The sequence below is a fragment of the Gopherus evgoodei genome, chromosome 6, assembly GCF_007399415.2.
Source record: "Gopherus evgoodei ecotype Sinaloan lineage chromosome 6, rGopEvg1_v1.p, whole genome shotgun sequence".
NCBI lineage: Eukaryota > Metazoa > Chordata > Testudines > Testudinidae > Gopherus > Gopherus evgoodei.
The window spans coordinates 16,753,297-16,875,192 of record NC_044327.1 but is presented as its reverse complement, the minus strand read 5'-3'; the positions used below and the strand labels follow the sequence as shown (position 1 = coordinate 16,875,192).

General features: G+C 42.8%; 1 protein-coding gene across 2 annotated transcripts; it reads right to left on the bottom strand.

The window, feature by feature from the left end:
- Positions 1 to 7,462: 7,462 nt before the first annotated feature.
- Positions 7,463 to 90,573, bottom strand: MUSK (muscle associated receptor tyrosine kinase). 2 transcript variants are annotated; one of them, XM_030567410.1, is made up of 18 exons: positions 90,399 to 90,573; positions 85,792 to 85,918; positions 78,204 to 78,355; positions 73,293 to 73,420; positions 72,545 to 72,686; positions 49,219 to 49,343; positions 41,884 to 42,043; positions 40,289 to 40,295; positions 34,797 to 35,063; positions 30,317 to 30,492; positions 29,287 to 29,310; positions 25,790 to 25,878; positions 24,764 to 24,923; positions 23,647 to 23,830; positions 21,464 to 21,655; positions 15,212 to 15,360; positions 11,989 to 12,672; positions 7,463 to 7,545 (listed from the first exon to the last, which is right to left on the bottom strand). In XM_030567410.1, exons 1-17 carry the CDS (start codon positions 90,475 to 90,477, stop codon positions 11,990 to 11,992), a joined length of 2,844 nt encoding a protein of 947 aa, XP_030423270.1. In that variant the 5' UTR covers positions 90,478 to 90,573; the 3' UTR covers positions 7,463 to 7,545; position 11,989. The 2 variants fall into 2 exon arrangements, with proteins under 2 accessions (XP_030423270.1, XP_030423271.1); XM_030567411.1 differs by lacking the exon at positions 29,287 to 29,310.
- Between the last annotated feature and the right edge of the window lie 31,323 nt (positions 90,574 to 121,896).

The following is a 121,896-nucleotide window of genomic DNA, read 5'->3' as shown; positions in this document are numbered from 1 at the left end:
AGACTGATTCCTGGGGTACTCCACTTGCTGCCAACTACCCTGTTGAGCCCAATGATCTAGCCAGCTTTCTATCCACCTTATAGTCCATTCATTCAATCCATAGTTTTTTAACTTGCTGGCAAGAATACTGAGGCAGATCGTATCAAAAGCTTTGCTAAACTCAAGGTATATCATGTCTACAGCTTTCTCCACATCCACAGAGCCAATTAGCTCATCAAAAAAGGCAATCAGGTTCGTCAGGCATGACTTGCCCATGGTGAATCCATGTTGATTGTTCCTGATCACCTTCCTCTCATCCAAAAATGGAAAACTGCAATTGTTACAATTTTGCAATTACAATTTTCCAATACCTCCTTGTGAAGTGGGTTATTATAACAATTTCACAGCTGGAGAAATTGAGTGCAGGAAGAGGCTTAAGGGTTCAGTCCTGCTCCCATTCCTGTTATTGTAAAAACTCCTGTTGACTTCAGTGATTCATGGTCAAGTCCTTTGTAACCCTAAAGTACCCTGGTGAGTCCATGGTGGTCAGGAACAAAACCCCTGAGTCCTGATTCCTAGGTCCCCACTCTAACTGCTAGACACACACTTTATTACTAAAAATAATAATAATTGAAATGTTGAGTTTAGAATAAATTGGAGAAGTGTTTAGAAAAAGTAGTAACTGGGAAAGTTCTGCACAGATCATGAGATTGTGTCAGCACGATGTTAATGTAAGTGTTGGAGTGTGCATTCATTCTGGGCCTGGTTCTACTGAGTGCATTGGGATTACCTACTCTGGGAGTTGGAAACTGAGCTGTGTTCCTATCCAAACAACCATCTGTGGATGAATCATGAAGTTCTGCAGCAATACTAGCCTGAGGGAGGTTAGAAAGCCAGCTATTTAGATTGACAGCTTCAGTGCTAGGAACTATAGGAATCATGTCAGGCCATGAGCATTTGAGACTAGCCTTCTTCTCCATAGGACTGAGAGCTAACATCCAGTGACCAAATGGAAAAAAAAAAACTTTGGATAAATGCTACATTGTTCCCTTTTCTTTTGCTTTGACCTGGATGTTTTGGTGGTATTTGTCAAGATTCAGTAAGAGAAAACAGAATGTTTCACCCTAAAGCCCCGATCCAGCAAAGCAGTAACAGCCAAGCTTAACTTTAAGCAAATGAGCAGACTCATTGAAGACAGTGGGGCCACTTAAACACCCACAAGTATGTAACTTTTTCTGGGTCAAAGGCTAGGAATGTAAATGTTTGTCCTATGTGCAATTACTGCTGGTGGACAGTGCTGGATTGACAGCCCTAGAGATCTGTGTCTTGCATCCACAGAACAGATGCAGTAAAGGCAACTGGCCTAGAAGACATACTTTTAGGGGTGAGCAAGCAGCACACCCTCCATGCTCCTTTTGTCCTTGATTTCCTTTCTGAGACCACCAGCCAGCATTCCAGCAGTGCTGCTGCTGGGTGTGAGGTGGAAATTTGTCGTCTGGACACTGGACCGAGCCAGCAAAACTCATTTCACATAAGCCACTGCAGTCATTAGATCAGGGGTTCTCAACTGAGAGTCGGGACCTCTCAGGAGGTTGTCAGGTTATTATATGGGGGGGTTGCGAGCTGCCTACCTCCACCCCAAACCCCACTTTGCCTCCAACATTTATAATGGTGTTAAATATATTTTAAGTGTTTTTAATTTATAATGGGGGGTCGCATTCAGAGGCTTGCGATGTAAAAGAGGTCGCCAGTAAAAAAAAATCTGAGAGCCACTGCTTTAGATGCTAACAACTTTGAGTCATTAGTGAATGATGCTGTGTTCACACCAACTCAATAGTATTGGTTTCCTACTGGGAAAATCCCAGCTCTATCTTTTCATAATCCAAGAAAGGAGAAAAATCAGAGAATCAGGCAGACAAGAAGAACCAGTTGCCTCATCAGTTGAATTTAGGTCCTTCACCAAACCATCCAAATAACCCTCCATCCCAACACAGCACAATAGACTCGTTATTCCCTCACCTGACAAAATGTATGTCTGTATTCACTGTAATGTTAATAGAATACCATAGCCTTCCATAGTAGACAAAGGTTATTCAAATAAACCAACAATGAGGGAGTTCTGATCCAGATCCAAATTTTGTACGTTAGGCCAACTTGGACTTAAATAGCACCTTCCCTGTATGTGTGTCTCAATAGCACAAGCTAGTGAACATCTGAGGACCTATTCCCCAAAGTCAGTTGAGTAAAATTAGAGTAATGTTGTGGTGACTCAGGTCTAGAGAACTACATTAACCTACCTGAGAATGAACTATGTGTAAATTTTTCTCATAGTCAGCATATAGTTATCTTATCCCTAATGTGTTATCAAAAAATATTTTTAAACCTGTCAAACAGATAAAGCTTTTGTGCTCATTTAAAGTCTAGGAAGGCTTAAAAAGGCAAATTGTTTACTAGCAACTACTTAATTGTTTGGTGGCAGTCCAAAAAAAATATTTGTACAAAATCATGTGAGTCAATGTACGTTTCAGAATAAAGAGCGTGCTCTTTTCGTTGACATGATTTATGTCATGCAAGTCAGGGGGAAAAAAACGCTTGTGATCAAATCCAAAATGCTGTTGCCCTGCAGACTTGGGGAGAGTTTCCAGCACCAGGCTTGCAAAATGGACAGGGATCCTGTTGGTTGTTTAGCACAATTTACCAGTTTGAGAGTGCCAGGTACGCATAGGGGGCTTTATACTGTGAAAATAAATGGAAAGAGAAGTTACTGTTGTATCTAGAATGGTGCCACCTAGTGACCACACATTAAACAGCAGATTTTACCTTCCCTCAAAACCTGAGAGACATAGTCATTAGAAATTTACCATTGACTTCACTGGGGCCAGCATTTCACCAGGAAAACCTATGGATATTAGGTCATCTAGTCCAGTGGCTCCCAAACTGCTCACTACAGCAACCCACCAACTGCATTTTGTTGCCTTTTTTTGCCACCCACCATTTCATAAAATGTACCCTAAGCCGTAGCACCTCAGCCCTGATTCCGGACCGGTGCAGAGGGGAGGGGAGATGTTGCAAAGTGAGTCCACCTCACACTCACCCCACAGCGATGACTCCCGACTCTGGGTTTGTGACCTCGCACACAGGGTCGCAGCCCCACTCAGGTTTGGCCCAGCCACTCCTTTGTCATGATGGGCCCAATTGAAGTGAGTGGCACTACGCCATGTCACGATGCCCAAAGTGAGGAGCCAGGCCAAGCCCCTCAGGACAGGAGCTGTGGCTGCAGAGTGATGATGGGGTAGGCTTGCTCTCTAAAACCACTCCCTCTGCACCAGGCCAGGAATGCATGTCTGCCTAGGCCAGAACCCACTGATGGTTTAATCCATCGAGGACATAGGGACCCATCTGGGACCTTTCTGCAATACACTAGTGGGTCCCAATCCACCACTTGGGAAACACTGATCTAATCTGTTCCCTGCCTATCCCAGACTGTTGTTTGCCTGGTGTGTTACTGTGGCAAATCCATGAATCATAGAACTGGAAGGGACCTTGAGAGGTCATCTAGTCCAGTCCCCTACACTCAAGGCAGGACTAAGTATTATCTAGACCACCCCTGACAGGTGTTTGTCCAACCTGCTCTTAAAAGTCTTTCCAATGATGGAGATTCCACAACCTCCTAGGCAATTTATTCCAGTGCTTAACCATCCGACAGTTAGGAAGTTTTTCCTAATGTCCAACCTGAACTGCCTTGCTGCAATTTAAGCCCATTGCTTCTTGTACTATCCTCCGAGATTAAGAAAAACAAATTTTCTCCTTCCTCCTTGTAACAACCTTTTATGTACTTGAAAACTGTTAGGTCCCCCCTCAGTCTTCTCTTCTCCAGACTAAACAAACCCAGTTTTTCAATCTTCCCTCATAGGTCATGTTTTCTAAACCTTTAATCATTTTTGTTGTTGTTCTCTGGACTTTCTCCAATTTGTCCACATTTTTCCTGAAACGTGGCACCCAGAACTGGACACAACATTCCAGGTGAGGCCTAATCAGCATGAAGTAGAGTAGAAGAATTACTTCTCGTGTCTTGCTTACAATACTCCTGCTAACACATCCCAGAATAATGTTGCCCCTTTTTTTGGCCACACTGTTTCACTGTTGACTCATATTTAGCTTGTGATCCACTGTGACCCCCAGATCCTTTTCCACAGTACTCCTTCTTAGGCAGTCATTTTCCATTTTGTATGTGTGCAACTGATTGTTCCCTCCTAAGTGAAGTACTTTGCATTTGTCCTTATTGAATTTCATCCTATTTACTTCAGCCCATTTCTCCAGTTTGTCAGATCATTTGAATTTTAATCCTATCCTCCAAAGCACTTGCAACCCCTCCTAGCTTGGTATCATCTGCAAATTTTAAGTGTACTCTCTATGCCATTATCTAAATCACTGATGAAGATATTGAACAGAACCAGACCCAGAACTGATCACTCCAGGACCCCACTTGTTATGCCCTTCCAGCATGATTGTGAATCACTGCTAACTACTCTCTGGGAACGATTTTCCAACCAGTTATGTACCCACTTTATAGTAGCTCCATCTAGGTTGTATTTCCCTAGTTTGTTTATGAGACTGTCATGCAAGATAGTATCAAAAGCCTTATTAAAGTCAAGATATACCACATCTACCGCTTCCCCTCCCCATCCACAAGGCTTGTTACCCTGTCAAAGACAGCTAACAGGTTGGTTTGATATGATTTGTTCTTGACAAATCCATGCTGACTGTTATTTATCCCTTTATCTTCTAGGTGTTTGCTCACTGATTTGCAAATCAGCCCAGTTTCACCTGAAGTGGAGCCTAGGTTCAGCTGAAAGGCTCCCACAAACCTTTTCATGAACCTGCTCTTAGCTAGTAATGACACCCACAAGCAGGCGACTTGGTGTGATTTCAGGTTTTGTTCCGAACAGTTTGTACAGTTCTAGCCAGGAGTCTTTTCCAAATGAAGAGGATCCATGCACACCCACTGAGAGCTGTAACTCTGTTATGCGATATGCACCACAGTGAGATGGAAATTCCTGCTTCACAACCCATAACTGAATAAGACCTGAGCAGAAACCTGTCATTTAGAATGTAAACTCATTCGGGGGAGTGACTATCTTTTTGTTGTGTGTGCATACTGACCTTGCACAATGAGACTGGGGTCTCTCGGCTCAACTGCAATACAAATAATTCATCAGAACAATAACAAACAATGAGGAACTGTAAGCAGAAGTTACTAGAATCCAAATAAACTTAGAGTTCTGGCTGCTTTTAGGCCAGGGATGAGTATGTTTGGCATTTCATCCATGAAGAAAATGTCATGTACCTCACGTGCAGAACTTCCAGTTCCCTGATGTTCCTTTCTCACAGGGATACTGTCATCCTCCTGCTTTTCAGCAGGACCCTAGACGCTCCCCAGTCTTTGCTGTAACCAAAGCCTGCCTGTTCTCTAGTATCATTGCTGTGAAGTTTAATATGCCTTTACATAAGAAGATAAATTTAGCGCTGAGTGAGCTCACCATCTCAGAGAGTGAATAACCCTCTTTCATTCATCAAGCGATTCTCAGTTCAATGCAGTCCCACTTTTCCATGGAGGAGTTTGTTTAGGTAAAAGTCCCCCCTCCCCAGATAAATTCATGCACTATTGCATCACATTTACGTGAGTCCTGGGGGACAACAGATAAACATACAAAGTTGCATGCATGCTCACTTACACACATTCAGTGCTTGCACTCATGCTGCAGGATAAATTTATTGGGCTATAAACAGTATTTGATTTACAACACATCAGTAAAAAGACATGGTTTTCAAATGCTTGTAATTTTTTTTAAACGCATGGCTCTCTGGTGATTTTTAGAATTTATTCTGGCTGTCGGATGCTGATACAATGTTTGCTTACTTAGTCCTATTTTTTGGAAAGGGTTACATGATAAGGTATTAGAAACAAAAATATACCCTCAATATAAAGTGCGACCTTTATTTCAGGTAGTACCTATGTGCTCTGGATACGTCGTTAGCTCCATCATTAGTGCCCTCCATTAACATTGAACTATAGTTTAATATAATGAAAATAAAGCTGTAATAAACCCTCTGTTCTGACATTAAATAGATCCTGTTTCAATAACTTACTCAGTATCAAAACTCCAAAGCCATGAATTTAGGAGGCGGGGTGGATAAAGAGAGTTCCCCACTTGCTTTTTTTCCCCATGATATAGCTTTATTTTATAAAATGCCACACACCAGAATTACACGGACTGTGCCAGTATGCAAAATTTGCTGTGAAATATACATAGCTGCTTGGGATGTCATTCCGAAGCATCATTCATGAAATGCACATCAGATAATTACAGGAGATTATAAAACCAGAACATGTGTAGATAGCCTATTAGAGTCTGATTTAGATTAACGAATCAGGTTTAGTCTATGATATGTTTGAGGCACTTCCTCTTGGCCAAGCTTGCATCATGTTGCTGACAAAAGACCATTAAAAAGAACGAAACCAAGCATGCAAAATGTATTTAGATTTTGTTTAAAAAAAATGTATAAAAATATGAATAGGTGGATTTCTGTAACCCTTGGATTTTCTGGTTTGTCACTTCACGCTATATGTCCTCAGTGGCAAATCTTCCTATATGCTATGAATGTTTTTGTCAAACATGATGTGAAATCACATCTACTTGAAATTGTACTATCCTCTTCATGAACACTTACATCTGAACAAGAGACAGCAAAACAAAACAAAACAATTGCCTTTAATTTGTTTTAAACAGAGACCACTCCCCCTTCAACCAACATTGAAAACAATTGGAGTTTAATAAGTAAATTGTTAACAGAAAACTGTATATCCCTCTTAGTAGCAAACATACAGTAACAAAGCTGAAATCTCAAACAAAGGGGAAAAAACGGAAATAATGCAATTTCTGTACAGCAAGCTGAAAAATATACAGCAGGCGAGAATCCTCAGGATAAAATTCACCCATGTGCACAGCACCAGCACTAGGTCTGTGCACCACTTAACACCCTCAAAATAGGGAATCATTTAAATGGTTCCCTAATGTGCTGGTGGTCCTCTACACAAGGGTGAGTTCTACCCATATCATGGGAAGTTTTTGCATGGGAGGGGGAAAAAAGCCCTTTTCCTAGCAAAAGGGGGGAAACGTTCTTTGTTGCATTTAAAAGAACAATGGCTAACTACCATAGATTTCAGGTTCACTCTTATATTGCAAAGGCTGGAATGCTGGACAAGGACAACGAAATTCTCCTCTTGTTTGCACCGGTACATCCCTATTGACCTTAATGGGGCTGAAGCGGCGTCACTGAGCAAAGGACTTGGTCAGAAAAGTGCAACGAAAAGGGATATTATTCCAATGAGAATCCGCTTTTTCAGGTGCGGGGTGAGGAAAGATTATAGCATGTGAAATTATGAGCTTTTAACTGGGCGGACTGCAAACATCATTAAAGCAGCACGGAAACAGCAGTCAGGGTTTCAGGACTTCCTACGCCAGGTGAAGGGAAAGGAGGAGGAGTGATCAGCTGAAGCCAGCACTGGAATCATAGAAAGAGAAAATGCAGGTTCAATCTCTCAAGCTTTAAATGTATGTGTGTGTTTAGAGTACAGCTGCTCTGTAAATCTAAATCCGCTCTTGCTACCTTTAGGGAGGAGTGGTACCTGGGATAGATAGAGGTGCTTGTTTTACAGAAGTGTTTACTTGAAAGAGAGGATACTGACTGTTATACAGGAAGTGTATGACAGAGCCAGGGCCTGAATCTCTGTCCAATGCCATTATCACAAGACTGTCCTTTCTTTTTAGAGCAGGAAGGATAGGCCAGCGGGCGGGGTACCAGCCTGGGACTCGCCAGTCCCAGGCACTAGTCCCTGCTCTGCAGCAGACATCCTGTGTCACTTGGAGCAAGTCACTTAGTCTCTTTGTGGAGTCTGTGCCTCAGTACTCTACTGTAAAATAGGATTATAACATTTCTCTAGCCTCAAATACTGTGGTAATGAAGACCATGTAAGTAGCAGAGATCGTTCTTCTATTGGAGCAGTGGCTCTTGATATTATATCAGAGTCCTGACCTATGTAAGCAGTTCTCGGTCAATAGAATGGCTGGGAGATTACTGGGCATACACACTGCAGTGTTGGTAACTGTGTACAATTAACATGTGCCCTCGCGTTCTTATCACAACACCTCATAGCAGGGACTGCAGCTCCCTACTATGGCCAGAGGAAGCAGCTTATTTCTTTGCACTGTTTCTGGTAATGGCGAGCTCCTGGGTTGGGTGAAATAAGCAGCAGTGGTTTACAGGGCTGCCCAGAGTGGGGGGCAATTTGCCCCAGGCCGTGGGTCCTGCAGGGGCCCTCACAAGAATATAGTATTCTATAGTATTGCAACTTTTTTTTATGGAAGGGGCCCCTGAAATTGCTTTGCCCCAGGCCCCCTGAATCCTCTGGGCGGCCCTGGTGGTTTATAAACACTAAGCCATGCTCTTGTGGCCGTCACCAAAATGTTCTGAGTGATGGTTATGTAAAAAAAACATGTAACTACATCATGAAGCAGAGCTGAAACTGCAGTTAATAAAAACAGCGCACTGCATTGCTTTTCAGCATTACTTTCCTTATTGCTGGCTTTATTTCTGGTTATTTTCCAACTAATAAATCCCACTTTTGAGACTGCTGAATGGCCTGACTTCTATGGTTATTCCTAGATGAAAGCAAACAGCTTGACAAAACACAGAAGTCATGCTGGCCCATTAATTACTACTCTGTTCATCCCAGCAAAATGGATGCTCTAATGTGTCACTTTCTGATTACATATTAGATATAACTATGGGATCCCAGAGTCTAAGCTGGATAATTTTCCCTTTCTCTCTCCTCTGGGAACCAAGAGAGAGAAACTGGTTCAGAAAATATTTAAATATTCCTCAGGAAAAACAACACCTGCAGGGATCCTGAGTAGCTTTTACCAGAGAAGAAACGCTAGGGCTTTGTCTATGCTAGCACTTACTGTGCTACCCCTTATGTCGCTCAGGGGTGTGAAAAAGCTACCCCCATGAGTGACATAAGTGAGCCTGACTAAACGCTGCCCACACCGGCACTGATGTCTGTGGGAGAGCTTCTCCTGCCAACATAGCTACCGCTGCTCGCAGGGCTGGAGTCGTTAATCTAACAGGGGAGAGCTCTCCCACTGGCCTAGGGCAGTTACATTAGAGAGCTTACAGTGGCACAGCTGCATTACAGCAGCGGAGCTGCACCAAACTCTCTAGCCTAGGTCAGAGATGTCTGCAAGCCGGATCTGAACCACAAATAACTGATGCAGTGTTGTCTTCCTGAGTGTGCAGACAGCCTGAAACAATAACTGCCAAAGGTGTGAACTCCCTGGTACCCCAATTCATCTGTTGTCTCCTAGTGACACTCTACACATCAGCACCAACTATTTCCTTGCTGATAATTTTAGCACAAGGAACGTAAAAAGGGTTGGGAGTGAAGCCTACATATGGGAACTGAGATCTGCAGCAGAGAAGGAAAAATAGAGATGATATACAGACACAGAAGAGGGAGAGAAAACAGATGGGGATGAGAAAACAAGAGGAAACAGTGGCATTGCTAAAGGAGAGAGTGTTTTCTTACAGAGTGATGCTGGATGAGAAGACTCTGAACCAGTAATGAATGATAATAGGTAAGAGTTTAGTTACTACATTGCCACATATTACCCTTGATCTTGGTGCAATCTAAGAAGTTGGGTAGAGTTGTGTTGTGGATGGAGGGGGAGTATCTAGGCCTAAACTTACACCCCAGCCCATGAACCATAATTTAAAATTGTATTTATCCCTTTCCACAGGACTACACTCTTGCTCTATAGCTGCTTCCACTAAAAGTGAAATTCACCTCTGTGCACAAGGCCTATGAATCTGGGGTGTTTACTTTTTTTTTCACAAGCGCTTAGTATTTGCCTAACTGCTGTCATTGTGATCTGAGAATTGCACCACTGACATCAACAGGAGCAGAATCAGGCAAAAATCTGAGTGCTTGTAAAAATGCTCCTCTCCCCTCCGCACCTCCTGTTCTTGGAGATTAGATTTGAACACTATAATTTTTTATCCACAGCATTTAAAAATGTATGGTGAGCACCGCTAGTGTATAAGTACAGTTTTTATTTGGAGTGTAAAACTAGGAAATACCTTACTGAGAACAGATTTAGAACCCAATCCTGCCCTTTTTCTGCATGTAGAACTCATGAGCTCCTACTGAGGTGTATAAAAGTGAGACTCAGGATGAGTTTATATAACTCAAAGGTTAACACTAATTATAAAACCATCCAGTATGCATTGACAAAGATTGTAACATCATCAGAAAAATATTTCAGCATTACTTGTGCACATCACAAAACTGACGTGTTGTGAAAGTAACGGAGCAGGGTTTTTAAAAAAGTATTCAATTTCTTTGTGACTTCTCAGATAAACAGAGTATTTCATAAGGGCTTAACAGGGCCCACTGGGACAAAGAGTGAGTAGAAAATTTCCATCCTCCACTCCTGAGTCTGACTATTGTTCTGTTTGAGCCATCATTCAAATTGCCCTTGGCAGACAATATGATGAAACAACTTGCAAGTTCATTTTTAAACTCTTTCCTTTGCTGAGATAGCCCAATCTGCTAAAGTGTTCATTTTGTTCCTCCGTCCAAAGGTTCATCATTGGATAAATTTAATGTTAGGCAAAATTTTGAAGGGCCAAATACTAGAGTCCTTATGAGGGCTCACTTGAGCCTGTGAGTCCTTTGAGTCCTTTGTTGGAGGCTACATGGACCCATTTTACCCTACCTGGAGCACAAAGAGGAATTCCACCTTGGAAATGCAGCACTCCTCCCAAGGCAACCCACATGCAGGAGGAGTGCTCCCACTGTTGGATCCCTTCAGGGGAGGCAGCCTACGCTCTCCTGTGTGTCTGGCCTGCTCCCACAGCCAGTGCATAGTAAGTAGTAGGGAAGGGACCCTACCTCATCTTGAGGGGGTTCTTATCTAGGAGGTACAGCGGGGGAAACAGTCCCTGTGCTCCAGGAACTGCAGTGGTGTTGTGCTGTGCAGGGGCAGAGATTTATACCCTTCCTCACCCTGCCTCTCTCATCCCCACACACCTATCGAGCAGCAGGCTCAATCTGGCCCTCACTTTTTATGGTCAGCTTTACTCAGGCAAACTTTCATTGACTTCAGTGGCAGCTGTCAGTGCCCATTATGGGAGTTTTCCTTCCTCTGTAGCATCGTGCATTGGCCATTGCTCGGTGCAGGATGTGACAGGCTAATGGTCTGATCTTGTGTGGCAAATCCTAGAGTGTGTGAGAGGGAAGAAGGAAATTAAAGAGAAAAAACAAATGGGATAAAGAATGATCCTTTTTTTTTTAAAGGAGGTGAATATGTACAAAAAAACTTAAAGGAAACCAAAAAGAAAAAAGATTTTAAAAAAAGAGATTTTGAAAGCAGAAAGGGATGAGGAAAAGAGGGAAAAGCTAAACATGAGAGACTGGGAAGGCAGGGAAATTAAAGTCAACAGAATTTTCCTTTGAGGGGAGTGTTTTTGTTTTGTTCCTTAGAAATCATAAATGGTAACTATTGAACTAATTTGTAGTAATAAGGACTGGACTCACTGGTTTTTGAGGGAGTCTAGGCCTTGACTCTACTGCAAATTAGTTCACTAAGTTCAGAAGTTAAATCCTGTTTTTAAAGACAAAATGAGAACCTCTGCCTTGATTGATGAACAAGATGCTTCTGCTCCCAGCAAAACTGTCATCCTCTAATGTAGCCACCACTCCCAAAGTCCCATCTGGCACGTACAGTCTCTCTCCCCTTTACCTTTTTGGTTTAGCAGATTTAAACATACTGGTCTCGACCCTGCAGCCCTCACTCAAAACTCCCCTTGGGTTCAGCTTGGGAGTTGTGACCGAGGAGTGGGCCAGCGACATGCGATGAGGATGAAATGTCATGCTGCGGTACGCACCTCAGACATGGATAGCAGCCATTGCCCTCTCATATATACGCTCCAGGATGCGATGGATGCTGGCGAAACTGGGCCTGTCAGAAGGCAGCTTGCTCCAGCAAAGGCGCATCAGGTTGTAGAGCTCCAAAGGACAGTTGTCGGGGCAAGAGAGGATGTTGCCATCTCTTACGTAGTAAATCACCTCCTCGTGAGCCATCCCATAATAGGGTTGCATGCCATAGGAGAAAATCTCCCACAGGACCACACCATAGGCCCACACATCGGACTCGGTGGTGTAGCGGTTGTAGAATATCGATTCAGGGGGCATCCAACGTATGGGAATGGCATCGTTTTCATTGGCTTTGTAATAGTCTGCTGAATAGATATTCCTTGAGAGGCCAAAATCGGCAATTTTTACCACCCTATTCTCACCCACCAAACAATTCCTGGTGGCCAAATCCCGATGCACAAACTTGCGCTCTGAGAGGTACGCCATGCCCGCAGCCACCTGCTTGGCAATGCCAATCTGATCAGTGCAGCACAAAGCGAGGGGGTTGGGATTGGAGAGCCTGATCCTAGCATCAAGGTTATTGTGCCTCAGGCTGCAGAGGTTATGCGGTGAGCGAGTGCGTAGGTACTCATTGAGATCCCCGTAAGCCATGTATTCAAACAGCAGACACATGGGTTTCCCAACAGCACACACCCCTGAAAGCAAGAAAATGCACCAAGTCAGTCTTGTCCCTTTTTTTGGTATGACCAAACAGAAATAAAACTGAAGATGGAAATCTCTAAAAAGCACAGATACAAGTTAGGCCCTCAAATCCCCCTGGCTTTGATTAACAAAGGCACGAAGAAAGTCAATCTTCTAACGTTGAACTCCAAGGGGAGGGGGAAAATGTAGTGTGCTTGGCTGATTTACTCTGATACCCTAAAATAAAAAAATTGGATGCCTTCATTTGATTAAGAACCAAATCTTGGTCAAAGTCATGTTAATAGGAGTTTCACTATGGACCCCATTGTGCTATAGGCACTGTACAAAGGCAAAAATAAACACAGTCCTCCCCCACCCCATCCCAAGACCTTACAATCTAATATAGTGGAAGTCTCCTAAACCAAGCTTCTGTGCTCCTTCCGAAAATTCTACAAGTTTTCCTTGACATTTCTTTATAAAAGACTATATTTTTGCCCAACTCAGGTACACGCAACCAATTTCCACTGTTTCCCCAAATATCTTATGATGAGTATCCTGCAATAAAAGCAAGTTTCCCACATTAAGACAAATATCTGTGAAACATTTAATATCTTAATTTTGTCTTTTCCTTTGGGAGTTATAACTATTCTTTCAAACAAATTCATAACCAGCTGAGTGAAATGGAGACAAGTATACTGTCACAATGTACTGGGTATCTTTTGTGTCTTAAAGAAAAAAGCACTGTGATTATGAGAAGAGTTAGGTGTCAGCTGCAAGAAATGATCAGCAAATATTCCTCTGAATTTGAAAGTGAATTATTATTTATGGAGGGCAAGGTTTCCTAAACAGCTATTATTCTGAATGGGAACTACCGGATGCTGGGCATTTTGGAAGATCTGTCTCTAGATTCTTTATTCTGTGTTTCTGGTTTTTCTCCAACATTCAATGAATGAACAAATTATTCAATTAATAGATTTCCAAATTATTCACACCACTTTACTAAATAAATAACAATATTAAACCAATTTTAGAGCTGGCCAAAAAGACAAGACCATTACCAGTATTCTACTGCTTGCCAGTCATTGAAAACCAGTGCAACCAGCCAACGTGCAGATCATACACAATTTGCTTTCCTATGACTGCCATTTAGCACAGTCAATGATATGGCTTATTGTGAAATATGAAATTCTTGCCAATGACCTAACACTTGTCTCTCAGAGAAAGAACAGACATTTCCCAACGTGATAACATCTGGTTCTAGCGAGAACAAGCAATGTGAAAGGTTTATAGGTCAAATAGTGTTCATTTCCTCACACTCTTGCAATATAAAACCGGTTACTTCTTGTATCTTTGGCCTTTCCAAATTTATCCAATGTGTTAACAATAAACAAAAAGTGGATTCTAATTTAGGGCACTTCCTGTTTCTCTTTTCTGTTGTTCAAGTACATACGCCAGGTCAGCTTTCATGAAACCAGATTGCCTACAGAATTCCTGCACTATGGATAACTTTCCCTGAAAATGTTCCTATTGATATGAATAGAGATTTGATTACTAGATGACAAAGGCCAAATCTATCTACAGGTAGTTTACAGAAGAACTATCTGATGTCATTGGTTACTGATCTCTACCACTGCTGAAAGATGATGTTTGCAGGGATAAAATTCTTGTGGTCAGATTTCTTCATGGAAGAATGACATGGGAGCCCCCACTAGCCTACCCTGGAGGTGGTTCCCTCTAAGAAACCTAATAAATTTATCAAGCTATTTTCAGACAGTCTGCCAAGGGAGAGGAGGAGAGAGACACTATTCTTGTTGTTTCTGTTTTTAAAGACTCAACGAGGTATTCAGGCAACACAATCATGGGAGCCATATGAGTAACAGACAATCTGTGCGCTCAAAATTTGCACCCACTGTTTTGTGCCCACAAAATGAATAGCAGTTCTGAGTAAATGCATCTCTAGCCAGTTCATACAGCCAAGGTGTAAGCAATCAGATTTTCACCCACATCTTTCAACTGCAGGCAGAAAAATGTGTAGGTACTGCCTTGCAGTCGCCCTGTGCCCAACAGTGAGTTTCACCCTGAGTGAATTGATTCAGTGGTTTGAGTCCAGTTCTTAGCATCATATCCATATTGCAAAAATCACCATAATTGGGAACTAACTGGTGTCTGTGTTAAGAGTCTTAGCAAAGAGATACAGAGACTAATGTAAGTGATGATGCTTGAACCCCACTGCAGGATTTGGATCTTATTTAGATGGCCATATAACTAGTCTGCCTCAGTGTAACGAAAATGGCATTAGAGCTAAATATTCAAACGTGTGCCAATAGAGAATGCAAAAAAACATGCAATGGCACGTACCCCCCAAAAAAATCTAGGGCCTTGCCAAAAGCAAACTTCAGTTGCCCACTGCTTAATTTGCAATCTCCATATAACTGCAAATCCTGTGTCTGCAACCTTTAGTGCATTACGTTTTTGAAAATTTAGACCCAAAATGATGACACATGGATTCTTGGAAAAATCATACCCCAAGAGCTTATCATTTTGTTTTTGTACCTAACAGTTTGACGATATTTGGGTTATCAAATTCTGCCATGAGAGCCGCCTCCCTCTGGAAATCAGCCTGCATGTCTGCCGAAGCTTCTTCCTTCAGCATTTTCACTGCCACCATTGTGAATGGCTCAGAAGGAAGCAATCCAGGAGCCCTAGGAGAAAGAGAGAATTTCTAAATAGGACTAGAGGTATTGCACTTGCACACGTGTGCGCACACACATGCACGCACACACACAAAATGTTAGCCCCATTTCTGGTTAGAAATCACAGACAAAAAAAAGCCGGGAAGGGGTGTCAAAGCAGTGACCTGTAAGTGGAATTATTTTGCAGCCTTGTTGGGCAATCTCAGGAGAGGGCAAAGACTAAAGGAGCATGGAAATCAAACTTGGCAGGAGTGTAAGACCTATGGTCAGTGTGTGGGAAAGATGGCACTATTGCTGCCTTTGTTGTGTCTGTTCTGTGGGTGTCTGAGGACTTTAAACCCCCTTTAGTCAGTCCTGCACATTTTGTCAGCTCTACCTTTTGAATGTTTTTGAGAAGACAGTAACATTTGCTGAGCTTTGCTTGCTTACAAGCCTGCCCAAGAACAGCTGTAGTAACATGCTATAAACGGAAGATTTCTACAGCTTGGGAGGCTGTGTGGCCTAGGAGAAAGATCATGAGGCTGGGAGTCAGGAGAGTGGGGCTCCATTTCCAGTTCTGTCACTGATCTGCTTTGGCACTTAGGGAAATTCTCTGTGTTGTCGACTTAGTGCAGCATCCATAACAATATCGTTACATAGCTCTTTTCATCTTCAGATCTCAAAGCACCTTACAAAGGAGGCCAGTATCTTTATCTCCATATCACAGACAGAGGAAACTGAGGCATGTGGTGGTGCTGTAACTTGCCTGGAAGACTAATGGCAGAATCTGGGATCCCTGAGTCCCAGTCCAATGCCCAATCCACTAGGCTACAGTGCCTCTCACGGAGGCCTTTTTCTCAGTCGGAGCCTCTAGCCACTGCTATGGTATAAATATTGTTATCCATGGGGCACTCTTCCCTTAACACTTTTAATTACAGATGCTGTATCCTCAGCTTGTCAAAGACTTAGGGATGTTAAACCTATGGAAATGGTGTACATTTTGTCATTGTAGGTAATTCCTACCCATGGAGATATGGAAGCCATGCCTTCAGCATTATAACACAGTTCCTGGATGTAGCCACCTAATGCCTATAAAAGGTAGCATCCATTTGTGAATTCTGTTACTACGCCTGACCTGCTGATTGCTTAAGTGTCAGGTTATTTTACCATTTAGTAGCCATGAGAGGTTCTAGTTCCCAAAGCAAACTTCCTGTTTCCCTGTCACCTACTGCAGACTGATGGCATTGGAGCAGATGCACTTGGCTACTGTAAATGTCACATCATTGTCAACTGTCAGAGAATGGCAAAATGCCCATTTAAAAAGAAATCTCCCAAGGCAAACCAGTATTACAGCTGAAAAGTTTGTCTGTTGAGATCCAGAACCTAATAAAACTGATTCTTCTTTTTCTCTACAATTGCCTTCTTTAAAGCAAAATGCCATTTGTGCCTTCTGGTGGGCATCGGAACTTCTACTATGCTATTAGGGCCAATACTCTTTTCATGTACCAGTCAGTGGCACGTGCTTTGGTGCTTGAGAGAGTGATCTGTAGCTATTGATAAGATGAGAGTGTAAGAAAGATCAGGGGACTCACCTCTTCTGATTAACATCAAGAGTTCATTACACCTGATCAAAAGCCTAGAAGGGTTTACACGGAATGGAAATAAGAGGCAACACAGGTTTCACATGGTGTTCTTTTGAGTGAGAAATTCATCCCTCAGCAGAGGCTAGCAATAAGCCTAGGTACCTCTTAAATCCTGAAATGTAAATTAGGGACCTAAGCAGTGCATGAGCTTTGTACAAGGATGAATTTCATGCTGAGCGAGTTCTTAGCAGACAAGTATCTATATTGCAAAAATCACCATGATTTGGAACTAACTGGTGTCTTTGTTAACAGTTTTAGCAGAGGGGTATAGCAAAAGAGCCCTTTAATCCACAGAGTGCTCTTTCCAGGGCAGTAATCGGAAATGACTTTATTTTGATATTAAACAGAGAAGTTCAGTTTCCAGGGCTGAAAATTGGGGGCCTCCTAATCAATAGATTATTTCCTCCTAGGACCAGGTTGCACCAACTGATGTTTTTGCTAGTACATGTCTCTCCAGTGCTCAGATTAAATGTTGTCCTGCCAGTACACGACAGTGTATGAGGTGGAGGAAGCTGTCTATGCCTTCTGCCTACTATGCATCTGAGCAGCACAGGATAGGATATGGTTCTTAGCTGAAGAAATGGGCTCATAGTTCATAACCAGCAGAAAGAACTGACCAGTAGTGGACTCAGGAGCTATGTCTGCCCTTATGGTAGAAAGGTCTTTTGTGCCTTAGGAGTGTAGTTGTTGACCATGGTCTTAATCCCAGAGTTTTAGGTGATCTGTTAGATATGCTGGGCCATCGTCACTGAGCTCAAACTGAAGAAGGCAGCTGCATGCTGATCTATGTAGAATCATGTGGCTTGAGAGCTATAAGAGGAGTATCAGCGATGCATAAGATAATAGTCAAAACTACTCTTATTAGGAGGTCTTGAGCTGGCCCCAGCTTTGCTTATGTGAGTCTGGCTACTGATCTTGTTCTTAAGACAGATGTGATGGTAACTTGTTACATTCTCCATTCCCACTGCAGGAGATAGGCTGCCATTTGTATTAAGAACTTTCAGAGGGAGCCAGTAAATAACAGTCAGTCACTTCCTGTCCTGACATGCTGCTTCACCCAAGAATAAGTAAACAGTGATTCAGAATTTTAAGGAAGCCAACTGGCAAAGAGATTATTGGCACGGTGTGTAGAATTATGTTTACAGGGATGAAATATTATACAAGGAGAAATAAGAAGCTTACTAAATTTACTCTGAGGCATCCATTAACATACATAGGCCAGTGAATCTAATTTTCTTTCTGAGAACGGAAAGATTATTTCTCATGTGGTAGCTTGAGTGCTCCATCCTGGCAGTACTGGAAGCTAACAGAACCATCATTTTTTATCCACCAGCCCTGTGCAGCAATGCCAACTGTGAACCTTTGCCCAGGAAATGCTTGGCTTCTGAGGCATTCTTCATGAAGCTGCGAGGTGAGCAGATAACACCAACAGTATGGAGGAAACTCATTCAGAAATCAGGATGGCTGGAGCTTCTCCATCAAGCCAAGGCCAAAAGTAGTTCCCAAAGCACAGTACCTTTCACGCTCTTTTCTAGTTCTCTTTAAGTATCGCTTTAAAACTTTCTATTAAAAGGAATTGCAAAATGCAGTGAAAATTACATGTTGGAATCTGGCGGGATGAGGGTTATTCTGAGGAAATTCACCATGGATAGAATTCACCCAAGTCAACAGGGCCTGCGTAAAGATCTATATACCATTTAAGGCTCACTTAACACACAGCTTAAGTAGGGTTTGACTTGCCTTGTATAAGTGCCATTCTTTTTGGGTCAACTTCAGCCCTGTGCAGAGAGAGAGCCTATAGCAGGGATCGGCAACCTTTGGCATGCCACCCGCCAGGGTAAGCACCTGGCAGGCCAGGCCAGTTTGTTTACCAGCTGCATCCTCAAGTTTGGCTGATTATGGCTCCCACTGGCCGTGGTTCACCATCCCAGGCCAATGGAGTCTATGGGAAGCGGCGCAGGCCACGGGATGTACTAGCCACCACTTCCCACCACCCCCATTGGCCTGGAGTGGAGAACTGCGGCCAGTGGGAGCCGCGATCGGCTGAACCTGCAGACGCAGCAGGTAAAGAAACCGGCCCAGCCCATGAGGGTGCTTACCCTGGCAGGCCACGGGCCAAAGGTTGCCAATCCCTGGCCTATACCCTCAAAATAGAGCTCAAGTGGCCTTAAGTGGGGTATAGACCTTGTGCTGCCTGTCTGCATAGATGTGAATTTTACTCAGTATGAACTAAAATGATGGGCTGTATTCAAGAGTGTGTTCCAGATGCTTGGTTTAGCTAGGCAGGTACGCTGCGTGTAGGGCTGATTTGCCTCATCAGAGTGGCACTTGGCATCCGGTGCACAGTTTTTAATCTGGTCCCATGTGCTTTGTTGTTTCAAACCCAACTATCTAGTTTAGCCATCAAAGCTAACAGTCAATCATAAGCTAAGCATCTGTGATTTTGTTGCTGTGTGCCCTTTAAACTGTTATTTTTAACACTGTCTGTATAAATAAATGTGCACTTCCTCCACATCCCTTCGCGGGGGACAAAAAAAGTCTCACATCCAGTAGAAGTATTTCCTCGCTCTAACAAATTTAACCTACTACATAATTCATTTCCGAATAAAGTTGTCAGTGGTATCACTGACTGTGTCAGTGCAAAGTATTATCCTACTATTACCTTTAAAATATCTGCTCTTGCAACCACGACTTGCAAGAGGAGTCCCTTGACTTAGCAATCAATGAGACTAGTCCCACAAGTAAGATTTGTGGGTGCGTGTCCACGCCGAGGAGCATGTACATTGTTCATTTTGTTTCTCTCTCTCTCTCTCTCATACAATTCCACATATAACCTCATTAACCAGTCATGTTCCATCCTGCAGAAGCGTCTCAAGTACCTCACTGAAATTAACCATGAAAAGAGGAAAGGGAGCCAAAATAAATACACACTGCAGCCTTTCTACTTCCCTTCAGCAATTCTGGGGTGGGATTTTCCAAACAGCTCATCACTGGCCTAATCTTACTCCACTGACGGCAAAGCAGATGTACCACAATCTCCACTGCAGCCAATGGAGGTTTAATTGAGCACATTTGGAATTCTTTCACAAATCCTTCCTGTAAATTGTTGAAAACATTTAGAGAAACCAATACTGGAAAACACTTCCGAGTAATTAATATCCATGAGAACTAGCACCAGGATACTATTTCTGTCCTTTTATCTTCCCTGCTTCACTCGTAACTTATGTAAGCATTTACCTCACTGCTCGTGATTTATGGTCTTTCACCTGCGAAGTAGTGACTCCCCTCTGCTCCCACAGGAATCAAGAGGAACAGGATTTATTCTTAATTCCTTGAATTCAGACTAGTGCCAGGAGTAAGGCCCCGCAACTGTGCCTGCTCGTGTTCCTGACACCCTGATGACCCGCTAGAATGCCTGACAGACCGCCCTGCCTGACTGGCTGAGGAAGCCAGCAGGCCAGTTCTTAAGCCCAGGAGTAGCTTGCTGGCAGCTCAATGCACATGCTCAGGGACTCTCTGCCTCCCTCTGCTTGTGTCTCACCAAGCCCTGCTCTTGCTCTAATCTTCCACAGCTCCAGTCTAGATCCTGCCCTGCACCCAGTCCTGTTTCCACCCTGTCCCTGCCTCAGAACCAGCCCTGTTCTTGCTTTCGCTGATTCCTGGTAACCCATTTCTGAGCCTTGGCTCTGATTCCTGACTCCAGTTCTGTCTTGATCCTTGGCTCTGGCATTTAGACTCTGATTCTGGTTCTGACTCTCTGCTCTGATTCCTGACTCTGACTCTCTTGGGCATGTGGACTCTGACCACTAGGCCTGACTCCTGCTCTGACCACTAGGCTGGACTGCCCATGACCCAGTCGGCTGGCAAATAGGAAAAACTGTTTGTCAATTTCAGGAATAAGGACCCTCTAAGCAAATAAGTGTATTTTTGCAGGTTCAGGGGCTCACTGCAGGATCACAGATAGCAGTAGTGGGGTAACCACCAGCAAATGTTGTTGTTTGGGGTTTTTTTGATTATTTATTTATTTATTTATTTATTTATTTTATTTTTAAATTCTCGCTACTATGTACCAGCATCTTAAACAAACATGAAATCCTGGGAAAATCTGAAAAATTCACAATGAACTAGTCTCAGTAAAAACAAGCAAAATTCTTATTTTCCTGAATGCACCATAAATTTAGCTGCCACATTCAGCTGGATTAACAGGATTAAGTGAGACACTGTCTAATATATAGAAGATGACTATGAATGTTTGTGACAATGTTTTACCAAATTTACCAATTGAAAGTGGGAAACAGGAGTAAACTAGCCTAGTTTTTATAATTAGTTTTGTCATGCTTTCACGCATATTTCATTCTGGTTAGAACAATTAATTTCTCCATGTCAGCTGGAATAAACGAACAAACATTTTCCTGCTACCAGAACTCTAGCCAGATGTTAATGTCTTCTGGGTATCAATATTAAGGAGCACTTGCTAGCAGGACGCTTACCTTGCTTGAAAGACCCTTCCAAATGCTCCTTCTCCAATATCTCTCACGTATTCAATATTGTTTCTTGGGTATTCCAGGCTGAGTAATTTAGGATTCAGGAGAAGGGGTATGCGCTGATACATGGGGTTAGGATGAAGTCTGTCCAATAGGAGCTCTGATGGAAGAGTGGTTAGCGCTGGTGCTTGTGACTCCCTGAAATGATGGATAAGGAAATAATCAGTGGGTTAGCGCATGTAGGGTACTATGTCAGGAGTGAACATTTTGAGATTTGACTCTGCAAGGCTGGAAAAGGGAGGTGCAGAAAAACTATCCACAGGGCCTCTTCACACCATACACAATCATCCCCCCTGATTGAACTGACCTCGTTATCTCTAGCTTGCTTGCTAGCACACATATATATACCTGCCCCTGGATATTTCCATTACATGCATCTGAGGAAGTGGGTATTCACCCACGAAAGCTCATGCTCTAAAACGTCTGTTAGTCTATAAGGTGCCACAGGATTCTTTGCTGCTTTTACAGATCCAGACTAACACGGCTACCCTCTGATACTTGACACCATACACAGACAGCCCACCTGCCCTGCTGCTGGAGCAGTGATCCTCTACGAAAATGGCTGCCAGACCATAGCATGCCCTGAATACATGTTCTGCCTCTTTGCTCCCACCATGTGAGAAGTCTCAAATGGGTGAATGTGGTGTCCCTTAACATGGGGATATGTGCTTGCCAAGTGTACAATGTGCCTGCCTGGGCATTTTGCTACCTGCCTCCTCCTTAACAGTTGTGCACTACTGTGTGTCTCATGACGTATTGTTTATGGGACATTTCCATTTTGCCTGTTATTTCCAGGGATCTTGGCTAAGTAGGTTGGTCTGCCAGGTCAGGGGCCAATCCAGCAGGCCATTGGGTACAGGAGTAGTCCTTCCGTGAGCAGCTGCAATGGAACTACACATGTGAACCAGGATTAGTCATGTGATTAAGAGTTTGCAGGGCCTCACTCAGTAATCTGGGGCAACAATATGGAGAAAGAAGATCTACCACAGGACAACCTACAGCAAAAAGTAATGATACCCTGCAACCATTAGTCTCACCCCTCAGCAGAGCACTCTGCAAAGTTACACTTTTCAAAACCCAGCGTTCTTTCAGTTTTTGACAATTGAAGGAATGTAGCGGCTGGAAAAATTCTTTTCCGGCCTGTTCCACAAACAGTGCAGGCTGTTAACCACAAACAGTCGAGTTGGGGCTAAGGAATTTGCTTTAAGGGCATGAGGGGTTTGAGGAGGGAGAAAACCCACAAATATTATTTTCAACCACATTCATGTCCCGATAACTTCTTATATATTGACTAATTTCTCCCCATTAAGAATTTGTAGCATAATGCCTGGGGACAGAAGAAATTTCATTGAGTCTCCTTTTGTTTTGTTTTTGTTTTATTGGAAGTGGATGGGGCTGGAGTTGCTCCTTTTTAATTCCCTTTGACCATTCAGTTCTTAACAATGTCTAAATATCTCCCCAAGGAGGAAAGTTTCCTACATCTAGATTGTCTAGTAATGGCCTAGGATAGTAGATCCTTACATTCTAAGCTAAACTTGAACTTATTCTCGAATCTATTAATTGCCTGAGAACAATTGTTTGTTGTTCAGAATGTTAATTGCACACACGTTTCCAGAGGTCTTTGTCAAGTGATCTCTCAGGTTATAGGATCTCCTATGTAATCATGAACTTTGCTACTGTTCATATGATTTTCTTAGTCGTATGGGATATAAGTCACCAGTTCCTTGGTTTAGTGTGATGAGAATTCAAAATGAAATATTGCTATCCTCAACTGGAAATGTGATGGAAAGCTGAAGCACTAGACAAGCACTAACATTTTGTCCTGATTTCTAGGTCTCAAGGAAGAACATGAGAATTTTTGGCCTGCATTATTTGTTGTTGTTAATGTATTAATAGTTCCCAGAGGGTCCAGTTAGGATTGGAGCCCCAGGGTGCTAAATAATGAACAGACATATAAAGACACATCCCTGTCCCAAAGAGTTTCCAATCTAATATTTCCCTTTGCCCTATTGTCCTTTAAATGTTGAAACAGACATTTGAACTTAGTGAGTACTGGAATGTCCATTCCAAGCCCCATATTTGCTGGAACAAATCCTACATGGCTTTATTTATAGATCTCTAGGGCTTACCTCTTTTTGTTTTTCCATTGTTTTCGTCTTCGGCAGCAAACAAGAGCAATGATAATGAGAATCACTATCAATGCAAAGCTGGAGATGATGGAAATGATGACAGTCATGGAGTAGGTAGGGGAGAAAGAGGAAGGGAGATTGGGAGTCTCTACACTTGGTTTTTTTGTTCCTGGTGATATGGATACTGCAATGAAAACAAAAACAATGATTCCATCCCTCTTAAATTCTACAAAACTTTTTGTTAAAGGATACTTCTGATGTCACCCAGTTGTCATGGTAATTATTGTGATGTCTACAAATTCAGCAGTATGACTTCACAGCTGGATCATACAGGAGAAGGCCGTTTGGAAGGAAGAAACCCCCTTTTTATGCCAATAACTTTGGTAAGAATCAAAGTAATAGAAGTGGTGGAAAAAATATGATAGGTACAAATGTATTTAAACTTCTTTTTAGTTTAAGTATCTCTTTCAAAAAGCATCATGAATAGAAATATAAGCATTGGTTTAGCTCTTTCAGGGCTATGCTAGCAATCTGTTGGTTTGTACGTGTAATGGCCAAGACTAAAAGTAAAGCTAAGTCAGGTTGTTCCCTTCATTCCTTTTCAAGTGCAGCTATAGTGACATAGCTTTGATTCACTAGAGCCTTACAATGTTTCTGATGTCTGCATAGTGAAAGTGGAAGTAGTGAAAAGGGCCTTTGTATTGATCAAAATATACCTCAGCACTTATTTCTGTGATGGTCAGTTAAAATCCAGACATGCGTGAATAAGAGAAATGCATGCCTGGGCGCCAAGCTGGGAGGCAGGAACTTCTAAATTCGAATCCTGCCTCTGACCTGGACTTCCCATGGCCTTGGGCAAGAAGTCACTTTACTTCTTTTCTATCTTCATCTCCCCTTCTCTACCAATCAGGATGTTATGAGAACGTGCTAGTTTGTAAAGCACTCTGAATATTAAGGCCAAATCCTGTTTCCACTGAAGTCCAAAGAAACTGGCACAACTGTCAGAACTATCAGGGTAACTATTGGGATATGATGGTCCTGAACAGTTTTGTGGATCAATGTTTAATATTCTAAAACTAACAGCTACTGTGAGAGGTTGTCAGCTGCTGTCCCTTACCCTCTCCACAAAGAGGCACACTGCAGTATTCCCAGTTTACAGAATGGTCCTTTGTGTAACACCAGGGACGTTCATTTTCCCCTCCTGGATTACGACAAGAGTTCTCTGCATTTGACAGCTCTGGGAAAACCTGAGGGGTCCTTCTGTGCAAATGGGGTACCTAGTGGGAAGGAATATGTTAGCTTTAGTGTTTTTAGAGTGCACTTCTTCCTGATGTTTTTAGAAACAGCTGATGGTTGCAAGTCTGCAACAGCTTCCCAAGAAACATGTGACATCTGCATCTTGCGAGAGAGCGGCCATGAGGGTGAAATGCTAACACACCTGACCTTTTAACCATGCTTTCCCTGGCTTTCTGCCTCTGAGGCCCCGATCCTCCAAGCTATTTAGGCACTTAGCTCCCATCGATTTCATTGAGAATTAAGCATCTAAACAGGGCCTGAGTAATTTGCTGGCCATCTCGGTATCATTTTCAATAGGTGGGATTTTATTCCACTTACTAGTACATATTACAGGAAAATACAATTGCTTAAATAGATGGGCTCCTGTATCATCTGTCTACTGTGCTTCTGGGGGATTCCTCCACTAGGCCTGAGGTGCCAGGCAGGGAATGATTGCCCCAGTGAAGGCAGATTCTTCAGCAGTGTGAAGCTAGCTTGCGTCTTCTGTGCCACCATCCTCCTTTTCTTGATGCTGGTCGAGGGACCGAGGAAGATCTGCCCAGTTGATCTGCAACTGCCATAATACCCCTTTGAGGTCATTGGCATTTGGCACTGTTTAAGCCAGTTTTCAGGTTGCTCTAATGCAAGGGAGATGCCTAGCACATAGCTGGCTCCTCAGATGCCATCTTTGCCCCCACTCCTCTGTGGACTTGTACACTCAGGATAGTATACTTAGGCTGGGATTTTCAGAGGATTTTCCAGAGCAGCGGCTCAACTTCCACTGAGTTTCTGTAAGACTCCTCTGGATATCCCAGCATTAGACTATAGATCCAACCCCGACTGTAGATCTGAATAAACTGATGCTCACCTGTTCACTCCACTTCTGGCAAGGAATGCCTGAGGTTGTGACATTGACAGAACCCTGGTAGAACCTGCCATTGCCTTTGTAGCAAGTTGCTGTGGGAAAAGGCCATTTAAACAAGTGAAGTGAGACAATGGACTGTGGCACAGTGAATCAAAAATGGAAAAACTTTCATAAAATAGGAATAAATGACCACACCAGCAGATCAGATGCAAAAAAACATCCTTGAGAACATTAAGGTGTCCAGACAGCTAGTCTGCCATCAAGAGACTATCTAGACTTCTGTTCACACCATTGAATAGATTTTGAACTCAGCTTCACAAAGATAAATCTGGTGTAACTCCAAAGGAGCTACTGGAGTTATTCCAGGTTTACACCATTGTGACATGAGTTCAGATTTCAGTCTAGGCATTCTGTCCATCTCATCCATCCAATTTACTCCTCCTGTTACAGAAAATGCAGCACAGAACCCCTCTAAACACCCTAGGAGTATCTTTCTAGTTGTTTCATATGCAGATCTAGTCAGCAAAGCTGATTGAAATGTAAAATTAGTTATTCCTTGTTTCCTGTAAAATTAAGGTTAAAAGGAGGGACAGGTTTTAGAACTGTACAATTAAATACCATCCTGTACATCAAAAGGTTTGCCGATCTGATTAGAATGAGTTGGTTCTAAGGAACGAAGGGGAAAATTTTCAAAAATACGTAAGGGATTAAAGTGCACAAGCCCCCCTAATAGTCACTGAAACTATTCTAAATTCCAGGGCCAGATCATGCCAATTGGAGACCATAACACAGGACCCCTGTGGATCAGCCTCACACCCTCTTAGACTGGCAGTGACCTAGGGCAGTCTTCCCCTTTGGGACTAGGAATAGAGGTCCCCACAAGTCCCTGGAGAGGCAGGGTGGCAGCAGAGTGTCTACACTGGCTTCAGAGGGGAGAATCAGGCTCTGTGACTGTGTCCCTCTTCTCTAACCAACATGTGGTGCTTGTCTTATGAGAGTGTAAGCTCTTCAGGGATTAGTGTGTGTGCAGTGCCTAGACACTGTAGGTAGTACCTGCACACAGTGATACTAAGAATAAAGAATGAATACAGTTCAGATAGATATCCAAAGCTTATTCATGCTGGAGAAAAACTGAGCAGGAAATCTTGTGAGAATAGGCTTAAGTGCAAGGTTTCCTAAACTAGCTGCTTCTGGGATGGCTGGAAGTGCCACAAGGATTACCTCTCACACACTATTTCAGCATCATTTCTTCCATTGCTGGCCAGACACCAGAAGTGCTAAGAAGGGACAACATTAGGAAACAGGGTGACAAGTTACACTAACAGTTTTGAACTTCAGGAAAGATTTGTTTGGGCTTCAGTTTGAGTTTGGGGCAAAAGGTTTGGCCTTTTAGTTTGTCTGAACAGATTTTACCCATTCCTCATCTGTAGGATAAATGTAGTTCATGCAGATCTAGGTTGCAGGTATAAATATTTAGAGTGGACATTTACAGTACAAGTTCAAAAGAACCAATGGAAGTAGTGCTACTAGAGTAAATTAAACACATCGTAGATGATCACGTATCCCTTAATTGCTTGCATTCCACGCCTCAATTACTATAATTTATTTTCTATAGTCTCTGAACACTTCATACAGGGCTCCCTGCATTACACACTTGGCAGAGGAAAGAAAACACACATCAGACCCTACAACGACAATATCCTGGCAGCACAGAATGAATATTTTAGGAGTTTTCCTTTCAAAGGCAAAGTAAATGATATCTGAAACTTGTTTAATGACAGATCTGGCATCCAGATGCCAGTAAAGCATTAGCCTGTTTCTTGACAAAAATAAAAGCCGTGCACAGTGACCCATGCTCTCTGATTTGATACTCACACCACATGTCTGAAATAAACAGCCATATAATGGCTGCGAGACACTTTCTAGTGACCTTTTGGAATTGGAAACAATTACCAAAAAAGTAGCCCCTGCTTTCTGTCTAAGGGTGATGAGAAACTGGGAAACAAAGGTGCCATTCACATGACAGGCCTCCCATAAGAAGGAGCAAGGAGTAACAGAGGTTCTGTATTTGGGATTTAGTTAATAGTAGCTCTGTTGATTATGCATGAGTTGGAACACACTCCAGCTCACTCTCCCATAGCTGGATGGACTGGCAATCATATTGTAATAAAAATGTACTAAAATCTTCCTTTTGTCCCTAAAGCCAGCAGATATGACTGAACGGACATGGGAAGGGGGGCAGGATATCAGCTGAATAAGGTGTCCTTTGGTAAAATGCCATTGATACTAGACAGGCAGCATTTTTACACAGTCTCTCTTCTGAGCTGCCACAGCATTTAAAACCTCTGACCCAAAAATGATTAAGAGAGGGTTAATGCGTGCTCTCTCTCTCTCTCTCTCTCTCTCTCTCTCTATATATATATAATGTGTGTGTGTGTGTATATATATACACAGAGAGAGAGAGAGAGAGAGAGAGAGAATGCACCCCTTCTTCTCTGAGCAGGGGCAGGACTACAGCTGAATGCCTAAAATGCAAGATTTGTGTCAAGGCAGCACAACTGGAGCAGCTGTAATGAATTAAGCTGTGTCTCACAGAACATTATGATAGGGAAGTGCTCTGGGGATTTGGATGGCTGCTTTTGAAAGCCAAAAGAAGGGTGGGGAGAGAGAGAATATTATCTGGAAAAGCCTATTTTTGCCTCCCAAATTTTTCTTCTGTTTGCATTGGGTGCCCAGCACTGTAGTATCTGAGCACCTCCCAAGGGTGGAAGTAAAAGTACAAGAGTTTTGTTTTGTTTTCTTTTATTCTCTCTCTCTTTCTCTCTCCCTCCACCCTTCTACAGCTCCTTTCTTCTCCCTTCCTCTCCTTTGCCCTTCCACATTCATTCTTCCTCCTGGCTCAGTTTAGCTGTCTATGGGAATGCCAAACAGTCAAAGCAGTGAGTTTAACTTGCAGTCTTTATGAAGAGTCTTGGCATCATACTGAGGAGTTGCATACACACATTTCAGCCTATGCAAAGGCCAGACCGTTACAGTTTATCAAATCAAAAGCTCCACAGAAGGGATGAACAGTCAGAGTCGTCATGCTGCAAAATCTTGCCTCATCATAAAGAAAAAGTATATTGCACATATTTGAAGCATGAAACATATTTGGATTTACCAACCCCCTCAAGTGTTAAAAAAGCATGAGTCAAGGCCCCCCAAAATCATGAGATTGGCTTTAAAAAAATCACAAGATTCTAAAAATGAATTTTGTTGGTTCTTTTTATTTGCCTTTTGAAGTTGAAAAGTTTTGGGGATCACATTTTCTCCCCAAGCCTGAGAGCTATTTTTTTTAATGAAAACTGAGCTTTTCAGGTAATAACCTGATTCCAGTAGGTAGTTGGAGCTGAAAGAACCCCGCTCTGCTCCCAAATACCATGAGAGTTGGCAACATGGCATCTTAAACAACTAGACCAAGTCAAGGACTCTAGTTCTAAACTCCAAGGGAATCTACTTACTGGTTGTATTTTCTGTCTCAAAATCTGGAGGGGAAAAAAAGACAAACAACAAGTAAGCAACAGATGTTCTAACTGAAATCTTTGTTCAATGGTGCAGCTACTATCAGTCCTCTCACATGTTGTGGGAAAACATTCTTTCCCAGAAGCGCTCCGGGGAATTTTTCTGTGAATACACCAGTTCTTCAAAGTTGCAACACTATCATTAACGAAACTGGTTTTAGCAACTGGATTGGTTTTGAGACCGGAGGTTCTAAAATAGGGTGGTTGTTTTTTGGGTGGGTTGTACGTTGGAATCAGACCAAATAAACAAACTGTTGTTCCTTTCATTCTTTAATGCACAGAATATGGCATTTCAAGCGTAGGGTAAAGTAGAACTAAAGATGTTACAAGGCTGCAATTTACTTCAAGAGCCTCTTCCAACTACGTAGACTGCTACCTAGGAAACTGATTTCCTACCAGTTCTTATTTTATTTGTAAATTTTATATTTTACAATCGTCTTCTTCCTTGTCAGAGGGCTTTGACATGCTACAGTCTAATAAATGCTTAAAGGTACCACAGGCCAAATCCAGTGTACCCTATGTGTCTTCAGTGTTTTGAGTGGGATTCTTTTAGCTGGTCACTCTCCCTTGGAGTCACACTGCCAAGGACTTCCCAGCCTCCTCCTGCCCCTGGTATCCCTCTTTAAAGGGGCTCCCCTGCAGAGAGGGTTTTCTTAGGAAAGCTATTACAGCCCCTGGGTGTATTTGGGTTGACTGCTGGGTGCAAGGGGGATTCATTCTCCCTCATCCAATCCACAGATCCCCCAAACTCTGGAGAATCCACCATGGAGCTCAAAGAAAGGGGGCAGGATTAACATATTGTCTGATAATCCCCCTTTCCCTGGCGAAGAAGAGAGCTACATTCTTAGGGCATAATCTGGTCCACACTTTGGTCCTGATCACTCACTGGCCTCAGGCCTTCCCCTCCTCCCCAAACTCTTGCTAAGCCTTGACTACATTTAGCACAGCAGCAAGCAGAATTCTCAGTTACCGAAATATGGAATCCTGGTGCAGGCCTTGGGGTCCTGGTGCAGGCTGGGAAGTCTGTTGCATTCAGGTAGAGCAAGCAGCATTAATCCTGGTTTGTAAATCCCTTTCTGGGAATTCTCCTCCAGTGAGAGCCATTCCTTAAAGCAGTAGAGATCCTTTACCGCAAGGCAATGCTCTCTACATTATTTTACAAAGAACAGTGAAATACACAGTCAATGGCTTGCTGATAAACACTGCATTAACAATGGTGTGCAAAAGTTATGCAGACAGTTCCTTAGCTCATGGAAATCGGCGTGGCTCCACTGATTTCCAGGAGGCCATGCTGATTTATACGAGCTGTGAATCCAGCTCATAAACTGTAACGGAAACATTGCATGAAATATAACAATTTGCTTGAGGGAAATCCTTGAAGCTGCATTTTTTTTGTGAAGCAGCACTCTGTTCAAAGCATATTGTTCTGTATCATGGGTTCACACCAACTAATGACAACATGTCATGCCTGTGGGTCACCTTAACCTCCTCTTGCCCCTCCTCAAAACTCACCTCTCTGCCGTAATGCAGACAAAAGCTGCAATCTGATACCAGGTGTTCACCTGCCATTGCTACTCCTGATTGGCTGAGAATTGTGCACATCCTATTTTTTTAAATCTTATCTCCCCACTCTGGTCTCCTTGAAGGTCTCCTCCACCTGCTATGTCTTGTCTTTTTCACTGTAATCTCTTGGGGGCGGAGACCTTTCTATAGCACCTAGTCCAATGAAACACCAACATGGATGAGATCTCTAGGTGCTAAGCCAATAGAAATGTTAAATAATAGATAAAAAGGGGACTGTCTGATGTTTTTCATCCCAGGTGGTTCTTTGAAAGTGATTTGATAAATAAATTATTGAAATTCATTGACATTTTCAGTTGTTTCAGGAATAGCGTGCTGTCAGTTTTGGTTTTCTTATAAAGCAGACAGTTTTTTCCTGTCATACCCAGAATATTGGGAAAGATTTTGGGGTTGGTAATTAGTTAATTATCAGCCATTCATTTTTTTTATTTTTATTTTTTTTGGAAACCTGGGCCGGAATACAATCTTTGCGGTTACAAGTGGAGATGATTTTGGCAGACGTGGCCAAGTCTGTGGGACAGGCTTACCTACTATTCAAAACCAGCACAGGCTTTGGCATCATTAGGAGTTGAGCAGTTGGCAGATGATAATAATAACTGAATCAGTCACCCCTGGAAATATGTAACCTAGAGCACCACATTGCAATTTGACACAATTTTATCAATTTTGTTGCTACCAGTTTCTCTACTACTCAGTGAGAATTAATGTTAATAATAGCTGGGGTCATTGCGAATCTTTATAAAACGTTCTGCCCCTGTGGAGTCACAACCGTTCAGTGATAGCACGGCTGAGGTGGAGTATATTTTACCAAGGGATGGGGCAGCTGCTCTTCTGCAGCTGCAATGAGTGTGCTGTCAAGGCTCTAGTTAGGAGCAGAGCTGTGTAAGAAGAATGCACCGAGCCTGCCTACATTGTGTTTGCCTTTAGCCAGCGCTGTCTCCTTGCTAACTCCCATAAGCACCAAGTTCAGCCAGGCATATCAATTTTAACTGAACAGCACATTCCAAAGGAGTGACATACGCATCCTAAACTGGGGAATATTGATGATCTTGGGGAACTGGGCAGGGATTTGGGAGATGCAGGTTCAAGACCTGCTTCTACCACAAACATCTCGCATGTCCCTGAGCAAGTTGATTAAGCTATTTGTGCCTGTGAAATGGGGATGAACATCCCTGTTGAGGGGTATTGTGAGGCTAAAATCATTCAAGTTTCTGAAGTTCTCTGATGCTATGATGATGGGGCCATGTAAGCAGTCCTTTGTACAAAACCTAATTCTGAGGAGCATGAGCTTGATGAGGTCATATATAAAAAGAGATGACTTCAGACCATTAGTAGAATCCTTGTGTAATGTAAATGAAAAATATACAAATCAGCAGGAGGACAGGTGGGCCAGTAACCTGTTAGTGACCATTCGGACTAGGAAAAACAGAACCTTATTTAAGAGAAGAAGCAGAGATGCCACCTGGTCATTCCAGATTATTTTTTAACATACAAATGTTACTTGCTGCCTGATCCACTAAGTACTAAGAGCAGCAGTATCTCAAAAGGAATTCACTCATTCTTCTCCTGCCTGAGCTGTTGTCATACCCAGCCAGCAATACAAGAAGAAGGATGGAGCCAATCAATAACTGCATAAGATGAGAAGTTACTTTCCCTCAAAATATGGCAATTCACCATTTCTCCCAGTGCTTCTTATCCAGGGACTCCAGAGTCAATTGGAAAGAATGTGAGATTCCTTGTGATTCATGGTGTTCACTGTTTTTTTTTTTTTGTTTTTTTAAACAAGTCATCCCTTTTGTAAACTACAAGGTAAGTACCTGTACCTGGTAAACAAACATTAAACCAAGACTACCTACTTGTTCTGAACGGGTATCAGTGATGATCATATAGTCCCAAGGGAACCTAATCCTATGAAAATATACTGTGTAATGGATTTGGGATTTATGGTTTTAGAATGACCTATGAGTCAGCACAGAAGCATGACAACTGCTAACATTCATGACAAAGAGAATGATCAGAATAGTAAGGGTGAGATTTTCCAAGCAGTCTAAACAAGTCAGCTAATGCTCACCAAAAAAAGTAAAGGGAATAAGAAAGGTATTTGAAAAAAATGATAAAAAAATACTAGAGAGAAAGTGGTCTCTTAATAAAAGAGTAGGCTGGTGAAATTTGTTTTAAAATGTCTGAGCTACCGAATTTCTTATTTAAAAATGGAATTTAATGAGATTTGAAAAGTGGTGAGGTCTGGCCAATTGCTATAGAAAGATAAGAAGCTGCTGATAAAGAGCAGACAATATAACTGGAAAAATTAATATATACAAATCAACAAGACCACCTGAAATGCATCCAAGGGCTCGGAACCATTGACATTTACATTTCAGAAATCAAAAACCGCAGAAGTAGTACTGGTGTTGCAGTTCTGGAGAAAATCATTGTGGTACTGCTCTTTGATCTTTAAAAGAGGAAGAGGGAGTAATTGTCTGACTTCAATCCATATTGAAATAATGGAACATATATATAAATTGTGCATGTATCTACAGAGTGATAATGAAACCATTGGCAATAAGCAGCTGGGATTTTTAAATAGATCATTCCAGACAAATCTATTAATCTTGAATTCTCTTACAAACCCTTAGGCCCACGGGGCAGAGCCTCAGTTGGTGCAGGAACTAGGTTGGTTTATGCAGCTTAGGCTGTGGCCCATAATTTTTCAAGCCCTCTAGGCACAGAACTTCCACTGAGTCACTAGGAACGCCGTCCATAGAGGGCCACTTGCGGATGGTGGGGCAAGGGATGCAGTAGGTGTAATATTTAATACAGCACCTTGGAAAGCCATGCTTGACAAATACATTGTGATTGGCTTGGATATAAATACTGTCACATAAACTGAAAATAGGCTGAGATTGCTGTGTGGATTGGCAAATCTAGTATACAGTATATTCACCAAATTTAATGCATACTACATCATCATAAGTCATACTGGGATTCCCCCTAAACGACTTTTTTTTAGAGATGCTGAGGGAGTTGCACTGAAAGAGGTGAATGATTTTGGTAGGCTGTCTCATTGAGTGGGATAGTGGACCCCTATATAACTATAGAGGTAACAGTGATTAGAGAGACCACTTGACTCTGTTTTGGTTTGAGTTCAGTGGATCCAGTCCTGACCCCTCTATTTGCCATTTCTGCCAATCAGAGATTTGGTTGAGGCAAGACTTCAGGATTGGCACACTGCTCTGATAAATGTTCATTTTGAAGTGGGAGTCATTATCACTTTACCCCAAACAACCAATGTGCTATATGAACAAACAGGTACACCTGCATTAGCATGGATGCACCAATGGGCACTTATGCACAGTTATCCATCAGACCATGCAAATACATATGTTGGCATTTGTGCTGTCATACCTGTTGTACGGTGTTTTGACGTTTTTCTTTACATGGTTAAAATAATTATTTATGTTTGTTACTGGGTTAGCCAAATCCTGCAGCCCACACTCTGTCCTTACTTTGAATAATGACTTCATGATGTGACCCAATACTAATAAAATACCTAGCATTTACATAATATAGCACGATTCCTCTTCAGATCACTTTACAGACATTAACTCATTCATTCATTAAACCTCTTGTGCACCTATCCTCACTGCAGTCTAAGTAAGCTTTGTGATTGTGTTCAGTGGGGTGGGTTCAGAACCTCCATGAGCAGATGAACAAAGCTGAAACTGGGGCAAAGAAAAATGCCATACACGTTTATGGTTTTAAACATTAAAAATGTAATTTTCTTGTTCTTTCTTACAATCCCTACTTCTTGTCTGGACAAACTCCCCCCGCCCTTTCTGAAATCCACCCAGATGGTCAATGTTTTTTACCTGCACACAGGCTTTGGAGCCGGTCCAAGTCCGGAGGGATTGCACTCCTGGAAGATGTAGTTACACAGCAGAGACTCAGCAGCCGGGTGGCAGAATGAACTCACCGTTTTCAGTTCAGTCCAGGCAGTATGAACAAGCAGCTCTTGGGTCTCCTCTGGGTCAGCATAGGAGGAGTTGAAGAAAACAAGAGCATCCTTCACCAAGATAGCACTACACACCTCACCTCTGTATGTGCTGCAGTAGCCTGTATCACCCTTGTACAGTTTGCTGGTGGGGGGAATGTACACAGGAGTAAGTGTACAGCGGTAATCTGTGCTGAAGTGCATAGTTTCATCAGTAAGACAGTATTTATAAGGCTAATTAGACAGTGAAGACTACATAGACTCATAGACTTTAAGGTCAGAAGGGATCATTATGATCATCTAGTCTGACCTGCAGAATGCAGGCCACAGAATCTCACCCACCTACTACTGTAACAAACCCCTAACCTATGTCTGAATTATTGAAGTCCTCAAATCGTGGTTTAAAGACCTCAAGGTGCAGAGAATCCTCCAGCAAGTGACCCGTGCCCCATGCTGCAAAGGAAGATGAAAAACCTCCAGGGCCTCTGCCAATCTGCCCTGGAGGAAAATTCCTCCCTGACTCCAAATTTGGTGATCAGTTAAACCCTGAGCATGTGGGCAAGACTCACCAGCCAGCACCCAGGAAAGAATTATCTGTAGTAACTCAGATCCTACCCCATCTAACATCCCATAACAGACCTTTGGGCATATTTACCTGCTAATAATCAAAGATCAATTAATTGCCAAAATTAGGCTATCCCATCATACCATCCCCTCCATAAACTTATCGAGCTTAGTCTTGAAGCCAGATATGTCTTTTGCCCCCACTACTCCTCTTGGAAGGCTGTTCCAGAACTTCACTCCTCTGATGGTTAGAAACCTTCATCTAATTTCAAGTCTAAATATCCTTGTGTCCAGTTTATATCTATTTGTTTTTGTGTCCTTGTTCATACTAAGCTTAAATAATTCCTCTCCCTCCCTGATATTTATCCCTCTGATACATTTATAAAGAGCAATCATGTCTCCCCTCAGCCTTCTTTTGGTTAGGCTAAACAAGCCAAGCTCTTTGACTCTCCTTTCATAAGGCAGGTTTTCCATTCCTTGGATCATCCTAGTAGACCGTCTCTGAACCTGTTCAAGTTTGAATTCATCCTTCTTAAACATGGGAGACCAGAACTGCACACAGTATTCCAGATGAGGTCTCACCAGTGCCTTGTATAACGGTTCTAACACCTCCTTATCTTTACTGGAAATACCTCGCCTGATGCATCCCAAAACCGCATTAGCTTTTTTAACGGCCATATCACATTGGTGGCTCGTTGTCATCCTATGATCAACCAATACTCCGAGGTCCTTCTCCTCCTCTGTTACTTCCAACTGATATGTCCCAAATTTATAACCAGAATTCTTGTTGTTAATCCCTAAATGCATGACCTTGCACTTTTCACTACTAAATTTTATACTATTACTATTCTTTCAGTTTACAAGGTCATCCAGATCTTCCTGTAGGATATCCCAGTACTTTTCTCTGTATTAGCAATACCTCCCAGCTTTGTGTCATCTGCAAACTTTATTAGTACATTTCCACTTTTTGTGCCAAGGTCAGTAATAAAAAGATTAAATAAGATTGGTCCCAAAACCGATCCCTGAGGAACTTCACTAGTAACCTCCCTCCAGCCTGACAGTTCACCCTTCAGTATGACCTGTTGTAGTCTCCCCTTTAACCAGTTCCATATCCACCTTTCAATTTTCATATTGATCCCCACCTTTTCCAATGTAGCTAATAATTCCCCATGTGGAACCGTATCAGATGCCTTACTGAAATCGAGGTAAATTAGATCCACTGCATTTGCTTTGTCTAAAAAATCTGTTGCCTTCTCAAAGAAGGAGATCAGATTGGTTTGGCACAATCTACCTTTTGTAAACCATGTTGTATTTTGTAAACCATTGACCTCGATGTCCTTAACTACTTTCTCCTTCAGAAGTTTTTCCAAGACCTTGCATACTACTGATGTCAAATTAACAGGCCGATAATTACTCGGATCACTTTTTTTCCCTTTCTTAAAAATAGGAACTATGTTAGCAATTCTCCAGTGCGTACGGTACAACCCCTGAGTTTACTGATTCATTAAAAATTCTTGCTAATGGGCTTGCAATTTCATGTAGCACAAATATGACCATTAAAACAATCAGGTGCTATCCAAACTTGGACCCAGGTGCAACTTACATAAGATTTCCACTCTGTCTGGAGCATGAGTGCAGTGTACTGCAGGAGACATCTGTGCATGCGTAACCCATATGCCTAATAGGGAGATAGCTCTTTAAGAGACTCACTAGGGGGGAGGTAGGAGTGAGTTGTGTCTGGGTCATTGTTGCTAGGCAGATTAAGCACTCCGCATCCACAAGCTTCTGGAATTGGATGTGGCAGTTTTGGGTCTGCTCCAATAGGTCCCCTAGCAACAATGACCCAGACACAACTCACTCCTACCTCCCCCCTAGTGAGTCTCTTAAAGAGCTATCTCCCTATTAGGCATATGGGTTACACATGGAAGCCCTAGTACAGAAGTTCCAATTAGGCCTAGGCAAAGTGATTTGGGTATGGTAAGAACCAATCGCAACCATAGCCCAACATTCAAACCAAACCCTGGTCCAATATTTTCTCAGGTGAGGAAAAATGTGTTTTCTCTCTCTGATGCAGTCCTGCGTTCCAGTGTGGACTACAAGCAGCAGAAAGGGCTGGCCTAGTGCAGAATAAGTATAGTAAGAAAGCATGACAATTTATGGGGTTTATAATTATTATTACAAACAGCTTTATTTAAAGGGAACTAATTGAGCAGCTGCCAGCTAGGCTGGGATTGCTGTCAGGGACTGCAAACATGTGGAGTTCTGTTTTCACATGAAGACATCCACACCCCCATGAGTCATCCAGTGAAGAGTGGTTACACCGCAGGAGGAGAGTATGAGCACGCATCTGGAAGCATCTGCCTTGACTTTAACCAGAGAGCATTCAAAATGCAGAGGGATGGGGCTTGGCTGCAGCTGTCCCAGTTGCTCATTCAGTCAGTTTAACAGAGGTCAGTGTGCTTCAATTTGCAACATGCTAACCATTTGGAAAAGCCAGTGGAGCTATTTGTATATTTTCCTTTTATTTCTTTCCACTCCACAAATTACCCATTGTCAGTACAGCTGACAAGGGAATAAACAAGACAAATGCATAAGCCTTTTCTGACCCTAATTTCAATGATTTTCAGATGATATTTTCATAGCAATATAATGACATTTTCTGGCTCTGTTACATTTCTAACTGCACGGCTATGGGGTCAATATCAAGCTTTTTAAAAAAAATTGCTAAAAGAAAAGTAAGTAATGAGTTATGGCAATGACATGATGGAAGCAATGAACGTTGCCACCACTCCATTCCTATGCACACTCCATGGGCTGACCAGAAGACTTCTGCTTGTGTCAGTCAGCCTCAGCCCATGAATACGCCACTTGCTGGTAAGCTGTTGCCCCTCCAAGAAAGATGTTACGGAGGGTAGTTTCCTGATCAGCGCTGTGATGTCAGCAGCTACACTGAAGCAATGCTTGTCATAATGAGAAACATGGCAGAGTCAGCTCCTTCTTGGAACACTTGTATTAATTTTTATAAAATGTTATTATTTTACTGTTCCATGGGTGAGGGATGTCCTCCACACCCTTAGCCAGAGAAAGTTGGAAGCAATAAATGCATGCATAGGATTGCACTGGTCAGCTGTGAAACCAGCTACTGTTATGGCAGGCGGCCCACAGGAATAGCTTGATAGCAACAATCAATGCCACTGTCATGTTTTCCTTGTGTTCAGAGACCTCAGAAGAATGTGTATGTGCAGTCATCTTAAAACTCAAGTGAATTCTGAACAGCAAATGCTGAAAGGAGCACTTGCTGCAAAGAATTTTTGTGGAGACACGGACTAAAAGATGCACACCTAAAATCTGCATCAAATGGCACTGAATGACAAATTCTAAAAACTGAACTCTGCTCATAGATTACTAGTGAAAAGAATACGAGGGCTGAATTCACAGAATAAATGATCAGCTATGAATAACTTGTCCAAGTCTGTGGTCAGTGGCAGAGGAACCTAAATAGGTTTCAGTCAGATGTGATGAAGGAATTTAAAAAGGCTGAACCAAATAGATTCAAAAATTTTTCATTCTGGAAATCAGAAGGGAAATCTCAAATGAGGTTCTCCTATTACTTTCTATACTCCTTGGTTTTAACTTGGATGAGTATACCACAGCAATTTCAGTCACTTTATATTAAGGTTCCATTTAAAGATTTACTGAATGGTTTAATAGGTGGCTTAATAACTAGATATTTTAATAAATGGTAAATTAATTGTGATAGAGTCCAAGAGGTCAATAGTTTGCTCATAGCTATAGCTTGTCATTCCCATTTTACAGATGGGGCGACTGAGACAGCATAGACATGTTAAGCGTCTTGCTCAAGATTACTAAGGCTCTGCCTACGCTTCACACCACTGATGGCGGCAACATGTAGGATGCACGTAGCTGCAAGTCACCATGTAAAGCAAGCTGCATGCATATTGCAGTGAAAGACAGTGGCAGGTGGGCAAGCAGCGGGGAAAGGCTCCGGCAGTGAGAGAGCTGCCAGAGTCTTTTCCCAAGGCCTCCCCCTGCCAAGGCCTTTCCCCACTGCTAGAGTCTTTCCCTGCAGTGGGGAAGCTACTGAAGCCTTCCCCACTGTTCCCTGCTGGAGCCTTTCCCTGTATCCAGGAAAGACTCCATCAGCAGGACACTGAAATAGCAGTGTAGACAGAGGAGGCACTGCTTGGACATCTAGAGAGTCATCAGGTGTGTCTTTACTCTATTCACTTATGCATTCCTCATCATCCACACTACTATTTATACCCATGCTAGAGGGGGCATGAAATGTATGTACTCTACATGCTGCCATAAGGAGTGTGCAGTGTAAACATACCCTAAGTAAGTAGGGTGACCAGATGTCCTGATTTTATAGGGACAGTCCTAATTTGGGGGTCTTTTTCTTATAGGTTCCTATTACTCCTCCACCCCCATCCTGATTTTTCACACTTGCTGTCTGGTCACCCTACAAGTGAAACAGTGGCAAGCCACTGCCAGTATCCAAATTTCATGAGCCCACAGTGTGTAACTAAGAACAGAATTTGGTTCAGAGTATAGTTGCTCTATTCGAAACAGTTGAATTTGTTTAGAAGCCAATTCCCAGTAACTACCTATATAGTAATAACAGTGTAACACATACGAGGACCTCAAGATGCTGGTCTTACTTCTTGCTGTCAATACACTTTATCCATTAGTTTAGGTAATATAGAACAAAACTCTCTCTGTTCATAATTCATCTCCTCTCACAGCCTCCCTGGCCCAAACAAACACCTCAACAGACATACTTACCTCCATTCTGTTGGAAAGGCACATGAGCCAGCCGCAACAAGAGCCAGGTTTGGGAGAGAAAGAGAAAAGTTTGTCAGTGACCTTTTTCCCATTCTTCTTGAATGCAAAACTTAAAGGTTCATACAGGAAATGTCCTGCCATTCTCTTTTGTCATTGATTTGTATTTTCTAAGGGAGAGGGAGGCCAAGACTTTCCTTCCTGGGTGTGTTTTGGGAAAAGAGGAAGGAGAATGAATTAGGAACAGGAAAGCGTTTTCTGTGAAATTCTTGCTGGAATGGATCATGGTGATCCAACTGCCAACGACGCTTGTTCTAGAAAGGCCAGCAGATCAGCAGTTGGTGGCCACATAATGTAGCGCCTTGAACAGAAGTACCGACTTTCTAATTTCCTGGTGGATGCTTGACCTCTGCTCCATCCCAGGTCTCACCCCCTACTCCATCCCTTCCCCCAAGGCTCTGCCCCACCTCTTCCCACCCCCTTCCTGCTCCCCACTCCATCCTCGTCTCACATCCTCCCACCCCGTTCTTCCCCATCCCCCAAGTGCACCATATCCTCACTCCATCCCCTCCCCCCAGCTCCTCCTGCACATCGCTGAACAGCATCTGCGGTAGGTGCTGGGAGGGAGGGGGAGGAGCTGATTGGCACAGCTGCCAGTGGGTGCTAAGCACTCACTATTTTTTCCCATGGGTGCTGCAGCCCTGGAGCACCCACGGAGTCAGCACCTGTGGTCTTAAAAATTAAATTGTGCTCACCCTACGTGCCCATGCAGGATACCAGCACAGCATGTGGGGAAGAGCATCCACAGCTGGGCAGAGAGTTAATGGGCGGGGGTCAGGAATGACTTTAGCACTATCTTTACCCCCCTCAATATGCCAGCAAGCGCAGCTGAACTGGCAGAGGAAGACGTAATTTGCTCCCAGTAAGGGACTGACACAGATCACTTCCATCCTGGAGCCAGAGGAAACCATGGAGTGAATTGGAACTGCCTTTTTCCTTGGGCAGTACAGCTACAAACTGCCCTTTACTCAGGACTTACGGTAATTCCGCCATCAAGCATTCTCCTATAAGAAGCTCTAGGTCTTTTGGGGATGATGGGAAAACAAACCAACTCCTGACTAGAGGAGGGGCAAACTATCTTCTTTTGGTCACTAACTGTGCTAGTGCAGGAATGAATTGGGCCCTCCGTTTATCCTGCAATAATCAACAGTTTCTCCCTGCTTTATCATACCAGTTCCCAGCACAAGAGGTCTCCCTACCAGAACACAGTTCAGTTAACAAACAGAAATAGGTGATATTAATACTGTGACTTCCTCCACAAGGATGAGCTTACACAGCACTTCTGGGACCCAGCATGCAAGACAACGGCAAGTAAGCAGGAAATGACCGCTGTGCCAATTGCTGACGCATAACGATATATAAGGAAATAACCCAGCAGGGAGATGCACTTGTGGTCAAATTTAACCCACTGTAAATTATTACTAAGGTAGAGCCCCTCACATCCTCCAAAGCTTCTTCCCCTACTCCTTCCTCCTGACAGGAGAAAGTTAATGCTGGCTTGCAAGATGCTTAGTAAATGCCTCTTCTTTTCAGCATACCTGACACACTGATAGTTGCTGCAGCTTTTGCAGTGCCAAAGGTTTTGCTGTGTTTGTTGGTGGCAATGCAAGTGAACAAGCCTGGCCTGGTGACGTACGCTTGCAGTCGGGAGTCGATCACTCTGTCTTTCACGCTTTCGACTATAGATCCTGCAGAAACCTAAAAGATCAAAGAATAGAAGAATGTATTGGGGGTTGGTTGAGAGTTTTTTGGGGTTTTTTTAAGACAATTTTTAAAATAACAAACAAAGCTGAACCAGGTGGATTAAAATGGCAGTGAGTTAAACTATGGCACGGTCAGAAAAGGGACTGCATAAAAATGGCACCTTCATAACAGCTGACTTTACGAACAAAAGCAAGTTTTAATAGTCTGGATTTTCAAATCACTGGTGATTTTGGGTGCTTCTATTTTGGGATGCTCAATGTGGGACATCTTTAATGAGTCTCTTTTTCAGAAGGTGGGTTTTCCACACTTTCTAAAAACAGAGCCTAGCATATTTTATCCCTGTTAGCGGTGCAAAGCCAACGCAGTGGGAAGTCTGATTCCTTTCTGTTTCATGCTACATCAATAACTATTAACTAAACTACAACTTCACAGGGTAATATTGAGTTTTGTAATTGAGTTGAGCATCTGGTCCAGGATCTGTCTTTATTGGTGATGATAAATGAGCCACAAAGAACATTGCATGGCTTTGAGATTGCAGGGCTCACTGGTAGGGGAAAAAAAACTTGTTACTGGTAAACTGAGCAAATTTGAATTCACTGCATTTCTTCAAATGTGACAGCCAAGGATTAGGGCTGGATGGAAAATGGTTCAAATTTTACAGATTTTGAAAATTTTCCTGTCCCAAATTAGGACAAGAAGTCAAGATCTCAAATTTTCACAAACCATTTTTACACTTTTCAAGGTAGTCCCAGGCTTTAAGGCAGTGTTTGAACAGAACAAGTGCTCTGGCTCCAAAGTTATAAAAGGTCTGATAGACTTTTTTCTTTGCACCGCCCAGTAATGTGAAAGAGTTCAGATTTGGGGCTTCTCTTTGCCCATTTCCGAAATCCATGAGTGAGCTGGGAACAATGTGATTTTAGGCGGGGATAATTTTATGCTCAGTCTTTTCTTGTTGGTACAGCACTGACGCTCACTGCAATTATAGATGACGGTCCATTATAGCGTCTGCAGAGTCACATCACAAAGTTAATGCTGAGCAGTTAGCTTGTTCCACCACTGAGAGCCAGAGACAGCGTCAAACCATCAGAAATAATTCAAGTGAGGGTCATTTCTGGATCCTAGTCTTGCTACCTGACAATGGGGATTAGGGCTAGTGATCTGGAATATCTTTTCACGGGCCCCAATTCAGCAAGGTACTTAGGCACACGTCTAACATGAAAGACAGGAGTAGTCCTACTGAAGACAATGGGACAATGCCCATGCTTAGAGTAACAAGTACCACACAGTAGAATATATGCTGCTAATTCCTGAACCTCAAGAGGTTGTGTATTCTAGTGTAAATGCTTATTCAAAGCTAAGTTATGCTATCTGAACACTTCCATGTGCAAAATTATGATCCATTACCCTCAACTCCCATTGAACTTTACTCTTCAATTGGATATCCCATGAGAAGAGACTTACTTGGGAAATTCCTAATACCTCTCGACTGCAGTCAGGATGGAAACACTGTGGGTGAAATCCTGGTCCCATTGAAACCATTGGGAAATTTGCCATCAACATCAATGACGCCAGGATTTCTCCCATCCTTGTGCATTGTTAGCACTTGCATTTCTAGAGTTGGCCTGAAGAATTAAATGACTCTTTAAAGGTTGAGATGTTTGGGTTCAGATTTTGAGTTGGTGCTTATTTTATCAGAATCAGTCCACCCTCCCTAATCTGTGCTGATTTCTGAGGTCCGTAGATCAGCACTGGATCATCAGGAAAATCCCTTCTTTACAGCTGGCATTTTGAGGCAGATTCACTATCAGGATCCGGATACTTTGGGATACTCCAGTGACAAAAAGCAGCTGTAAAATCATTTAGCTGGGTGGTTAAGACAGGCTTATGGCTTCTTTTTATTGCTTGTAGATCTAGTCTGTCAGATTTTGTACCATATTGTTTTTAAATCAAGTGAAAAATGACAAACTTCAAACCAAGTTTGGATCCATTTTGATTCAGGGTGTGTGGCATCCATGTTTTTAGGATCCATTGGCTAATGGCTAGTGGCTCTGTTTCTGGTGTATACCCATATATGCACAGGTTACTGAAAGCTGCTATGGGGAGGGAGTCAGGAAGCAGGAAGGAGCAAGTGAGGAGGTCTCTGGAGCCAGAATCAAACTGGAGAGAGGCAACGGGGCCAGGGAAGGAGTTGGACCATATTTAGAATGGCTACTGCCACACGGCAGGAATAATTTTTAGTATCAGTTATCCAGTGTGATGTTAGGAGTGAGATTTCTATTAACAGGAATCAGTTCTGGTTCAAGAATTCCTGTCATCCCAGTCGGAAGTCTTGCCTGTAGAAAATACCTGGCAACAGCTTTATCTAAATGTGTGTCTTCCAAATAGCACAATACTATTGAAACTCAGTTGGGTCACACATATTCAGTTTGGTTGTGCGTTGTACCAGTGTTTGAAATCGGCAGAAAGGAGGACTGCAGCAAGGCTTACCCACCCCCAGAGCACCCCCTTGCATTGGTGCAGGATGTAGCTGCTATCTTCAGCTCTAGTGCCTCCTGCTGGTCACCTGCCTCTGATCCTGGTCTTGTGTGTCTCAGCCCTTCGTCCAAGTCACCTAAGTTCCGACCCCTTCTGGGGTGTTATAAACAAGCCCAAATGAAACTGAATAGTTCTTTCTGCCCTCTTGGGCTACTCAAGTCTTCTGTGCTTACAGACACCATCTCAGGGCTCCCTTTGCAGGAACCTGTGCTGCCCTGTTGTCTGTCTGTGCACCCTAGCCCATGGCTTCTCTCACTCCGAGAGACCTGTCTCATCTGCCATCTCTTCCTCCTCCCTAAACCAAACTCCTTCGGTTTATTTGTTAGGGCTTATCTCTGTCCCCTTTGGCCATGAGCCAATTAGCTACTCACCTTCCCAGGAGCAAAGCATGACTAATAAGGTGCATTGCTAGCCCTGCAGATGATGGGGGTTAAGCCCTATCACACAGATGCATACTATTATCATTATCATTATTATCTATTTTTACTGCGGTAGCGGCTAGGGGCCCAAATTCTGGACCAGGACCCCATTGTGCTAGGAGATGAACAAACACAGAACCAAAAGACATCCCTGTCCCTTACGTCCATGACGTCAGCTTCGGAGGAAAGGAATGCAATCATTCTTAAACTTTTACCTTTGTTCATGATTAGATAATTGAGTACAGAGAGTTTTTGTCCTGCCTCCACTTCTTTGGATACAAAACTACAATCATTATTGCTGGTATGAAAAAGGAATTTCTTCAGGATTTCAACCAGGTTCAATAATAGTCGAGCTAGTACACCAGACTGACTGGGCTTTGATAAGATTTCTTCCTTGAAATTCTTCTCTTACATTTCAGACTTCATCGTTAGACCGTTCTGTTAGCTTCTCTGCAAGCATGGAGCCTGTCGGTCATTTTATTTTTCACTGAAACTTCTGATCCATGCATCACAGTCTCATATGTCTTGATATAAGCCTCCCTCCCTTCCTCTACACTCTTCTTCCTGTGTATCCAATGAGTGCCAAAACATTAAAGGGTCTGAGGCAAGTCTGGGATCTTCTGTGGAGTTTTACTCAGCGTAATAGGCCTCAGAAAGGAAATCTGAGAGCAGTGAGTCAGGACTGTTCCTTCTCAGCCTGGATCACACAGTGCAAAATGCTTTGCTTGCCAGGTCAGTTGATAGAACTTTCAGGAACAGGGGAAAATAATCCAATGGCCAATTTCAGCTCAAGGCCTCTTTGTGTGAAAACGATCCCTCTTTAACTTTGCTTGCAAACAGCAAGAGCATAACAAACTGTCATTTGCATTATGTAAAACAGCCTGAGTGAGCCTGAGGTAGCTTCTGCTGTGTTTGTTGTAGTCATGTTGGTCCCAGGACAGTAGAGAGACCAGGTGGGTGAGGTAATAGCTTTTATTGGACCAAAGTCTGTGGGCCAGATCTGAAGTGCTCTGTGTAAGCTTGAACGCTTGACTCTCTTGCCAACAAAAGTTGGTCCAAAAAATATATTTCCTCGCCCACATTGTCTTTCTGATGTAGCTCTTGAAAATTTCAGGTAATTGTATTTTTGGACCTTAGAAATTGGCTGTTAATTTTTCTGCTTGGAACCTCAGATGGTCTTCATTAAATATATTGATTCCCTTTACTTGTTAAAGAAATTGCTTACTTTCCCCCTACCCCCCAGGATTTTCTTTAACTTTTTAAAATTCCATTTTGGAATCTAAGAAAGAAGAGGCTTTTACCATATCTTTGTGTTTATCTTAATTCTCCCTTGCCGTACAACAGAAAACTAAAGTTCAGTCCCGTGAAGTCTTGCAATGACTAACGAGGGGAAACAGAATTGGAACAGTATTTTTGTTTGTTCGTTGGGAAGTCAAGACAGCTGCTGTTTAGAGAAACTTTCATCTTTCTGTTCCATGGCAGTTTAATGACTACAGTACACTGCTTTCATCCTCTTTAAACTTCAGGACAATTACAGGTCAGCATTCAGAGACTATAACAACACAGACACTGCAGGGATCACATCCTCAAATTACTCGCTGTTGCTTGCTTGTAAGTCAGTCTTTAAATACATGTGCTCGATTCCACCTGTTTCCTGATTTAACTTTACTAGAGGCAAGCACTCATTAAAGAAAGGTCTCCTTACCATATTTAAAGCTATGTGGTCGGGAAGGCATTCCTCTTGGGACTGATTTTGCCTTGGAGACAGAGGCTGAAGCGAATCTGACCCCAGCCCAAACAATGCCCAATTAAGAAATGGATTGAGTATACAAAGTTCAGTCCTTGGCTGGAGGCCAGGTGTGTTGGTCAGGCCCTCCTTTTTCTGGGATAAGTTTGTAGTGACTGGATCTACACCGAACAAAGGCACTAGTAAATCACCAGGTCAAGCAAAGGAACTGGAAGTTGAGGTGGGAAAAGATACTGATACTACCAACAACAGGCATTTAGGATCCTGTGCTGAGAGCTCCTTTGATATATTGAGGCCTATTTAGTGATAAGGGGAAGGCAGACCTTGCTTTTCAGAAGGCTCCTTCAAAGAAGGCAGAGAATTCTGTGGTTGTTTTCTCAGCGGTTCTACTGCTCCTCCATAACAGCATGAACTCAGACATAAGAGCAGCAGAGAGTGGCTATGAAAGAAGATAAGAACACACATTGCCCAGCACTCAGGAGAACACAACACAGAAATCTGGAGAGTGTATGTGACTGATGAGGACAGCATGTGATTCGCACTGAATGCATGAACCACAAGGCAAGCCCATGGGAGTATAATGCCCCGAAAATGCCACAACTAGAAAGATAATGTAGGAGTCATCAGTTAGTGCTGTTACACATGGTCTTACAAGATCTTTTTCTTAGCATGTGGTCCCTGTCAGTCTTGGACGCATTGTTGCTAGTTTTGTGATATTAGTAGCTTTTGGTGGAGGGTTGCAAGCAGCAGGAGAGTTTACTCTCTGTCTTAATCTCTGTAACTCTTGTTAATCCTTAGGAGAAATTTCTTTCCTAGGAACCAGGGCTTGGCATTTGAGCTGCGATTCCTGAAAGAGAAGATTGCTTTGCCTGGTGTTTGTGACCACCTGCTTTCAAGGGCTGTTATATATAGTGTAAAATTAACAAGTTGCACTAAAAAATACCCAGACTCCACTTATTGATTTCTCCTCCAACAGAAAACTGATCTGCAAGGTCCAGCATCTGCTAGCATTCCACAGACGGGCGAAGATGCTGCCTACCTCTCTAGGTCATAACACAGAGCTTACGCCACCAGAAAGATATACTGTTGGAAATAGATTCTAATAACATTTGTCCTTGCAAAATAGTGTTAAAGCCAGCTATAAAAAACAGTTGTGCTACATGGTCCAAAAACTGAATGTGGAAGGAGTCTGATTTTCATTAGGACCTCAAGTAAGCTTCCTTGTGTGCTATGCTCATACACTTTGGGTACTCTAACATGTGCCCCTGCAGATAACGAAATCTGCACATACCGAACCCAATGGATAGAGGGTATCAACAGAAAAGAATGTGAGGGTGAAAAGTAAAGTGTCCCTAAAGGTCTTCCTCCAGGGCTACTAAAGATAATTAAAGGAATTGAGGATGTATAGAAAAGGCCATTTGACTAGTGGTAAGATGATATACAAGTAGCCAACTGACAAAAGCAGTTAAGGCAATATTCTGCCCTTGCATCTCTAAGCAGTGGGGTAATGGAGAGCAGATGGTTCCTTACCCACTCCCACTGCCGGTCCCACTCAGTGCCTGCTGCCGGTCTGGGTTCCTTTGCTCAGGTCAGCAGTGGGCTGAGACCCCAGCTGGCAGGAGCTGGCGGCCGAAACCCCAGAGCGGTGGCAGGCTGAACTGCTCAGCCCGCCACTGCTCTGGGGTTCCTACTGTGGGCCCCTTGCCAGCCGGGGTCCCACTCTTCACCCGCTGCTGGCCTGGGTGAAGGAACCCCAGGCTAGCAGTGGTCTGAGACCCTGGCTGGCAGGAGCCGGTGGCTGAAACCCCAGAGGTGGGCTGGCAGAGATGCTCAGCCCCCCACTGAAACCCCAGAGCTGGGTGGGCTGACCCGCTCAGCCTGCTGCCGCTCTGGGGTTCCAACTGCTGGCCCCTTACCAGCTGGAGTCCCCGCCACAGCCCCACTCACCTTGCTTCCAATGCAGGCCCCCTGCCAGACAGGGTCCAGGCTTCCGGCCCTGCTCAGCCCTACCAGCCGCCAGTTCCACTCATCTCAGCTGCCAATCTGGGGTTCCAGCCGCTGACCTCCTGCCAGCCGGTTATCAACTTATAACTCAGAAGCCTGTGTGCAGCTTGAAGTATCCAAATACATGCCACCAGACATTGGAAAAGTCAGCAAGGAAAAGCAAGGGCAAGGATCACACTAAACTAGTAAGATGTGAATTTTAATTTAATTTTAAATAAAGCTTCTGAAACATTTTGAAAACCTTGTTTACTTTACATATAACAGTAGTTTGGTTATAGATTATAGACTTAGAAAGAGACTTCTAAAATATGTTAAAATGTATTACCGGCACGCGAAGCCTTAAATTAGAGTGTATACATGAAGACTCGGCACACCACTGCTGAAAGGTTGCCGACCCCTGCATTAGATCATACTTCTTCCTGATGCCAGCCCTCATTAGTCAGAGGTATAAAAGGGGCACTTACAGCTTTTCCATTTTCAAGCCATGTGACAGTGGGAATGGGAATGCCTGTTGCCGTGCACTGCAGAGTCACCACAGACCCAAAGGTGACATTATGGGATTCAGGAGCCTTCAGGATTCTGGCAAAAACTGTTAAGAAGACAGAGGTACTAGTTAAGTGACTATTTAAAGATGAAGCTCAGATACTCCCCCTTTTCAGTAAATCTTGAAAGAGGTGGTAGTCCAAGCCCTGCAGTGAATAAAAACATTGCATAGATTCACTAGTAAATGAGATACCTTTTTTCCCCACAAGACTGTCATCTTTATACACACTACACAATACTAGCCAAATTTTGCTTTCAGATTTTTGTGGGCAACTCCAACAAACTGCAGAGGCGAGTGCATGTGCAAGAATTTGGAGGGCAGAGTTTGATGTAGTGGAATACAGTGTACAGTGCATTGATGTGGGGCAATTTGCAATAAATGCACAACAAGCTATGTTTCTGCATGGCGTAATCTGATCGCTCATCTACCAATAGTGAAAACTATTTTAAGCTATTGCCCAAGGGACCAGGAGAAATCAGTCATGCACACCATTAACAAGGCGTGGGGGAGGTGCCTTTCATTAAAGTTCAGACAGAATTGTACTGGGAACCTCAGAGATAAGGTTTTACCACAGAAGATCCCCGGCTCCTGAAATCCTCCACTCCCATCATATCATCACCCAAGGGAGGAGTGGCTAGCATTGCACTGAGAGGCAGAACTTGTGAAGGTCAAGGTTCTATGGGAAAGCAGGGTCAGACCAGATGGATCCAAGGGCAGCCATGAGCTGTGTCTCTGGCCCCAAACTGCTCCATACCCTGTCCACACCCAGTGCTGGCAGCATGTCAGCTAGTGGTCACAAAATGGGAATTTTTCTGCAGTAATTTTTTTTTACCTTTTTTGGCAAAAAATCAAAACTGAAATATTTAGATGCTGAAATGCCACCTCATTGCCTCATGATCCCATTCTCCTTGATTGGCCAGGCTCCCTCGTCAGACGAGTCTCTCCTGATGCACCACGGGCACCTCTCTTGGCGAGGGGAGGCAGTGCATCATGGGGGTCCCTGAGCCTGGTGCATAATGGGAGAGGTAGTTTGTCTGGGGAGCCCCGGCCCAGAGAGGAGAATGGGCTCCTGAGATGTTTCCCAGTTGAAATATTTTGAGTTTGGGCCCAAAATTTAGAACATTTTGAAGATCACTCCAATAGGCATCAAGGAACCCATGGGTAAAGAACTGCTCATAGGAAGCCATGTCATACTATCAGGTTTTAAACAGAAATCTCCACTGAAATTATCAGGGACTTCTGCTTAAAAACTGATGGCATGAAATCATTAACTTAGGGTGCTTTTAATAGAGTAGGATTCACAGTATGAGATAATGTTCCCTAACAACCTTACACACCCAAGACTCCCATCCCTCTCCCAGAAGCCTGCCCTACGTCCACCTTCTACCCCTAATAACACCAAGTTCTCTCCTGCCATTATGATCCAACAAACTCTTAATGTCAACTGACAAGGGGGTGCAGAGCGGTACAGATATCTCCCGGTTCTGGTACGTACATTCCAGTTCACCAGAGAATGCCACATGAGGTCTCCAATGAAAGCCAGTGTCACACTGGTCACCAGTCTCATTGTGAAATGTATGTACATGCACTCTTCAAGGAGTTACCTGTCTGTACCAGAAAATTATGTTCTTAAGCGTATAAGTTAAGAACAGGTCATCAAAAGGTGACATGCCTGAGTCTGGTTCCTCCAGAAAAGAGGTAGTAAATATATGTCTCTCCATCAGGATGTAAGTGAAGAATTGTAAGCTAGCACAGCAAAGGCACATTTACGTACAAAGTCAGATGTTAACGGAGAGATATGACCTCACTGAGAGAGGAGCTCACAGGAAAAAACAAGCCATGGGAGTTATCCTGTCTAATAGTACAGACAATGAACTTTGGTGGTGTTACTAGAAGGCAAAGAAGAATCTGTCATCCAGCACCACGGAAGTAACCGGACAGTATGCTTGCATTCATGAAAGTGGAGTCTCAGCCCGCCTTGATTGAAAATGCTGCAAAGGACTTTGGGTGAGACAAACTTCTTTAGACAGAAGATTAACCTGCTAGTTAATTTTAGTCTCTAGAAAGCGTGTTATGATTTTGTTTTATATTTAACCATTTGTTTCCATTATCCTCACTCACCATCTCCTGAATCTCTAATCTTTGACATAAACTTCATTGTATATTCACTATAAACATATCCCAGTGCTGTGGTGTTAAGCAAAGTGCTGGTCCTGAATTGAATCTGACAAGCTGGTATGTTCTGCTCTTTTGGGAACAGCAGGCCTGGTAATTCTGTGAGTGTTTGTTGGATAAGGGCAGGTGGTGGTGAGTAGCCTCACAACCCTGGGTATTCCTGAGGCAGAGAGAAACAGACTGTGTAGGACACAGCTAATGGGAAGGGGCAATGGGGGAGGCCAAAGGGGAAAAAGACAAAATGAGAGAATGTTCCCCACCAACTGTACAGACTCCCTACTCCTGCCTTCTGCAAGTCCTTCCTCCTCCTACCTCTAGGAGAGCCAATTTTCTCCTCCCTCTTCCCCAACAATCCCTCTTCCAGACTCTGCCCACACACCCATCCCAGCAGCTCCTGGCTCCTTCCAATACCCTGGTCCCTACTGGTTTCCTGAATGCTTGTTATGGGGGGAGTTGTTATGAGGCCCCTAGTTCCTTCCAGATCCCTTTGCTTTGAGGTGAGCTGGAATAGGTTCCTGCTTCCTCCCCACGCTGCTGCCACTGACTGAAGGACCCAGAGAGGGAAATCAGTGACACACTCTCTCACCATGAAGGAATGTCACACATGGATCGAGCCTGCAGACATTTCAGACTCTGGGAGCACTGGCACACAAGATTACCAGACTGGATCAGACCATCTAGCTCAGTATCCTGCCACTGACAGTGGCCAGCAGTAAGGTGCCAGAATCCCCACAGAAGTCAATTATGGGATAACATGCCCTCAGGGAAACTTTTCTCCTAGTCCCCCATAGTAAGAGTCTGGCTTATGCCCTGAAGCATGAGGTTTACAGCCCTTCTTGTTTATTTTTAAACATTATTTACTATAATAGCTCTGGATATTCCAGTTATTTCCTGAAATGTCTGCTCCTTATGCGAACCCCCCTGAGCTCAGCAGAGAAAAAGACCGGCATGGAATTTGTGGAGATTCCAGTGCATTCAGCCTGTGCTTGCCGCCCTTGCAAACTCTGCTACTGTTGAGATGGGGTTGATGGACACAGAACTCTGAATTCGTAGTGTTTTGAAAATGATCTAAGGTCTTGATAATAGCAATTATGCTCTGGGTTGCATTAGGGGCTGGAGGAAAAACCCCCTGCCCTAGGCAGAGCTCAGGAAAGCTTGGAGCCAGCCCTCCCAATGGCATAGTCAGACAGGAGGACTGTGAGCCAGCTCTGCTAATCTTCATGGACATGGGAAGATGAGGCCAAGGCTTCCTCTCTTCCTTGCTCTTTTTCTTCCACTAGCAAGAAGTTGTCACTATACACGGGAGACTTGGACACTCTCCTAGTCTTATGCATGTGGTCATGGGCCAACAAGGGTATGTCTACACTGTAATGGTGAGTGAATCTCCCAACCCAGGTAGACAGACTCTTGCTAGTGGGGCTTGAGCTAGTGCTAATTGGGTTCAAGCTAGCGTGCTAAAAATAGCAATGTGGATATTCTGACTCAGGCTGGAGCTTGGGCTCTCAAGCCTACGTACCTGGGTGGGGTTGAGAGCCTGAGCTTCCTCCTGAGCTAGAATGGCCAGATTGCTATTTTTAGCACACTAGCTTAAGCCTGGCTTGTACAAGTCTTACTACCTGGGCAAGGAGACTTGCTCCCAGCTGTCATGTAGACATACCCCAACAGTCTGGGCCTTTACTATAGAGTCACTGGTGTGTCTCCGTCTTCTACAAACTCTGTTCAGTGAGTGATGTAGGGGTCTTTTCTTCTGAAAGACCACATACTTACAAGACTAGCATTGGCGTGAAAAGGATTTCCTTATTCATTGTCTTGGGAAGGTAATTTTAACACTTTATCTTCCTATAGCCTTGAACCTGGTGTTTGCGCTGTATATAGAAATGAGCACTTGTTCTACACGGGTTTCATCTAGTTTCACAGGACCTAAGTTAGCTATTTACATTTTGCTCTGGTTATGGAGGCTTGGCAGAATTCAGGTTTTTATATATAATTTTGATGGATAATATTGATGTTTATTTTTAATGATTTGTTAAGATTTCTATTGATTTAAATTTTCACAGTCGTGCAAAATAGTTTTTAAGCACTTTTTAACATTTTTATTGATTTAAATTTTTACAGTTGTGGGAAATTATGTCAGACAATTATTTAATGACAGTGTATCCACAGAGATTAAAAAAGTTAAAGCTTTATAATTTTTCGGGCTGTCGATTAATTTCAGTTAACTCAGGTGATTAACTCAAAAAAATTAATTGCGATTAATCGCAGTTTTAATCACACTATTAAACACTAGATTACCAATTGAAATGTATTAAATATTTGTGGATGTTTTTCTACATTTTCAAACATATTGATTTCAGTTACAACACACAATACAAAGTGTATAGTGCTCACTTTATATTACTTTGATATTTGATATTTGCATTTTTAAAATGACAAACAAAAGAAATAGTATTTTCAATTCACCTCATACAGATACACTTTCATGACAAAAAAGATTGCTCTACAGTAACTTACAAATGTATATATTTTTTGTTTTGTTACATGACTGCACTCAAAACCAAAACAATGTAAAACTTTAGAGCCTACAAGTCCACTCAGTCCTACTTCTTGTTCAGTGAATTGCTAAGACAAATAAGTTTGTTTACGGGAGATAATGCGGCCCACTTCTTATTTAAAATGTCACTTGAAAGTGAGAAAAGACATTTGCATGGCTCTTTTGTAGCCAGCATTGCAAGGTATTTATGTGCCAGATATGCCAAACATGTATATGCCTCTTCATGCTTTGACCACCATTCCAGAGGACATGCTTCCATGCTGATGATGCTCGTTTAAAAAAATGCATTAAATAAATTGTGATAAACTCCTTGGAGGAGAATTGTATGTCTCCTCCTCCATGGTTTTACCAGCATTCTACCATATATTTTGTGTTATGGTAGTCTAGGATGATGACCCCCCATATGTTGTTTGATTTAAGAACACTTTCACTGCAGATTTGACAAAACATAAAGATTTCTAAAGATAGCTACATCACTCAACTGAAGGTTTAAGAAAATGAAGTGCCATCCAAAATCTGAGAGGGACGAGGTGTGGATCATGCTTTCAGAAGTCTTAAAAGAGCAACACTCTCTGATGCAGAAACTGCAGAACCCAAACCACGAAAAAAGAAAATCTGCTGGTGACATCTGACTCAGATGATGAAAATGAACATGCGCTGGTCCGCACTGCTTTGGATTGTTATCGAGCAGAACCCATCATCAGCATGGACGCATGTCCTTTGGAATGGTGGTTGAAGCATGAAGGGACATAAGAATCTTTAGCGCATCTGGCACGTAAATATCTTGTGACTCTGGCTACAACAGTGCCATGTGAATATCTGTTCTCACTTTCAGGTGACATTGTAAACAAGAAGCAGGTAGCATTATCTCCTGAAAATGTAACCAAACTTGTTTGTCTGATTGATTGGTTGAACAAGAAGTAGGACTGAATGGACTTGTAGAGTCTAAAGTTTTACATTGCTTTATTTGTGAATGCAGTTATTTTTGCACATAATTCTCCATTTGTAAGTTCAACTTTCATGATAAAGAGATTGCACTACAGTATTTGTATTAGGTGAATTGAAAAATACTATTTCTTTTGTTTTTTACAGTGCAAATATTTTAATCAAAAATGAATTCAAAGTGAGCACTGTACACTGTGTATTCTGTGATTACATTTTGAAATATATTGATTTCAATTTAGAAAACATCCAAAATACTTAAATAAACAGTATTCTATTATTGTTTAACACACAATTGTGTGATTAATCCTGATCAATTAAATCGCTTTATAGACCTAATAATTGTTAAAACATCATGTCAAAATATACAGTGTAAATATCTTTAAGTCAAACTTGAATAAGTTCTCAAGCAGTGTTTTTCTTACTTTGCCTATCTGTAAGAGTAGATTATCATTTATAGAAATTTTTTGTCAGTTTGTGTGTGTATAGTATGAAATTGGCATTTATCGACATTGACCTATTAAAAATCGAATCCTCCCAAGGCTATGGTAATTGCAGCTTTATATATCATTAGGTGTTTTTAGGATTCCATGGCAATCTGTATGTGATACAAATATCAGAGGGGTAGCTATGTTAGTCTGGATCTGTAAAAGCGGCAAAGAGTTCTGTGACACCTTATAGACTAACTAACATAATGGAGCATGAGCTTTCATGGGTGAATATCCACTTCATCAGATGCAAAAGTCTCTTCACAGTGGAGAAATTCCTTTGCACGCTGGCGCATTTAACATGCAATCAGATATTCAAGTGATGCAGTTTGTCCTACTATCCATAAATCTTGGCATTCTCCCTGGAATACGGTTATTTTGAAAAGCTATTACCTTGCTAAGAAAAAACATGCTTTGATATTAGATACTAGCTTAGAAGCTGAAGGCTTATTCCTCTGGATGAGTATGCTGTGGTTTTATCCCTTCTTCCTGCACAGAAATGGAATTGTCTACTATTCATCTCCAAGGGATGTTGTACCGCTACTGACGCCAGACTGTATCCATACACAATGCCACACATCCTGATTGACTCAGGGGGGTCCAATTTGCATAATGACAGTACAGTCTACACTACCGCCAACCCTAAATATTCATAAAGTATGAGGTCAGGAGCCACAAAATCATGAGATCAATCTTTAAAAGTGTGAGATTTTTAATAAAAATAATACATTTGGATTCTTTTTATTTCCTGTCTATTTCAGGTGTGCTTGTGTCACATTTTTCAAGCTTTGTTTCACAACCGGGAAGGCTTACTTTAAAAAGTAAGAAACTTACTTTTTAAATAAATGAAAGCTGAGAGTCTCATATATTCTCACATAGTCGCTTGCCTCCAGGAGCTGAGACTGTAGGAAAAACACTAAATATCACAAGACGCATGATAAAATCGTGAGAGCTGGCAACACTAATTAATGAAACCCTATACTCTGACTGGCTGCATGACATTATTGGTGGTAGGGTGTGTGTAAGAGAGAAAGAGAGCAAGCAAATTCCATATGGAATCCATATGATTCATGTTAAATCAGAGTCCACCTCTGATCACACTTTACTGAAAAATCCATTTGGACTGAGTGGGAGCTACTCCCCTAGTGTCAGCTGTAGTGATTGTGCTTCACTTGACCAGTTCTGGGGATTGGCATGAGATTAATGATTACATGCAGTTCTGCAGGCGTGGTGATGCATGCCGATGCAGCATAATGTATAATGTTTATTCAGACATGGTATTTGGAGAATTATTGGGATTTCATGCAGATTAATTGGAAATGTCAGAGGGTAAAAATGTCATAGTTTACATAGCTGACCTTTCAAGAAAAATCTAACCCCAGGTCTCATTGTCTCTGACCCGTCTCAGTTTAAATTCCTTAGAAAGAATTAATGAATATGATCGGGATCTAGATGACTGTACTTCTTATAGTCAAGAAGAGCGACTGACTTTGCACAATATTTGTATGCTTTTATGAAGCATCTTGTGTGGCAAGCACAAACAAAACGAAAATCTGGAAAAGTCCTCAGTGGAAAGGAGGTGATTTCAATCTATTTATTGCACTTTGGGTATGAAAAGACTGGTGGAAAATATGTGGACATAGGCCAAGATTTTTAAAAAATCAGTGCCTAAAGTTAGGCTCCTAAATCTTTAGTTAGTCATCCAAATTAAAAGCCACCATGTTGCCAACTCTTGTGATTTTATCTTGAATCTCATGATTGTTGATGTTTTTCTTAAAGCCCCAGGTGCTGGAGTCAAGTGATTACATAAGACTCTCAGCTTACTTTTTTTTTCTTTTTCTTTTTTTTTTACAAAAAGTGAAAGTTTTTAGCCCTCATGGTTGCAGACTGAAACCTGAAACCAATCAAGCCCTATATTAGCAAAGGGATGGATCCGGTAGCCCTTGCTCATGCAAAACTCCAATTTGTGACAATAGGAGTGTTCTGTGTTAAAGGATTGAGGGATCAGGTGTCCCACTTGAAAACAAACTGAACTAATCAAAAGGAAAAGGAAAGTCACCCACAAGGAGTTTAGTCATTCAGATTTGGGAGAATGTGTTTTAATTTTTTCATGACATAAAAAGTTTTGTGGCTGAATTAAAATCCTACTGTTCAGACTAGATGATGTTACTTCAGTCTCAGAAATGAGAGCAGCTGGCCTACGAACAGATGTCTCCTAGTAAGCCTGCAGTGATACAGTACTTCATTTAGCAGTGGAATAAATGCGGACATTTATTAGGGGCTTGGGATGAAGCTTGGTGTGCTGGCCTGGTTTATGACTGGCCAGATTTCATTTCTAGTTAATACAAGGAAGGAATTCAGTATTTTCCATTTTTTAAATAAATATGAAAAGTCCTCAAATTAGCACCCCCAGCTTGGCAAATCTGTTAATGTAGATCCCATTTTTTAGAACATGGGGTCCCAACTGGAGGTTATGTCTTCAGTGGTGGGGGCAAACATTTTCTTTCTTATTAATGAAGAGCTTTTTGGTAGAGGGAGGTAGGGGTGTGTGTGTGTGTGTGTGTGTGCGCGCGTGAGTGAGCAAGCAAGAGGATTAACAGGCTTGGAGATTGAATTCCCCTCTATTTAACTACAGTCCTAGTACAGCATGGGGACAGGCACTGCCAGATTCTCCACCAATACAATAGGAAAAATTCATCCCTGCTGCCAACGGGGGTGCCGGTTACTTCCAATAGCAGTGATGTGTTTGTTCCCTGTGATCTGGACTGAGGTATATCGAATAGGGTTCATTATTGATTACGCTAGATTTTCACAACAGCTCCCACTTAGGCACCAAGTGAAGCTGCTCCGTACTGAGCTCTTCTTGAAAATCTGGCTTCTTCATTTGGCTGCCTAAATGGAAGCTGAGCCCTTTTGAAAATCTGTCCTCGTCTGTGTATTTCAGTCATGCTCAGAGACCCCAGTCAGGATCGAATCTGCGCTGAAGAAATATAGACAGAGCCCCTGCCCCAAGGCACTTACAGGTTAAGAAATATAAAGATTTTCTCCATCAATCCATCTGCTGCTTTGCCCTGGAATGGAGTCATATTCTTCTGGTTATATTCTATTCTAACTCCCTAGTTTATTGCCATGGAAACAGTTTTGCTCTCACCACTGTGGGCCTTATTTTGAACTACACCTCCGGTTTCGTGCTCCCAGTTTTGTGCTTGTACGTAATTAAAGGAAACATTTTATGGTTATAAATAATTGCAGGTGCATTCTTTGGCCTGGAGATGTCTAGGGCAAAATTTTCAAACCTGGCACCTAAATCCACACATCGTTCGAAAAATAAGTGGCCTAATTTTCAAAGGTATTGCGCTCCCACCCAGTACAGCCCTTGAAATTAGTGTGAGCTGGGTGCACAGCACTTCTGGAGATCAGGCTACTTATTCAGATGCCTAGGTATGGATTTAGTTGCCTAACTTCAGGAACCTTCTTTTGAAAACTTGCCCATAACTAGAAAATGTACTTGCAAGTTTTTGCACGCACAAAACTGGAGGCAGAAAAAAAAACTTTGCTGAAGGAACACTAAGAGGAGAAACGGAAAGTCCTTCTTTACATAGGAATATATCTGATTTGTTCTAACAGTAATAAGGATAGTATGAAAGATATGTAACTGGCTATGAAATGTGTGTGTTTGTGGTATATTTTTAAAGCTCTCTCCATTTTGGTAGCTTGTCTTTAAAGGCCTGCTTCCCTGCCATTCCATACACAGTCAAAACTGTTACTAAAGACAGTGGAAGTTTTGGCAGAGCTAGTGCTTTGGTGAGGGTATAGAATGGGAATCAGGAGATCTGGGTTAAGTTCCCATGGACTTCACACGTGATCTTAAATCACTTGCTCTCTCCCTGCCTCCGTTCCTCATCTGTACAATGGAGATAATAATACTTTCTCCTTTCCTTTCTCTGGCTTGGATGTCTTTTTTTAGAAACATTCCCTTGCTCAAAAATAATGTATGGGTTTGATGCTGAAATTATTGGGTAAGGTTCTCTGATCTAAAGTATCAGAGGGGTAGCCGTGTTTAGTCTGGATCTGTAAAAAGCGACTAAGAGTCCTGTGGCACCTTACAGACTATCAGAAGTATTGGAGCATAAGCTTTTGTGGATGAATACCCACTTCGTCAAACACATGTATTCACCCACAAAAGCTTATGCTCCAATACTTCTGATAGTCTGTAAGGTGCCCCAGGGCTCTGTCGTTCTCTGATCTGTGTCATACAGGATATCAGACTTGATCTTAATGGTTCCTTTTGGCCTTAAAATCTATGAATCTTGTCTATTTACATTGTGAGGGCTTTAGGGCATAGATTGCGTATTACTATGTGTTTGTATAGTGTGACAGATCTGAACTCCTTACACTTCTCAGGACTCACAAGACTATACTGAAATGTGTCAGAGAGGCATGGAGTTTTGGGACAATAAGTGTTAAGTGGGAGGAATCCCTGAGGAACAGTTAATTCAAATTCCATAACTCTGATTATACAAAAGCACAGCCTTTTTTGTATCTAGGGCCTGAGGAGAGCGCCATCAACTGGAGTGATTAATTACCTGGTCCTATAAACTGGAGATTAAAGGCCCAAACTGTATTAAGAAACAGCTGAACTGTCCAGTCAAGGTTGTTTCCTGATCTAAAAACTGACATGAACTTGTAACCAAGTGGGCAAACCCAGCTGTGGAAGTGGAAAGAGTGACACCTACTACCCCTCAGTTGAAGCTGAGGTGGGCTCTGGTAAGCTTCTAGCATGCATGTAGGCTCTTTTATTGTTCTTAATATGTTTTCTCTGTAATGCTTTTACCTTAAGAATCAATGTGCTTGCTACGGAACGAGCTGTGTGGTAACTTTTAACTGTTGCAATACACTGGTCAGAGCCCTCAGACAGAAAGCAAAGCACAGTGTTGACCTTCAGTTGGACTGGCGTGCTGGGGATATCACAGGGTATATCTACACTACCCGCTGAATCAGTGAGTAGTGATCAATCTATTGGGGATCGATGTATTGCATCTCATCTAGACACGATACATTGATCCCCAAACGCGCTCCCCGTCGATTCCGGAACTCCACCAGGGTGAGAGATGGAAGCAGAGTTAATGGGGGAATGGCGGCCGTCGAACCCGCGCCGCGAGGACGCAAAGTAAGTCAATCTAAGTCGATCTAAGATACGTCTACTTCAGCTACACTATTCTCGTAGCTGAAGTTGCATATCTAAGATGGATCCCCCTCTCCCCACAGTGTAGACCAGGCCTCAGTGTTAGGCAGCCTTAAAACCTGCCAGGAGGGAGAAAGACGTGGGTCTCCATCCAAGAGAGATGATGGCTGAGGAGCCAGAAACCATAAGTGGATGCCCTTCAGGAACCACAGGGGGGAAATACAAGTGCAATTACCCTGAAACTGAGACATACAATTTCTAGTACAACGGGGCAGGGCCTATAGCCACTATGCAATGCAAATCATAATAATAATAACAATCAAATGTCATAAGAGAAGGTGAATTGTGCCTTTATAACCCTCCTCCAAAGATGATAAATGTTTTTCCAACACTTTAAGTCTTTTCTATCATCTCCAGTGCATTTGACCAAAGAAAGAGGATAAAGGAAGTAAAATAAGATCATTATTTCATGAGAAAGCGCTTTTTGCATTACTCTTGGGGTCTAATCTCTTATTGAATGTCCCTTTGGAACATAGGTCGTTCTTTTTCTTTTTGGCAACAGACAAAAAGTGAACCTGTGCAAGATACAGGTGGTATTTGTGCTGGCATGATCACTTTATTTAGCACAATACACTCCCGTCAACTTTATCTGTCCTTCTGATTAAAAATTAGTTCTTCCTCTTGCCACCATCTCCCCTTTGAGAAGTGGATAATTCCTGAACACTGACTTTTTTTCTGGCTGGAAGCACTTTGCAGAGTATGGGAAAATAAAAGGTACAAAGAAATGAACATATGCTTGTAGTGGGTTCTGTTGATGGGATGCTATTAATTCATTGCTTGGGTACTAAATGAGCTGTAAAGGCCCAGATCAGCAGAAATACCATTCAAGTGCAATCCCAGTGGCACACTGGAAAAAATAACAGCAACATGAGAAACACATTGAGATCCATAGTCTAGCTTTGGAAGTGAACATGCAGCCCTGTATTGGCTTTAGTGGGAGCCATATGTGCACATTCAGAGCCAATGTATAACCCTGTGAGTTTAGTATTTCTTTGAAGAAACTATAAAAGCAATTCTTAGCTTGGCTCACTGCAGTGTGTGGGGGATTCATAAAGGCCTGGTGTTAATGGCCTGAAATAAGATCCAGGGCTGCAGCTGGACCTTTCTAAGCTAGACATTATCCTTTAGAAAGTGGCTTGGGCTACAATGGTGATGGTTTCTCCAGTTAACGGCTGTGGCATGTTTATAAGAAGTGCACCATGTATGTAGCTGAACATGCCATACCTGGCCCATCCTGATACTCGCTTGTTTCCTATTTTAATAAATATCACTGTCATACAACTCTGAGGGAGGGCCTGGAGTGGGTCCAGGAGTGAAGGGATGCTTCTATCCTTTTGATTGCCATGTTTATACTTCATACATAGGGCTCGCCGAGGGGCCTAGGGAGTAGCTGTGCTCTAGGGACGGACAGCTTTCTCAACTAAAATTTATTTCAGTTGTTACCCTTTAATGACTGGTGACGATTGGTCATTCATTATGATGATGCTTGATTCACAGTTTTGTGTCTCAGGTCAGCGGGGGTTAAGAGCACTGGGTGAAGAATGTACCTTTTGGCCCAGACAATATTATCAGGACAAAGCTTCTAAGCAGCCAGAAAAGGATGGCCTAGAGATTAGGACACTTGCCTGGGATGTGGGAGACCTATGTTCACTTCCTTGCTCTGCCACTGGTTTCCTGTGTGACTTTGGGCAGGTCACTTAGCCTCTCTGTGCCTCAGTTCCCCATCTGTAAAATGAGGATAATAGCAGTTCCCTGCCTCCCAGAGGTGTTGTGAGGATAAACACATTAAAGATTGTGAGGTGCACAGTTACTACAGTGATGGGGCCCGTATAAATATGTAAAGAAAGACAGATCGCTAGGCTAAGAACCTTGAATGAGAACCCCCAATAGAAGCAACATCCATACTGCCTCTAGTAGAAAATTCCTCTTCCTAGTCACTATGGTCCCCACTGCTGTGTGGCACAGAAGAGAACAGAGTGCAGTGATCACACAGAAATTGGGCAAAGGGAGAGTGTCATGGGCTGCACTTTATGTCCTCAATACAGACTTGCAGGTGGCCCTCTGAACCACTCTCATCTGAAAATCCTGTCATGCATTCTGCTCCTGCAACCATATTGTACACACATGATTATCTGCACTCCCAACATGCATCTTTTTCATGCTTATTTGTGACAGTAATTTCTTGTCAGCCAACTTATCTATAATGCAAATGTGTAAAATACACCAGACTCTCAGCTTTTCTGAGACCAGAAAGGAAAGGAGACAAACTAACATTGTTACAACATGTGTCCTCAAATTGTCAAATTGAAAGGTGACTTTCTGTTGTATCTGCAAGTTCTCAACTCTCTTGGTTAATGAAGGGGGAAAATTCTCTGCAGATATAGAAATAGAGTAATTTTTTTTAAATCTACATTTCAGCTTCTTGCTGATCATCCTCCCTGAAGGAATGATTCGCATAGCAAGCCCTTCCTATTTTTAAGGGCAATGCAGGTCTCACAAGTGGCTTGTGGGGGAACATTTCTGTGGGCTGTGGCAGAGCACTATTTTAGTAGCTATAAATAAGCAATAAATTGCAGGCAGCAAACGGCTTCTGTCTGCAAGGGATGGAACTTTAAAACAAATATCCTCCAAGTAACTGGATGTGAGGCATACAGCTCCTCCTGGTGCATTGATTGGTTTGCCTTTTGTCATATCAAATAGCAGCAGGATTTGGACCATTCTGAATTAGGGATGAATGAATCTGCTTGGATCATGTCTGAGTGGACCTGAACTTTGCCCATCCTTCAAAATGAAACAGTTTCAGCCTGACCGGAAATAGCCTGTTCTCATGAGATTTTCAGCCCAATCCTTCAAGATCAAAGAAATTCAGGAACACAGCTAGAGCCTGATTTCTATTAATAGTATTAATTATTTGTATTATCATAGCACCTACAAACTCTGGACTCCATTGTGCTAGATGCTGTACAATCACAGGCCCTGCCCCGAAGAATTTTACAATCTAAGACACAAAGTCCTCCTGAAGTCTCCATTGGGTTTTCAGTCTGGCCCCTGGACCTTTTGAGTACTTGTTCCAGCTGAACTACACCTCTGATCCTAGCGAGTTCTGCTCATCACCAAAGCCTGGTCTATACTAGGAAATTAGGTCATCATAACTACATTGCTCAGGGGTGTGAAAAATCCACATCCCATAGCAACTCAGTTGAACCAACCTAACCCTTGGTGTAGGTCAATGGAGAATTCTCCTGTCAACCCAGCTACTGCCTTTCAGGGAGGTGGAATACCTACACCGATGGCAGAAGCTGTCACATCAGCGTAAGTAGCGTCTTCACTGAAGCACTACTGTTGCGCCACTGCAGCATTTTATAAGTGTAGACAAGCCCTGCATGTCATGCCACCCTATGAACAATGGTTCTAGAACTGTAACCACAGCCCCACGTGCTCTATGGCAACCCTGAAATAATTCTGTGGCAAGGCCCCTGGATTCTGCAGCACTGTGGTCCCTCGGGTAAGAGATTCTGTCTGATAAATGAAAAAAATGGAGGCTTTTATTAAATTAAATACAAATGTGAATAACAGAATTGGCACAGTGTTCCTTGTTCTATTTCATGTGATATTAAATTCTGTTTACTGGAACTTTCCCTATAATTTTAATACCCAGTGTGTTGTACTGAAACCGCACAGCTGCTCTGTATGTGAAGGCCGAACGCGGGAGGTTTTGGCAGATAAATGGGAGACAGGTAGGGCTTTTGGCACCCGAGAAACTGTGGGAGGCAGTTTGGATGAGCACGGATATATCTTTCAGGGATTTTACACATTAATCTGTTTTCAAGGAAATATTCTCTTCACAGGCAGTGCTCATTATATACTGTAAAAATAAATTGGCCCAATATAAAAATACAACAGCAGGCTTGATAGATAGATCGATAGATACTTCTGTAAACAGCTACTTCAACACGGTATTGAGACCTTAGGCTTTTGTTTTTTTCGTGTTGGGAATTTTTTTTTAGAGTGAAAGATATACAGCACAAGGGCAGAGTACCTGAACCATCTCCTCTTTATACCTTCTCCGGGAGTCTAAAGAGGTACTTCCTTTTCCCCAGAGGATTTTGAATCTGTACAGGAAGTGATACTCAAACAATATAACTGCAGCCATATCAAATGCAAGTATGGCTGTTCTGAATGTGTATTTAGCAGACGCATTAGCTAAATGGCTATATCTATCATTCTAGATTTACTTCTGTAATGCATTAGGTTCAAATCCTGCAGCTCTGTGGATGACTCATCATTTTTAAAGATTAAAATGACCAAGAGGTTTGGTTTTTTTAATTTGTTGAATTTATTTGAACATGTGGCTGCACCGTTAATTCCAGAAATATGGGACTAAAATGACTTTGCAGCCAGGAATGGATTAAACCCAAATGAGGCCTGGATCAACTCAAATAGCCTGGCCTAAAACATCCTTGCAAAAATATAAAGAAGGTTCCTGTGGCTCTTTCTGTCTACCTCTCCCTACATTGTGTGGGACCAAGAGAGTCCTTCCTCTCCATCCATGGCCTGGGAAAGAAAAAAAGTCCAACAGCCCCTACAACTCTGTGATCCTGATCCTTTGGTCAACGTGGCATGGGTCCTAGGGTGAGGGAAGGAAAGGAGGATATTTGCCACCATAGCGCCCACTGATACCCAGGGCAGATGGAGCTAGTTTGGTTTGTGGTGTAAATTAAAGCAGCCTTTGGGCTACCCAGTTGTATTCTGGCTTGCTGCAATCTCTGGGGACCATTAGATCAGATGGGAACTGTTGAAATGTAGCATACTCTGACATACATAGGATGACTATGCCACTCTGCACCAGCCGGAGATCTTCTGTGCTGCGGTGTATTGGCAGCTTTAAGGTTTCTTTGTGGCACCAGGGCAGAGCAAAACAATCTCATCAGAGGCCACAGTCTGTCCCTGGGTCTTTTGGGCTGAGAACCGATGATGAAAAGTCTCTGAGACACACACAGATCAGAAAGACCAGGGAGCATGGTGCTGAGTGGCAGCAGATACTGTGGTCTACTGAAAGCAGAAGATGGCAACAATTTAGGAGCAGGAGGCTCTGTCACAACATGGGGCCCTAGCCTGAATCCACCAAAGTAACTGCACTACTCCATTTTGGTGTTGCCACATCTGCTATTATTTACCGCAGATGCCATATATTCTATGAATATCAACTATCAGTATCTTGTTTTAAAACATAAACAGAACATAAGGTGGAAAGTCTTCATAAAAATATTTTTGCTGGCAAACTTCAGTGCATGCTTTTCATAGAAAGGGTTACATTCATCCTTGGTGGATCTCCAGTGATTTCAGTAGACTTGCACCAGGCATGAATTTGGCCCATGACTTTTAGCTGATCCTGCCTATCTAATACATCTGGTATATCCCAGCTGTAGTGAATATCATTGTTATAATCACCTTCTTAAGAACATGCACCCTATTAAACAATACAAAATGCATGCTCACAAGATCAGCCTTTAGGACACAGAAGGTGTGTGCAGATGTTTTCAACTGTCTGCAACAATATGGGCCAGCACTGTGCTCCACCATCATGTTTTTTTCTGGACCAACACTATGAGCTGCATCAGCAAAGTAGGACTGATGCCTGGAAAAGTATCACTGCAAATATTAATGGTGCATTCATTGAGAATACAGCACACACAGTCTGCAAATACTTCTATTGCATTTGTCACATCCAGGCTGCACAACAAATAAAGGAAAAGGCAGATGAATGTTGCATTTTTTGTATTTATTTATTTTTTGCCTATGCAGGCTCCACATTTATGTAATTCTCAGAAAAGGGTGAAGGATTGCGTTCTTGACACAACCGAGGGCCATGCCCTGCCCTTGATCTGCACTGATATAAATGAGAAAGCCATGCACGCAAGGACACAATGCCTGCGTACGCATGTAGAGGCCTTCAAAGTTTTGGGCTGTTTAAAACTGAGATTCTTCTTTGGGACCACCTCTACTGTCCCTGCCATGATGTCTCTAAAGAGAGACAACCATATTCCAGTCCCCTTGCAGTGTTATTTTATTACTACTGGCCAAGCTTGAATTGTAAAAATAGTTTATGCCCTTCTAGTTACTATTTCAGCTTATCTAGCATTGTTACTTCCAACACTCTCCTAACAAATGCTTGCCACTTGTGTTCCTTCCCCGCCTGATGAAGATCAATTCCTGTATCTCCTTTGTTCAAACCCATCCATGCAGTTTTTGTCGCATTTAGATGTTTTCCTTCAAGTTGGAGGGCATTTGAATTTGCAAGCCCTACTTCAGTGAACTGATTTGCATGCCTGTACTCAGTGTTCCAGCTGTAGCCTTTAGATCTGAATGTGATCATTCATTGAATCAGCATGATTCACAATTACAATCCTGCGTGTTCTTGTGGATGTACCATGCAGTTCCATGGGAATTCCATCATTGTTTATCATTAATCAATCTCCAATTATTATGAAAGCTGCTGAATTGTGTTATGATGAACCGGCTGTATGGCTGTACACGCATATTGATGGCACAACATCCCCAGGAATATCAGAGCCAGTAGAATAATGTTTGTGGAATTACTTATTTGTCAAATTTCATGTATTTTTCAAAAAAATTACAGTGGACCCTTGCTAGAACGTGTGCCTGTATAGCGCGAATTCTCTTATAGCCGAGAACCACCCAAGAAACCCAAATTTAATTACCTTCATTGGAATACATGGTAATGCAGGACCGCGCGTGAATCCAAAACCCCACGTTCTATTCAGTTAACATTCTTCCCTATTATTCACCCTGTTCTATAAACTAGGATTAATTTCAAAATTTGTGAAATTCTTCAAATAAAATTAGCGCAATTAATTTCATCTCAAGTCAGTGAGCCAAATTCTGCTTTCACTTGCATTAATTTAAAGCTGGAATATCTCCATTTATTTCAATGGAACTAGTTTGGATTTATGCTAGTGTAAATGATTGCAGAATCTGGCCCAATGAAATAAATTGCAGTCAGTGCCTGAATCATGGTTTTCAAGCTATGTGCAGGAAATGTAACATGTTATATTTTATTATATATACATTACTTTATTCTGCTGCTGAAAACAATACATTCATTATATATCTAAATATATTTATACTGTAGTTGGAGAAGTATCAAAAGCTATTGTTAAGGTTCCATAAGCATTTCCATTCTAAGGCTCTGTATTTGGTGGTTCAATAACTTAATGGGAGCTTGATCCTGGGGGGGCTGGATTCAGAAAGCAGGTAAATTTTTTTCAAAAGTTTGAGTGAAAACTGTACATCCAGTTTTGAAAATAAGAAAAATAAATTTAAAAAAAACACAGACTTTTTATCTTGTTAAAAAAAATCTTCAAACATTTTTTGAATCTGTCTAGTGCTGAAATGTCTGGGGGAAGAAAGCTGAGATTTGACAGCAAGCAAGTCCTTAGAAAGTAAAAATACCTTCATGTGTTCTAGTGAAAACTGGTTTTGACTTGCCTTTGCTTTTGGGGTGGGGAGTTCTTGCAAGCACAGTGCAAATGATCTGTGTTTTTTAGTCCTTTTTATAAAAAATATGGGTGAAATGCTGGCCCCATTGAAATGAATGGCAAAACTCCTATTGACTTCAAGAGGGAGTATTTCACCTGCAAAATAAAAGTTGGTTGCACTGACTATGCACAGGCTACGCAGTAAGGCACAGACAGAATGAGGAAGGGCGTCAGAGGAACTCTACTTCATCCAGGCCCTTATCCTACTCTAGAGCTGATTTATTTTTTTCACTGAAATATTTTTGATGAAAATAGGCAAAAAAATTAACATGGGGGGAATCATTATTTTGGGGGAGGGAGGCTGACAAAAAACTAGAAACCAAAATTGGGTGGGGAGTTGAGGTTCAGGTTTTTGTCAAGAAACAGAAAAACGTCCATAGGTTATTTTAAAAAAGAGGGGGGTTTATTTTTACATTTCTTGCAAAAAATGATTGGCATTTTTTTGACCAATTTTATCCTGGACTATTGCAGTCAATGAGACTTTGTCATTGTCATTCATTCCAATGGGGGCAGAATCAGGCTCTAAATTCACATCAGCTCAAGCCTCCAAAGTGCAAAGAACATAGTGTTTTAAGTAAGCTTTAATTCTTCAGCCATCGCACACTAAAAGTTTTCTGCAACTTTGAGAACCTAATGTTGTTCCTTGGTGCTGATTCAGTGGGGTACTTAAGGATGTGCCTAACTTTTAAGCAATGAATATTCCCATTGAATTCAGTGGGCATGAGATTAATCCCTCAAGCAATTAGAAATTTATATTTTGCGAGCTGTGCCTGAAACTAATTGCAAGCCCAAGACTGAACCCATAAAATTAGAAATTTGAGGGAGCCTCTTTTCAAAATCAGGACCTACATGATCTATATTTAGCATGGTATTAAACATATTTGTATTACTTTCGGAATGTGCATTTGCTCTGGGATTAACTGTTGATAGTATTCCAATCATTCTCAGTAACTACATTTTAATATTAACGAATAATATACAGTCCAGTAATTTCAGTGAATGGTTATATCAAGATATCAGCTAAGAAAAACTATTTTATTTCTGTTAAGGAAAGGTAATATAGAAGAAGTATTTTCATCAATTTTCTTACATAAGTTCCAATGGACTGCAGTGAATACACCCAAATGACCTAGTTGAGGACTGATTGCCTGCACCAGGCCATTTTAGATTATTATTCACCTGGAGCTATTTTAAAATTGTGACATCTGAGGAAAATACTAAAAATAGTGACAACTAGTGTCTATACCAGGCTATAAATCAGTCAACTGAATGCTTGAGGGGGTGTGGTCTATGCACACGCAACTCTTGTTTAAGTTTGCTGGAGTTACACCCAAACACTGGAAGGAGAAACAGATTCTTATGCACTGCAGGATTTTTACTTTCAGATTTTGCCTGAAATAGGGTTGCCAGGTGTTCGGTTTTTGACCGGAATGCCTAGTCGAAAAGGGACCCTGGCGACCGGTGCTGACTGGGCCAGTAAAAGTCTGGTCGGCAGCGCAGCAGGGCTAAGGCAGGCTCCCTGCCTACCTTGGCTCCACACAGCTCCCGGAAGCAGCATCATGTCTGCCCTCTGGCTCCTATGTGTAGAGGCAGTCAGGGGGCTACGCGCACTTCCCCCGCCCCAAGCGCCAGCTCTGCAGCTCCCATTGGGTGGGAAACATGGCCACTGGGAGCTTTGGGAGTGGCATCCACAGACAGGGCAGCGCACAGAGCTGCCTGGACCACACCTCTGCCTAGGAGCCAGAGTAGGGACATGCTGCTGCTTCTGGGAGCTGCTTGAGGTAAGTGCCGCCTGAAGCCTACACCTCTGAGCCCCTCCCGTGCCCCAACCCCTTTCCCCAGCCCTGATTCCCCTCCCACAACCCTGAACCCCTCAGTCCCAGCCCAGAGCACTCTTGTGCACTCCGAAGCTCTCATCCCCAGCTCTACCCTAGAGCCCACACCCCCAGCCGGAGCCTCCACTTCATCTGCACCCCAGCCCCCTACCCCAGCCCTGATTCCCCTCTCACCCTCCAAACCCCTTGGTCCCAGCCTGGAGCCCCTCCTGCACCCCAAATCCCTCTTTCTCAGCCCCACACTGGAGCCCACGCCCCCAGCCAGAGTGCTCACACCCCAACCCCTTGCCCCAACCCAGAGCCCCCTCCTGCATTCTGAACCCCTCAGCCCCAGCCCCTCCTATGCCCCAAATCCCTCATTCCCAGCCCCACTCCAGAGGCCACACACCCCCAACCAGAGCCCTCACCCCACACACACCCCAAATCCCTGCCACAGCCAGGTGAAAATGAGTGAGTGAATGAGGGTGGGGAGAGGGAGTGACTGGAGGGGTGGAATGAGCAAGGGCGTGGTCTAGGAGAAGAGGCGGGGCAGGGGCAGGACCTCAGAGGAGGTGTGGGGCACGGGTGTTTGGTTTTGTCCAAGTAGTAAGCTGGCAACCCTAGCCTGAAATGAGGTATATTATATGGGTATCTAGTCAGCACAACCAAAGCAAGAATAGTGAACTGCATTGCTTTGTTTAGTATAACATACATTAATGGAATACAAAGGAATAGTTTGTGCATGTGCATTGAGCTTTCATTAATTAAATAAGCACTCTTTTTTTTTGTTTTAGAGAATGGATGCATGCAGAGTTCTTTGCAATGTGATTTTGTTGATTAATTGTCTACTGGTTGAATAAACAGGCACAAAACAAAATACTAATCCAAGCACCTCAAATTTTGATGCAGTTCCAGCCCAGATTCAGACTCTGCAGTTGGATCCTATGGTCCTGGAGCTTTAAAATTTAAAGCAGTCTGGTCCTGCTCTGTAAGGGAAGTTCACTGTGTTCCTGGAATCAATTAACTCTTCATAGGACCTCACGGACTTCATCTCTACAATGGGCCCAAACCAAACAGACCCAAACACTAGAGCAATTTAGACCTAGATCCAAATGTTTTGGGAGGCCATATGTCTGTAATGGTTTCAGACCAAACCCCCAGATATGAACCCTGCAGCAGTCTGGATCTCTAGTTATAACATAACACTTTTATCTCTGATTCAGTGTTCTGCAAGATCTTCTGATATACAAGCAACTGGTCTGGTGAAATATTAAAGGGACTGAAAAATCACAATATTACAAATGTGTTTGCTAAGCAAACAACAAACCTACATTAACTTGTAATTCAGTGCAATGGACCACATCCTGCTCCCATTGAAGTCAGTGGGAGTTTGGGAGTAGGATTGCACCCTATATATGGGAAAATGTCATCATAAGGCTAAATATAGCCTGCCCTGATGAAAACCATGATATGGCCTGTACTGATCAAAACCATGCAGCACCAAAACTAGAGCTACTGGGAAAATGGACGGCCCCTTTGCAGCACGGGGGTTCCATTCAGAATGGGAAATGCAGATTGGCTCATCCATTGGATTAATCCTTCCTCCACCACTGACCTACCATAAAGCACTGCTTGACCTAACTTTCGTTATAATATCCAAGAAATCAGAATGTTTGCTCTCAGCATGCTGAAATTGGTGATAATTTTATACCAGAGGGAAAACACCCTGTATATGAGTAACTAAACACCACAAACAAAATCAATCCGGTGTCCAATTGAGCAGGAGGAAAATATACGAAGAACTGTTCCTTGAAGAGAACTGTTCTGTATTCCTGAAGACTTGACCAATTCAAATAAAAAACAGGGGGAAAGGATGGAAATGGCAGTAATAATCATGCTGCAATCCTCTATAGTAAGTTCAGAAGCAATGCTGCAACATTTTGAACTGATGACAGCTCTGAGTGAGCACTTTCCAGCAGCCAGCTTTCTGGAATCAATCTGGAGCCCCAACATTCCCGACCAATGGCCAAGCTTGAAAGATATAGGGTAGAACCACCGTGAGACTTTACAAACCAACACATGGGAATGGCTAAACAAAGAAAATGGAGATATATCAATTACCTATTTCTCTGTAAGGCAAATCCTGTAGTCTTTACATAGCCAAAATTCCCACTGAAATCAAAAGGTCTGCAGAAGTTGGCCCCCATAAACCATCACTTTCACCATCAGCAAGCAATGGAAAAACATACTTGCTGGTTTGTGTTTCCTTTGCTTTTCCTTCACTCATGGACACAGAGCCAATGCTCTCAACCTGCGTTTTTCTTTGCTTGCCCTTCTCTAGGCTTTTGCACCCCCTTTAACATATCCTTTTGAATAACAAAATGTAGGTCCCTTTTATTTAACTGGAAATTGGATCGTGTATGTCTTGAAAGATCTTTAAATGCTGATAGTCTGGGTCTGAGGGTCACTCACCTTCCACATCCATTGTGACAGGTTTCGAATAGGCTGTGCCCAGGCTGTTCTTTGCTACACAGCGATAATGTCCTGCATCTTCTCTTTGAACATTATGGATCCTTAGACTCCCTGATTCCAGAACAGCAATCCGAGCATTTTCCTGCCAGAAATGGGAAGGTGGGAGTTGGGAAATGGAAAAATGAATATACTTTGACTTGTTGTGTCAAACAATTAGAAACTTTTATTTACAAACCTAGAGCCTCCTACAGGATTTGTTAAGTGAATTCCAAAACACCTTTTAACCGTGCTAGAAGTAAATGTTCACCTTTGAACAAGACTTATTTGTAAAGTCCTATGAATTAAGGAATTTAGAGTTGGAGCTTCCAGTCCAGTAAGTTCATTTCTTACTGTTCAAGCCATTCACGCACCCAATTTTTTACAAATAAGTGAATAATAATTTCAAAAGCCTTGTGAATGAATATCTGCAAAGCAGATCAGTATGTTTTATTCACAATTATATTCACAAACTCTTTTGGGGCTATATTAGTTCAGATCTACTATTAATTAAAAAATGAGAGAGAGAAATTCAGAAAAAAAATTCTATACAGGTAGAATTACCCCTAAACAAAAATCTTGTTTTGACATTTTCTACATGACATCTGTGTCTCTTTAAATGCTTCTCTGATAGAATTTACAAATACTTGGACTGATTATGTCATCGTATTTTTAGCATGCAAGTGATATCTTAATTTCATTCCCTACTCACCTTTAGAACGGTTTCTCCCTTGATCCAAGAGACAGAAGGTTTGGGATTCCCCATGGTAGCACAAGGAAGAACAGCTTTTAATCCTTCTATTATTTTTACATTTACAGGAGGACGAGTTATTTTAGGTTCTAAAACAAAAAAGCCAAAATTAAATCTGAACAGCGGACGAGACACGGTTCAGATACACTCAATACTATTCTTTATGATCAAAAATCCTCTATTTGCATCTCTGTACAAAGTCTGTATTGCTGTCACCACAGCCCAGCTCTCAAAGGTATTTAGGTGCTTAAAGTCTTGGAAGATCTGGGCCTAAATGACAGAAGAACCAAGAGAGTTCTTGATAGGCCATGTAATTCCATTGAAAGAAATAATTATAAACTATACCTATCCCCTAAAATGTTAAATTTGGGTAAATGACACCAAATCAGATACCCTAATATAAATTATTCATTTTCAGTAAGAGTGAAATTGGACACTGATCTGAATTAGTCAGATCTTGGGCAGAGATCCAGACAGCAATCTCTCCCGTGCTCAAGAATATTTATCTTCAGGGTTTTTGCTTTGTCCATTGTAAAGAGAGCATTTACTGTGAAAGTTTGGATCTAGATTCAGACTTCCTCAGTGAGTCCAAATGCAGTTTTAGATCAGGTCCATCTATAATCCAAGAAGAAGGGTGTATGACAGGAGTATTAACATTGGGATAATCTGAGTAGGCCCACTGATGAGGGGGGCAAAGGGGGCAATTGCCTGCCCTCACTCCGCGCTGATCCTGGAAGCAGCCGGAACGGCCCTACAGCCCCTGGAGTGGGCAGGGGCTCTCCGTTGCACTGCCCCCGCCCCAAGCACCAACTCAGCCACTCACATTGGCCAGGAACTGTGGCTAATGGGAGCTGCAGGGACAGTGCTTGCGGACGCAGTGGGTGGAGACCTCCTGGGCCCCCCGCCTAGGAGCCGCTGTCAGAGGGGTGTACCGGTCACTTTTGGGAGCCGCCTGAAGTAAGCACCCTGACCCGCTCCCATACCCAAACTCCCTCACAGATCCTGCACCCCCTCCCACACTCAAACTCCGTCCCAGAGCCCGACCCCTCACCCCACACGCACCAAAACTCCCTCCCAGAGCCTGCACCCCCTCCCACACCCAAACTCCCTCCCAGAGCCCACACTCCAACCCCCTGCCCCAACCTGGTGAAAGTAAGTGAAGGTGGGGAACAGTGAGCAACAGAGGGAGGGGGGATGGAGTGAGCAGGTGCGGGGCCTCAAAGAAGGGGCAGGATGGGGTGGGGCAGGGGTGGGGCAAGGGTTTTCGCAGTGAGATAGTTGGCAACCCTACTGGGCAGGCATGGGGAAGCCCTGGCTGTGCCAGAAGAGTGCACCCAGCAGCGCAGGCGGCAGCTTGCTGAGCACTAACCAGCACAGGCGCAGCACTGCCCAAATGTCAGGCGGACTGCGTCTGTGAGGCCGTGGCTTGTGTGCGCGTGGGGGCCCATTGACTGTTCTCCCCTGGGGCCTGGAATTGCTGTCGGGGGGCCTGATAAAACCCAGAGCAACTGAAAGATGAACTTGGGTAAATTTAGATTTGTGTTCGTGGAAGGTAAATTCAACCTTGGAAACGTTAAGTTTTGAAAAAAAAAAACAGTGTCAGTTTTTCTAAAACATTTAAAGTTTTGTCTTCCATGTTCTCTGGGGGGATTTTTATTTAATTCTAAATAAGTAATAAAATGGTTTCAAAGATATTTTATTTTCTCATACTGGCTATAATCCAGTGCCTATGGATGTCAAAGGAAACTCTCCCATTGATGTCAATAGGCCCTGGATTAGACCAACAGTTAGCAAACCTGGAGCCCAATTTTGCAACTATCCCACACCTAAAACTCCTGTTAATGTTAATGTGTTATCTGCATGCAGAGAGTCTTCAGGATCCAGCCCATTAACTCTCACATGCCCATTCAGACTTGTATATGTACTAGCAGTTACGAATCTAGCTTTTGATTTTGCAAACACGTAAATCACTGTAAGCATCTGAGTATTCCCACTAAGTTCAACATGGCTATTCAGGTGTATAGGTATTCACAGGAACCAGGCCCTGGTTATGAAGAAGGGACAACTACACATATAGAGCAATGCTCAAGACTTTTTGAGATGGTGGATAAGAAAGTCTGTCCTCACATAGTACGATGCTCTGAAATAAATCTGGTTACTAAAATACAAGGGAAGATTGTGTTTAAAGGATCAGCACTTGAAGGACTGATGCACGGCATTGCTAAGAGGGGCTACTTTATTGCTTTACAAAGGGTTTTTTTCATCCCTCACATAAAGGCAGATTCTGCTCCTCTTACTCATGTGAAGTAGTATCTCACTACACAAATAGCCACTTAGATTGCAACATGGGCATAGTGCCACTCAAGGTAAACAAGGGTGGGAGAATAAGGCCACATTAAATAAATCAGGGCCAGATCCTTAAGGTTATTTAGTTAATCTCTGAAATTCCATTGAAATCAAGTGAAGTTAAGTCCCTGTGAGATTCTGGGATATGCTGTGCTCAAACAGCGTATAGTACTCAAATGGAACATACTTGGGAGTGCCATATAATTATCCTGTGGAACTCAGGGCTGAAGGATATTCTGCCCCATGTATACCAATGGCATTAATAAGCTAATGCTAACATTAAATAATAAGACAAATGAGACCATAGTAAATTCAGAAAGGAGGATGTGCTTATGGAAGTGTGGCTGGCTGCCCCTGCATGGATGTCCTTGTGAGGGACAGCAAAGACGGGAGTACTTTGTCTTCCCTCCAAGCATGCCGACACCAGAGGTAGCCAAACTATATCCCCAGCGTGCCCTTGAGTGCTGGAGTATTTGGGTAGTAAAGGTTTGTCATCTTAAAGGGCTCTGAGGCCCTGTGGCAAACAGAGGCAGTGACAGGGAGAATGCATGCTGTGCCTTTCACCGTAAGTAACACCGCTCAGTGGGCTTCTTCACAGTTCTCCCTCTCTGTGTACTGCTGCGCTTGGGCAAAATGCTTTAAGGCACTGCCACTTTGGCATCACACCTCCCTCCCAGTCCTCCCACAGTGTGCTTCTCACTGCAAGAGCCAAAATGCGGCCCTGTATGAATAAGAATAGCATCGCAGTTACAATAGTTAGGCACACTGTCTGTTGCAAGGGCTAGCAATCCTTGTGCTTCAGGGCATAAACTGATCTCCCAATAGGGTCAGGAAGACATTTTCAGAGCACTGTACAGTTAGGTTTATTATGAAACTTTATACCTTCCTCTTCTAAAGCATCCAGTAGCAGACACTTAGTGGAAGTACTCTTGGCCTATTAGGTGTGAGAGTGTGTCTGATCCTATACATAAAAGAAGAGCAGGAAATTGAAGAATATGACTATGTTGTATAGCCTCGCCTGAGGCTTCACTAGTTGTCATGTCTGGGTCTCATTCTCACATTTATGTGATTATTTTTAATAGCAGTGGGTGGGTTTCCTACAAAGTGATTAACCAGTTGGGATTTCACCTCTCGGTGCCCGGTTTGCATCTAACCAACATATTTTTTTCAAAAATAAAAGATAGTGACTTTGACTGAAACTCCTTTGGGCACTATTTGATACATATTTCAAGGCCTCCGAACCATTTGGTCGGTTTGGCTGTATTCTGCTTAGAAAAGTCACCAAATTCATCTAACTTGGGGACTGGAGTATTTCCTGGTGGTAGACATGACTAACTGTAGCAAGACTTTATGATCTCACAGCAAACACTGCCTCGTGCGTACAGACTCTTCCTTCCAATCTCTTTTCTCCTCTAAGTTGCCAGTTTCTCACCCCAACTCTCAAAGAGACTCTTCCTCTCTACTCCCCCTTTACACTAGCTAAAGCTTTGGTCCATGACTTTTTTTATCTGATATTGTCCCTTCAGACTAGAACATTGCAGGCACAATTGTTCCATGAGGACAATATATTTCAGGTATTTACTGTAATAAGTTGCTTCAGATTTTTTTGTCAGTGGGATGTGGCAGAATGTGAATGCACATGCCAGTATGAAGGGAAATGATAAACAAGGACCAGCCTACTGAATAACATAAAAGTTGCTGAAATGTGGGCAGCTGCTTGGATTTCTTTGAAGTCAGTTTTTTAAAAAAAATCTAACCTGCCGCCATGGGGGCTGGGGAATGTTGGGTTACGCCATTCAGTGGGGAATAGGGGCACTCCTGTCCCCATCTGTAGTGCATGGAAGGACTGTCATCACATTGCTGTTGTGTTGGGGAGATGCACCACAGTGGTAGGGGCATCATTCCCTCCACTGGGGGTGGATTTTAAGACTAATAGTCTTCTGCAAGTTCCTAGATTAGCTCCACAGTGAAAATGTCAGCATAGGGGGATAGCCTTTTTGATCTGTGAAACATTAGAACAGTCTTCCATGGTTGTCAGTCAGGAAAAATAAACCTACCCTATCTCACGGTTCTGGGAGTCACAGGGAACATAGCATGGAAATTTCCTTTGGTGCTTGAAGCTTGAGCAGCTAATTGTTTTTCTCTCACATTTCCTCTCCAGGTACTCTAAGGATTTCTTTTATTTTCTGTCAAAAAATAGCTGGGGAACTCATTAGGGATTGGCTGGTCAGAACAAAGAACATGGTCAACACATATGCATAAGCAAAGACCCACTTGTATGCAAGAAACACTGGCTACATTTGCCAGATGTAGAAACCCCATGCAAAACCAGAGGTGTGCGTACAGATATGCAGAAATAGAAAGGGCATCTTGTGTAAATTGTCTGTATAGTGCAAAGAAAAGAGGTTTTTTTTTCAACTAGCAGCAGAATGGAGTCTTAAGTGTTGGCTAAATTAATTCAAATGGAGAGATCAGCCTTTATCATCCACTCATTTTAATTGCTTTGAAAGGGCTCCTCTCACTTACTCATTTTCACCTGTAAAGCCCCACAGCTTCTTGCAGGCACTCCAACTCCATTGTCAGCCGAGCAGCAGTATACGCCATCATCGCTGTCCTCTACGCTGCGAATGGTCAGAAGCTGCCCCTTCTCTTGTATGCTGTATCGTGTATCAAACAGCCTGCAGGATACAGTGACATGCTGGTAAGAGTGCAAGGTGTACAGTATAAATCTGAACTCGTTCTAAGTCATCTAAGCCACTTCAAGTTTAGCTTTGTCTCACGGTTCCTAAAATGGCGAAACATCTGAGTGTAATGATACAGTATTGATTTAGTGGCAGTTCTGAACACTCTTCTGTCTAATCTGAGGTATTTATATAATGTCAATCACTGTGAAATATAGGTGTTGTGTATCTAGGACTAGTATCCTGAAAAGGGATATACAAGCACAGAACCTTGCATCCACCTGAATCTCCAGTAGTCTTCACCAGACGCAGACATATTTTGAGTGCAGTTGAGGTGCATTTGACTTCGATGAGGATTTGTCTGTATAAGACCCACACCTTGTTGAAAAATTTTCATCACAACTTTTTTTGGACAACGTCTTTTCAACTAAATGGAAATTTTTGTGAAACAATGTTTGTTTTGTCAAAAATGTTCAGTTTTTGAGCAAGAAAAAGCCAAGCAACCAAACGGTTTCTGGCATCCAAAACAGTTTTTCTTTTGTTTTGAACCAGAGGAAAAAAATATGGTAATTTTTCATAGGACATTTTTTTTACCGTCCATCTCTAATAAGGACTATAATATCTGAATGTGATTATAACTTAAATGACAGCACGATCTGGCCCACTGACCTAAGAGAAAGAAAGAAAATTCCTAAGGCCACCGCACAGCTGTGAAGATTTCTATGTTTTGGAAGGACAAGGTGGCCGGCTAGATTAAGTACTGTGTAGCAATGAAAAATTCCTAGGGGAGAGGAAGGGGCTGTTTTGTGGTTTTCCTTGCAAAACTGGAAAATATAACAAACTTTGCAATCATTTTAATGGTGCAAGATTTCTCCGGCTTGCATCCAATATCCTATTTCCATCAGTTTATGACTTTTACATCTGTGACCTTTTACAACTGCGTTCATGAAGATAGCCTTTTGCTTCTGACAAATGTTACTGAAATCAGGGGTTCTTCTGCCAAGCAGGTTCAATCCCCCAAAGCCTTATTTGCCCTGTTTTCTTTTAGTGGTAAAACATTCTGCATCATGTCTAAATTCACCATTTAAGATTCTATAGGCTCAGCTTTCCAAAGTGAAGTTAGATACCCTAAACCAGGGGTAGGCAAACTACAGCCGGCAGACCAGATGCAGCCCCTCAGGGCTTTGGATCTGGCCTGCGGGATTCCCTGCACCCCAACCCCCTGCCCTGAGCCCCCTCATACACCCCATACCGCTCCTGCGCCCCCTCGTACAGCCCGCACCCCTCCTACACCCCAACCCCCTTCCCTGAGCCCCCGCCGCACCCAGCACCCCTCCTCTGCCCCAATTCCTTGCCCTGAGCCCCTTTCTGCACACCGCACCCCTCCCACACCTCAACCCCCTTACCCCCGCCCTGCATACAATTTCCCCACCCAGATGTGGCCCTTGGCTCAAAAAGTTTGCCCACCCCTGCTCTAAACCACCTTTAAGCATAAGGAGCCATATCTACTCTCAATTGCTCCTGTGTAAATCCAGACTAACTCTGTTGAAGTGAGTGAAGTCCAGGAGTGAACTTTGGACCCCACTGAAGGCAATGGGAGTTTTACTATAGATTTCAAAGGGATCAAGATTTGATCCTCAGTTTGTAGCTGTGTAAGAGCCTGATCTTACTGATGTCACTGTAAGCTTTGCCATTTATTTCAATAGGTTCAGGATAAGAATCTAAATGGAAGCAAAATATAAACCAAAATTACCAGTAGCATGCAGAAGACACAATTGGGATGGTTGTCACTGCATATATAATATAATTAATTAGGGCTGTCAAGCGACTAAAAAAATTAAACTATTAGTCATGCGATTACAAAAATTAATCATCATTAATCGCACTGTTAAAGAAGAATAGAACACCCTTTATTTAAATATTTTTGAATGTTTTCTACATTTTCAAATATATTGATTTCAATTACAACACAATACAGTGTACAGTGATCACTTTATATTTATTTTTATTAAAAATATTTGCACTGTAAAAAACAAAAGAAATGGAATTTCAATTCGCTTAATACAAGTACTGTAGTGCAATCTCTTTGTCATGAAAGTTGAACTTACAAATGTAGATTAACATACAAAAAACCCTGCATTTAAAATAAGAATGTAAAACTTTAGAACCTACAAGTCCACTCTGTCCTACTTCAGCCAATCGCTCAGACAAACAAGTTTGGTTACAATTTGCAGGAGATAATGCTGCCCACGTCTTGTTTACAATGTCACCTGAAAGCGATAACAGGCGTTCGCATGGCACTGTTGTAGCCGGCATCAGAAGATATTTACATGCCAGATGTGCTAAAGATTCATGTCACTTTATGCTTCAACCACCATTCCAAAATATATGTGTCCTTGCTGATGTTAGGTTCTGCTCGATAATGATCCAAAGGAGAGCGGACCAACACATATTCATTTTCATCATCTGAGTCAGATGCCACCAGCAGAAGGTTGATTTTCTTTTTTGGTGGTTCATATTCTGCAGTTTCTGCCTCAGAGTGTTGCTCTTTTAAGACATTTGAAAGCATTCTCCACACCTTGTCCCTCTCAGATTTTGGAAGGCACTTCAGATTCTTAAACCTTGAGTCGAGTGTTATAGCTATCTTTAGAAATCTCACATTGGTACTGTGACAAAGTACTGTCCTTGACTCCGTGGGTCCTGCGTTTCCTGGTGGATTTTGCTAGCCTCAGAGGCTCACTGTGACCCTCCATGTAGCCCTTCTCTCTCTAAAGGCAAGGGTCACAGCTTACTGAGCCATTTTCATCATAAGCCAACAAGGGAGGTGAGGAGAAGCAACCCTCCCTCACACAGTCTCCTTTGTCTTCTAATCTCAGTGATTAATCAGGGAGGGGAGGAGGGAGCCCAGGCCCACCCTCTACTCCAGCCCAAGGACCCTAAAATTAGCAGCTATGGTAGCTGACTTTTTGGAAATAGGACATTTATAATTCCCTGGGCCACTTCCCCACAGCAGCCCCCACTCAATATCTTCTTCACCATTACCTCAGGGCTTCCTTCCTTGCACTTGATATGGATTTGTACTGCTTCATTCCTCCAACAGCACAGCTCCCTCCTATAGCTCCTGATACCCACACCTGACTGAGAGGCTTTTAACTAGTTCAAGCCAGACTTTAATTGGCTTCAGGTGTCCCAATCAATCTAGCTATCTCCACTGCCTTCTAGAAGGATCTTAATTGGCCCCAGGTATCTTGATTAACCTGGAGCAACTGCCATTTGGCTACCATGGTACCAGGGATTTGTTTAGCCTGAGGCTAACATACCTGTTCCTAACTCTTTTCCTGTAGCCATCTGGCCTTGCCACATCACAATACCTTCTTTGTGTTTTATCAAATCTGCAGTGAAAGTGTTCTTAAAACGAATGTGCTGGGTCATCATCTGAGACTACTATAACATGAAATATATGGCAGAATTTGGGTAAAACTGAACAGGAGACATACAATCCTCCCCCAAGGATTTCAGTCACAAATTGAATTAACACATTTTTTTGATGAGCATCATCAACATAGAAGCATGTCCTCTGGGACGGTGACTGAAGCATGAAGGGGCAAATGAATGTTTAGCTTATCTGGCATGTAAATACCTTGCAACACCGGCTACAAAAGTGCCATGCAAATGCCTGTTCTCACTTTCAGGTGACATTGTAAATAAGCAGTCAGCAGTATCTCCCATAAATGTAAACAAATTTGTTTATCTTAGCAATTGGCTGAACAAGAAGTAGACCTGAGTGGACTTGTAGGCTCTAAAGTTTTACATGGTTTTGTTTTCAAGTGCAGTTATGTAACACAAAAATCTACATTTGTAAGTTACACTTCCACGATAAAGAGATGGCACTACAGTACTTGTATGAGGTGAATTGAAAAATACTCTTTCTTTTATCATTTTTACAGTGCAAATATTTATAATAAAAATAATATAAAGTGAGCACTGTACACTTTGTAGTCTGTGTTGTAATGGAAATCAATATATTTGAAAATGTAGAAAAACATCCAAAACTATTTAATAAATGTCAATTGGTGTTCCGTTGTTTAACAGTGCGATTAATCACGATTAATTTTTTTAATCACAGTTAATTTTTTTGAATTAATTGCATGAGTTAACTGCAATTAATCGACAGCCCTAAATATAATATAATCATATGAAAAAATAAAATATGAATCATTTATTTTTGATAATTTTTCCTTTTACTGCATCTCTTATGGCTGTCACAGAACAATGGTACATCACAGATTTTTGTACTTATTTTTATTAATCTCTCACAGAGTGCCATTAGTTCACGTGATGCAGTACACCCAGAGAGCTGTGTTGAGCAAGTAAATCAAAACCTTATCATGAGGGCTTAAAATCAGTGGGCCCAAGCTGCCTCCATATGGGATGGTACAGTACAAAGCAGAAAAAGAACAGAGTCTGATGCAGTCAATACAGATGCATTGTAGAATAGGTGTGTGATTTAGTGTATATGTTTTGGAGACTGTGCCAGCCATAGTGAAAGATGTTGTTAGGCTAAAGCAGTGTTTTTCAAGGATAGCAATTTCATCAAACTAAGCTTTGCAGTATGATCTGTATGCTGGCCAGACTCATGTTGTGAGTAGCTACACTTCAGTGGGTTTACTGAGAATTAGCCATGTTACCAGAACTGCCCTGGCAGTGTCATAAAACTATCTTGGCTGTCTGAGTAATAGGAGATCTTCCACACTACTGCTTAGGTTGGACAATTAAACAGAAGGTGAGCAAATGGAAAGTTTTTATGCTCAACTGTTCTGTGTAACCACATTTTAAATAAACCCATCTAGCACACACTGATGTGTCATAACTGCCAGTACATGGTCTCAGGATGTCGATTAGTTGCCTTTCCTAGTTCTCCCTAGGAAAATGTAGGAGTTTACAAAGTAGGGTGAAAGATACAAACCCGAAGTGGTCCTCAGGAGGGATGTTTTTTATGGCTAAAGCACAGGAATAAGAGTCAGGAGATCTGGTTCTATATGCCTGTTATTGACTTCCTGTGTCACATAGGCCTAGATCCTCAAAGATATTTAGGCACCTAACTCCCATTTGAAATCAACTGAAGGCACCTAAATGCCTTGGAGGATGTGGGCATTAGGCCCTAATTTTCAAGGACATGATTTTCAGAGGTCCTGAGTAGCCACAACGCCACTGGATACTCAACAGTACCTCTGATAATCAGGCCCCAGTTGTTGCAAAGTTAGCCTCTGATAATTAAGGCAATGTCTTTCAAAAACTTAACCTTATCTGCTCAGTGCTTCACCTTCCTTACGTATAGAAAGGAAATAATGACACTTCCTTACCGCACGGGATTGCTGTGAGACTTAATTCAGTGCAGTTTGTAAAGCACATCCTGATTCTTGGAGTGAAAGTGCTCTAGGAGCATGGGGCATAGCTCTCCACTGCTTTGCACCTTGTATCTTCATTTACACATGAGCAATGGGAGTGGGAAAATATTACAAAATCAGAATGGGGGCTTTCTGCACTCACACAGGTGTAAACAACCACACAGGGTGCGAAGCATTGGATTCCTGTTATTCAGTATTCCAACCTACGACCTAGTCTGTAAAGTTTTCTGTTGGAGATGATACCCCAAGTAATGTCTGCATAGTTGAAGTTGATACTGCAGGTCCTAAAGCAAACATTTGTGGCTTTATATTGTGCTTTACAAATGTATTAACTACCTTGAGTTAATCGGCCAGCAGCTAATTAAAGGTTGAAAACTCCACTATATGTGTCATACATTCAGTGACCCTGGAAAACAAGGAATACACAAGGAGCTGCATGCAATCTAATCTCATCAGTCCTTATTCTGGCATTGTTCCTGTTGAATTCAATTGTTTACATATTGTTTTGTTTCGAAGTTATCTGTCTCTCTAGTGTCCTTGAACCCTGGCAAGGGAAGAAGATTTCAAAAATAAAATAATTAATATTTATTGCTTTTAACAATTAGACTCTGTGATATTTTATTTTTTTTAAATCCATTTATTTAGTTCTTTTCCATTTAGCAAATATTTCTCCCTCCCTGTGTTTGGAACCTAGTTGAAATAGTTTCAGTTTATATAATGCTGTCTTCATGCCAAAACTTTGTATCCACAAGCCCAGACCATGAATGTCAGGACTGCTTTGGGGAAAGTTATTTTGTTTTTATCCTGCAGAAACGCCATGAGAAGAACAAAGCAACCGATGTGCTTGGTCCCACAAAAATAGACTTTTAGAGGTTTTTTTGGCAGTGGTGTAAAACAGGCATGCTCTGTCTAATGGGGAGCTAATATTTAATATCAAAGTGATACACCTTTTGGGAAGGTGATTTGGGTTATTGGAGGAGGAGATAGTGTACCACTTAGTGGCCTTGAAATGGGTCTGCTTTTCTGCATACTCTCAGAGAAGGTATGTGGACCTGTAAGGGTTGGGGGTGATGTGACCCCAGTCCTAATGGATAAATGGCATCCCACAAGCTGTTTCTCCCTTCAATGCTAGTTTTACTGATGGAGAAGGATCTAGAAGACAGGTGGAGATCTTGATCTGGAGATTCCATCCATGAGGGTTTAGGCCCTTGTTCTGCAAACTGCTTAGCACAGAGTTTGGGGCTTTAGTATAGTTTTTGCAGGATTGAGATTTAGGCTAAAGAGGTTAGTTCTCCTACAGTCACTGAAGCATGAATTCTAAAATCTTCTGTGTGGATATACATATGAAGTTTTATACAAATTGATAGGGCTTTTATTTAATATTCTAAAATGGTCGCACTAGTAGTCAAATTTGCCTGCAGTAATGACCTGTCTGGAGTCTCCTGAGTGTTTCTCAGAAGCCATCCTGGAGCAGACCCTGAGTAATGTACAAATCACACAATTAAAAAAGATCTCACTTGTTATACACAACAAAATGAAATTTCCCATTGCTGAAAGAGAAGCAAGACAGGATCAAGAATGTGAAACAGAGAATGTAAAGGAATTTGCCTGATCCAAGGTTAAAAGTGGATGAACTATCTTTTACCTTTGCAAGAGATTGTCTGCAAAATGTAACCCTAGCAACAACAGTAATATTCCCTACCAACCTGAAATGAACAGTTTCCAAAGCACAGCACATCAGTACTTCTTTAGATGATGCTTTGGCAGGTAGTGAGTAATGTGTGACAGTGTACAATACAAAGAAACCTTGTTTTAATCTATTACTTTGTTCACAAGGCAAGAATAATAATACTTTGTATTACAGGACATTTTCCATGCAAGGTTCACAAAGTACTTTGCAAAATGCAAATGAATAAAGCCTTGCAACAGTCACTTTCATCAGAGAAATGTCATCCCTGTTCTGTAATGGGTTTGATTCTAGACTAATCTGCATCCCCTTTATCTGTCGCAGTATTTCATACTTACCTGATGGGAATGTTGTTACGTGTCCAGGTAATCTCTGGCTCGGGGTAGGAGTCCACTACACACATGAATTTAGTGACCTCTTCTACTAGTGCGTCCACGGTTTCCAGAGGAGTGTTGATAAGGGGAGCTACAGAAAGAAGGGGTGAAAACATGCAATTTCAATCCTGGGTTTCTTCTGAGCAATGACTGCTAATTCATCAAACGCCTGTTGACTTCACAGGCACAAACCAATGGGACTCTGCTTCTGTGTAGGGCCAATGTAAGTGGGGAAACCTCCTGACCCCTTTCCTGGAATTCAGTAATTCTCTGACATGGAACTAGGCCACCCATAGCCGGACAATGGAGCTGGCAATTCTTTGCACCCCCAGCACTCGCAAGTCTGCACACTCTTCTAATGCACACTGGGCCTCCTGCACTAGCACAGTTGAACTGAGGTTCCCATAAGCATTTATTTCCTTGTTTCTTTGTCATGTTTTTTTCTTAAACTCTCTAAGGGATAGACCATGAAGTTACCCCAAATCTGGTGTGATTCAAAGAGTCACAGTTCAGTCCCTGCTTCCCTCTCCACGCCCTCTCAGCAGCAGTGGTTGGCATGTTGCAGGGTCGGGGGCAGATCCTAGGCTTTGCCCACTACCTGCCTGCACAAGGGGACCTAGTGCCCCCAGCAGCAGCTGCTCATCTGTGCATGGACCAGCAATGCTGGATCTACATGGGAATAAGGGGGCTCCTTGACACCCCTGTGTGAGTGTATAAGGCGATGGGCCACTGATGCCAAAAATGATCTTTGTCATTAATGCAGACTGTTTCAGTTCTATTGTATTTTTTTATTTTTAAAAAAATGTGTATTACTATTACTGACATAGGGATAATTTATAAATGCCCCTGAGATACAGCAATACCACAGCCTGACTGATACACAACTTCTAGTTTCTTTTTCCTTAATCAGCTAGTGCCCAGTGTGATGCAGATAATAAATAACTTTATCTTACATTTATTATCAGGCACCCATCATCAACTGAAATGCTGCTTTATCTTTAGAAAGGTATTTTCCAAGCCGCATGGTAAAAGCTGAAGCATAATTGGTAGAGAACAAAAGGCACCTCTCATAATTATTTTCCATCCCCGCGGTGATCCCAGCAACCTAAGATACACAACCAGTAACTCTTAACGTATGACTGGTAGAGACACATATCCAGTACTTGGTACACTGGATTTCATTGACAGCTGCGCATATATTTGAACTAGCCATCTGCTTCTCTGTGAAATACTGCAGTGAACGTGAAGGAGCAACAAGAGAAATCCCAGTGACCTTTAAACAGTACAAAGAAAATTACCATGCCCATACATAAATTACTAAATAGACATACTGTGTTTACTGCAGAGATGTCTGGTACATTTTGATGTCTCTTGGTGGAAAAAATCTTGCCTGCACTATGTCTGCTTCCTCTCTAGCCAATACAATCAATCTGAAATATTCCTGAGCACTAAAATGTACCGAAAACGTATGGCAATGTGAGGCCCAAATGAGACATTTAGATGGTATAGTATTGAATTTGTGCCTGATTCTTTTCTCACTTACCTGGGTGTAACTTAGGATTCCATTGGCGTTATGGAGTCCAACTGGAGTAAAATTGAGGAGAATCAGGCCCTTCATGCTAACTATACCTTTCAAGTTCATATTATTGTACGGTATTTTTGAAAATTGCTCCTAAAACATGTTTACGCTGGTAAAATTTCTTTTCAGTATGACTGCAAACTGCTCCTAGTGATCAGTAATTACATATATGTGAAAAACAAATCATAATTCTGCAGCTAAAAGAAACAAGATAGTTGCATCAGGTTATCACCGCTTTAAAGGATGCAGGGTGTTTGCTTATTACTGCCTAAGAAGTCTTTTGCTCATTGTTCGCAAGGGTTACAGCTGGGATAAAATCCTGGCCCCATTGAGGTCAATGTGAGTTTTATCACTGATTTCAGTGAAGCCAGGATTTCACTCCAGGTCCTATTGAAAAAGGCGTTAAGAAAATGATTGTATTGAAATGTTAGAAAACACACACTAGAGGCACTTTTTGAAGTCATTTACTGTTGCTAGTCCATTTTCTGCCCTAAGTCTGTTCATTTTAAAGAGGACTTCGTTATTTTGTGAATCAGATTTTATGGCTGGGTCCTATTATGGGATGGGTTGGTTGTGATGGCTTTCTTGTATGCAATATTTTAAATGATATTGGCGTGCCTAGACCAGGGGAATGGTGCATTTTGATCTCAAGCTACTTTAATTAATGAATTAACTAAAATGCATACTCTATACTGCATATGGATTGTATTCATGAGATAAATGTAGCTATGTTAAGAGAGAATGGAGTAACAGCTGATCTACTGGATGTTTTATTGATAGTACTTTGCTCATCAGGCAAAACAAGATCCCCTAAGAATTAGGTAGTAAACAGATACAGTAGGCACAATTAAAGAGCTTTATTTTACCTTTTTACTAGTGGATAAATTACCATTGGCACTAGCACTATTCTGCTTTATGGGCCTAATCCAAATCCCATTCAGATTAATGGCATAACTCTCAGGGCAAGTTTAACCCCTAAATGTATAGGGAATAGCTTCCAAACGACTATCAGAAAAACAGTTAAAAGAAAACTTGTTAACAGTGCCCTCTGTTGCTTTCTAAGCCTTTATAACAATAATGTTAATAACTGGGGGTATCCTGCACTTAGCTTCCTATCTTTTTATTTTCCCATATTAAAATTTAATGTTGGGATAATAGAGAAGATTGAGAGAGCTTTATTTTGCTAGAATGAGAGAAAAGGAGGACACAGGTCCAAGAAGTACTTGGTGTGTTTTTGTGACACACTAATTTGTAGGCCGTGCCACCATTTTGTTTCTGTCCAGAGAGAGATCCCCAAAATGGCAGTGACGGGTGCTTATTTAGAGATTAACATAAAAAAAACTCCTGGTGTTGTTGCGAACCAGTGCTTTCCCAGCCAGAAAATCACATCAAATCAAATGGTGTCCACATTGCCAATGTTTAAATTAATTGAGAAAAATGCACAGTACCTCATGCCTAGGTTTGAGAAACCAGCCAACACTTTTGTGTGCTGCAGCACACAGGTCAGTCAAGACTATGCTTCTGACATTTTTAGATAACATTATAACTTTAGATAGCCTCATCAGACATATAACTTCTCCATCCTTAAGGCCATTCAGGTGCCATTTTCCTGGGCATCAAGGTGAGTTTAGGAAGTAGTAAAAGGATTCACAGTCAATATTAAAAGTTTCTAGTGTTCATTACTTACAGTGAGAAGATAATGGACCCTGTTCTAAGTTCAGTCCATCTGTGAGTACTGGGTTGTTTGTTTTTAAATTAAACTTTTTTAAGTGAACGAATGAAACAGAAAAATAAAATTTATCCCCATTCCAGCACTGTAGACTCTTGGAAATAGTGAAACTTCTCTAACTATGAACTGCACTTGTGTGCATTTCTGACCATTGCTGGTCCAGCTTTGCTGCAAAACCTATGAAAGATATTATTTTGTGGTCTTTTCAGCACACTTGGTTGCATTCATGTGTTCAGACTCGCTCGTGAAACATGACAATTGACATGAACATGATGTTTAGCTTTCTTAAAAAGAAAATCCAGTGCAAATGTTTCATGAAAGGGCAGAGGTCTCTTCATTGCATGATGGTATCAGAAAAATAATTTCTATCTTGTTTTATTTTCTTGTCTCCACAGTCTTGCTGCTATCTGCTATGCTCTTCCCAAGACTTATCTAGTGTTGCTGCCTTAATACAAAACCTTGGTGCCAATTTCTATGTCAACACATTTGGAAAGCAAGCAAAACAGTCTCATCACTGGTTATAGGTATTCATCTTGACTTGGGCAGAACTATTGGCATAATAGGTGACTAGCAGCTTCCTCTTGGGTTAAATTTCTTTTTCCAGAGACAGTGTAGTTTATGGTATATTTTGATCCGGTCCAAATAATCAATATGAAAAAATAAAGTCACATTCGGCTAGCTGACAGTTGGGTTCCCATATGGTAAATCTTCAGGTCCCATTACAAAAGTTGCATTTGCATCTCACGGAATTTTCTGAACTGATTTTTAGAATCTCAGATTGGCTACTTATTGTGGTGTGTGTATATACGCATTATGTAGGCATTTTATATATACACATATATGCATTATATATACAAATATGATTTATACATATACATACATAGATGCACCAGAATATCATATATCTTTCAATCCTAACACATAGTATACCCATCAGTAGCTAAGTCTTAGTAGCTTCCTTTGACATGACAAACACCCATCCTATGCAAACTGGACCCAAAAAACATCCTTGCCCTTTACAGTGACACTAAGTGCTATCTGTAAATAAACCCCCTTCAGCCTTAGGTAGAAATGCAGGATTATTTCATCATTATCCTCTAAAGACAATAAAGAAATGACCAGACTAGTGAAACTGAAAGCAGTGCATTTATTCAGTTTTCAGAAATGACACCAGGGTCCCGATTTACAAGTCTCACCTCTCCTTATAAAAACTCCTTAACCAGTCACAAAAGCTAAGAGAAGATGAAGGCTGTTTAAACAAACCTTTTGGAAGTTTTTCAGCTAAGCTGAAGGCCGCCAGGGTGAAGATATGTACGAGTGGAATGTTCATTAAGTCTTTCATGGTTAATCCAGAATCATACAAGGCTCCTTTAGGCAAAGTGCACTGAGGTCCCTGCCGGTTTCATTTTAAACCATAGTTTGTTACAAAGTGCCTCAGTTAATGACTGTCTCTGCTGCGGAGTGTATGGGATCTAACTATAATCAGGAATTCTCAGACGTGGCTGCAGTGATGGACATGGCCAGCTGGTGTGCGTCCACTTAGGTCAGTACGAAAATGTGGGGCTCACGAAACAAGAGAAAGCAAATCCCTTTAGAATTCCTTTTGAGCAAAGAGAGTGGACTACAATGGCCGAATGCCTTTCCAAAACAATAACCTGACCCCGTACAGCACGAATTGCCAGCCTTTACCCCAGCCCAAGGTAAATACACTAGTAATACATATGTTTGTCATTGACACTGGATTTTCTTTCAGCTTGGTCCTCTCTTTTTCTCCTTCTCTCTCTCTTGTCATAATCCCTGGTGAGTAGCTGAAATATGCCACCTGTTCAGAGAGCACTTTTCTTTTACTTAGTATGTACATCTGCTAGAGCACGAGATGTTTGAACCTGTGAACTGAAAGCTGGTCTTGTTTATCAAGGAGACTGTCAGTTCTCCAGATTGGTTGCAGCAAACTGAGAAAGCAGTGTCATATCCTGCAAATAGACTCTTGAACCCGTACAAGCTTTGGGAAAGTGAAAGATTAACAGCTATCAGGGGAAGTTTCTCAATTTGTGCTCTGGAGGACCAAGTGTATTTCATTATACTCTCAGCAACAGCATGGTCAATTCAGGCAATAGTTGATGTATTAATTTTATGAAATATACATGTTAAATCTAGGCATGACTATCTCAGTGATTTCTTCTTATTAGCCAAATCTATATTGAAAAACAAAGCACATTTTCAAGAGACCTCAATACAACATCTACATATGCACCCAATTTTTATTTATTGTATATTTATTTGTGTGCGCAGATGCCCAGCATTTGCGTGTGTCCCAACCATGCCAGCAGTACGGATTAGAAAGTTTAGTCTCAAAATTTTCAAAAATGGCTGCTAATTTTAGGTGCCTCATTTTTTTTAATTTACTTCATTGTATCTTCACTTCCTGAAGATGGGCCCTGAAAAATTGAGGACCCCAAGATTAGTGAAAAATTTTGAAAGTATAGGCCTAAAGAACTATTTGAACTGCAACTACCGAATATCTGGGCTCTTCCCACATCCCCCACCTTGTGTGCCTCTGTAGACAAGGAGTCACTTGTCGTGAACGTGCTAAAGCGCTGGTCAAGGAAGGAAGGAAAGTACTACCTATCCACAGAGAACTAGCAAGGGCAGTAGCAGTCCTGAAGCATCTTATAGAGTGAAGAGTTCAAAGGGGCTAGATGGAGGAGTAGGGGGATACGTGAGGTTTGGATTCAGAGCACAGATACTGGAAAAACCTCAGCAAAAGCAGGGGGCCGCCTTTTTGCTGTGATTGTACTTCCCCTAGCCCAATGGGGTCCTGGTCCCTGACTGGGGCTCCTTTGGTGCTACTATGGCAATAACAACAATAATATAGAATAAAGAATGGGAAAATCTGAAAGGGAGGAAAACAGAGCGCTAGGGTTCCAAACAAATTGCTCTAAGAATTGTAGATTTCAATGCATCTGATGAAGTGGATGTTCACCCACAAAAGCTTATGCTCCAATACGTCTGTTAGTCTATAAGGTGCCACAGGACTCTTTGTCACTTTTTACAGATCCAGACTAACACGGTTACACCTCTGAGATTTCGGTAGTGAATGTGGTCCTTTTTATATGTGTTTTTAGCCATCCTAATAAATATTTTTAAACTCTAAGTATGGGTTGAACACTTATAGAAAGGTCACTGTTTTCTTGTTTCGCTGCTTCACTTCTCCCGCCTCCCAGGCTTGTGGCGCCAATCAGCTTCAGTGCCGCAAGCCTGGGAGGTGGGAGAAGTGAAGCAGCCACGGCGTGCTCAGGGAGGAGGTGGGGCAGGGGTGAGCTGGGGCGGAGAGTTCCCCTACGTGCCACCACCACCCCCCTTACTTGCCGCAGGTGGCCCTTCCCACGCTCCCCTGCCCCAGCTCCCTCCACCTAAATGCCGATGGGGACCAGGGCAGCTGAAGATCCGGCCACCGCGGTTGCTGCCGAAGAAAATGCCGCCCCCCAAAATCCTAGTGCTCTAGGTGACCTCCTAGGTCGCCTAAATGTTTGCACCGGCCGTGTGTGTGTGTGTGTATGTGTGTGTGTGAGAGAGAGAGAGAGAGAGAGAGAGAGCAGAGTCAGGATGAGCTCTACCCTGGCATCTGGTGGTGAATTATGGGGAATGTGGAAGGAATTTCAGGTATTTGCATTGGCACACCCACCCCACCTACTATAGCCCATGGCAGCCTGGGATGGTTATTTTGACAGCTCTGGGATCCCCAATGTCTTTGTTATTGGGGCAGGAGGAATAAAGTGTTGTCACCCTGATTATGTGAATGAGGAACTATGAGATTGCTTTATGACAGAGATGTCTCAACATCACTTAAGTGGCACTTGCTAGACAAGGGACATGAGTGCCAAAACCTAGTGAATTGAGAGAGGTTGGGGACTGGTGTGTGGACCTGATTGCATGGGCCCCTTTTGAGGGCCTAGAACACCAATTGCACAGTCTCCTCTCTCCACTGTTGAAGAGCGGAGCTAATTTTGATTCCATTAGGAGTCAATCTAGAGGCTGTTGAGCTGAATTCACGTTGGGCCAATGATGCACCAGCACCAGGGCTCCCCTACTACAAGCTGAAATCACTAAAAGAGCTAAGCTTACTGAGCTGAGATCACTGAGTGCTGTGTTAACTAGTGGGGGAACCTGAAGATCTATTTCTAAGCAGCTGGCAAAGCGGAGCAGTTTGCAGCATGTTGGAGCAGCCCATGGAACACTGAGCAGAGTGGAGTGGTTTGTGGGGACGGCTAGAGCTGCTCACGGGTCAGCTAGAGAAGCGGCACAGCTGGTGGAGTGGAGCTGGTTGTGGTGAAGGCTGCAGCAGAACTCCACAGAGGTGGAGCAGTTGGCCCTGGCCCACGTAAGGTGCCCCTTAACACCCTGTGTGTGCACCCCCTCCCATTTCCAACCAGGCTGGGGGGGATAAAACTCTGCAGATAAACTTTTGAACTCTGGGGTGGCACTGACCAGAGACTTTCGGGTTGTTGGACTTTGAGGTGATTGGACTTAAGACCCTAAGGGGGAAAGGACATTGCCAAACATACTTGAAGGTGGGGGGTTTTTTGCTTATGGTTTGTGTTATCATCCTGTTTGTGGTGTTTCTCCAACGTGATGCCGCATTGTTTCCCTCCTTTATTAAAAGGATTTTGCTACACTCAGACTCCGTGCTTGCGAGTGGGGAAGTATTGCCTCCTAGAGGCGGCCAGGGGGGTGGTATGTAATTGTCCCAGGTCACTGGGTGGGGGCTCGAGCCGGTTTTGCATTGCGTTATTGAAACGGAACCCCTGGATACTGAACCCAGCCCTTGTTGCTACCAACTCAGAGGGGCAGAAGGGTTACGTACGTGTGTATATGTGTATGTGTGTGTATAAAAACCAACATGGTTATTTAGGAGCCACTGTTCCTCGAGTAGGGTTGTCAACTCCAAGATTGTCCTGGAGTCTCCAGGAATTAAAGATGAATCTCTAATTAAAGAATATGTCATGTGATGAAACTTCCAGGAATACATCCATCCAAAACTGGCAACCCTATGTGTCTGTGTTGTTTCTTCATATTGTTTTTGTTGCAAAAAAGCAAAAGGCACAACTGGAAGGCTCAGGAACTTGTTGAGGAGAAGAAAGGTGTTGGGGGGAGACAAAGACACAGAAGAATTAGATTCAGAAGGGGAAGATGCCCTCAGAAGATAAATGAATAAAGGAAGAAGAGAGGAATCTTCCTTTTCCAGGCCAACACGCATTCCTTAGGAGAGGCAATAATTATGTTTTTCTTATTTTAAAAAAAAAGGGCGGTGGGGAGGGGTTGTTCTGTATGTCAGTTTTGTGGTCCGTAGTCAGTAAAATAGGGCAACAGCACCACACACTTACTGCTGCCTTTACTCCAGGAGTTTTCAGTCACCAAGGATTCTGCTGTAGACTGTCACAGCAGCACCACAACGATTGGTTAGTTTTTCCTCACAGATCACTAGGAGACCGGGGAGCAATCAAGGGATGTGCAATAATATTGGGTCTAAGTTAATGTTGTGCTGTGATTTTTGGAATTTCCAGGCTTTTGCATACTTGGTTTCTCAACTTCAGGTATGCATTTAGAGTAGTTCTTGCAATAAACATACGGAATTCGGTGGAATTTCCCCTGACAGAGAAGTGGAGTTAAAGCAGCCAGAACTTCGTGTGTGTGTGTGAGAGAGACAGAAAGAGATACAAGATGGTGTGTGGTAGTACAACGTTTTTGGCACTTGTTTGGCTTTGCAACATTACTTAGGAGTAAAATTCTTCAGATGAAGCACTTTTTAAAGTGGGGGTTAAAGTTGAAAGTACATATCAGTGAACCGAATATTAAAGTTATTTGAAAAACTAAAACAAACCTTGGGGAACTAAGAAATTCAGAGTTAAGGCAGAATTTACACAAAAAGAAACACAAATGCCTGGAGAGTCAGCATCCCTATATACATCACTGACATCCTACTCCAGCTCTAGTTGGAGGACTTCAGTGTTGCACTTTCATGTTAACCCAGGGCAGGATTTCACCCTCAGGACCTGCTCAATCAGTAGAGTTTGGTTTTGTAGCCAAGATTTTTATAGGGGCTTGAAGTCCACTGGCATAGGCTGCAGAAACGTGTTATTTGGTAAAGCCTTTATATTTTTAGAGTGACCATATGTTACTCCTAGCCTCTCATGTGACCCTCCTTTTTATTAATTAAGGCTTTTAACATTTCCTTAAAATGAAAGGAGATAATATATTTGTTAAATTTGAATAGAAAATAATGCACATGAGAACCAAAGGCTACTGGTTTTACAGATTTTTCCAGACACACACATCAGATTCCTATTATTTTTTTACAATGGTACCTAGAGTTCCCAGCCAAGATTGGGGTCCCATTGTACTCGATATTATACACAAATATAGTAGACAGTCCCTGTTCAGAGGAACTTACAGTTCCAGTAAAGACTTACTGGAAGTCAGTTGGAGTATTTACAGTGCACTAAGTTAAGCATATGCAGGATCTTTTGCAGAATCAGTGCCTATAAAGACAAGATGAGGAAAGGGTTGGCGAGGATACTTCATCACTACTGGAGCATGCTGAATTAGACATTGGCAATAAAAATTTACCCCTTTTTTCTGTTCATGAATCATTTGCAAACCGATCTTTATTTCTGCAAAGAAATTCAGTATTCTTGAGTTTTTGCTGAATAGTTTAGATGAACAATTTTTAGGCTGTGTGTTATCTTTGGGATGTTATTGGTCATCTAAGACTTTGGGCGTTTTTTTTTTTTAATCTGCTTTGATTGATTATAGTAGACGTCTTTTCTCTTATGCTCTTCCTGGTGCTGTTGAGGGGACTGATCATTTTAATCTCTAAAGCCATGTTGTTTGATTCTTGGCTGTTTTACACAATGCTTCTATCCCTATGCACTACCATGTGAGATCTGCTAAGATGTTTTCCTGAGAGTCCCTAGATGTATGTTCTAGGGGATTGGAGGTACAGAGTGTTTTCAGTGGAAGGTCCCTAGCTGTGGAGCAGACTCCCTCTGATGGCCTGTTAGGATACGACAACACCGTAATCTTTCAGCCCTGCAGCCCGAGCCCCGTGAGCCCAAGTCAGCTGACCCAGGCTAGCCATGGGTTTTTTATCCTTGTGTAGACATATCCTTAGAACCCAAACTTACTGACTTTGAGGCCTGATTTTGCACCATTTAAGTTGATGGGAGTTTTGTCATTGACTTCATTTAGAATAGGCTTGCCATCCTACAGAGCACAGGGTAAGGCATATTGATGATGATGATTTAATATTTGTATTACCTTAGCAACAGGAGACCCCAATCAGGGATTATGGTCCTATTGTGCTAAGCACTGTCCACATGTATAATGAAGAAATGGTCCCTGCCCCAAACAGTTTACAATCTCAGTTGTATGACAAGACAACAGGTTTGCTACAAACAGATAGACTGGGGTGAATACAAGTTAACAGATAAATAATTTATTTTCTTCTACTTACATTAATTAAAGTATTTATTGTAAACTCTGAACCGTGTGAAATCTTGGGTTTTAAAAGTATTTCAACCAATCTGTTCATGGGAATAAATCCTGAGAGGTGGTGATTGCTTTTATTTTAGGTCATGCTTCCACATTGGGTGATAGGTGCATACCAAACATCAGATAGATGTATAGATATTTCTGTCTGAATACGAGATTCCTCCATTGTGGACTTAGCTTCTCCTTTTGCTTCTCCTGCAGTGCAATCAATAACCTTTTGATTTTTAACATTATTTTTCATCATAGCCAGACCCTCAACTGGTGGAGATCAAAGTCCATAGACCTAAGGCCAGTTTCCACCGTCTGAGAATATGATGCAAAACTTCAGTGCAGGATCAAGTCCACAAAGAAGATGAGCCATGACTTTTCTCCAACACAAATAATTGATAATTAGTAAAAGCAAGAGAAATATTGAAAGGCGTGATTAAATTAATGATTAAATCTCATACAACTGAATTTTTTCCATACTTGAAAGGTCTGTCAGTCTCTCTACCTCTCACTGGTTCTCTCTTTGATCATGTCTGCAAAGATTTAGATTTTCAGAAAGCCTTTGACAAGGTCCCTCACCAAAGACTCTTAAGCAAAGTAAGCAGTTATGGGGTAAGAGGGAAGGTTCTCTCATGGATAGGTAACTGGTTAAAAGATAGGAAACGAAGGGTAGGAATAAATGGTAAGTTTTCAGAATGGAGAGAAGTAAATAATGATGTCCCCTCCAGAGATCTATACTGGGCCCAGTCCCATTTAACAGATTCATAAATGATCTGGAAAAATGGGTAAACACTGAGGTGGCAAAATTTGCAAATGATACAAAACTACTCAAGATAGTTAAGTTCCAGGCAGACTGCGAAGAATTACAAAAAGATCTCTCAAAACTTGATGACTGGCAACAAAATGACAGATGAAATTCAATGTTGATAAATGCAAAGTAACACACATTGGAAAACGTAATCCCAAATATACATAAAAAATGGTGGGGTTTAAATTAGCTGTTACCACTCAAGAAAGAGATCTTGAAGTCACAGCGGATAGTTCTCTGAAATATCCACTCAACATGCAGCAGCAGTCAAACAAGTGAACAGAATGTTGGGAATCATTAAGAAAGGGATAGGTAATCAGACAGAAAATATCACAATGCCTCTATTTAAATCCATAGTACGCCCACATCTTGAATACTGCGTGCAGATGTGGTCGCCCCATCTCAAAAAAGATCAATTGGAATTGGAAAAGATTCAGAAAAGGGCGACAAAAATTATTAGGGGTATGGAACAGCTGCCATATGAGGAGAGATTAATAAGACTTGGACTTTTCAGCTTGGAAAAGAGAAGACTAAGGGGAGATATGTTTGAGGTCCATTAAACATGACTGATGCGGAGAAAGTAAATAAGGAAGTGTTATTTACACTTTCTCATAACACAAGAAGTAGGGGCCACCAAATGAAATTAATAGACAGCAGGTTTCAAACAAACAAAAGGAAGTATTTCTTCATACAATGCACAGTGAACCTATGGAACTCATTGCCAAAGGGTGTTGTGAAGGCCAAGACTATAACAGGTTCAAAAAAGAACTAGATAAATTCATGAAGGATAGGCTATTAGCCAGGATGGGCAGGGATAGTGTCCCTACCTTCTGTTTACTAGAAGCTGGGAATGGGCAACAGGGGATGGATCACTTGATGATTACCTGTTCTGTTCATTCCCTCTAGGGCACCTGCCTTTGGCCACTGTTGGAAGACAGGATACTGGGCTAAATGGACCTTTGGTCTGACCGGGTTTGTCCATTCTTATGTTCTTATTTCAAGTAACAGGATTATGATTTAGTGCCACATGAAATCTTGGGTCTTTAAAAGTATTTCAGCCAAAACTCTGGATTGTTCCTAAAACGTCGCTGATGGTTGGCGGCCTCTTCTGCTGTTAATATGCTTAGCTAAATCTGCTTTATGGAGATGCTGTGATGTCCGGTAAAGTCTATTTAAAAATTTCTTTTTGAAAAAGCATAGTGATAATCAATTGGATGTATTTCTAACACTCTGTCATAACGCTTCCCAGTCTTCTTCTCTGATGAGCTATGTAATGCAGTTTCCCACTTACCGTTTAACCTCCAAAGTCAGCAGGTATAACAAAAAGTTGAGGGTGGATTTTCAAAAGCAACCAGTGGTAGTGTAACGCTGCTCCCATTGGAGTCAGTAGTAGATGCGTCACAAACTTCAATGGGAGCAGAGAGGGGTCAATGAAAATCTCACCCTATGCGCTTTGTGCATATTGCCTGCAAGGTGTTATTCCTGCTATCAGGAATACCAAGTGCTGTCTTACTGAAACATCTTGCTTGTAGTGTAGGGAGGGAGGCGTTAGTCTGTATTTTGCCTTTTTTTTTCTTGACATGTCAATAAAGAAAAACATATATTTTTTAAAATATGTTAATGAAAAATTGGCCCAAACCAAAATAATATCTCAAATCTGGACATTATTGGCTTTGCGTCTGAACTCAGCAGCCTGGCCCAAACTCTTATTTCAACATAGTATTTCAACTCTTTTTAAATTATAAAGCTAGACAAATATCAACTTTGTCGGGAGCCTAGAGATAGAATCTAAGACTTCCATTATTCTTGTAACACTCTCTTGCTATATATTGTGCTGGGTTTTTTAAGTTACAGGATCTGTCATAGTGGATGTGGTCATTGACCGATCTAATTCCGGGTCCTATGTTTGACCATGGTCATTACCTGAGACGTTAGTGAAATATGCAAACTCCTTGTAAGCAGGGCCGGTGCAAGGATGTTTCGTGCCCTAGGTGAAATTTCCACCTTGCGCCCTGCCCTGTCCCCAAGCCCCCGCCCTGAGGTACTCCCCACAGGCGGCAGCCATTCATAATGCTGAATAATTCTGTCAAGTCCTTCTTAATCTTCTCATTTTGAGCCGAGATTATGTCAGACTTTGAATTATTTCATTATATTTAGTGGTACTGTAGTTCAGGTGCCTCAAGCCCCCAGTCTCTCTTGTGGCCTGGGCTCTCTGGCCAGACTACATCTCCCATGCTACAATGCAGTCTCCTCTCTGACTGTGGCACGTGGTGGCTCTCACAATTGGGGGTGTATCATGGGAGTTGTAGTCCAGCCAGAGAGACTGGCCCATATGGGAAAATAAGGGCATCAGTCACACAAACTACAACTGCCCAATCTCTTTCCTCCTATTGTGGAAGTACAGAGAAAGAAGCAGCTATTTCAGCCCTATGGCCTGCATGTGGCTAGCTGGGGCTGGGAGACGGTTCCTTACACAAAAGTCCAATAACTTAGGCTTTACACGTATATGGTGAGTCTTGGTCTCAGAGAATGCAATTCTGCTGTAAGAGAATCACTTCAAAGCTAAAGTCAGTTCAGTCCCTACAGAGCCCCTTACCCTGAAACATTTCCACTTAATTGGTATAATTTGGGAGAGAACCATCTTTCATTTACTTTCACACTTTCTCCATCCCCTACAGTAACACTGACATGCAAGCCAACACCGAGCCATGCACTGCGTCCTGTTACACAGGTCACTGGAGTTACGGAACGTAACTGAGTTTGCATAGTGATAGCTGAGGGAAGAAGATTCACACATTACATTTAAGTTTTGCTAGCAGTGCCCTTTTCCTACAAAGAATACAGCTAAGGTAGTCATGTGGCTATCTTTGTTCCCTAGGAGATCACTACAGATTAATCCTTTACTATACATGGGCCTCCCTCAACTGGGAGACCTCACATTTCTTCTCAGTGAAGTACCAGCTTGCCAGTGCTTAACCTCACTCTGCTGAAAATCTTACAGCCTTGTTATCCTCAGCAACAGTCCCACAAGAGAGCTGTGGCTGTGTTTCTGAGCCAGCTGGTGGCGGTTTTGATTTCTCTACAGAGTGACACCCCAAGCAGGTGCATAAAGGCTTGGTGTTCACTGTTCTCTAGTTTCAGCCCTTCTGACTCTAAATGTAGTAAGAGGACTGTAAACTCCTGGGCCACGATGCCCATTGATTTATGAAACCCTCACTCTGTCACGTGGTGCAACAGCTCAATGAGTGAGAAATCAGAGACGCATTTAGAACCATTAAGCAGAGCCTGCATGGAAATCAGGTAGGTACCCCTTTCACTTTTGGGGGGGATAGAGAACTTCCCAGTACATTCCCATTTGGCAAAATTGGCCTTTATACACAAATGCACAGTTAGGTGGCCCCTTACAAAGCGATGTAGAGTGCATTTTATTATACAAAATCTTAGACTAGAAGATGGAATCTGATGCATGTGATTCCAAGGCATAAAAAGAAAATCACTTATTAACGCTTGAAGTAAGATTGAAAATTCACATAAAATCTGTCATTGTAAAGCAGAATGCTCTTGTGTCTAAAGCATCATATGGGAAGATAGACCATCTAGATTCCATTCCCAGCTCCATTACAGACTTCTCGTGTGACTTAGGCCAGACTTCTCAAATTTGAGTGCCTCAAGTTGGATACCCAAATCTAGTTTAGCTATTTAAACAGGGGACCTGATTTTTCAGATGTTCTGAGTGCTTGCAGCTTCCATAGACTTAAATGGTATTTGGGGGTGATCTATGCAAAATGTAATAAAGACTATGATGAGGTGTTTAATGGTCTGGGATGCATTAAGGATAAACATCATGTTGAGAGAGATCCCAGTGTGATGCCAAAATACATGCAGCATGTAGCATTGAGAAATAAAGTAAACCTGAACTTGACCAGATGGTGACGGTAGATGTTGTTGAGTGAATATCGCACCAACAGACAGGAGTCAGGAACTCTCTTCCCAGAACTCCTGAATCACAGTTTACTCTCAGCACCTCTGATAATTCCCCCCACTCTTACGTAGGTGCCTCAGTGTGGATTCATGTGTCTAACATTAGGCATCAAGTTTAAAATGTTGCTCTGTTTCAGTTACTATTTTTAATAAACCTTATTTGTATTGTGGTAGGCACTGTGTGAACAAATAAGTGCCTCAGTTTACAGTATTTTGTTTACTATGTGAACGAATAAGTGCCTCAGTTTCATATGTGTTTGAACAGCACGTAACATAGAGGGTCCTGGCCTATGATAGTGGTCCTTAGGCACTATTGCAACACAAAAATAATAGCAGTTAGTTTCCTCGCTAGCCAGTATTCAGAAACATATTCGCCTTTCAGCAGGAGAGAACCCAGAAACACAGTTGTGACATCACTGAAATATTGTAATATCACTGTGGAATCAAACAGGACCTGGGAGCTGTTGCAACATTTCAACATCACGTGAGAAAACTCTGTAGCTTGAAAAGTCCCATCACCAATATGGCAGTTTCCTGCTCTATCTGGCCGCAGGTGAAGGGTCATGGAAATGGAACAAGAAATGGTGCACCTGAACTGTGGCTGCCCTGTGCAATCATGCTGTCACCTTTGCCATGTTACGTCTGTCTGGTTGCAGGTGACATATCTCAAACCCAAATCAGGAGTATCCCCTCCTGTTTTCACGTCACCAATATGAATGTAAATTGCCACACAGTGCTACAGCCTGTAATGCATTCTGCTAGTGAAGGTAAGCATGCCTTGAGGCAGCCCAGCACGGGAGAAACAGTGCAGTCCTTCTGGGCTATGCGCAGCATTTTTAAAAAATGTCAACAGAGCTAAGGAGACTTGAATTACAACAGATGCTCTAAGTTACCCCTTTGCAACCAATTCAGATCAATGGTCTTGTGCAAGTGTAACAGAGAGCAGAATATAACCTGTGATCTTTATTCCTTAATAATTCATCTGTTTCTCATTTGAAGCCAGAATCCTTTGTGACATCCCAGTCATTTCCACTAGCGAGGGGCTTGTACTGTAAAGTTTAGAACCAGCTCTGACCTTCACTTGAGTGTAGGGGTTCTTGGCTCTGGGGTTTTGGTTTAGCTCCATCTCTAATTTCTACAGCAGTCATGTTCTGTATCACAGAGGGAGTGCACGAGAACGCTTACGTGTAGCCACTGTCTGCACAGTCCCTGGTGAGCAGTAAGTGGGGCGGAGAACCCTGGGCTGGCTCTGCATCCTGGGTGAATTTTGGTCCCTCGGAAGCAGCAGTATGAGTGCAGAAGCACTGGCAGCTGAACACCAATGGCACACAACTGGAGGAGCCTGGCATAATAACACTTTTCATATTGAAAAACGGAGATAGTCTGTGCATAAGTGAAAGAAGAACGGCACTCAAGGACAGGAAAACAGTGAGTTAGGGTGAGGTGTGCTAGATCTTTTTTTAATGATATCCTATATTTGGAACCTACTGTCTCTGGTCCTGCATCAAGGCTTTATCGAATCCTCTTTGTCATGTTTTTTCAGCAATAACCATGCAAAGGAAAATACATTGACCCAAATGTATGATTTTGCACTGTGAATAAAACATTATGCACTCCTGTCCCTTACTCATAAACTTTGTCCTGGCTTTTCCATTCATTACTTGTTTGTTTTTTTTCCTTAAGATGCTCACTGTCAGGTAAGAGACTTCTGTAACCCTTCTGCCCCTCTGAGTTGGCAGCAACAAGGGCCGGGTTCAGTATCCAGGGGTTCCGTTTCAGTAACGCAATGCATAACCGGCTCGAGCCCCCACCCAGTGACCTGGGACACTCACATACCACACTCCCCTGGGCGCCTCTAGGAGGCAATACTTCCCCTCTCGCAAGCACGGAGTCTGAGTGTAGCAAAATCTTTTTAATAAAGGGAGGAATCAATGCGGCATCCCATGGGAGAAACACCACAAACCGGGTTATAACACAAACCATAAACAAAAACCCACCTCCAAGTACGTTTGGCACTGTCCTTTTTCCCCTTAGGGTTTTAAGTCCAATCACCCCAAAGTCCAACAACCCAAAAGTCTCTGGTCAGTGCCACCCCAGAGTTTGAGAGTTTATCAGTAGAGGTCCCTCCCCCCAGCCTGGATAGAAAGGGGCACCTTACGTGGTCCGGGGCCAACTGCCCTGCCTCTCCGTGGGTTCTGCTTCTGCCTTCTCCACGAACTGCTCCGCTTTACCAGCTGCTCCACTCTGCTCCTCCAGTCGTCCTCAGGAACTGCTCTGCTCCACCAGCTGCTCTGCTCCATGAGCTGCTCTGCAAACTGCTCTGCTCGGCTCTGCTCTGCGGGCCGCTCCACCTGTCCCACAGCTACTCCGCTCTGCTGCCACCAGCTGTCCCGTGATCCACTCCACCAGCTGCTCTGTTCCACAGTATATCTTCAGGCTCCCCCACTAGTTAGCACAGTACTCAGTGCTCTCAGCTCAGTTATTTCAGCTCTTTAGTGATTTCAGCTCTTAGTGATCTCAGCTCTTAGTGGGGGAGCCCCACTGCTAGTGCACCATTAGCCCAAAGTGAATTCAGCTCAATAACCTGTATTTAGATTCTTGAGGGAATAAAAATCAACTCTGACATTCCACAGTGGAGAGAGAAGGGGATGGAACTGGTGCTTCTGGCTCCACAAGGAGCCTGCACCACCAGGCACAGATACCTGTCCCCAGCCTCTCTCAATTCACTGGGTTTTGGAACCCATGTCCCTTGTCTAGCAAGTACCACCCAACTGAGGGTGAGTCATTTGTCACCAAGCAGTCCCACAGCTCAGCAGTCTGGGATAGGGTAGGCGTGCCTATGCAAATACACTCTCTGAAATTCTTTTCACCAGATGTCAGGGTAGAGCTTATCCTGACTCTGCTTACACTTCATTTTCAACAGTTTCATTCCATGTAGCTGTCAATTAGGTTTCCTACGCACCTGTACAGCATGTAGGACCTGGTCTAAATGCCAGTGAAGTCAACAGGAGCCTTTCTATTAATGTCAGTGGGTTTTGCATAAGGCCTTTGTAGCTTGACTTTAATGCAGCTAGGCCTCTTTACAGCAGTGGTGGATCTGGCCCTGCAAGGGCCTGCAAGGTCCATTGTCTCCTGTGAGCGTGTCATGCTTCAGACCTTTAAGTGTGGTTGGTGTACAAACCCCACAGTAGCCAGGAAGGGGATTACTGCCACCCCTGCACATTATGTCAAGAGTGGACAAAGAGTTCAAAAGGGTAGTAGTCAGTAGGAGACAGCTGTGAGAGCAGGACAGAGTGTTTATCTTCCTGGTACCTAGGGAGCAGGCCTGGTGAAAGGCAGCAGAGCCTGCTTCCTTTCCTATGGATGGTCCAAGTTCCCTGAAATGAAGGCAGGCTCTTTGTGGCCACCGAGCTGGATTGTGGCTTGCCCAAGGCCCCTCAGAAGGAAGAGAGGCCAGTGGCTTGTCTGTCTGTGACTGGCTATTTGTTTCCTTTTCTTTTTTCCAGTGTCTTTGCTCTTTTCTTTCTTTCCTCATACCCTGGAAGGGATAAACTCCAGAGGAACTCAGCCAGGGGGCTCATATTCAGTTCCTGGGTGACCAACTGCCCCAGTTTGAGTAACCAGAAACCAAGTGAGTACATAACCTGTCACACCTCCAGGGGGTACTGCAGAGGAACTAGGATGGTGACATTAAAAGTATTGAATGTTTAAGTGACGTATCCAACAGAGCTGATTGGAAAATAGACTTTTTCTTGGAAAGTTTTGACAATGAAATAAATTATTTTCTGTGCATTTTCCATGGAAAACAATGGAGACAAAAGGCAACTGAACTACAACTCCCATGAGACACTGCAACTGCATGTCCAAACTGAAATATTTCCATTTTCAGGTGTTTGTGGGGGAGGGGAGGTTTGACAAAAAAAAATCTAAATTTTCTGTTGAAAGCAGACGCTTTTCATGAACATTTTCGTTTGACTTAAATTACAGTTTTGATGGCAATTTTCAACTAGCCCCAGTCAACTATATAATAAAAGCACTTTTGTATTTACAGTACTGTTTTGCATGTCAAATTTAGCTCCAGCACGGTAAAATGCAACTGACTTGAATGGGCTGAGTTTCGCCCTGTAGGTTTGTCCTGTGTGATATCTTGATAGTGTGAATGAAGCAACCAGAACTGTGCAAAATAGTCACAGCCGAGCATGAAAGTTCATATAAGTCACAGCTTTCAGGGTTTGCTACAACCTGTAAATCCAGACCAGGTTTTTCAAAAAGTTACCTGACGCGCACATGGCTAGTTTTTTTTAATGTATTTTGGTGCCTAAAGATGCAGATAGGTGTAGTGGGATTTTCTAAAGTGCCAGCCTCCCACAATGAGAGTTAAGCAACTAAGCACTTTTTTGTAAACTCCCTTAGGCATCTATCTGCATATTTATGAGCCAAGTATCTTAAAAATCTGGCCCTTTGGAGGAAGTTTGTGCAGTTTTGAGAGAACAGGGCTGATTTATGGGGGTGCATCAAAATCTGGTGAAATTTGCAAGTTTCTTGAGGTGAAATGCTCTAATTTTGACTGAGTTTCACTTTGAGATTTTGAGTTAATCCAAACTCAAACCAAAACATTGGCTATGTGACTCCTCAAGGATCAAAACCAGAAAAAAAAAATGGACACAGACCCCTGTAAAGGGAAACCACAGGATCTGCACACTCTGCTGTTAGTGTGTGTAATAGTATTTTTCAGTGTGTAGCCAAGAGCTTTTTCTTGTCTCAATTATGTTTATTCTTGGAGATGGAGAAGTAATACCACACTCTTAATAACAGAAAGTGAAGTACAAATACGAAAGCATTGCTGTTACTTGAAAAGGAGAGTTCTCTTTGTAGGAGTCCTTCCTGAACAATGTGGTAAGGGTCGGCAGACTTCTAGACTCACCCACTAGGGCTAACAGATGTTTCTCGCTTCTGTAGCAACTCTTCTGTAGCAACGCTTCAAAGGGCATCAGGGACTGAGGCGCACATATTGTTAATCCAGAGGAGAGTGGTTGTAGCTAACAGGCTGGTGGTGTTAAGGAGCTAACCAGGGCCGGCTCCAGCTTTTTTGCCACCCCAAGCGGTGAGAAAAAAGAAAAAAGAGAGAGAAAAAAGAAAAACCCAATTGAGGTGCCACCGAAGTGCCACCGAAGAGAAAGAGAGGGACTGAAGGACCCACCGCCGAATTGCCGCCGCAGACCCGGACGTGCCACCCCTTTCTATTGGCCGCCCCCAGCACCTGCTTCCTTCGCTGGTGCCTGGAGCTGGCCCTGGAGCTAACATCTAGTTCCCACCAGCAAAACTCCCTCATGCTGGAGGCAGGGGGTAACGAGGTGACTCACAGTCCTAGGTACCCCAAGATCCATCAAACATACCAACGCCTTTAAGCAAAATGAACCTTCTTGAGGAGCTGTGTAACCCACATTCTTTGTGATGACTAGGGCAGCAGCACCTTGTCCCAGCAGCCACATGATGAGTGAGTAATGCTGGGCTTCATTTCCCAAAATAGTTTAATATGAACTCATAGTAAACTGTGCTGCTAAGTGATTCTCCTGCTGCAAGCCTTCGGCTGAGGATTTATCATAATATTTGCCTCTTCTGTGACAGCTTTGCAGTGTCTTGGCATATAAAAAAGCATTGGGCCAAATTCATTCCTGGTGTAACTCCATTGACCCCAGTGGAATTACACCAGGGTTGAGTTTTTCCTCCTCCAGCTTTTAATATGCTCCAGCTGGTGAGCACGGTGCGTGCATGTGGGTATGTAGCAGGAGGGGGATTTCCTAGTAGCAGATTGATAATTTATATGTCCTCTGGCGCATAAGCCACTTCTGTCAAACTGAAATCTCATGTGTCCCTTGCTGGACATCTGTTATCTGTAAGCATGCGGCCCAGCCTCAGAGAGAGGCCCTTCCAGGGACTGTGCAACGGAGGACCAAGTCAGCTATGATGACATTTTGGTGAATAGTGATGGGATCAGTGAGATTTTGTGCATGAGCACTGAGGAATCCTACCAGTTGGCAATAGTCATCAATGTAGGAATGACTCATATAGGTCTTAGGAACCATGGATGCCACTTAAACAGCACAGTAGCTATCACAACGTGACAAGAATAAGTCTCACGGGTAGCAAAAGGTTCTGTTCTTATGCAGTGGACGAGGCTATACAAAAGGGTGCCCTTGAGTAAAAGACACCCTTTCTCTCCATCTGTAAATGAATTTCTGGGTTGAAATCCTGGCCACATCGAAGACAATGGCAAAACTCTCAATGACTTCAGTGGGGCCAGGATTTTACCCATGTAATGTCTGACAGCTCAAGAAAACATGCAGGTAACCGGAGCATACAAGGTGTAAGGGACATCTTGTTTTATTTCATCCTCCGTGGTGGTCTTTGAATGTAAAGGCTGAGACCTTGAACTGTACTCTGGATTCTACAGGGCACATATATCTGAGCACTAGGGTGATAGGTTTGCGATGACGTTGGAGGGGCTGCTGCAAGTTGTAGTAAATGGAGTCCTTTCAGGGGGTGTGGCCTCTGTCCTAGATCTAATGAGCTGTAATGATCGAGGCTGGAGGCTGTGAGTATATGAATTACTATAGCTAGATCTGGTTTCCAATAGGTGGGGAGAGGGGAAATTCTTGGCCATTCAAAGATAGTAGTGGGACTTTTGGGATATCCACTAACATACAGGAGTCCAGAAAGACACAAAAGCTGTGAACAATGAGAGCAGATCTCTTTCACAGTTTCTAATTAGTAATCTGATTTAGGTACTCAGTCTGGATTTAGCTGCCAGAGTTAAGGCACCCAAATTTGAAAATGTTGATCTGTGTTAAAGATCAAAGATGCAGATGATGACCAAATTCACTTTGAGCAAAAATTAAAATTTGATGCAAGTATCTCAGAAGACGTGACTATTGCTATATCCGTTTTTCCCACAAGAGTCTCCTCTGAACAGTATGAGCTGGGGGATGTGATTTCTCTAAGGGTTTATCTACATGGGGAAGGTATTGTGAAATGAGCCAGGGTGTCAGTTTCCAAGCACAATAGCTATTCTGCACTAACTCCCTGTATGGGCACTCTTATTCCACACTGAGTGCCCTGGCCTGGATTAGCTTAATCCACTTCCAAAGTACTGGATAACTGTTCCAGGATATTTCCCCATGTAGACAAGCCCTAAATCATGATGGCAATATATTTCTTCCAAATTTCTTGATATGTTTCATGGGGAAAAAGGAAAGAGATGCAGATGGATGGAAATTTAATCAGCCAGTACCTCTAAATACCTAGCAGTGAAGAAGCCCTCAAACCAAGATATTAGATGTATCTTGGATCAAGAGCAATGAAACAAAACTATAAAACTTATTATATCCAGTTAAAGCTACAACTGATTGACACTAAAAACATGTGTGAAGGAAGCTGTAAATGAAATCACTGTTCACTTTTGAGATTCATATCATTGAGGCTATGTACTCCTTCAGGGGACCTTCAATGCATATATTGGCCTCACCATAAGCAGACTACAAACTGTGGGCCAAATTCTGTCCTTGCTGTGTGTTTGAAGCTCTCACTGAAGTCAGGAATCATTGAAATGCAACCATCTCTAAGGTGCAATGTGACAACTGTTTTAACCATTCCTAGTCATGTAGGACAGAATGAGAGGCAGAATCTAACATGCCACTGAAATCACAAGGGGGATCTACTATGGCCAGAACAACATAGCACCTGAGCTTGTCAAAAAGCTTGTGGGATGCAACAGGTCACAAGTGGTCATGCTCCTTTCCTGCATGTCTAGCCCCCAGAGCTGGTCTGCACATTCATTACAAACTCTATCCAGCAAATGAGTGTCAAATTCTATTCTACACCCAGCAGAGACAGGGGGACTATTAGGCAACTGGGTTCATCCCTGATTCTCTTCACAGCTCCACCCTAGCCCCAGCCCTGGGGCTACTCCTGCCTATGTCAGTTGAGTAGGTAGAGGGCCCCAGGATACCTCCCCCACCCCCTCATGCTCTATGTCCCATTGTTGTCTCCCTCTCCCTCCCCTGACCCATGTTCTATGTCCCCCAGTGGACCCTCCAGCTCTGTGTCCCCTCACCGCATGGCAGCATCCAGGTTAGGGTGAATGTGGGAGACAGAATTGTTTATTGCATGGGGCCATAGAATGGAGATTTCCAGTAGGAGGACGTTATGCTTACAGAGAGAATTTCTTTCCCTCCTGGACACGAGGCAAGCAAATTGTTGTATGTGAGGCAGGAAAGCAGAGAATGACATGTTTCCCCTCCCCCTATTCCCTCCACCATGGTTGTGCCTGGAAAGGAAACATTATTTCTCTAATAGCTGTATTGCAACCTAACCAAGGACACTTCATGGAAAACTAGTTAAAACTGACCTTTCTAGCAGTGTTTTCTTGTGAAAGAGTGATGTTTTGAAACCAAAAAAGCATTTTAGGAAATGTGTTTATTAAGAAACTTTGCCTGATGAGTGACTCAGGCTTTTTTGGGGGGGAGGGGAGGAGGAGTGGTTGTTTTGGGAATATAATAAGACACTGTATGAAACATTAGAGAAGAAATCCCTGAATTAAGCAATGGCACCAGTCTCAAATCTAGAAACTGAAATAAATTTTTAACTAAATAAATAATTTTTTGAGCATTCTTGGTCAAAATGTATGGTTAATCACAATATTACTAACCCCAAATGTTCAAACATTGCAAGCCAGACCTTGGAAAAAATACAATAAGTTGAGGTCTTTTTTATTTTCCTTCTGGTGTTTGAGCCTTTAAGGTCACATTTTCAAGCTTTTCTCCACAACCATAAGGGCCAGAAATTTATTTAATTATATTTTAAGTAAAGCTGAGATGCCCTCCTAATCACATGGCTCCAGGAGCTGGGGCATTAACGAAAACACCAAATATCACAAGACTCACAATGAAATCACAAGAATTGGCAACACTCCTGCAATTCTCATTCACACAAGTGGTCATTACTCATGTTATTCATTTCATTAATTTCAGTGGAGGTACTTCTGTGATTAATTATTGCACGATAGTGATCTTAGGTGGTGGATTCACTTAAAATTGCCTAGCAACTGATTGGCAATCATTGAAACAACTTCCCTTGAATTTAATGGGAATTTGATATAATTCTACAATGAAAAAGTTAACGTAACTTAAGGGACAGATTTTCATAAGTGCCTAAGAAGTTTAGGAGCATGAGTTCCATTGGTGTTCAAAGGGACTTGTACTCCTAAATCTCTTAGGCATGTCATTCCCTTCAGATGGTCATGTTGTGATATTTATGTGTGGGATGACATTCAGATTAGTCGTGTGTATGTATGGAAACAACTTGGCTTTTAACGTAGCAAAATTCATTATATAAGTAAGAGAAGGGGCCAGTTGTGCTGTTTCTGATACTGCACTAATAGTTACAGCCACAAGTACTGTCTCTGGTGTGGATTTAAGCTACTACTACCACCAGCTAATTGACACTGAGGTCTTCTGGGGTTCTGTGATTTAACTTTCAGGCCCGCTTCTCTAACCAGAGTGCTGAGCTTGAGAGGGCTCCTGGAGGCCATAGAATCTCCCCACCAGACTGAAGAGAGGGTTATGATGAGTTCCCAGCCTTTGAGGGAGTCACCCCCTCTATAGATACTGATAAATTATCCAGCCTGAGACAAGCTTTCATCACTGAAGCTCATACATAGACCTCTAATGAGCAAATGGTTTGGCCTCTGGGAAGCGCCGGATCGCACCAAGTATGACATCCTCCCAAAGTATTTTCCTGGGGAAGGATAAATATGCGTAATCCCCTGCAAAATCTCCTCTCCCCACACACCAGGTTAGACACCACAAATTGCACACCACGCCACGCTGTCTATGTATACAGTGCTTTTTTCAGAAAGCAAGCATCAACATTTCCAGCAAGTGCACTTCATAGTGGTTTCTTTGCTATGTGGTGCTGCTTCTAGCCTGGGATATATTATGGGAAAGAGTGAATAGATTCCAAATTCCTTCAACATTCCAGATTATTTTGGACCCCCCTTTTAATGAAATATTGGTAGATCCTCGCTGTAGAGCCTGTGTCCAATGTTGTCATCTAAGAGCTTATATGTGTGACAGAATGTACCCATGTTCACACCCTAAAGGTTGCTGTACTAATTTTTGTACAAGGCATGTCTTGTAAATTATCCTTTGAAAACTCATAATTTGTTGGTCAGTATTGTCCTGATAAAATATGTGGCAACATCATAACATTTCCCTACCACAGCCATGCCCAAACTGAGGTTGGCAAACAAAGGAACGTGTGCTCTGCTTAATTTGCATTTAAGCAATAAACAGCGTCATCAAGCAGGAAGGGAAACAAAGGAAACTCAAACAGGTGAGAAAAGCCGGCAGGGAACATCCTTCCACACAGACTCTTTGTCTCCTAGTGCCCAGCTGGAAATGTTTTTCAAGAGAAGGACGGAAACTATAAAAAGGAGGGACAAACACCCCACAGCACCCATCTCTCTCTCTCTCGCTGCCCATTGCATTCACTGCACCTGAAGTGACAAAGGAAGCATGCATTGGGATCTGGGGCAGGGGGTCCTGACCTGCAAGGTTGATCAGTAAGACTTCTGAAAACATGGTGAGAAACTTGGCTTGAATCTGATATAGTTTGTTAAATTAAGCACTATCAAACGTCTTATCTTTATTTTTCCTGTAACCTTTTCTGAATTTTATGCCTCATTACATCTCTCTCTTTGTAGTTAATTAACTTGTTTTGCTGTTTTATCTAATCCGGTGTGTTTAAATTGAAGTGTCTGAATAACTATTTGAGATGTTTAGCTGGTATATTGTTCCTTTAAAGAAATAACAGACTTAAAATATTTTGTGCAGTACAGGACATACATTTCTGGGGGGAAATCTGGGACTGGAGGAGTGCTGGGGTCACCCTGCAGTATAACCAGGCTGGTGAGAACCAGAGTGTAAGCCAAGTGTGGCTGGCAGGTTGCCGTTACACACACATACTCAGGGTGTGACGTACATGCTGGAAGGTTGTTTGCGAGTGGGCCAGGTGGGAGTTACTGCAGCAAGCATTGTAAGGCACCAAGGTTTCAGGTCAGGGGTGACACAGCTGCTTATTGATCTGGATTATACCCTGATATGTCACAATGTGAAATTGTATTAGCCTTGTGTGGCGGCTGAGTGAGATGTTAGGATTTTACACCCAGGGGCCTACACTTGCCAGGTAAGCACAGCCATGAGTGATGTCTGCTGTAAAGCTGCACTGCCCCATCAGGGAGCTTGGGGAGGATTATGCCGCTTCAGTCTGAAGGAGGGTTGCATGCAGCACCAACTTCCCTGTGTTCCCAGTCGGCTCTGGAGGGCTGATATACAGGTGGGCTGAGCTTTGGCCCTACATATTCTCTTTGGGGGGCCTGATGGCAGTACTTCCTGTGCACTCTCAAGTCCAGAGACTGCAACCATGGCTGATCCTAGTGTGAGATAACAAGGTGGGAAAGACTTCTTGTATCCATCCTACCTTGCATGCAGGTAGGGGGCCAGTCACAATCTGGCACCAAATTAGTGTTCAAAGGAGGACAGGCTGACTCCTGGGTTTGGGGTTGTCATTACTCCACACATTCTAATCCAGCCCAGACTGGTAGTCACCAGAAGCCATTACTATATATTGTCAGTTCAGTGCCCTATGTGAAAAGAATTAGCTGTTTCTCAGTCGTGTTCCTCGTGGTAAAATGGTCAGAGGAAGTTGGAGATGCCTACTCTTTTCTTGTAATATAGATGTGGTTTGAAAGGCAGAGAAGCTGGAATAAGTTGATAAATTAGGGTCCTAGAACTGTAATTTGACTTTTATACAATTACAGCCAAGTCGTTTTCTAATGTAGATTTAAAGTCCATGTAAGGCTGTTTAATTTTTAATCTACAAAGTTGTATCAGTCAGTAATCAAATCTTGCCAAATGATTTGATCCAAAGTGCATGAATTGTATGTTTTTTTAGCAGATGTTCCATAAGTTTTGCTGCATGTAGACATGTTAGAAGAGGGATGGGTAAACTTTTTGGCCCGAGGGCCACATCGGCATTGTGAAACTGTATGGAGGGCCGGGTAGGGAAGGCTGTGCCTCCACAAACAGCCTGGCCCCCGCCCCCTATCCGCTCCCTCCCACTTCCCACCCGCTGACTGCCCCCCTCAGAACCCCTGACCCATCCAACCCGCCCACCACTCCTTGTCCCCTGACTGTCCCCTCCTGGAACCCCCAGCCCCTAACCGCCCCCTGGGATCTCACCCTCTATCCAACCCCCCTGTTCTCTGACTTCCCCGACCTCTATCCAGACCCCTGCCCCTAACCACTTCCTGGGACCCCACCCCCTATCCAACCCCCCTGTTCCTTGCCCTCTGACTGCCCCCTCCCAGAACCTCTGCCCCTAAATGCCCCCCAAACCTCGCCCCCTATCCAACCCCCCCTGCTCCCTGTTTTTTGACTGCCCTGACCCCTATCCACACCCCGTCCCCTGACAGCTCCCCCTCCCCCCAGGACTCCCACACTTATCCAATGCCCCTTGTCCCCTGACTGCCCCCCAGAACCTCCTGCCCCTTATCCAAACCCCTACTGCCACCCCCTTACCATGTTGTTCAGAGCACCAGGAGCTCGCTGTCCAGCTGGAGCCAGTCACACCACCCGCGCTGTCTGGCAGGAGAGGCGGGCCAGAGCACTAGTCGCATGACACGCTGAGGCTGTGTGGGTGGGAGGTAGCCTCCCCAGCTGGGAGTTTATGGGCTGGGCAGGACAGTCCCACGGGCCATAGTTTCCCCACCTCTATGTTAGTACTAGATGGATAGAGTACCTAGCATAAGTGATATGGTCAAGCAAATCTGACTGGTTTTGGCATTCAAGCTCTGTGCTATGTAATTTAATAACACAGACATGCATTGTAGCACAAGCAGTGACATGTTAATTTATGGACCATATAGCCGAAGACCCAAAGCAACAGTAACTGAGAGGGAATATCCATCTGCTAAAACAGAGAGTGTTTCCCCAGTATTCTTGCCCGAAATTTCCCTACTGCACAGTAGGCGATGCAAGAGTTCATTGTCACCCTCCACTCCAGAGGTAACTGCATTTCAGCAATGCTGTGCCCATAGTTTGTACTGTAGTTTGGCCTTCTAAGATGTATTGTATTGTTATTAATGGCACACAAGGAACCATGTGTCACACATTCAAATCTACAGCAAATGAAATGTGAAAAGAAAAGCCCAGAATATGGTATAAACCTTGCTGCTCTGAAAAAGAAGAGGGATGCACCGAAATAGTTTCCTTAGGCATTTTTTTCACATCTCTGACACTGTCTTCCATTTAGATCTTGAGTAAAGAGGAAGGAGAAAACTACAAAAATTGAAATGCAGTCACCATCTGGAAGCTCCTACGATGCTTTTGCATTTTCAGATTTCTTTGGGATGACTGAATGGTTTTAAATTTGCCAGTAGGACTCTAAGGTCTCCATATAGTCAGATAGATTGGTTCCAAAGCTTTCAGTTATTACATGTGTGAAAATGTGTTTTTAAAAATAAAGCAACAATTGAGTGATAAAATGCCCGAAGGGTCACTTATAGATTCATAGATTCATAGACTCTAGGACTGGAAGGGACCTCGAGAGGTCATCGAGTCCAGTCCCCTGCCCTCATGGCAGGACCAAATATTGTCTAGACCATCCCTAATAGACATTTATCTAACCTACTCTTAAATATCTCCAGAGATGGAGATTCCACAACTTCCCTAGGCAATCTATTCCAGTGTTTAACTACCCTGACAGTTAGATACTTTTTCCTAATGTCCAACCTAAATCTCCCTCCTGCAGTTTAAGCCCATTGCTTCTTGTTCTATCATTGGAGGCTAAGGTGAACAAGTTTTCTCCCTCCTCCTGATGACACCCTTTTAGATACCTGAAAACTGCTATCATGTCCCCTCTCAGTCTTCTCTTTTCCAAACTAAACAAACCCAATTCCTTCAGCCTTCCTTCATAGGTCATGTTCTCAAGACCTTTAATCACTCTTGTTGCTCTTCTCTGGACCCTCTCCAATTTCTCCACATCTTTCTTGAAATGCGGTGCCCAGAACTGGACACAATACTCCAGCTGAGGCCTGACCAGCGCAGAGTAAAGCGGAAGAATGACTTCTCGTGTCTTGTTTACAACATACCTGTTAATGCATCCCAGAATCACATTTACTTTTTTGGCAACAGTATCACACTGTTGACTCATATTAAGCTTGTGGTCTACTATGACCCCTAGATCTCTTTCTGCCATACTCCTTTCTAGACAGTCTCTTCCCATTCTGTATGTGTGAAACTGATTGTTCCTTCCTAAGTGGAGCACTTTGCATTTATCTTTATTGAACGTCATCCTGTTTATCTTAGACCATTTCTCCAATTTGTCCAGATCATTTTGAATTTTGACCCTGTCCTCCAAAGCAGTTGCAATCCCTCCCAGTTTGGTATTGTCCGCAAACTTAATAAGCGTACTTTCTATGCCAACATCTAAATCGTTGATGAAGATATTGAACAGAACCGGTCCCAAAACAGACCCCTGCGGAACCCCACTTGTTATACCTTTCCAGCAGGATTGGGAGCCATTAACAACTACTCTCTGAGTACGGTTATCCAGCCAGTTATGCACCCACCTTATAGTAGCCCCATCTAAATTGTACTTTCCTAGTTTATCTATAAGAATATCATGCGAGACCATATCAAATGCCTTACTAAAGTCTAGGTATATCACATCCACCGCTTCTCCCTTATCCACAAGGCTCGTTATCCTATCAAAGAACGCTATCAGATTAGTTTGACACGATTTGTTCTTTACAAATCCATGCTGGCTATTCCCTATCACCTTACCACCTTCCAAGTGTTTGCAGATGATTTCTTTAATTACCTGCTCCATTATCTTCCCTGGCACAGAAGTTAAACTAACTGGTCTGTAGTTTCCTGGGTTGTTTTTATTTCCCTTTTTATAGATGGGCACTATATTTGCCCCCTTCCAGTCTTCTGGAATCTCCCCCGTCTCCCATGATTTCCCAAAGATAATAGCCAGAGGCTCAGATACCTCTTCTATTAACTCCTTGAGTATTCTAGGATGCATTTCATCAGGCGCTGGTGAGTTGCAGGCATCTAACTTTTCTAAGTGATTTTTTACTTGCTCTTTTTTTATTTTATCTTCTAAACCTACCCTCTTCCCGTAAGCATTCACTATATTAGACTTATTCAAGAGTGGTTTCTAAGGTCCTGATCCAAAGCTCATAGACGTCAGTGCAAAAACTCCCATTCACCTTGGTGGGCTCTGAATCAATCCCAAAAGTTTTGGGAACACTTTTCTGTGTTCAAGTTTTTGTGCATGCAAAATACAGTACACGCTGGACTCCTGAAACAAGAAAATTCAAGTATCAGCCATGGACAAAAATGCAGGCAAACCTCTTCTGGTTTCTGGTTTCATCCTAAAAGGATTTTGAACACTTTTGTGGTTCAGGTTGAATAGTTCACAGACGATTAGGAATCATATATTGAAGAGCAGTGAACATTTTCAGGCTAAATATTAGAGAAACATGCCTAAAAGGTTAGAAAAATATTCAGAGACCTAAAGAAAAGAAATCATACTCAGGGACATAAAAATCTTCTACACTAAAAAGCCCTGGAGACTTTTTCGGTGTACACAGCAGCAAAATATATTTATCTATAGTTTATCATTCTCTGAGGTGTCTAATATAGATAATCTTTATTTGTGATTTAATATAAGTCTGACTGATTTCAAATTACTAATATGAGCTAAAAATAGCCTTCATTTTATATAATGGTTTTAGAACACCGTCTAAGAGACCACAACAAAATGGAAACTGCACATACAAAATGTGCACTGTGATGGTCAGAATGTGGGCTTAGCTCCCAGCTCCAGGCTTTGTGACCTGATGTACATTGTCACAGCACCTCCCAGGTTTGGCCCGGCCACTCCCCTGTCATGACAGAGGGGTGACTGGGCCAAACCTGAGTGGCACTGCAATCCCTTGCACCAGATCTCAGGGCCTGGAGCAGAGAGCTGGGCCCCACAGAACATTAGCTGCTGTGGGTGTGTTTGTGTCCATGAACCCCTACTAAACCCCACCCCTTGCTTTCTTCTTAAACTTCATCTGAAGTATTAGTCGGATCGGTGGGTAGTGTTCAATGTAGCAGGGATCGCTTTATTGCGTCTCGTCTGGATGTGATAAATCGATCTGCTAATCGGTGCCTGTACTCCACCTTGGCAGGAGGAGTAAGCAGAGTCGATGGAGCCACGCCAGTCAACGCGACACCGTGAGGTCGACCAGGTCAGTCGAACTAAGATACTTCGACTTCAGCTACACGAACAGCTTAGCTGAAGTTGCGAATCTTAGTTCGAACCCCCTAGTGTAGTCCAGGCCATGGTTGCATAACTCAAGTTTTCGTATTGACTTCTGATAGCTTGTTTCCATTCCTGTAAAGGCTCCAGCAGTTGTTGCTGACTTCACCTTTGGCAAGACTCGTAGAATTATGATCTCATCCTTTTCCTTTTTAATGCAGCATTGAAGTATTTTTTTCTCATTTTCGCTGAGATCTCAGCAAAGCCTAACACATTATGGTCATATTCATTTTGCAGAGCTCTGTGCTTGCGGTGTTTCTAGCTGAGTATATGTCTAAAGAATTAGATAAGAGATGAGGTCTAGAGAGGTGCTGAGATACTACTGCCCAAGTGCCAGAGAAGTGCCTATAAGGAAAAGATACAAACACAACTTTATCTGTATCTATAAATATTATTATTAGGGTCAGGATTGTGATCTGGCCATACAACGCTGCACAGCAGAGGTGCTCCCTTCTTCCATTGTGTGGGATAGCAACACTGAGTCACAGAACAGGTATATCGTCACTGTAGAGTCAGCTCAGGTTATCTTGAGTGAGAGCAGCCACGCTGTGAAATGAACTCAAGCTGCGGTGTCCACACTGAACTCATTCCTGTCTGACACTTAAATGTCTGGGGGCCAAGCCTGCGGCTCTTTGCACTGCGCTGAGCGGGGCGACTGTATGAATTCTCTCCCAGTGAATTGTGAGAGACCTTGCCTGTCCTTTCTGGGGACATGGCGGGAAGGCGAGAAGGCACTGGAGGGCTAGTAGCCTGTGTCTGTGCTGCAGAGTGACCGCGTTAGCAGCTGAGGAATTGTACTAACTCAAGCTGTAGCCTCGACCCCCTAACGGGCTAGTGAACGTGAGCAAAAAGCACCACCACACTTGAGTTAAAGGTTTTTGTTGGACAGGACTCTAGTTAAGGACAACACTCAAGTAATAACTCAAGTTAACTTTGCTGTGAACACAAGACTACCGAATGGGAAGCAGACCCTGAGACTGTGCCAGTCCATGTCCCCATGAAAGAGAGCACAGAATGGGAGGGTAATGGATGGGGCATTGGCACTTAAACCCTCCCCCCCAACCCCATTCACTGCACTGGCCAGCACAGCTGAGCTGGTTGGGGGGGCGGGAATGTAACCTACTACTGGTATAGACCAATAGCGCATTGCTTTTCACCTGGAGCCAGGAGGAACCAGGGAAATTAATTGTGACTCTCAGAGTCACATTTTATTCTCTGCTCTGCTCCTAGGGCAATATGCCCACACCTTGCCCTGTATAGAGGGCAGATTGTAATTTCACCGCATGGCCAGTAACAGAGTGGCTTTCCCCCATGGGCGGGAGAGCCTGGGGCTCAGCCACCCTGCGTACAGAATGAGCCCCACCTGAGGGGAACCAAGCACTTCCCCAGAAAGAGTCAGGCTAAAGTGATAAAGCCCAGCTGGGAAGAAGATAGAGTCGGCAGGTGGGAAAGTTCTACAGGCAGGGAGGCCTAGGAGAGATCCTGAATAACCAGGAAAGTGACTGGAAGACCTGGGAAGGGCTGGGAATACAAAGAGAGGTAGCAAGCACACTGGGAAAAACCAAGCCAAAGTAAAGGAGTAGAGCTAGCTGCTTGCTGTAGGGCTCTAGGCCAGAGCCTAGAGTTGAGGGAGGGACTGGCTTCCTCTACCTGCCCCAAGGAAGGGGACCTACAAGCCCACTGAAGGATTCTGAAGCCTAGCAAGGGGACTGTAGGCTAAACCAAAGGCAGGCTGAGGAAGAGCCCCAGAGAGGGTGGAAGAATTTGTTTTCTGTTACAGACGACTTTGGACTCTTCGTTTGGATAATTGTGACCCTTGAAGGGGTGGAGGGCTGACAGAAAAAGCAAGTGAGCGCCTGTGGGCAGGTGGCTCTCGCCTAACGAGAGAGTTGTGATGCCACAAGGGGTCGCTTAGTGGTTCACTCTGTTATAAGCCCTCAGTTATTGATCATTCTGGAACGTGTTTTAAAATAGTGTTTTTAATCATATTGTTTGTGTTGTTGTGATGGGGCAGAGCAAGCACTGGTACAGCAGGGGTTAACCCTTTCTTCCTAGCAGAGGAAGCCACGCCCCAGAAGCTCTGCTGGGCATGCTCGAACTGGAGAACAGATATAAAAGCCTGCAGATCAGCTCAGTCTGGGCTGACCACTGGAGAAGGATGCACACTGGCAGATCCTGACGAGGGAGAGCCTGCGTGCCAGGATCCAGGAGTCAGCCAAGCTGAGGCACTACCTGGGATCCTGACGGAGGATGCCCCAGAGGAGAAACAGACCAGAGGATCTCCTGCCCCAGATGAACTGGTATTCACAGTAGGAAGTGACCCGGGGAATTTTAGAGACAGTGTTAGAACTGTGGTGATGCTCATAGTGTTGTGGGTGGATCCCTGCTGAGTGAGGGGCAAGGAGAGCTTGCCACTAACAGGGCCCTGGGTCGGGGCTCAGTGGAGAGGGCAGGCTTGAGTCCCCCTACCCCCTCACCCCCGAAGCGTGTGGGATCTTGGATAGACTCTGGCTGCTAGGTCGTGTTACCCTGCTCGTAAGGGGGTTTATATGGACTCTGGCCATTAGGCCGCACGACCCTGCTCGTAGGGGGGTGTATACAGACTCTGTCTGCAAGGCCATGCTACCTTGCTCATAAAAGGGTTTATATGGACTCTGGCCACTAGGCCGTGCAACTCCACTCGTGGAGGGGGGGCATATACGGATTCTGGCTGCTAGGCTGTGCTACCCCATTCATAGGAGGGTGTATATGGACTCTGGCCACTAGACCATGCTACCCTGCTTGTAAGGGGGGATTATATGGACTCCGGCCACTAGGCTGCGCAACCCCGCTCGTATGGGGGGCATATACGGACTCTGGCTGCTAGGCCATGCTACCCCTTTCATAGGAGGGTGTATATGGACTTTGGCCGCTAGGCTGTGCTACTCCGCTTGTAAGGGGTTTACATGGTCTCTGGCCACTAGGCTGCGCTATCCTACCTGTAAGGGAGGTTATATAGACTCTGACCGCTAGGCCACACTACTGCACCCAATAGGGGTGACAGTGAAGAGGAAGGCCAAGAGGCCACCACTGACCGCCTGCAGAGAGGCAGACATAGTGACTCGAGAGTGGTGAGACATCGGCACCCCATCTTACCCCTGCCACAAAGGGGCGCTGTGGTGCCTGACCCACTACAGTTGTCAACAAGTTTATAAATTACATGTAGAGTCTAAGATTTTTGCTGTAGAGCTAAATTACTGTAATCATACAGTTAATCATTACCATTGTAAAACTTCATCAAAAATCAGTTTTGTTTGGGACAATCTCTCTGTCAGGATAGGTCCTGTTTTATTTGACTCACTGAATTATTATAAATGCTCTGGTTTGAAACTACACAAAAATCCATCTGCATTCTGATGGAAAAATATGTTCTTCCCAAGGGCAGGAGAGAACCCTTCTTGGTGAGATACAGTATCACTAGCAGTGATGCACTTTTCAGTATTGGACTGTAAAAAAATAATTATGTGCTTAGGCACCCAATTCTCTTTGTGCCCCTGGTCTCCAACTCTAACCACTAGACTTTACTGCAGGAAAATAAAGGGGCTGATCCTCATCTGGTATAATTAATTTTGGTAGTAGTATATTGATTTATACCACCTGAGGTTCTGATCCATTTAAAAAACAATCTTTTTGTTTTCTGTAAGTCTTGTTTTCTAAATAAAGGACTAAGGGAAAAAGATTGTCTTTCCCAGTGCCTAGCACACTGGGACCCAAGTTTGACCCAGCCACCCCTCCGTCATGAAAGGGTGGCACCTGGCTGCTAGGGGCAGCTAAGCCAAACCCGAGTATCACTGCGACTCAATATTCCAGGTCGCAATTAGGTGCTGCTGGAATAATAGGTTTGCATATACCACAGCAAGAATTTTTTGCAAATCGATTTGAAAATCTGTCTAAATCTGACTTTCTTCACTGGACATCCTGACATCTCTTGTGCAAGGATCAGGGGAAAAAATCCATTTT

What these genes read in the sequence shown, in the direction of transcription:
- MUSK (XM_030567410.1), bottom strand. Translation starts at nt 90,477, where the DNA reads ATGAAAGACTTAATGAACATTCCACTCGTACATATCTTCACCCTGGCG. An exon ending in CGTAACAACATTCCCATCAG is followed by an intron (nt 78,356 to 85,791) that starts GTAAGTATGAAA and finishes TGTATCCTGCAG; the next exon opens with GCTGTTTGATACACGATACA. An exon ending in GCCAGAAGTGGAGTGAACAG is followed by an intron (nt 24,924 to 25,789) that starts GTGAGCATCAGT and finishes CCTTCCCACTAG; the next exon opens with GTACCCCATTTGCACAGAAG.